Genomic DNA, 144,179 nt, shown 5'->3' on the forward strand with positions numbered 1-144,179 from the left:
GGTATTGAAGAGGTGTGAACACCGTGTGTGATCTGAAGAGTGTGTCAGTGGGAAATCAGAAATCATAAAAACTATGGAAAACAGCAGTGTGTTTCTGAAGAGTTTGACTACTGTCTTACTTGTTTATTGCGAGGAGCAGACTGAAGAACCAGATGATACATGTCAGAAAAACTAAGACCCTCATCACTTTGCAACAAGAAATATTGCTGATTTCCCTCTGAATGTTTAAGAAACTATTGCAAAATACGTCCAACATAGACTGCTCCTCTAAAAGTCTGGGTACTATCCAGGATCAGACTCAGCAATGTCAGCATGCTAAAAGACAGGCTTGTCTCCAGGAAGTTCAGAATCCTAGAAATCTCATAAGGTAAGCCAATCTATGAAAAACTCAAACTATCAAAAAATGAGGATGTTCAGACAAGTTGTATAAAGTTTTAGTCAACTGCTAAATTATGATTATTCATTTCCAAACCTTTGGAGAGTCATGCAAATAAACCTGTGGCTTTTGCTGAAAGTGTGACCAATGTCATACCCATTAGACAAGAGAAAATAGCAGATACTACATGAGGGCAAAAAGGCATAAGCACAAGGATGTCAGTCTCTAAAACATGGCAGTGATCATATGGTTGGACTAATCAAGGGCTTTGAACAGTAATGTTGACTTTAAATCTTTTACTGATGCAAATAATAGGCTGTCTTAGCCAGTCTTTGATTACAGAACTGGTAGGCTAGCTTTCCAGTTTCTGCTTTCAGCTTGTGAAAATTTGAACAGCTGAGGATCTAGACAAGGACTGATACAGAAAAGCTGCACAGCCTTTTAGTGTTGTCTGCTTGTTTTACAATTCAGAACTGCACAGTGATACACAGCCTGCAGTGCTGATGGATGCAGATGCACACATAACATTGAATGCATGTGTTTGTGTTGCCTTTGGGTGGAAAGCATTCCACCCTCTTTTTCAGTCATGTTTTAAAAAAAGTACCCTTTGAGTCTTCTTTCTCTTTGAGTAAAAGATAATTTTTGAAGGTGGAAGAGAGAAATCAAATTAACTTTAAACTATGCTTCAGAAATGGGGAAAACTCCCTACCTTCTAGCTTATATACAGTGAATGTTTTCTTGAGGAATCAGATGTATAGAAGCTTTTGCAACATGCACGAAACAACTTACGACAGAATAACAAGCTGCCCTGGGCCATCACGGCAGCTGGCAGAGTGAGTCATTGCTTCTAGCCCTGTAATGCAGACCTTGCGTGTCTGGGAAATAATGCCTAGCCAAGTGTGATTGCAAGCTATTATTAAGGCTTTATTTGTGAAATTGGTGTAGTTGAGGTCAAACATCTTTCTCTATATTTTCATGTAGTGCTTTTAGACAGCTTTCAATAATGATTCCATTATACCCCTACTATGAAGATATTTTACCTCTTATACAAATTGCTGGTTAATTACTGAGTTGTTTTTCACATCTGATTCTGCTTTTGAGTAAGATAGTATGACATTGAGCCAGAAGCAACACTGACTACAGAAAAAACAGGGAGTTTGAGCTTTAAACTGAAAGTGAGTACAAGAATTTCTGAAACAGATGAATGCAGCCCAAGAGTTGCTGTAGGTACTGAAAATGTGTTGTCTAGAAAGTGAAATTATTTAGAAACAGTGGTTTACCTGCAGGTCTCCAGGCAATGTGTTATGTTATGTTTGATTCCTTAAAATGTTTTAGGTCCATTTTATGTGATAAGGAGGTAGAGAATGATTTTATTTGTAATATCAACCAATTCAGAATTATTCTCTGATTTATGGGCCATATCGTGTCTTGACATACCCAATAACCCAGAAGATAATAGCAACACTTATTTTTTAAACCTTGAAAAGAAACAGCCTGAACTGTATTGGAGATGTCCCATCTTTGGCCAGAGTTCCAGGGAACATATAGTACTTTGACAAGCTATTTTTGCAAAGAGAATGAGTTTAAAGAATTTGTCCTTGATGATTTTTTGGATATTAGCATGTTGGGCTACCCACTTAATCTCATTTCTGGTATCTAACTTGGAAAGAGAAGAACACAGGTTACTGTATAGTCAGTTGGGAAAAGTAGACTCATATTTTAGGGTTTCTAACCTAACAAGTGGAGCTTCAATAAAAGCAATTTAGCAAACCTGAAGTCCTGACTTTGCTTCCTAATGTAATCCCCAAATTAGACAATATAGATGTCCTCTTACATGAACTTATGACAATGCCTGCATTATCAGTCTTCCTTTTCATCTTCCTCCTTCCTGTACAAGCCCATCTATCATGTGCATAAGCACTGTACTTAGGGGAAAACAGAATGCTGTGGTCTGAGGAAATGTAAGATCCTTTTCTGCTTTTTGTTTGCCAGTAACATGCTACACTGAAGCTTGTGAAAAGCTTTCTTTATAGAAGTATGGGATGTATAGGCAGAAGCCCTTTACCTTGCTGGAGCCCCCAGATTCTGTGTAGCTTATGGGTTTTATGCTTTGGGTATTCCCCCTGAAAGAATGGTGGCAGAGAAAAACAGTGATGAAAGTGTCCAGATTTTTGAAAGGGTTTTTTGTCACAAAAGAGCCATTTGACCTTGGAGACAAAGGTACACACAGAAATGCAAGCAAACTGTGTGTGTAGTTGCTTATATCTCTGTATGTACAACCTGCTAGAAAATCGAAACAAAGCCCTTTGTTAAACCTAAAAGATAATGCATGTTAATCTTCAAGCAATAAATATAATACAGAAGGGTTTTCAGATCCAGGTAGTTGATCTGATGTGGTTGAAAGAGGAACATTTCCTTAAAGAGGTCAGAGATAATGTGCATGTTAGCATGAAAAAGCTACTTCTTAGTGGGCTAAAATATTTGTGATCCTTTCAAGATCATGCATGTTTTCTAGAAGGCAGTCAACTTGGCTTGAGATACTGTGTTTGCACTTAAAGACTGGCTGGTGCTAGTACCTGAGCGGAAGAGCTGTGCCAAAGGTAGCTCTCAGCTGACTGCAGCTAGCTGGAATTCTTTTTTTTTTTTTTTTTTCCAACTATAAGTACTTGGGAGAAATCTTAATTCTTTATGCTTTTTCTTCTAAGAAAGGTTTTTTAAAAGAGAAATATTTTGTTTTCTTTGCCAATAATAGGGTTCTAAATGGAAAACTAAGGACTGTGATGTTCCTCCAGCTATCATTACTATATTAGGTAGCACTTTGCCCTCTTCAACATTTAATATTTATACAACTCCTGTGAGACAGAGAGGACCTGTCACCTCTGTCTTATAGTTCTAGAAATGAGGCACAGAAACATATATATTCTCAGGAGTACTGACTAGTTTTCTAGTTTTAGTTCTGAGTTTTCTACTGACTCTTACTAGGGCAGTTTTAGATATTCAACCTAAAGCTACCATGCTGAAACTGGACTGGAAGTGAAAAACCACCTCACTCCATGCTTTAAGCTGATGCACCAGACCATGAACAGAGGTGGATGAGGTGGTGTCCTTACTTTCAGAATGGTTTCTTATGGTCAAGGGCAGAGAGCTGGGAACAGTGATCATTTTCAAGCATCCCTGGGATTACTGTCACAGATAATTTATCTGGACTGACTTTTTCTCCAGATGTTCTTATTTCTGTTCTTTGACTATAGAGAGAACCTGCAATGTGGGCACTGACTTTTAGATGGGACTAGTTAAGAGAAATACTTCTCTCCCTTATTCCCTGTCTAAATACCATAGTACCTTGTGTAGCTGGCCCTAATAGACATATTTCAGTCACAGAGGAAATCTGAGGCAAAATTGGGATTTGAATCCTAGGTCTTCTAAACACTCAAACCGACAAAGTGTAAAGCATCAGAATTCTCAGCTCACTGGGGCTTATATGGACATTCTCTGTAAAACCAATAAGAATATTAATGTGAGTAAAATCTGTAGGATTAAGTCCTGAATTTCTGTTGAGTCTGAATTCTTACTGTTACAAAAATGTTGACATGTCTTTTTCCTTAAAAGAACTGAGCAGAGTTGTAGCAAGCACTGGCAAACACTTTAGAAAAGCATGTTATGATAGTAACCTTGTACAGAAACACTGACTTACAGTACTTAACAACATTACCTGCCAGAGAAAACTTGGCAAGTCTTCTAATTTGGTCAGTGAACATTGCTAAGGAGAAAATTAATTTGTGAGAAATTCATAGCTCAGCAGAAAGCACTCTTGGTCCTTCAGCTGTGTTCTCTGGAAGAGAAATATTCAAATAAAAAAAATAAACTCAGCATTTTGTATTTACAACAAGAGGAAAGGGACTCAGAGGTCTCCTACAGTGCTAGTAATGATCGATTTTTTACTTTTTCACATATCACTGATTAGGTAATAGTTCCTGTAAAAATACTGAGAAGATTTTTATATCACTGAAAGTATTGTCTTTATCTCAGCTTTACACTTGTAAGTTATGAAAGAATAAGGTTCTCAGCATTTTCTGGGCAAAGTTGGCATCAGTGTCAATTCATTTACCCCCTCGATACCTCCGTGAAGTAAGGTTTACCATTTTGTTGGTGAAATTAATTAAAGAGAGAAATCTAAATTCTTACCTCTGCATAAATCCATTCATGCCGAAATGGATCATTCCAGCAGAATTGTTCTTAAATGATTAAATTGCTCTTAAATGATTCTTAGAAAAATCCTTAAGGTCACAGAACAAGGATGTGATGGCTTCAGTGCAATGCAATTAATGAAGGTAATCAATGGAGATGCACAAGCCACAGCTGGCACCGCAAGGCCTAAGGTTTCCAAAATCCAAATCTTTTGTTAACCCTTTCTTATTTTAAATTCTCATAACCTGTTTTGGGGCTCTCGAGAGAGTCAAACTTCTCATGAAATCCTGTTTTCCTCCTCCATTAGTGTTCATCCTCTTTTCTTCAATGGTAGCGCTTCTTCCTGGCTTTGGCTGAGTTGTATATATTTTGTTCTGAAAGCCTTTTGTTTGGTTCCTAATCATGTCTGATGTGCAGGAGCTACATTCTCTATCTCAGTTCTTTTTCAACAGCGGTTAATCTACTGCAAAGAGTGTTTCATAGTGAAGAATACCTATTATGTTAAGGTAATTCCTTATTGGGTTCTCTTGGAGATAAACATATGCAGAGAGAAAGGGGGCATTTGGTAGGAGGCAAATTAAAAGTTCATGCGCTAAACTGTTTTCTGAAGTAACTCTCCTGAACTCTGTTGAAGTAAGATTAGATGAAAATTTGGCCTTTGGAGAAACCTTAATCAGTTGTTTAAATGCTAAACTGTGAAAACAGCATGAAGAAGATTCTGTGGGATGAAGATCTGGTTAAAAAAAAAAAAAAACACAACAGATTTTTCTCTTTGTTCAAATTGGAACAAAAAGGGCTGGGTAGATCACAATTTTGGCAGTATTGGCAGTCAAGAACCTTAATGCTGTGAACTTGTTAAGTCCTTTGAAAAGCCATCAGACTGCTGCCTCATAGAACTCTAACAAAAAATAAAATCAAATTTATATCAGTCTTCTGCAGAGAGGGATGGTTTACCTTAAACAGACACCTCTTGTGATGTCCTAAAACCTTTTGGCAATTGCGAGGAAATAAAAACCAAAACAAATCCCAAACAGAAAAAAACCCTAAAACCCAAAATCCAGAACACATTGTTCAGGGAAGAGGTATTTCCATCCATACTAAATGCCTCAGCCACAACTGTCCTCAAGGATTTTTTGAGTTTTCAATGTCTTTGTACCCATAGAATTATCTTGCACTAATGCAACAATATGTAAGTTGTTGTTCCAAAAACCCTGGGCCGAACTCCAGATTCCAGGACTTGAAAAAGCCAGCATGCTTTGGGAATTACAAAAATAGTACTGGATTATTTATTTATATAGCACCCATAAATTTGCAGGTTGCTTTACACTGCAAAAATAAATTCTAGTCCCTGGAAGGGTAGTGCCACAATGAATTTTGGCTGCTAGTTTTAAATAAAAAGAAAAACTGTAATAAATTCTGAGAATTTAAAAAAAAAAATATTCTCATAATGAATCTTTTCCATCCTCTGTATTTTAAATATTTCTGCAGTGAATTAATTTAATCTCTAGCCTAAATAAAATGCAGAGAAGAATTGCCCCAATATCTCCTAAAAAAAGAATTAAACTAGCACAGTGGAAGCATAGAGCTCAACCATCTGTTGCTGGGTTGTTGAATCAATGTCAAACTCAGCAGCATATGAAAGAGTGACGTACAGTACAGTCTACGGAACAGGGCAGATATTTTTGGTGACATCTGGATGCTTTTTATCTACTACACAAACAAGGATTTTTGGGGACAACAAACTCTTAATCATAGGCACTTAGAATATCTACAAAAACAGAAGCAGTCCCATGGTGTTTGCTCCCCAGGCTACATATTTCTTTCTCTTCAAAAGGCCCGCTCTTTGAGGAGGCAGACAGTTATAACAGGATACATAATTTTTTTACTTCCTCAATTCTTATTTCTGTTGCACATTTTCTTAACGAGTTTGAGTAACGTGGCCAACCCCACACACCTTTTCCTTGGGTGACTAATTCACTTTGGGCTTAGCAACTTTTCCCTGACATCAATGATCAGCACCCCTGCTGACTGCCAGTTTACACTGTATGGTTATAGCTCAAGTACAAGAAAAAGCAAAAATGAAGCACCATTGAATGAAATTTGGAGATTTGGTATTGAAATATACAATGGTCATATTTAATCTTCTTACAGTTGGCACTCGCTAAAAATTTGCTGTTCCAGAGGGATTGGTGGTAGTTCTGTGCTGACTTTATTGGTATAACAGTGACAAAATTCCAGTGATTTAATTGGAGACATCTGTCATAAAAGTTTTTTTTAGCTTTAAAATTGTACTTCGAGGTGGGTGAGTGTTTTGTGCTTTTGTTAATTTTTTTTTTCCACAGTGTCATAATCATTGGTCATAGCCCATGTGAAAAAGCAATCCAAACACCTGCAAACAAAGGAAATGGTTTCCATACATTGTACATGAGAGTTCTCAGAATAGCTCCTTTACTGTTATTCAGCTATCACTTCAGTTAGGTTTGATTTTACAGAAAAGAGACATCTGGTTCTTACTTGGAGTTCTCCACAGGCAACACAATAGCAATAATTTCACTGAAGAAGGCTATCTATCAGTTAGTGATGATGGGACTATTTTGGATTTATTTAACTGTAGAGTGGATGCTTTTCTTCTTCAGGTAGTGGTGTCTCAGATTTTGGTGTACATTTCCTATCCTGTCCAGGCTCACTGAGTGAAAGAACTTGAATGAAGAGTTCAACCATGAAACTTAAAATACTGTGTTTTTTTTAAACTTCAGTCAGGTCATCCATGGACCTCAGTTAGGGGCAATAAAGGTACACATTGGATTTTCCATTAATAATTATTAGGACCTGATTCTAGTTGCAGTCTCATTTAAAACAAATATAATTTCAGTGGCCTTAATGAAATCAGGAAAATCAGAATCAGTGTTTTCATCTGTTTTCCTGATTGAAGGTGTGATATGGTGTTCACATAAGTCACCATCACCTCTTACAGACCTGAATTTTTGTCCATTTCTATTTTCTCAGTGTGATTTTAGTAAATCAGGAGGTTAATTTGGAACAGACATGTAGAGGACATGAGTCTTCAGGTCTTGGTGAACCTGCTGGGAGGTAAGCTCATATGTTTGTAGGAGCTGCTCAGTACATTGTCAGGTCAAAGATGAGAATTTAAAAGCAGAAGGTAAACATATGTTTTTAAGACCTTGTAGAAACACAAGAACATACAAACAGCTGTACCGTGTCAGCTCACATACCCATCAATCCCATTATCCACTCTCTGCCAATGGCAGTAGCAGATGCCAAGGCAGTGGTACTTTGTTGGTGTGCCTCCTGTATGAATAACTTCACCATGGATATTAGTATTTTCTATTGCTTTATATTGACAGGCATGACTGTGCTTGAGCTGCACAGGTATCTGTGGGAACTCAGACAGAAGATTTGTTGCTGGCTGTAGCTAGAGATCAGTGGCAAGGGAAGTAAAGCGATTCTCACGAAATAAGACAGGAATTCTGTTTGTGAAGGAGCTGAAACCAATTCTTCAGTCTCAGTCCGACATTTATGCTGCAAACGGTTTTTCCTCCCTCATGGGACTTTGGTTTTGGCAGAATAAAACATGAGTCAGGAACCTCAGGAGTTGGTCCAATGGAATGAGTATAACTGACATTTGACGATCAGTTTGACCTTTAACAGTTTTTCATGCTGCTAACATAAAATGATTGCTCACAAGGCTCTGAACAGGGCCAGTCTAAAACCCCCTCCACTCTGAATCATTCTTTATTCTCTTCTTGGAAGTGTTCCTTCTTTGCTGATATCTGGGGTTTTAGGCTGGTATGAAAATAATGATGATAAAAATGATATGATTCAAGGGTAAAACATTGTGTCAGTCAAATTAGGATCTGAATGGTTAGTAGGAAGAATTAGTACTTCTTTGTGGTGATGTCCTAGGCAATTAGATACTGAGAGAATGATGGACTTTGAATGGCTCATTCAAATGTCTCATTCTGCGTTCTCTGAACAACAGAAATCGGAGGGAAGAAATTGTTCAGTTTTCAAAACTTGTTTTAAATAAATAGGCATTGACATCAATAATGAATACTGTTGCTTGTGTGCCTACTATGTGTATTTAGGAACTCACTATTGAGATCCTATTGTGATTTCAGGAGTGGCAAGATATTAGATTTAAAATACACTGGACTTTACATAAAGATCATGATTTGATCAAACTGATCAGGTATATACATCCTAGAAGCACATCATTATATTAAAACATTAAAACACAGAAACTTTCTTTTTTTTAATTGCTTTGATCAATTTTCTTTGCTTAACACCCAGACTCTACTCCTAGCAGAGCATATGCTTAAATTCACATACATGAACTGTGTTGACTTCAGTGGGATTATTCACATCCATAATGTTAGGATGTGTATCTGTAAGATCTATTTGAGCTAGCTTTATTTCATGGGCCATTCATCCAATCTACTGGATCAGGAAAGTTAAAAAAAAATCAGCACTTACAGCACCAAAGTGGTTGAAATAAGTCATATTCTCCTCTTATTTATGTATTTGTACAACTATGCACATGCAGTTACTGGGGATGTAAATGAGGCCAAGTTCAAGTCCAGATAGTTCCCACTTGAAAGAGGATCTTGCTTCTGATCTGTGGATAGTAGATTTCCTTTTCCTGTATTGATTTTGTCATTTAGACTATAATCCTTTCTTGTGACCTTTTATCAGACATTAACTTCTTAGGAGGGTGTATTAGAGTCTGGATGCAGGAATTTGTTTTCCTCAAAGCTGCTACCTGAACATGTTTGTCTATTACAGTGTTTGTCACACGGCGGTACAAATAGTTTGGCCTCCTCATTTGAATATGCTGCACCTCAATCAGCAATGTTCCTTCTACATTCTTAGCATCGTCTGCCCCAAATGTGGTTGGTAGCATGCCTTCTCACTTCAGAGAGCTCAGTCACAGTGGACCCATCATCCTCTACCTTAAAATATCTTAAGCTTGGAATTCCATCTCTTGCTTTCAAAGCTTCTGACATGTGATACCCCCCTCCCCCAAGTTCTCTGAATTCCTCCATTTTTTCCTTTGCTTCCTCACTTCTCTCCTTCATGTAGAAGTCTATCCATACTAGCTTCATGGAAGATCTTTCTTTTACTATTGTTTTACTCTTTTCAAACTCTGCCTGTTCCTCTCCCTGACAGTCCCTAGGAGATACTTCTCTGCCAGTGTCATTTAAATGCTGTACCTCAGTCAACCATTGTGTAATTCTTGGGATAAGGAAGGATGCCCTATTAAAATAAATTGCATTGTCTCTCTGGCTTCTGCTGAGTGGGCTTAACCTTCACTGTTCCTGCTTATCCTGGCTCACACTTCATACTATGCTGGTAGGGGCTATTTCTTCTCTGATTTTGTGGCTGTCCTCATCCCATCCAAGACAAGAAGTTGCTATCCTTACAGGTGATACTCAATATTCACTAAAGCTAAATAGAATCAAAATAACAATCACATTATTGTTCAGTGTTTTGTAAATGTACACCAACCTGCACAGAGCAGCTGTAAGACAAGAAAAAATTATTAATATTGTATATTCTTTGTTATGCGGTACTTAAACATGCTTTTGGTTTAAGATTCTGTCCTGTCTGTTCAGTCCCAGTTTCCATTTTCCCCAAAAAATCTTTGGAATGATGGTCTGTTTGCACAGGATGCTTCCTCCCTCCTGGCTGACTTCAAAGAGCTAGGAGGCCATGCTTTCTGAGGCTCTCATTTGTATAGCATCAATTTTGGATGACTAACTCATGTGGAGTTTATCTGGAAATATTACTTGTATTTGCAAGAAATAGAATTTACAGCCTCAAGCTTGATTTCCAAATCGAAATTAAGTGGAGACCATTTCTTATGCTTGATAGCCACATTTCTCCACCTGGGTTACAATTTTCTTCTTTTCATTTTGTATGCGTACCCAGCCAGCATTAGTGAAAAAGGCATGCATTTGCAAAAGACAAATTGTACATGTTAATCAGTTATATCTGCACAAGTGGGTATAAAATGTTGGAACCTGGCAGAAAATGCAGTTCAAAATCTCTCAAAAGAAAATAAGATAGTTAAGATGTTTCATTAAAGACTGGAAAAGGAATGAATATGTAAAGGGATGGGTTTAAAAATGAAGCCATGCACAAGTGTCATAATGAATTAAAGGATGTGTCTTCACTTACCAAGTGTATGGTGTCTTATTACAATACGAGCAGAAATGTACAAGCACTCACAATGTAAAGTATGATCAGTGTTTCCAGTGCTTCCTAAAAAATCAGACCTTCTGTTCATGCTCTGTACAAATTGTCTGAGTGAGAGAAGCCCAATTCCTTTCGGACCCCTTGTGCAGTAGAATTCATATGAACTCATGTTGTCTACACGTCTGGATTTCCAGACATCTGCCAACAGGGTTGGAGCTGCAGCTTTGGTGCTACTACTGCCAAGCATTTAGAAATTGAAGACAAATATCCAAAATTTTCAATTTCTATGGGAAAAGAATATCCAGGAGAAACCCAGAGGTAGGCTATCCCTACCGATGTGAATTACATTGTAGAATGGATATTCTATGTGGAATTGAGATGCTTATGTCTTTGACAACAACTGTGTATACTGAAAGCTTGACTGGTGAGCAGAACTGTATAGTACAACTAGTTTATTGACAGCAGTTATTTTCTGTGGGAAGTCTGGAGATTTTTTTGTGTCTGTACTCATTTTAGTGTTACAGTATGTATTAAGTGTGATTCCATGGATCATCCCTTCAGTGCTTTCGACTTTCAGACAAAAAAAACCCCAGCAAACCAACTCTGCAACCCTTTAAAAAAAAGAAATTTATTATATTTGAAAATACTTTCAACTTCAATACTGAAACTAAAATTTTATTTTGAAACTGAGTTCTGTTCATTACTGTAAACAAACATTAATGGAAAGAAAGGAAACTGCACTAACCCCATCATTCCAGCAGAATGCCTTTGTTTTGGCAAAGGTATGTAGACCAATTCTACCAGTTGGGTTTTGAAATTGAAAGGGAATTGAATTAAATATTGCAGGTAAACTGTAAAAGTTAAACTGTGAGAGTCTTATCCAGCTAACTGTGAGATTCTTACACAGTTTTGTTGGACACATGCGCGTTGGGTTCAGTGAATGAAAACTGACTGAAGCCCCCCGGATATAAGCTTATTATATGAAGATATGTAATTTGATTATTATTTTTTTAAAACTTATAGGCTGTTTCTCAAATCCCTTATAGTCCTCCTCAATAAAAGAGCTGCCATGAGACCTTTCTGGTCATCTGGATGTATCTGGCATAAAAATATTTTTCTTTCCTCTGGATTTGCAGGCTGCATTTGGTAGATTGTTATAGGGATATTCCAGTTTTCTTTGTTTTCTCTCAGCAGCAGATTATAGGTGAGAATTTAAGGTTGCTGCAGCTTATGGAAAGATCATTGTTTTTTTAATACCTGGCGACTTTAATTCTTCCACAGTTCATTTGTGTGAGAAGAGAAAGAAAAAGAGATAGACCTGCAATTAGCTTTTCAGGGTTCACGAATTCAGCTTAATCATTGCAAGACTGTTCGCTGTGATCAAGTCAGGTGTCTCAAAACACTCTGAGGCATGAAGCAGTTCCTCCACTTTCCAGGAGTGCATTCAGAGTATCTATTTATGCTTAGTTGTGTATTGTCTGGTATTCTCTATGGAACAAAAAGTTCATCCCTGAAACATGTAAAATAAGAAATTAAGATTAGCAGTCTCTTCACAGTTTGTCACAATCTCCCCAAGGTGGTTTCCCCTGCAAGGATGGGGTTTAGGTGTTCACACTTTTCTGAAAGAGTCCTCTCCTTCAAAAACCTGAAAGAGCTCAAATGTTATGTGGCACTTTTTGCCTTTGAGAAGTATGTAACCTACCGATGTTTGTTATGACACGGGTTAGTCTCTTCCTGGCAAGATGACGTTTCTTTGCCAATGGAAGGTACTGTTTCAGGATTTTTAGTGTGGAATGAAAAGCAAAGTGAATCCTCCCATCCTACTCTTCTAGCCTCATCATGGATTTTGTTTTTACTGCTCCATAAGATTTAAGACTTTTTTTATGACCATGTTCTAGCCTCATTTTTTGTTTCAAGTTTGATGACTCCTTTTTTCTCTTTCTCACATGGCTGTTTGTCTTTAATATCTGGATGTTGGTTTTCCGTAGTATTTCCAACATAACTCCATTTTAGCATGCAACGGTTATTGTAACTCATTCTTCCCATCCTAGGCATACCCAAATGACCCACACTCATCTCTTATATCCTTGTTTCAGCAGAAAATTAGCCCATCAGTACCAGCAGGTCATAGTACACAAACAGGAAGGCTGCCACACTTTTTCATCAAAGTAATGTCATTGCTTCCTATGCTCTCTGTGAGCACATTCAGAATCACAGTTTAAAGGTTACATTTCATTTTATCAAGTCTGATGGATCTATGTAACACAGAATTAAGAGTTCTGTAGGCAGAAGTAAATCAGTTTGAGCTTGTTCACTTGCAGAAGCTCTTGGTTGCCTTTAATGACCAGACAGAACTGAGTACATGCAGCAGTTCTGGAGATGCAAGTTTTATACTTTTTAATTATTTCTGTGGTATGTTTGCTAGAGTTTGTTTTTAAAGAGATATGGTTCCATGAAGTAATTTATTTATGACATCCACAAGGCTTCCCAAGGTCTGAAGCAGCAGGATGATAATGACTAATGAAGGCAGACAGCATGTGGCTATGAGTCCCCAGCATAGCTCACATAATAGGACTGTTCTTCAGACTGCATGGGAAGCAAGAAAAAATGATCTGCTGAGACACAGTGTTTTGATTTTAAATATTCTACCATACTGAAGCTACATGCTGCATTTATAAATTACATATAGGAGGATTATATGTGAATAGATTTTCTTATGAGTTACAGTAAAATAAGAAATGCAGCTTTCTATGAGTAGTGAAATCTTTATTGTATGATCAACATATAGCTATAAAATGAGACACTTATTACTGTAGTTTTGATATATAGCTCTGAAGGTTTGTATAGGAGCTATATACTATTATCATTTCTGTTATGGAAAATTTGGAGACCCAAGGTGGCCTCTGGCACCAGGAATTGTGAAATATAAAATGGGAGTAGGACTTCATCCTAAAGAACTTGCATTCAAAGTAGCACATGAGGATGAAGTGATGACCCAAAGATTATATGGAGGAATGATGGCAGGCAGAGGGTTGGAATCCAACTGTGTTGACAACAGTTAGTTCTAGCCACATGGCTTTTCTGTAGGACTTTGGTCTTTCTTTGACAGTGTTGCAGCTGCTTTGTTCTGAAGAGACAATGTTTGTTAAGAGAAGCACTGTCTCCTTTAATAGTCTGTCACACACCCAAGAGGACTAAGGCAGTGCAAAGTCTTTGCAAAGCTGAAACACAACTGCTCTTCATAACCAGATATGCAGTTGTTAGACAGGAATGTGCCACACAGCCAAATGAGAGGTTTTTGTGTCAGGGAATGACTCAGAATGCACAGGCCCACAGTTATGTGTCTCCAGGGGACAGAAACGTCTTCAGTAGAGATGTTCTCTTTGGGTGAAGTGTTGGCTGTGTGCTGTGGTAGATGTGGTGGTTTCCCATGTCTTCCTCATAACGTGAAGACAAAATATTGTACTTGTAATCCCTATTTATTGGAGATTTGTAGAGGTGTGTGTTGCATAAAATGCATTTCCAACTTTCTCACTTCTGTGTTTATTGCACTTTTACTTCTCCTGAGCGGAGTAGTTTCCACTGTAAGACTAGAGAAGATGTCTGCTCTTAGTCTAGGTGCACAAATACCACAATGCAGAGTCATGGAAAAAACCACCTCTAAAACTAGTTTCCAGCTCTTGTAGGAGGAAAGCTACCTCTGATCCTGAATAGCACCAGAATATAATAACACTTCAACCTAGATTTCTCAGCTGAAAGACTATGATGACGTTATTGGGATAGTTCCACAATAAGCTGTTAATGGCAAAGAAATATGAAGAAAAAATAACAAGAAGGGTTTAATATTCAGAAGATGTAAACTCATTGGACTTCACAACAGACATGCCAGGTTCTGGCTCTTCATTCTTGGTCACTCTCATTTGATGTATTTCTGAGCAAACATGATGATGTGTATGTAAACTTCTAACATTATCTAGATACCTAATAGCTATTCAGTGGGAGGTCTCATAGCAGTTCTCTTTTTTTATTTTTTAACTTGCTAGAGATAATGGTAATTCCACCAGCTTTGTGCAAAAATAAGAGAAATTATCTTTGAGCTTGGAGCTGACATCTCTGGATGCCAAAACAGTTACTGTTTTGTGTGAGAAATCAGAGTGTGCCAAAAAATTCTTTCTTTTCTCTTTGCTCCTCTGTTATTAAAGCTCATTGAAAGCTAAAAAAAAAAAAAAAAGTAGAATGTAGTCTCAAGAAGAAGAGGAATTGTTAATCTTGGATTTAAAAATTGCAACAAATCAGTGTCACATGACAAAAGGAAAAACTTAACTCCTCATCAAAATGAAACCTATTGGGAAGAACACTTTGCAGAGGAACTCCTCTAAATATATGGAACTGAATCTTGGTCCTCAGAACAATCCAGCTTAGTTTGCATGTCACATCCACTCACCTAAAGAAACCCACAGGCAGAACCAAATGCCGGGATACCTGGTGGTAGGTACTATGAAGTACACAGTTCTGTCTCACAACGTTTGCAACCTCAAAAACAACGTGATATTTCATTACAGAACATTTTATCCAGTTGTTGCAATGCATTTTTCTCTTCTGGCTGCTGAGGTCCAGAGTCTGCACTTCTGAGGATGTACTAGGGCAGGCTGATTCCTATATTTTCATAGCTCCTGACTTGACCATCCATTTTGGGGGGGGTTACAGTTCCCTTTTTTGTGTGCCCCCAACAGAGTGTAGAGCATATGCAGAAACTCATCCTCCTTTTATTTCTTACTGCAGTCTATAGAATAAGTGCCATTGAGAAAAGAGAGGATTTGTAAATGAGTGTAGCCACTCAAGTCACAGGTCATTTTAGTAACTAGCCATGATACACTGCAAGGATTTATTTTAAAACAGAGACCAAGAGTGTCAACCTTATCCTGGTATAAAGAGAAGGGAGTAAGTTTTGAGTCTGTTGTCCCATCCTTGGCCCTTCCTTTTAAGGAGAAAAATGAGTTGAGAAGACAGAAGTATGTCTTTAACCACCAAAAAAGCCCTCATGTGAGTCATGAAAGCAAGCCAAATACAATGAGGGTAGAAATGGGGGAGGGCTTAGGCACGCACCTGCTAGAATGCAAGGTTAGTGCCTTCAGTTGCTCACCCATTGAGCTCCGATGGATTTTTATGTGCTGCTGCCTTCCTACCAGAAAGGTACTCTTGAAAACTCACGGACCTCCCCAGAGTCTCCCATCTGGCCCCAGTGGTGGTGTCCTGGGTTCCATGCCTGACTCTCCAAAGTGTTTGCTCTCCGGGAAGGACAAGAGGATGTAGGCTTTCGCAGCCAACAAGGAAAGGATGACAATAAAAAGTACTGGTGATCTTGTACCCGGTCCATAGTAACAGCTGAGTTCTCAACAGTATTTTAGGTGAGATAAATGTAAAGAAAGCATTGAATAGAAAGCAATATGAGGTATTTTGTAGATTTTTATAGGGATTTCCTTTAGAAAATGAACACTGTTCTGAGCAAATTATTCCAAGCCATCACTACTCCCCCTTCTTCCTCCACACGTTTCTTTTCTCAAACTCCTACTCCTTATTTCGTTATAAAAGTAGAAGTTAACTGTTAGGCCATTGTGTTCTTCAAAATGAGTCAATTCTGCCATATCCAACAGAGTTCAGTTTGAGTTTAGCTTCTGACTAAGATGAAGTACAATTAAAATGGGGAAAGTGGCACAGTGCTTAGTACTGTGTCTGCTAATTGCTCCAGTACTTTCATTTATTGTGACAGCTCTCCATGATGCATTATCACTCTGGTGGGTTCCCCCCCACCTTTAGCAGCTTTTGCGTAGATTAATTTCTGAGTGTTGCTGCACATTGGTGTGCCGAGCACTTGGCACAATTTGCAACTATTAAGTCTGGTCTTGAGTTTGCTACTATTAAAGTTCATATTTGATCTTCTGCCTCTTGTAATCACAGGAGGCAACATGGCTTTGTTGCTGCTTTCCTTTTCCCCAGTTTCCACTCTTCTCTCTCTCCTAATGCATTGCAAACAGATTGTTACAGCCTGAGTGCATTGCAGTGTCACAGAGCGTGAGGCAGGAGGGCTAGTGTCATGGAGGTAAAACAAAGGGAGAAAAAAACTGAGAAAGCAGAGCTAAGTATTACTTAATGCACTACTTACAGAATAAAAGTGTTGGTATTCTTGAAAAGATACAATTTACAAAATGTGTAAAATCTATAAAGTCTACTAGGATATTGACTTTGCAAATTACATTTGCACTTCGCAAGTGCTGCACTTTCTGACTCTGCCAGGTGCTGTGTTATCAACAATTGCCTGAGGAGTGCAAAGTTACTTTGTTTTAGGTTCAGTGGGAGCAGAGAATAGTTTTGCACCAAAAGTAAACAGAACACTAAGAATTGAACGGGCTTTTCTCCACTACACTCAAGAAAACAGGTTTAAATGAAACTAAGGTGGGAACTGTATACAGAGGTGCAATTTGCAGCATTATTAGTACACCACTACTTGGTGTGTATGACCCTATCAATGCCTGATCATCACAGGAAACATCTGGCCTCTTTACACAGAGCTTTAGGGTCACGTTTGGGTGCTTAAAGAAACAGATAAAGAAACTAGCTGGATTATGAAATTTACTTTGAAGCCAGTATGAGTCAGGTACAGATAGAGGTATTTTTGACCCTGTAGCTAGGTACTTACCTGAACCTTTACACATGTAGGTGTATTTCTGTAGCTCTGGCTTGCAGCCTTTTAGCTCAGCAGTAGAGATTCAGAATTTCTGATTTGGAGACTGGGGGTCATAGTGATACTTGAGATAAGGGTTGCTATGCCTGGCCATGTGCTTTCCTGTTATATCTCATTTTGTAGAGGATTATAGCAAAACACTGAAAATGTTGGCAAGTCCTCCTCTACACTTTGGGTTTTGATTCCCATGAAAAAAAAATACTGTTTCTTGTGAAAACCAAACTCACATGACACTTCAATAGAATCAAATTAAAAATGAAGATTCCTTGATGACCCTCTATTTCTCTTTTTTCCAGATCTATCTTTTGGTTCTCTGTATTCTTTCCAAATTCTGGATTTTGTTTCCATTCTTATTTTTGTGTTCCACAATTTCCTTCCTTTTTTTTTCTTCTACAACTTTCTGAACTCTTATTTTTCCCCATTGTTCCCTGTTCTGTGTCTTTTCATTATGAGCGGCATCATTTTTTTCAGTCACTGTTGTACTTCTCTTATTTGTTCTTCTCCTTGAATGTGAAGTTGTCCCCGGACTTGCAGTATTTAAGATCTGGGTTGGAACTGCAAAATGTAAATCCTAAATTAAAGCTTGCTGAAGTTCGGAATATTCAAACATGGGAGGAGAGGGTGATCTAATTTTATATCTTTATTATAATCTGTTACTATTATTTAGTTAGTATTAGGGCAAGGAATGCCTACAGGTGTGCTGTGCTCCTGTGTAGTAAAAACAATTCTTGCCTTTGTGATTTAATTAACCTTCATAAATAGAACAGACAAAGAAAGTAAATGGGGAGTTGATGGATTATGAAGGTAAAAATGATTAATTTATTTCATTAATCATCCAGGAAATCTGAAACTAGATCTCCCAAATCCTATTCTGGTATCTTAGTCACTTCTTTCTTTCCTATTTAGATCTGAGATTTTGTGTCAAATTTCCCTCCTTCCACTCTCTTCTGAGCTAAAGAATCAGATACTCATATGCCAATCTTGAAAATGTACCCTTCTTGAAATATATGGCCAAGCTTGCATTAGGTCCAGGAACTAATTCTGTAATTAACTCCACATTTCTTATGGAAAGAGCAGTAATCTCAGGATTTGGTGAGGAGAAAAATGTTGCTGAAGGAAACCATGAGCTGCAAGAGTCCCTCATCCTGTGGGCAAGACCAGCTGTAGAGCCGAAGGTCTATCCCTCATTTTAGGAATAAATACTAGACCAAATTCTGGTGTGTCTCTACTGATTTTTGTGCTTAAAATTCACTCTCCATTAACGATTCATTGGGTAAAGCCGTCTGCCCACATAAGTGCCTGAATCAAACAATTATTCCTACACAGATTACAAATTTAAAATCAGAGAAGCAGGCATTCTGTCAATGGTTAAATGACTTATCTGACAGTAGGCCATTCTTTCAAGAATAAAATGCTCAGAGAGAAATGAGTGGGCTCAAAGGGAGGCTAAGGCTATACATGATGCCAAGAACTACACATGGTTCTCACATAAATATGTCCTTAATAGTTACTCTTAATACTTTGTTGATTGATAGGTCATAAACTTCTGACACTAAAAGTGCAGAGATAATGAAACAAAGGGAGTTTCAGAAATGGAACGAAAGCCAAGGCATTTTTCCAATTCATTTTTTGAATGTACAGAGCTATATTTCTCTTTGTTTGTAGTTCAAATTCTCAAGCTTGCCAGATTTGTGAATAAGAATCTTTTGTCCTTGTCCAGTAAAATCTTGATAATATGTAGAAAGAGCAGGAATGGGATGCAGCTAAATATTCTATTGATAACAGAAGAAGGGCTGGGTTAACACAAAGGCATGATGTTAGGAGTTTTGGTGACGTGATCCACTTCCAAAAGGAAATTCACAAGAGGCACATTAGGTCCATTTAGACGCACATCTAAAATATCAAGGGTATGCTGGTTTTAAGTAAGAATTAGACTGCAGAAGTAATGGATAGCTGTGCTGCTCCCACTGTGTCTGAACTACAGAGATATGGTAATTTCAGGGCCAGAATTTAGGAACCCACATAAATGTCCAGATTTTTAAGAGTACATATCAGTAAATGCTGGCTTTATCAGATAGCATGAAGCATTCTTGGAAATTTGACTCCTTGTAGGTGTTTGAAAGGGAGATGAGCTCTTTTGAAAGATCTGTACATAAGCGTTCACTGTAAAAAGCCTTTGTCATACGTGACTGATCAGATACCTGTTTTTCAGACTGATAATAGCAAGGTTTGGTTTATGCTGGTTTAAGACCATACTTGACACATAGAATCCTCAAAGTGTAAAGCATCAAGAAGGCATCTACAAACTATGGGATACCATTTCCCTATGGAAGTTTTGTAGCTGCTGCATTTCACTCCACTAATTCTATCTGCCCTGGGTTAAGACCTTGACCCCCTTACATCACCTGCTGTCCCAAAAGAGATGTCTGAAGGAGTGAGCTCCTTCAAAGTGCTGGTGGAAAAAATAGCACTGACTGTATAGACATGGTTCCTCAAATCTGAAGTCTAGATTAAGAAATTCTTGCTTTGTCATTTAGTATGTTTTCCTTCATTGCACTCACAAACCAGGAGTTTCAGATGGCTCTGTTCTTCCTGAGGAGAAAATTTTTCCAGCACCTCTACATTTTATTTTATTTTTTAGTTTCCTTCTCTTGCCAGACATAGGGCACTGTTAGTTTGAAGAATAGTTGAGCGGATGCTAGGTTAGTTGAATTGTATGTTATTTTCTCTGATTCATACCTTTACTATTCTCTTGCATTATGAATCTTTGTATCTCTCTGGTGCTGACATGACCTATATTAATACAGCATCAGAGAAACCTTTTGTTCTCACATATGAAGGCAGTAGGACAGAGTGTTGCTGTTACCATCTTAGTCTGAACCACAGAACATGTGTGATTTTCCCAGTGTAGAGAAATGAACTCACATGTATTCCAGCACCTAATTTATGGGTTATTTGTTCTCTCTGAAGATTGTATTGTCTGAGAAAGATAGGAAAGACATTCAACCTGGTCGTTGTACATAAAATCCACTGTATATTACTCCACTAATCTGCTGTGAAATTGCAGAGATAGACTTAAAATATTGGTCATTAAAATAATTTCAAATACCTAAATTATAAAATGTAGCACTGGTAAACCGTGTGTCTGTCACTCAGTTCAGCTGAGCACTGCTCTCTCTCAAAACTCAGCCTGGGCTAATCAGGAGAGTAATTATTCACTGTCCACGCGGTGGCACCCTTGGCAGGTACGTGAGCCCATTGCTGACGGTTGGCCAGCCCTTGCAGGAGAGTGTCTTCCCTTGGCTTCTTCCAGAATCCTGGGGTTTATGAACGAGTTTGAGACTGTGCAAAGGTCCATCTGGAGGAATGACATTTTGTCTGGATGTAAGCTTCCTTATCATATCAGAGCTGCTACAACTGCATCAGGCTTTTGAGGTCTTTAACTCAGCTGTATTTTCTCTGTGAACTGGCAGTTTAAAAAATACTTTGTAAATCATGAAGAAAGGGACAAATCCCACTTCACTCTTTCCCTATCTATATTAATCTCTGATATCCAAGCAACCTTAATTCTCATCTATTTTTTCAACCCTGTGTCTCCTTATTATGCCTTCCTGTTAAGGCATAATATTTGCTAATTGTAGGACTGTTTTCTTTCCCTTTTTACATCTTCTTTATGTGACTCAAAATACGTCTTTCAGCAGAATGGCAGTGTTTGTGCCCACTTTGCACCACACAGGGGTATATGTTCTCAAAAACTCCTATTCAGAAGGATTTATCTTTCCCATGCTTCTTCCTATGTGCTGTTTTCATGTGGTACCATCCTCTCTGATGAGAGTATCTTTTTGTTTTACTGATGTCAGTGCCACATTTACCATTGTCTTTAACGAGGCCATGGCTTTTCCAAAGCAGCAGGGCAACTGTGTGCAGAGGAGGAAGAAAGGGAAAACCAAATGTGAATTTGGAAGAACACACTTCTGAACAGGGCTTTTATTACTGCTAGTAGAGAATGTGGTCTATCTGATACCGATGTCTGGTTTGCCTCATTTCTAGTGGGTTTGTTTGTACTCACCTTTGAGGTGAGTAACAAAACTCTCTCAAGCAGCAGTAACAGTGAAATAACAATAATGGGAAACTGTAGAAGGCAAGTAATATTCTGGAACTGGCCCACCTAAATATCATTTGTTCCAGATGTTCAGAATAATCCATTCTTTAACTGTTGTGACATTTATCATGAAAGTTGACTATAATGATGAATGGTATTTTTGTTCTGTTGGTCAAGACTTTAAAAAAAGTAAATGGTTTTCCATGTTTTCAATTAGTAAGTGCCAAATTTAAGAGACCCTGAAAAGATTTGTTTCTCAGAGGTTCATGCTTTACACCTTCTGAAATATGCAGTCCAAATCTACCTGGTTTTTAGGGAGATGAATGCTTCCCAGTTACAGTTCAAAGATGGAACATTAACACCTGAGAAGAAATATCCTCAACTCTTAAAAAATTCTCTCCTCAAATGTATTAATAGAGTGAATCTATATAAAGTGATGCTTTGTTATTGTGGGTATCTCTACTGTAAGATTTCGTGTAAGTATAGGTAGTGTCACAGCATTTATCGAAGTATTTCACACATATTTAAAAACAAAAGGGCAGGGAAAGCTAACAGGTATAAATTTGATCTTACATGGTTTGCAGGTGTAGTGCTCAGGCAAAACCATGAACTATAAATATACAGTAAAGCTTCCCAGAACTTTGTAAAAAGAGCTCCAAATTCATCATGTTATGATGTAGGCTGTTGTTTTTTTAACCTTTGCTTTGCAGAGTCCTTCTTTGCAGATCTGAATTCTTCCTTCATGAAAGCACAAGGCTTGGCTCTTAGTTCCATATGTCTTTATAAGCCCACACCCTGAGCACAAAATAGTGTTGAAGCTCACTCCCTTGTCTTATCCTGCCAAACACAAACTTTAAAGAGGTTTGGGATATGGATGTTCTTTTGTCCTGCTCAACAGACCCCTGACTGAGATAATATCCTTAGGGTTATGAAGTATTATTGAAAGGAAGCACAAGAACACTGTGCTCTAGTTCTCCTGCATGTGGCTTTAATTACAGATTCTCATGAATCCTTTTCATACCTGCCCTTAAATTTTTTTCTTGAAATCTCTTCCACTCTGTAATGATTCTGTTCAAATGAGTTACTAAAACACTACATAGGCTCTAACTGGACAGAATTAAGGGATCCTGATACTACCTTTCATCTTGTTTCTAATTCAGCCTGACAAACTGTGCAGAATAGCTTGAGGAACTGGGGCCTCTTCCTTATGAAAGCATCTATAAATTAAAAGCAAAGGAGTTTGAGCTGCTGTTCATATTCATCCTAGCTCCAATGGCTGAATTTACATACCAAACAATATTATCATCTTACAAAATAATGTTTGGGGAAAACAGGTTTCAGATTTATTTTTTATTCAGTAATGGCAGCACTTCATTTCTTTTAAATAAATACTTATACAAGCATGCACTGTAAAACAAGATAACCTAGGGTCTGAGGCCCTGCAGGGAAGTATCTCTCATTTTCTATGATGACTTTTTTTTCAGCTGTTTTATAAATATTAACCACTGAGGTAGTTAAGAATCTAAAAAATATTTTTGAATACTGAAAAGAGATCAGTTTCCTTTTTATAGATGTGATCTTTCTCAGTGTGAGGTACAGCTGAGCATCTAAGAGTAGAATCTAGTCCTCTAGAAAGTAGAGGTAAACTAAGCCTTAAGTAAAACCAAAGTGTGCATTGACAAATATGCTGTAGAACAGTTGCATTTCTGAAATGCTTGTAGGCAGGATAAATTTCACCCCTAGACTCCCTTCAGGTGTCTCAGAAGTTTCTGGTGTACTGGCGCTATAAGGATATTAGAAAAATTATGCTTAAAAATTGGATACCAGCAAGGTATTAGTTTTAGGCAACGCCACCCCCGGCTCCCTCCCCACCCCCCTTAAATTCCTAAGTACTTCTTAAATTCAAGGAATGGTTCTGAAGATGAGCTGGGAGGTCTACTGTCCTGGAAACTGTCCTGTATCAGGACAAATCCTTGTGTCTAATTTGGTTTTGTATCTTTAGTGATGAGACTTCATTACCAGACTTGACCTTGTCAATAAAAGACCAGTTTGCTGTTTGTAACAGTGATTACTGCCATATTCCAATCCACATTTCCAAACAACTTGTGTGCCTTCAGTACCTGCTTTTACAGGCATTTATTTGTTAACAGTTAAATCCAGGGGCCAGATATTTCAGGATGAAGAGTGGTAGTTTCAAAACAGTCAAAGGAAGTTATGCGTCCAGCTGAAACTGAATTGGATTATACAGTAAAACTGATATTTTCAACTTCAGTTTACTGTATTATTTCAGAAACAAATATGAGCAGATAACCATTATGCAAATCTTGCCCAGAGGGGTGAAGACACTAGTCTGTGGTGTGGAAGTTCAACTCTTTGTTTTCACACAGGAACACAGAAGAAAAATCCTGAGTGCCCAGTTAGTCTCTCTATTTCAATTTATTTTTTTGTAAAATGGGAGAATAGTAGTGCTGACTACTTCAGGTGGTAGGAAAACCGTAGAGGAGGGTGTGGAGGGCTGCAGAAATACCTGAGAGAGTTTGTAGTCTAATCTTTCCTAGAAGTAACATCTCTTCCATAATGCTGTGGACCATCAGTGATTGAAGACAAAATAATCCGTGGCAGCCCTGCTGAAAAGAGTATCTTGTTTCATTTGAACACAAGTGCCTTATTAACTTCCCCATTCCCTGTAATCTTCCTATGATAATATTGTATGTTTTTCCAGACTGCTATATTCTGTAGCATTAGAAGCTATGTGTAGCAGCACTGATAGGCAGCACGTTAATCTGTGTATTTTCTGGATAAAATAGACCGTGTTGTTAACTTGAATCTTTTCACAGTTCATTATTAAATATATTGGTTTTTTTAGAGTAGTATCAGAAGCAGAGACCGGAGATCAAATTCAGTTGTGGTAGGTTATATAAAGATTAAGCTCAGAAAGGTTTGTTCTGTTTAATAAACAGGAGAAGATGAAGAAAGCCACCATAACTGCATATGTAAAGTAAGGAACAGAACACACAGGGATTATGGCTTGGTTTCTCTAAGTTATTTAGACACATATCTCTTGTGGATTGATACTTGGTTTTGTGTAATATATTAAAACTTACAGAGTGAAAACAGAAGATGGAAAGTAGCTGCCTAGATAACTTGTCCAAAACTATATAGGAAACTGAGGCTAGAAACTGAGAAAAATTCAACTGAAATTTAGATGTTAATCACAAGGCTGTTCCCCTGTAGTATATGGTATTTCAGACACATTAGCTGGACACCACAGACGAAAATAGCATTTCTGCAGCACAGCCAAGGAAGAGATGGTTTAAGAATAGTCCTGGGTGGTCCTGTGAGCCACATGCACATATGATCAGAGGATTTACCATCCTCATGCTCTGAGACCATACTCTGGGATATAGATTTCTTTGTGGACAGACTGTTGGGATATCTCATTTGAAGACATGGAGGGTCCCAGAGCCTGCACTTAAGGTCGTGCTGGCTTTAGAGCACAAACTTATGAGCTGTATATTACCTTTGCTTCAGGCACAGAGTCCCTATTTTAGTAAGTTTTAAAATTTGTACAGCAATTAAGTGCTGTTTATAATCTCATGTCTATGAAATATATTTGTAACTGTTAGTTGAGAGAATTATGTTGTCAACATTACAAAACTATTAATTATCCTGAAATTAGAACATGCCTCTGGAATGTAGAATAAATGAACGTGAGGGCTTATCAGACTGCAGTAAACTCTGTGTGGTTCACTGGTAGCTAGTTGAGGAAAAGTCTTATGCAGTAGAATTTAAATGATAGGGTAACCTGTAATGTTAATTAATCACTTGCTGTCTTTTTTGCCTGATTTTATTTAAAATTTTTCTTTTATTAATTGGTAAAAAGACAGGTTTTGGTAACGTGTTTGAAAGCTGGGATACCTTCTGGCCTATGCTGCTTTTTGATTAATTCTTTTCTGTTCTATGCAGTTTTTCATACTTTCACATAACAACAACTCTGTTCCAGGAGAGCACTAAGAAAAATAATTCATGCCTGTGACTTGAGAACTGTTCTCATCAATCCTTGAGCAGTTTGACCACAGTTGATTCTACAAGCTTTAACTGAGTTGAAGGCTTTATTTCTATTATACTAGCTTTTATCAAACTCCATAAGTCTCTAACATCACAGTTCCTTGCCTAGCTGTTCCAGCATTATTGAATAGCTTACTCTTAGTCCTATTCCTGGAATTGAACTCCTTTACAGAGATAAAGTGGCTTGCTAAATAAAGTAACTTCAAAAGTGTTTCTATCCACAACCAATTCAGATATAGTAAGAGCAAAATAAAATGAAGTTCTAAAAATGTATTTTGCACTCATTAAAGAAATTTTCATCAGATGCAAAGTCATTGCACAATGCTATGTTCCTGTGAAAGACTAAGAGAGAAATTAGTGCTCGCAAAATGGCCTAAAACATCCACTGTAATCAGTAAAACTGTTAAACTAAGGGAGTTATGTAAAATTTGGTTTTCGTAGTTGGCTGGCTTTATGTGTACTTTTTTTTAGTTTTGATGTGAGTTGTGGTTTTGACTCTGTTTAGAACTGGGCCAGAACCACAACTGTGGATCCAAATACCCACAACTCCTGGCCTAGATCTGAATTTTTCATCCTGAGCTCATCTCTGATTCAAAAGAAACCCCCAAATTACAGGCAAAATTCTATCAAAACCACTAAGCATCACTGGTTGGAGTGCCAAGCCACAGTTCAGCCCAGGTTTGTTTGAAAATGTCTTAAAACTGGTCACAGATTCTGCTGAATATGATCCAAAGTTGGATCATAATATTTAGAAACTTCAGCAAATCTATGCAGAATTCAGCATTTGCAATAAAACTGAAATTGAGCAAGTACTGTGAGGTCTTAATTTTTTTTCTGTGGACACTTCATGCAGTTCTGCAAACCCTTCATGACAACTGCACAGATTCAGACAAACTGGTAGGTTGGAGAACTCATGCACTTGGAAGTAATTCTTAAAGAGCTGAAAGAAACGATGGAAATGTATCAGTTCCCTCTCTTACGTTTTTTCCATTTTTAGTGGAGTTGCTCGTGTTCTGTTCTGCATTCTGCACAATTAAAATAAAAGCCTTTGAAGTGTCTGAATTTGCATATTTTATTTTTTTCCAGAGACTTTGTCACAGCCTCTTATACAAGTGATAGCATTAAATTGGAGCAGCACTATGAATTCCAGGAAGCAAGTAATCTTCATTAAGCTTGTTTATTTGCAGGAGCTCCATTAAATTAAGAATCCTTATCAGGACACATCTGCCCTGATGAAACTAGCTTGACTGTTTGCCTGAAGCACTGGTTCCCTACCTGACACCTTGGGGTCCTGGACTCTAATCATGTGTTTGGCAAACCCAGCAGATCGTTAGGTCAAAATTGACATTTAACCTTTCGTACAGAACAGTCTTTATAGTAATTTTACACAGCCTCCATTTTACAGACTAAGAAAAGGGGATACAAAACAAGGCATGACTTAAAGCAGGTCAAAGGAAACCTGTGGTAGAGTTTGAAAACTAATATACAACCCTGTCCACTGGGCCTGAGTGCTGACTTGTATTTAAGACACTTCTGTTGTGGTAGTCGCAGGTGTAATTTTGGCTCAAGTTTGCAATCCAGTGTGACGTAAGAGTGCTTCTGAGTTCTCATGAGCCTTGCCCTTTGTACTGATCAGGCCTTAATAAACCCATTTGTTTTCAAATGGGACTGTGTGAATATATGGGGTGTAACACATGGATACACCTGATAACATGAATTTTAAGTGCCACAGGATGACTTGCTGGCCCAAAAGGATCCTTGCAGGCCAGCCTTTTTAAAGCACATAGAAGTTTATTACAGGGCAAAGGCTCATCATTCAAATGCATCTGAATATTTTATTCAAATCTGTTTCTAGTAAGAGAATTGGGACACAGTAAATGAAATTGTACTCCATTGAATTCAGTGAAATTAAAACTCCCAACTGATTTTTGAAAAGACAAGATTTTACTTATGCATTAGTCAACAAATCACTTAGTAAACATATAAGCTATGTTATTTAATTTTCACTTTCTAGATATTCATGGGCTTACCTGCAAAGATCTGGGACTCCCAGGCAAGACAGTTTGCACTGCAGTTTTCTGTTGCACTTATAGGATGCATCAGGATGCTCCATGCTGCTTCTGCAGCTAAAATGTCTTAGTCTCCAGTGGCAGCAATGTGCGTTGAATATGTAGAACATTCTGCTCTTAAGTGCTTCTCTGCTGCCAACATGATACTTTCAAACATTAAGACCTGAGAGAGAATGACCTTAAATATCTAGCTAAATCTAGTTTTACTCTGTTGATTTTAGTGTAGCAGTTATACAGCTTGGTTAACAGGTGCCATTTTCACATATTTGATCTAGCCCAAAAGCATATTTATATATACTAGAGATGTTTGTCTTCAGCTGTCAACATCAAAATAAAACCAAATCTCATTTGAGAAAAATTATTTGTATTGAGAAGCTCTCTCCCCGCTCCTCATGGTTTCCAAACAGAAGACTTATTTTGTTCATTGAAGTTTTATGTTAAGTGTGACCTAAAACATTTGTTAATTGTGAAAGGCTCTAAGTGTTGACCACTTAGGAAATCAGTGCATTCTAATGATAAGTTTTGCAAATGTTAGAAGTTTCTTGTTATGAATTCTTAACTAGTAGTGATGATGCAGTGCAAATGTAATTCCTGCTCTTTTATCATCACATTATTTGCACTGTTATTTCTCTTGAGTCTAGGAAATGCTGCTAAGGCTATGAAAAAGAACGAAAATATTTCAGATGCTGTGAACATTTGAGATTGGAGAATGGGCACCCTTAAAATCAGAAGCAAAAGAGAAAGATTAATCAATTTGTAATTAAACAAATAGCAAAACTCCAGTGTAATACCTTGAAAAGAGCTCATAAAACATGAAACCAAATCTAGTTCCCCACTAGGTGTATTTAATAATGACTGTAAGTCACTGGTGAGGTTCCTTCTCCAAATTCTTTAGGCAGAAATTTACACTTTTTTGAAATACCAGTGAAAATAATTTTGATGTGTTTAAATTCTGCTGCACTGCAACACAAATATTTGGAAATAGTCACCCCTCTGAAAAGGGTAATTGTTGCGGTGAGTTGGACACGTTATCAGCCACAGACCGGAAGCCCTCAAAAAGAGGACTCCACTTAAAAGACATTTGTGCTCTCACTTAATTAACCCAATGGCATTTGGTTCCAGCAAAACTGTTCTGCTACATAATGACAAGAAAGATGAGATAGTAGTGAAGATCTGGGAAGAGATGAATACACATCTGCTTATATCTGCCCTCCTGGCATGACCCATCAGGTTGCTCTTTAGGACTAAAATTAGAAATGCAGGGAATCAAAGATTTTAATGAAAAAACCCTCATCTCCTTATTGAAAATGTAGAAAGGCTTAATGGAGAGAGGCTGAACTTTTAAATGCTTGGGGTTTGTGTTCCTATTGCAGGAGCTCTGTGTGTGTGCGCTTGTGTGTATGTACCAATTGTAAATATATATCTGCTTTTACAGTGACAGATTATTTTAAGGTGGCTCAAACAGTTACTGGTACCAAACTGCGTGATAATGAATGTCTGGAAAACTGTGATGACAGATCAAAGGATCAGCATTTTAGGTTTCCATTCCTGATGTATCTAGTTTAGACTAACTGTAAATAAAGTTCTAGTCAAGTTCCAAATGAGCAAGGCAGGGTCTTGCAGGGTAGGGTAGCATTATCTTGGAAATACTGCTGAAACATCCTTCTGAAGGCGCTTATTATCTGTGTGAATTGTGGAGAGATTTGTAAGCCTTGATTTTTAGTGAAAATTGCCTAAAGCAATATTAATTGAATATGCATCTTTCTGATAAACATACTGTACTTCTGAAACTGTTGTCATCAACATGACAACAAACGAGCATGGAAAAATAAAATCCCTGAGCAAGAGGCAGATTTGCTGATGAGAAATTCTACTGAGAAGTATGGAGCTTGCCATTCCATTTTGTAAACAACTGCACCCATGTGGCTGCATCAGACGGACACTGTTTATGTGCAGTGGTGGTTGGGTTCTGCATTTGTGTCACGATGAAAGATGCAAGAAGATGAAAAGTGATGGAAACAAAATGAATATGCAAAAAAGGAGGAATCTGATTCAAAGGAGAGCAGCAAGTTAGGAAATGGCATCCAGCCTGGTGTATGCTCTTGCACTTTTGGGATGCTTGAGCCACTCTGCTGCTAGAGGTTCCCTGCACTGCAAGGTGAGCATACATCCTGCAGACAGCCTCAAACACTGCAGGCGTGTTGTCTCCTACTTACAAAGAAATGAATGCTTCAGTGTGAAATCAGAATATTCCTTCTCTGAATAGTTTGTTTTGCAAAGTATACAACAACTTCTGTATAGAGAAACTCAGTGTCAGATTAAACCACAGTACAGACTGCGGTTGTGTATGGCCAAGTAGCTACAAACTACAGTGAATGTGATAAAAAGGAGTAGCGCAATCCCAAATGGTATCTCCTCTTTGCTTTCTTTGACTGTTTTGCTTTTGCTTTATTTAGATTCCCACATCTTGTCTTTTCCATTAACAGCTGTTTTGCAATTTTAGATGTTAGATGATTGTGCTGGTGACGGTGCTTGTTCAGTGAACAGCTTCCTCTTGCATTTTTTCCAGCAGCAAACACACAGAATAGCTACTGCCATTCCAGCAGGCACTGGTCTTAACCAGTCCTCCCAGAAACAACGCTGCTAGATATTGCCAGATTATTTCACTGGTGCTTTGGTGAGTGAGCGACTTGGCCAGGCTTGAGGGATTAGATTGAGAGGTTGGAGAGAGGAAGGCAGGAAATCCTTAAATTTGCTTTTGCTACTGAAGAAGCTGTAATGTAGTAGTGCACTCTGAGATGTTTGTTATAACACTAAAGCAACAAGGACTCAGCAAAAAAAAGAAAAACAACAAATGCACTTGGCAATATGAATTCAACTCCGGGTTTAACTAATTGTACATGGTACTGTAGGCAAAATAATTTCAGCATGTTTTAGGCCTTCAACATTTTATCATGAATTTCCCAGACACCACAGATGCGTTGCTGTTTGCGCATGGAAATGTGCCGTGTGGTCAAGCTTGTGTCATGCAAGGATGTAGTGGTGAAATACACCCCTGTGGTACCTGTGTAGCGAAAGCGTCTTTCTGATTTAGAGGTTTATTCTTGAACTTTGGTCTGTGAAAGGAGATATACAAGAATCTGTTGCCGGCAATAAGCTAGAATTTTTGAGAAGCAGCCCAGACTGGGAGGAAATCTAATAACTGGATTGTGACATATTGAAAACATCAACAATCCAAGCTGCCTAAGTCCAAAACTTCATCCATTCATATGTATGAGTTATATTAATGTAACTGGTTTAGATCAGGAGCCTTTTTTTTTTTTTTTCTGCTCAGACAGTGCAAGCATGCAAAGGTATCCTAATGTCAGTGAGAATCTGGCTCCTACATTTTGGATGGATCTGTAAAGGATGCCTGTGAAACTCATATGGGAAAAAAATAGGTAGATTTCATCTGGAATAGCATAGTTCCCCCTTCCACTTGGTAGGAAATAAGAGGGGAGTAACAGATCATTCCAAGAAATTACGGTGTCTCAACAGATTATTAGAGTGAAGAACCTAATTCTCTCGCTAGAGTGATAGCTCAAGACCTTCTATTTGGATTGAGCGGTACTTGTGGGTTGAACTGAAAAAAATGCACCTGAAACCTGATGTAGGACGTGATTTTCAGCAATTAATTGGTGACCTGTTGTTCTTAACGATGTAAGGAGTCTTTGTGAAGGACTGGTTAGAGGGACAGGAGTTTTGGGTTCTGGTTTAATGTTATGGATTAGTAGCAGTCTGTTATAGTTTATTTCCTGTTTAGGAAGGTTTTTTTCTAGTTGTTTTTCTCATATGTCTTCACTCAGCATAGTTTGAATCATCTGTTGAGGGTTCCTTTTCATCTTGTTGTAAAAGTTCTTTGATTACATATTCCCTTGCTATAAGGATCTTGAATGATATTTCTTCAGGGTTTCTGAACTATATGAAATACGGAGCTGAAGAGAATGCACTTGTAAAGGTTTGGGTTTCATGTTCCTTTAAATTTTCAGGGGTTTGGTTGCACTGGTCTTTCATGTAATCTTCTAGAAAGTATATAATAATTTAGAAATAATGATAGAGAAATCTAAGCCTATACATTGCAGTTGAATGACGACTATACCTACTAACACTGTGATAACTAGAGTGAATTTGAAGGATCTATTTCTCCCTGTTCCTTCTGCCTTTGTACAGATGTGTATGCTGTAAAAGTTATTTATAGGATTCATTTAAATTCCACATTTTTCCCAGCACATTTTCCACCTTCTTTTTCACAGTACTTGTAAAATCAATACTCTCAAACAGCTTTCTTTTTAAACTCCCCCTACCTTCCTTTAAAGCTATCTTAGAGGGCTCCATGTGTTTCCATGGAACCATTTTGTAAGCATTTAGAAACAAACTCAAGCACAAAACTTCGTTTTTAAGGAAAGCCACTGCCTTTGCATACTATGAAGAGCCTCATCACACTTGGCTTTTGCAGGTGCACAGTTTAAAATGAAATTGTCAATATTCAAAACACCTGGTACATATTTTTGTTCCAGATATGTTATGTAGTTATACGCCATAATCTGGGTAAAATTCTGGGAAAAGGACTTCATAGTCTACTACAGATTTGGTTTTAATACCTCTCTTCTTTTATAAGGTATTCCAAAGCATCTAAATAACGGAATTATTATTACTATTTAAGCAGCTAAGCACACATTAATGTCTATGGTTACAGGTTTCTATGTCCACGCTTAAGCAATTTAACAATCTTCAGGGTTTAGAATTGCTGAGCACCCTGTAGCATTCACTGAGCAGATGTGAGTGTAAAGATACTGGTAAGAATGGGAGCTCAGCCCTCAGAGGAATGTTTTCAAGTATTTGAAATCTAAAGAAATAAAAATTAAAAAATAGAGGCTCATCCAGAAAAACCTCACTTATATTACAGGAGCAGTAAAAAGGGCTAACTATGAAGAACTAGCATACAAAATACCAAAATTCCACAAAGGCCTAATTTTGGCCTCTGCTGAAACCATTGTTTGAGCTAGCTGACCAGCCCGCATCTCATTTACGCCAGTTAGTGCTTTTGACTGTGTTTTTCCAGGTAGTGCTCTGTTTCTTTCTGAGTTTCCCCTCACTTTTCTGCTTGTTGCACTGACACAGATACTTGGAGATGGCACACCCTGCATAGGTGTTACCTTTCCTCTCCTTACAACTGTCAAGCTGTTGTGGTGTATTGAGTTTTAATCGAGTCCCTTGTGGTTCTATGGCTTTTCCTGTTGTGATAATCTAGACAGGTTGGGTACCATAAACAAGATATGAAGTTAGTGTTTCACAGAGCCAGGACACTTGGCTGGGCCTGCTGAGTTCTGTCTTTTGCTATCTTTTGGCTCAGCTTTTAAAAAGGCAGCAGCATGAACAGCTTTGAGTTTGCATTCAGAACCAGATCTTCTGTGCTCCTCCTTTCTAAAGCTTTCCATTTCTGTAATGCCTTTTATCCAGAATCTCAAAATTCTTTGCAAGAAACAGTGAATTAAACCTCACAGCAAACCTGTGATATAGAGAAATGTGAGATCTACTACTATCTGTGACAGAATAACTGAGTTTTAGAAATAGAACAAAAGAACCCTTCTCCTTCTGGGCCTAATACTTTTGATCAAATGCAACAGAGGAGGAAACTGAGGCACAGAGTAGGGTTTGCTGCAGTGCCATCTTGGGATATCTCTAGCACAGCCAGAAAGCACCTCTGATTCCTTACAGCATTTGAGCCATTACTTCAGTTTAAATTCAACTTTAAGCTATTAGTTCAGCTGAGACCTAATATCCAGTTCTTTAGAAAGAGGCAAAACCATCTCCTAATGCATCTAGCAATGACCTGTGAGCACTAGCAATCAGTTGCCATCATGCAGCATGCAGTTTGACTATCTGTGTTAGTTCTGTAGTCTGAATGCGAGTGAAGAGCCACAGACATAGGCATATTTGACTATCATTGTCTTCAAATTTCTGTTCCTGGAACCTTTGGTTTATTCTACTGGCAACAGACGACAGCTTGAGTGCTTTCAGTTCTGCGGTCCCTGTGCCTTGTGAGGTTAGGTGCAAATGAACACGGTAAAATATATTTTGCAACTGAGAATGTGCTGCAAATATAGTTGGTTTTATTCCTTTGATAGCTTTGCAAAAATGTATTTTATATTAGCATTTTGCAGATGGTGGTGTCTCTAAAAAAATAATCAAAATGCTGAAATAAATGTTCAGTGATCCCCTTGTCAACTTATAGCAATTCTGTCATTGAAATTCATTCTATATTTGTAAGTAGGTATCTTTCCCTTTACATGGCAATACCCATTCATTATCAAAGAGAGGCAAAATTGAATGTGCCCAAAACAGCTTATTCAGTGGCTTGCCTGCTGCCTTGAATTGGGGTTTCTTTTACCCCTTTTTACAGTAGTTGGGAAAAAAAATCACATTTGAAGTGAGGTTTTCTGTACTTCCTGTTCAGACCCCAAAAGAAGCAGCCACAACTGTTACTACTGAAATGGCTGGTGGCAGAGAAGGGAAGTTTATCTGGCATTTAAATGTGAGCTGAGCTCATTTTAAAATCCCCACAGGCCAAAAGCACAGGAGGAAAAAGTACCTAAACCTGGAAAAACAAAGAGGTAGACGTCAGAGCATTCATTAAAATTACATGAATATTAATTATGAAGGATAAATGGTATTTGGAGGTTTCTCTGCAGAGAGATTTAGTCTAAATACAGTGGACAAGATTCTTAACTGATGTTCCTCTGTTGAAAGACAGTGGAACTGAGTAATTTACACTTACTTAAGGTTTGGCCTCTTCTATTCAGAAATTCCCACATAATTGAGAAACAGTTACAAAACTGCATTTGACTGGTAACAGAACCAAGATTTCTCTTTTGATTTCAGATTTACCAAAACAGTGGCTTGACAGTTGCTTCAGTTCACTATAGATATATGAGCTATATTCACAGTTGTTTCCTCAGTGTGGGTTTGATTTCAACAATTCTGAAATTCAGAGCTTGTCAAGCTCCTTTGTGATTGACTTAATCTTTCACAGAAGGATCTCATGGATTTATAGCTGAGATCTTGACATTTTCTTCAAAATCTTTTATATTTTTCAAAGTTGACACTCTTAGTTTTAAATTCCACACAGTTCCTTTTCTAATGCCCTTACCAAGAAAAGAAAGCGAACAGTGGGATTTTTACAACTGTTTATAGCATAACACTGGGAAAACTTCAAAGCACAGAGAAGTGATTACGCTTGGTCTTCTTTCTTTTTTTCTTTTTCTTTTTTTCCCCTATTTCAAATTGTATTTATATTTGTCTCTGATTCTCATGTTACTTTCTTCTTCAAGCTGCCAAAATCTTCAACTGTGGTGCTGGAGATTAAATGGCAAATTTCTGGTAAACATCACAGAGCTTTGTTTTCAATGAAGAATCAAATCTAGCCTCTGATTAACAGGAGAATCATTTTACTTGCGCTATCATTTATGCTCACAGTTCTTGGATTTGTTGTCATTTGCACATGGAAACACAATATTTGCATATGCAAATGGTGCATTTGAGTGTCTTGTGCTTTCAAAACAATACGCAAGGTACAATACCCACAGTGGTCTAAAGAACAAACACATAGAATCAAACTAGTAGCTAGCGAAAATAAGAACAACAGGATAATTATGGCAAATACTCTGATGGAATCAAGAACATTATTTTAAATATCTGTTGTCAGCAGGGTCAGCCATAAAATCCTTGTATGTTCTTCCACTGGACCCAATCCACCCCTCACAGAGTTTTATCTGGGAGGAGAGAGAGCTGACACTGAACTGACAGCCTGGCTGGGCATCAAAGTGTTTTGCAACAGCCCTGCTGATTGTGCTGATTCAAAGAATTAATTACTTTGCATTTGTTAAAATCAAAGCAAGCTATGGCATTAATGCAAACAGGAAAGAGGAGAAGAGGAAAGCAGAGGATACTAGGACCTGTGGTCATCAGCACTGACGTTAGTTACTCCACACTGCAGGACATGTTCCCCTAAACTCTCTTAGAAGCGTACACAGATTGTCTATAGGATGCCTTTGTAAAGGAGGCTTTGATCTATTGAATGAAGCTGACCTGCTTGCTGTGTGGAAAGGCAGGACATGAGACATCAGAGACAGATGATAGTTAGGAAATGGACTCTTAGAGCAGGAAAACTAGGGTGCACACAGATATGCTTAAACGTGCCAGAAGTCTGCCTAAGACAAAAGCTGAGCTCCACGTATCTTTCCATTAAGATGTATTGAAATATTGGTGGTCTGGGTCTTCTTTTACTTTTTATAACAGAAAGCATGGGCAAACTTCTCTGCTTGCTTCCCTCTCTCCCTGTCCTTATGACCTTGAAAGGAAGATTGTTACAGAGAGACTTCTGAAGGAAAATTCATGTAGAACATAGTACCAGGCTCAGAGGAGATCTGGGGTAAGCTGGTCTCTGGGCAGTTTAGCTTGAATTATTCTTCAAGGAGCAGGTCTGGTATGGATCAGAGTAATAAGGGACTACAGTCACTAAGTGATTGATGTTCATGTTAAAGTCTTCTTAGCAGCTTCTGGCTCTACTCAGTAAATCCCCCCAAGTAGATTTTAATACAGCTACAGTTACAGAAAGGCATCAGCCTGGATCCATCCCTTTCAGTCCTCTCAGTCACAGGCAGCGTGGAAAAGTCCTCAGACTGCCTTTTCTGTATGTACCACACCACAGGCCACAAAACGCTCCCAACAGCCTGTAACACACTCAAGATCAATAGTGAAAGAGCAAAAGCCACAAACTATGATGTGCCTCAGGAAGGGAGTAGAGGAGATCAAGGGCATTGCCAATGTGAATGAAATCTACATGAAAGAGCCTTCGTCATTGCACTGCTTTCATGGATTAAAGGAACAATTGAGCAGAAGAATGAAAAGGCGGTGCCAAGAGGAAGAGAAAATATGGAGGAGGGAAGCTGGGTTTCTCTGGTTAAACCATTCTAGTCACGTTCTTGGCGCACAAGCAGAAAAGCACAGCTGCTTTACATCTGCTACAGAGCACTGGAACTGAACAGGCACTAACATAAGTATTCTCAGCCTGTTCAGATGAGTTTTTTGTTTGCTCTGGTATGGATACAATACTTTTTGTAATTAATAACATGAAAAACTATTTTCTAGTGCCACTGCAATAACTGATTTGGCTTATAAATGTTTTCTTTCAAAGGTCAGGCCTCCAGGGACTTACAAAGGCTAATTTTGTCACTAGCATGTCAGACCTTATGCCCACCCTGGGAGACACAACCATCACTGAATTACACAATTTAAATGTTTTATGCTTATATCCATGAAAAACACTGACAATTTTCTTTCATGTAGCATTCTGATTATATTTCATGCAGTAAATCTCCCCAAGCATTTTAGGGCTTTGTGCCTAAAGTGGGGCCCACATCCCTGGATACCAATGCAATACAAAGATAATACAAAATTTCTTTTCCTGCTTTATAGTCTTTGATGCATATTTTGAGTATGGCACTGAAATCTCCTTGCTAAAATCTTCAGTTCAGCTAACATGAGGAAAGTGCATCAAAATGCAGCATGAAGAAATCTCAAATCCTATCTCAGTAATCCCTGCTTGATCCTATCCAACACCCAGCAACAGCCAGGAGGTAACAGTAACTAATAAACGTATAAATTGATGGGATTGGCCTAAATTAAACCATTCACTGACACTAGTTTTAGAGGGATCATATGTTTCAAACTCAGTCTCATTCTTTGTGTGCAAGTGAAGCTTCAGCTAGTATTGGTATTTTGCTTGTGTGAGTTATGTGAACCAAGACTTTTAAAGATGAGGAAAATACCAAAGCAAAGAGAGACTGTGTTACAGAAGTTAAAGCCTGAGACAGACTTGAAGCAGAGCTACCAGGAAGAGTTTGAATCTGGGATTCTAGACTCACTGCTATCAGAAATAACAGCTTTGGGTCTTCTATTGTCTGCTGCTCCTATTATTTAGTAAGGTTCTTTTAGCTTCGTATTAGATGATAATACACCTATGAGGGTGACAACAAGAACTGCAACTGTGATAATTATAGCTGAGAACAGCAGTGCATTCTTCAGCTTAGCTCCACACTAGGAATGTGTATTTGTGAGTGTCATATGGCTGTCTGCATTGCTCAGATACAAGCACTGGTGGATGCCTGAGTCTTTCAGACAAGCATATGAAAAAAATTGACATTTCTCAATGGTCTTATGAATATTTAAAGGTAGAAGACCATATTGCTAATGTTACCTGGAGTAGCAGACTAGTGTTTAGTTTTAGGATTTGGAACATGTTTTGGGGCTCTGTGTGTGTGTCTAGGTACAGTTAAGATGCAGGTAGAACTGTAAAACAGGGAGTTCTGATCTGTGGAGCAACTTTCTGTGTTTGTTGTAGCTTTAACTGCATCTAAGCCATATGCCTTGTGCAGCATGTTGAACAAACACCTTTTTCTGTAATTCTTGTATCTCAGGGGAAACACTGACAGGGCCATGGCAAATTGTTTGTTCAACTAAATGTCGGTGAAGAGGCTGCTATGGATCAGGCTTTTGGAAAAGATTCAATGCCACTGTCTAGACAGAGGCAAGAAACAAGGGCTCCCTTTCCTCCCGTCCCCTTGGAGCCTCATCACAGAGCTATGTAAGTCTGCTAATTAAACTGGAGTTTAGCACTTCACCCTTAGGAGTTTCTTAAAAAATGTAGGTCATTTGATTGATGTGTATTCTTCAGTATGCTAATCTCCAGTGAGAAAATTATGAAAAACAAGCTTCACTGCATGCAGACAAAACTAAGGGCTACACAGAAACTGAATGTTTTATTACATAAAAGTTTTAATAAGCTGTAAACCACTGACCCCACATTAGGAGGAATAGGAATAAGGAGGAATAGTGCACCAAACCACACTTTTGCTGTGGTTGACAGACACTGCTGTTATTTGCTGGGTAACTTCCACTCAGTCTGATGGAACACCAGATTTCAAATAGCAGGTGTGTTTCACTGGTGGTCTATGACATTGGGCCCAGGCAAGAAATGAAGAAAGGAAGGCTAATACCTGGGCATAGGAAGGTGTTGATTGGGAAATGGAGGTCAAACTTGGAAGTGGTGTCCTTCTAAGGGCTGGATCCAGACACAGACTGCCCAGTCATTCTGAGAAACAGAAGGAGGAAGGTCGGTGGAATGTTTCCAAGAATTGGGTAATATCCAAGAACTGATTGTCTTTACATATTTGGAGACAGGCAGGGCAGAACACAGTAGCACTGGTAGAATCATGCACTAATGGGCCACTGGTTTAGAGGATGTTGATGGTGTCCTATTTGTATCCTGACCGCTCAGACACTCCCAAAGTTGTCCAAGAGTAGAACTAGGAGAGGGTGATTCTTAAGCACTGTCTTCTGTCAGAGATCTCTTCATGTCAGAATGAGATGCCTAGATGGGATTCTCCATCATTTCCACTGAGACATTCCTCTATTATAAGCCAGGAATGGGACTGCTGAATGTGCTCTAAAAGCTAGAGGAAACGACCATTAAAAAAGTATATCGTTTCCATCATCTCTACTCAGCAGAGACAGCTGAAGCTTCCAACTCAAGGTCTGGTCATGAGGCATGTTCATCCCTTAGTGCTGATGGAAAGGACATATTTGTCTTAATCCTTTCCTTAGCTACTAAATGTAGACACACCTGCACTCATTGATGCACAAGCAGTAAATCAGCAGAGAGGTCAGGGAAACCAAGATGGGAATATACACTTTTAACTGAATGTTTCAGTGAGAAGTTTCCCTCAGAGAGGATAATACAATCAGTAGTAACTAACATTATTCTCTTTTCTGTCATAGGAATATTGATCACCTGGATGCTAAATAACCAATATTGTATTAAGCTAAGGATCCCAAAGACTAATTGAGCTACTTCATTTTTTTCAAAGCAGTTTAGGGGAAGTATCTAGTGAAATGCTCTGTGGATATTGGCAAGCACTCAGGAGAACTGATGGGCCAAGAGTGTGGAAAATAAAGGGAACAAAATGGCTTGCCCAGTGACTAATTTGCATACTAAGACTTTTGCTTGTGCATTCTCAGCGCTTGCAAACAAATATGTATTGCTCACATACCTATGCAGTCCAGAAGATCTTGGCCTGAATAGTACATGAGCAGCATTAGATCTTCTCTTTACATTTGGTAGCTGTGTTCCAGTGATCAGTCTAATCAGGTCTATTACAGTATTGACTACCCAGTGGTCAACATGTTCAGAAGTTACTGTTGCTTTGGGATGCTTCCATTGATGAATGCTCGTTTTTCTACACTGTATCTTGGCCTGATTTTCAGAAAATAGAAGCTAGGCATTTTGTGAAAAGAAGGGACTCTCAAGTCACCCCAGACTGTATACTCAGAAATAAACTGTGAGTCACTTAAAAATTTAATTCATTATTTTTATAGGAGAATTTTTAAAATCTGACAATATTTGTATTATTAAATTTATACCAAATGTGTATTTGGAAGTATTTCGCGCTGAGTAGTATAGAGACATCTTGGGTGTCACTGTAAATTAATGAGCGTCTGTTTTTCATTGTAGTGAGAAAGCTGTGAGAAAGCATCCAAACGAGACTCTTCACCATTAAGAATTAAGCATCTATGGTGAGGTGTGATGCAGGGTTCTCTGAACGTTTCCCCTTGAGTCACTCCATGCCTGGAGGTTTAATATCTAACAGGTCTTTTCCTTCTTTTGACGCCAAACCATAAAATTACTTGCAAGGTAGATTTTGTTCTGGAAATGTGCTTCTAAGGTGGTATAATAAGGTGCTGCAAAAGCTTGTGGCCTGTTTGGGGCTATTGTTAAAACTACTAAAGGAAGTTGAGAAAACAAGACAGCAAGGAAAAACATCTTTTCTCTGCGTATTCTGCTGCTTCTTCACCTGTCCTTGGGACACTTTTTCTGCATCTGTATATTAGTATGTACTTCATAATGATAGGAAGAAGACTTATAAAATTATTTGTATTAGCCAATGAGCTGCATGTCTTCTGGGAACTTATAAATCCTGACTTTCAGCCTGTAATAATGCAGGGTTTAAAAACAAATGCAACCTGGCTCCAGACAAACCTAAGGCCTGGGTGTGTCCATGAGCACTGATTCTTTATGACCTTCCTTTCATTTGTTAAAATCTCCATGTCCTTCCTCTACTTTTCTGTAGACCTTGCCTAGTATTTCTCTTCTCTACTGGAGTAATACTTCCCTGGAAGGTTTAGTCAGATAATGTTTGAAAAGTGTTTGAGATCCTTGAGGAAAGGTCGTCACTGCAAGGAGCTGAGCTCTAGTGACATGACTGCTAAATTAAAAAAAAAAAAAAAAAAAGGTAGAACTATGGCACAGCTAAAAATAGAGCCTGAAATTCCTCTTCATTCTCAAGCCATATAAGGATCTATGCATAGCTATGTAAGGCAGGATCTTCATGCAAAAAGAGATGAAGTTTTGGCTGATTTAACATGGGAAGCATTGTGTTCATATGTTTCCTTTGTAGAGCTAAATCATAATTTTAAAGCTGTCAGAAGGCCCTTCTTTAAGTTAGAGTAATTTATTGCTGTATGTGCCCAAGAACAGCTACAAATGTAAACACAGGCACTCCCTTGGCTATATCCACTGCACTTTTCCAGATCATTTCCAAGTGGAAAAGAAGTCTAACAAGGACTGAAGAAAAACTTCTCTGCCACTCACAATCAAAGAATTAATTCTTCTTTTCTAGTACCTCTAAATGGTGGCACCAGAGTCTGGTCTTTGTCTAGAATTTCCAGTGACATTGCTGGCAGTTCCAGGCAGGGATGACATGCAGGAAAAATGCATTGCAATTCTGCAGAAATCTCCTTGCTAATAAACTTCTCATCTACACATATGTGCACACATGCTCACACACATACAGAGGTATATATAGGCTGTTTCACACTCTAAAATTAGTAGTTATGGAAAATGATATATGCAATAACTTGATACTCTCAGTGCCTTTGTGGCAGCACATTCCTGAAGAAATACCTGTGTGATATATTGATGATATGGCTTAGATTTTCATTTGTCAGAATGGTGAGTGAACTTGACCTGGCAAATCTTGTAGGACTGTGAGGTAGCAAGCCCTACAAATCTAAAATGGAACACACCCATTGCAGGCTTCCCTATAGTGATTCTAGGATTCCCGTCTGGTGATATAAGATTCCCTATTTTTTAGCAGTGTTGGATAGAAAAAGTGCCCCAAGGTGCTGAGGAAGAGAAGGAGAATGTCAATTAAATGCAGGCTCCTCCTGCTGTTGGCAAAGAAACATTGTAGAATTTGATTCATGTAACCCTCAAGAATTTGCAGGTTTTGTTTATACCTGTTTTGTGCCTGATTTGTATTTGGACTGCTGCTCAAACCACTATCACATAATCTTTTTTGCAACCCAATTTGTTCTCAAATGCAAAACGAATAAACATATAAACAAGACCCCCAAACAATACACAACTGTATTTCTAGTTTATGTATCCTATTTTCCCCTTATTCTTTCTTTGTACATTTTGAAAAAATGAGTACTAGACCCAGTACAGGCTAGTCTGCTGGATTCCATAGGTTTTCATGCATTGCTCACATTTCCTGTCTATCTTTTGTATCTTCTCTTTTCATTGCTGCTTTAGATTAGCCACAACGCAGAGCCATTTATGGTTGTCATATGTTATGTATCAGGCTTAATTGTTCATCCTGCCTTTCATCATCTCATCATATTTCACAGACCACAATTAACTATGATTCTTTTGAGGCACCCAGCTTGCCTTTACTTGCTACTTAGCCTTACACATCCATATGGTTCAACTTGGTTTTCAAAGATCTCTGTCATTTCGCTACTTTAACACAACAAACCAAGAACTATTTTGGATGGTTTGTTTGCTGTGGCATATATATGTACCTGTATATTAGAAGTTAATATCAAAGAGTAAAAGGCAGCTGGTAGATCTAGAGCATTGTGGAAGGTTGTGCTACAACAGACTGATCTGAAACCTCGATTTTGGGGATTATTGACATAATTTCTGTTTGTGTCCTGTCTTTCTCTGGTCTGTGCAGTGATGATGGATGCCTTGTCCCTTGGGGAATTTTACTGCCCTCTCTCTCTTTTCTATTAAGAACATTTTCTTATTTTGGCACCTTAATTTTAAACTGCTATGCTTTGTTCTGTGTTTTGTGTTCCAAGACTGGGAATGATTCCCAAAGCTATATTTTCATGACATGCTTTTGCATCTCCATTAAAATCAATGCGAATGTTAGAGAGACTGAGGGCAGAATTCCTTTTGACAGGAATTTTCATCTGAGATATTTTAGAATATGGTGACTTCTCTTCAACTCTGAACTTTTCTCTCTTCTACACTCTCTTCTGTGCATATATCCTTCACACATCTTTAGTCCTTTAATCAGTCTACTATTTTTATTACACTCCTTTCTTTTTTACAGAAGTCCCTGAAAAGTATGAGAATTAAAAATGCATACACTGCACTAATGTAGTTATCCTCAGACTTAATTGAGAGTCATTGCTTTTACATACAGTTCTGTGGATATATTTACATCCAACATGGAGAAAACTTGCCATCATGAGTCTACGTAGTCCTTCGTACTTCTTCCCAGAGGTGTATTGCCCAGTGTTTTGCTTTTCCTGTTTTTATGGGTCTTGTGTAAAATCTCCAATTTGACTTTAGTGACAGTCTTGTATATTGTGAGGTTATTATTTCCTATTTTCTTTCCACCCACACACTTTAAAAGTTGCTTTCCCCCTCCATTTAAGCATAGTCCTGCATTTTAAATAATTCTCCCCTTTCTGTGCACAACCCCCATTCAGTACTTGTAGATGGTCACTTGTTCTCTCTTGCACACAGATAGGCTATAGTTAGTTGCCTTTTAACTTTAAATTTGCTTTTCTGTTTGCTTGCCTCTGTGGCTGTGCTATGCTAATTACCATTTAATTTGTTAGAAATTACCTGAATTATCCATAACAAGATATTTGAGAAAAAGTTTTTTGTTGCTTATTTGTTCAATGTGATGTAATCCCCATCTAATGACCTTAGAAAGTATCTGTGTAAACTGAAGATGAAAGCAGAGTCTTCTGAGTTTGGAGATTACATAGATTTTAAAGCCATAAAAATCAAATTGATCTTCTCAACTGACTCACAAAACTGGACCCAGACATTCCTGCATAAAGCTACCATCATAGGCTTGAACTAAAGCTGGCTTTTTATACTGCCTTGACATTAAGAACAGATGTATATCATGGGTGAGTATAATATTTTGAAAGGCATGCAAAGGATGTTTCTTCCTATGAAATATTTCCCTCTCTACTATTGGACCCTTAGGGATTGCTGTGTTGGCAGTAAGGGTACATTAGAACCAGACTAGAGCAGAGAAAATGGTAAGTACAACTGAAAAATGGAAGGCTACAGGAAGCAGCAGCAGGAGATGAAGATTTCTGCAGTGTTGTCTGTACTGCCCTACATATAATCTTAGTAGGCGGCATAGTACTAGACGTGAAACATAAGCTTACATTAGGAATATGTGGACTTTTGTCAGTATTTGTTCTGTGTTTGTATCTCATGAATTTACTCTCCCTAGTCTCTCCAGTCCATTGCTTCATGTACTCCCAACTCACACTGAACAGGTGAAACCCAATATTTCCCCAAATGAAAGCACCTCTCCAGCATTTGTGTGGACAAATGATTCAGGAATGTTTGCAGCAGGGAATGGTAAAGATCATGAATGAATCAAAGTGGGATCTGGATGCCAGTGGAATCTGAGCACCAGATTTTCCAGCATACCCAGCTGAAAATACAGAACAAGGAGAGGAATGTTAAAATAAACTTGTTCAGCTAAAGATGGCACTTTGGACTTCTACCTGCAGCCTCTAAACTTCTCTTCCACTGTAATCTCAATTTGCCATACAAGGGAATGCTTTAAATTAAAGCAAGGGAGTAGTTAAATTTTCCAAGGCCATCTTGTCTGTCTCTCCTTTGAGAATGATGACAAGTACAGTATTATTTGTATATGTATATTTAAAATTGACTTAATTAATGAAACCCATGGAGCCTAAGCCCTAATCTTATTAAAAATGTCAGATGCACGGAAACAAGAAGGTGGTTTACATTTGAAGGATATAGAAATGAAAGGATTGCTTTCAAATTTATTTTTAAGTTGGTAAAATATTTGAATATTTGTGTGCCCATAATGTCCACTTAATTTTGGAGTCTGGTCCATATGGAATGCTGGGACAGGATGAAAAGTAAATGTAGTAAAGCATGGGGTTTGTGGGTTGGTTTTTTTTGTTTGTTTGCCTCTGGTAGATGTTTTTGCCTTCTCTGAGTCTCCTTGGGACTGCCCACGAGTCAGCTCTAGAAACTTCACCTTCTCTAATAGCACTTTCATATTTATAGACGCTGGTTTTTCCCAAGATGCTGGGAAACATGGCCTTTGTGAAATACTTGTATTGATTCGATATGATACAACCAAGAGATAAAAATATCTAGTGATGTGGAGGAAAGGAGACTATAGGGGTTTAAATATTTCACTAATTTGTCAAGGAAATCTGGAAAACATCTGCCTCCACTGTTTGTTTGTCTGTTGCTTTGCTTTTAATTATCCCCACCTCTTTTTAATGGAACATAAACTACCATTTCACAACTTTGTATGATGGACCAATCCATAGACAACTGCCGTGACATTTGCAGTACCCTGGACTTAGCCTTCTCTTTCTTCCAGATGTCTTCTGTGCAAACATTTCAAAACTAAGTATTGATTAAAACCAGTTTCAGGAATAAACACAAGCAGTCTCAGTGAACAGGCACATTAAATACAATTGTGGAGGTCAAAAGACTTGTTTAATTTCCATACGCTTTTTCTGATTCGAGGAAGGTGAAGAATCAAGGTCCATGCTGAGATTTGCATTCACGTCTACTGTTCTCACTTGCATGATACGGAACATGTGGTCTCTGCTAGCAGTGTTTTTGTTGTCAGGCAGCAGGTGATACCTGGAACTCTTTTCAGTTTCACAGCATGACAACAAGAAAACAACTGGGTTTTTTTTCCATGAATGGGGGCAAACTGGTAAGCCAAAAATATAGCTAGGCAGATGGGAAAATGTTGATCCAAAGTGCCACTCATTGGCACTGCAAAGGTCTTTCAGCCAAGATCACAGCATATTGGAAATTTCTGTGTCAGATGACTAGAAGAACGAGTTACAGATAAGGGGCATATGTAGGCATCTGTAACAGGGGACATACACTATTTCAGGGCTAGTAATAATGATGCAGATTGTTCACAGAACAAAGCCAAGACTGATGTATGCCTTGTCCTGGTTAGAGACAGGAATTTCTTCAGTGACTCCTTCCATAATGTCTTTGTGCACAAGCTATTTCCTCAGTTCTTTGCAAGGACCAGGATTTGTCTAATTGGTAAAATTTGCAAAATGTTTTTTCAGTACCTGCACACTTACATGTATCATTGAAAGTGTAGGAAAAAATAAATCCACCTGCTTTCTGAAGCTGATGCAAAGAAATGTGAGATTATCAATGACATCTATTGTTCTTTCAACAAAAGAATGAATGCAGTTGCCTTTTCGAACTGACAAGCCTAGCTGCAGAATTCTGAAGACCAACATTTGCTACAGTATAAGCTGAGAAGGGTAGTTGAGACAGTGTTGACTACTGTAGAAGATGCTACATTTCAAATAATGATGACCAAGTCCTTTCTTCATTTTCCTTTTCTCAGAAACCACTGAGACTTCATGGACGTAGCAATACAGCAGGGAGCAAAGTAAAACTCACCATGTGTATAATTCTTCCAGCTAAATGCTGTCATGAAGGTGTCTTACACCATAGACACAGAGAGCACTCAGATGCTGTTCCTACAGTACTGTAAATCCAGTTTTATGATATTCTCTTATTAGGATAAACAAGAAATAAACCCAAGACAAACAAGCAACCTGTAGTGAAATTTTCAAACTGAAAGTGAATAATTATGTGGAACAATGAGGCAGGTTTCAATCATGACATGTCTCAACTTACTTTTTGGGCATGCCGTACGTCAAAGCCCCCAAATTGGGGGGGGGGGGGGGGGAGAAAAAAATGCAAGTAGAGGATGAAAATGCTGGGAGCAGAGGAGGAGTCATTCATTTGTATAAATAACTGTTTCCAGAGTCTGGCTCTGTGTGAATCTCTACTTCCACTATAAATATTTTTTATTAAATAAAAGTGAGGAAATATTACTAAATGTGTGTGGAACAGAGACTAACATGACGGGTCAGGAAGGGATACATGCTTTGGAAGAAGGGATACATGGTTTAGAAGTGATCGTATTTCCAAAGCTTTCAGTGTGTAAACATTTGAGCGTGTTTGACTTTGTGTTCAAATAGCCAAGTAAAAAGGGAAGGGCTATGTGTCAATTTGTACCCAACAAACCTGGCAGAAGACTAGCCGTGGCAGGATACAATTAGCTTAAAAAATAACTAACTGTCTTATGACACCCTTATGGCCAGAATGGAGAAGAAAAATTTTTGCAAAACAGATCAAAAGGCAAGTCAAAGTGGCAAGCTGAAAGATGAAACGGGGAGGTTGGACAAAAAAGGGAAAGAGGTGATTGGGAAGGAACCTCTTCTGGTAAAAAAAGAGGATTTTTTCAAGAAACTGTTGATAGGTTCCTGATTTCTCATCAGCTAAGCTGCTTGTATACCTGTCTTCTGAATAACATCTAGAACATGCATGATCAGAACAAAGACATGATTTCACTACAGTTGGCTCCAATATAAATGCTTTCATTTGCAAAAGAATTACTTTCATCTGAGAGTTTTGGGAACTCGGCTCCGAATTCTGCAACAAGGTAGTGCTGGATCATTGTCACTCCCAGGAAGCATTCTGCATGTGCAGAGTTAAAATTATTTCAATTTGGCTTGTTCCCACAATGCAAATATCCACCTGTGCATTACTGTGAAGAACTTCTTCTGAATCATCTCTTCTTATGTGTCTAATATTGATTTAATTGTGGGTTTTGGCATTACTTAAAAGCTTGAAGTGTTTTTAATAGATAAAATATGTTGTGTCCGTTATTTGTGTCAGCACTCTCTGGGGAATCTCACTATGCAGAATGTTTTCTTAGAGGCATATACATACACATACCCTTGCAGACGTCAATTCAAGCACTGCACCCAGGGAATAATGACTAACAGACTTCAGACAATGAAGAATCCAATTTAAAATCCAAAACTGGATTATAAAACCCCTTCTTATTCTTTGTAGATTTCTGTAACAAATGAATTCTCTTTGCTATTTCTAAATATCTAATTATATTCATATTTATATGGGTTAGTCCCCAAGACCACAAGCAATGCAGATTGGAAAGGAAGTTGCACAGCTCACATCTCCAATTCTCATCTGAATTTTTAAATAGTGATGCTTGTATAGCATGAGGACAGACACTTTATAAATGATATCTCAGCTAATTCAAGTAACTTATTTGAGAATGTATTTGAAGTCACTAGAGATTCTCTCCTTTTAGACAAACCACCCTGCACTGGGGTGCATTAAAGAATTATTTTGGAGTATGAATCAGACTATTGATTCATGGTATACTATGGCTATTTTTAATTTGCTCAGTGAAAGTTTATAGGAAAGGAGAAGCCCTGTGTATTTCTGTTGTTTCGTTTTCCTGATCATTCTGTGTCTCCTTAAGTCCACTTCTCTACCAAAAGCAACATATAATTTTGATTAAATTTTCAGCTTTAATACATGTTTCTCTTTCTGTCATATACATGGACAATACCTGTTTTAGGTCACTTAAAAATTGTTACCTCAGCTTGATAATAGATGTTTCTTCCTATTAAATGCTTAAATCCCCCAGCTCAGCCTCTTGACGTGAGCTTGTTAGATCAGGAATTCTCACAAGTGGACCTTTGTGTTACACACTGCCACACAAAACAGATCCTTGTAGAAAAAGGCAGCAGTAAACAAATATAATGTACTGAAAAGAATGGTCCTGTAAAGGATGCATGATTATTTGTGATTACTCTCAACTTTTCACCCTCTCATCAGCACTGCCACACATCCCACTCCCCTTTGTTTTTCCAGGGGAAGGGCCTGACTTTCTGCTTCTGCTGGTATCATGTGTTATTTTCCTTTTCTCCTCAGCATCATGTTAATTTTTTACCCCAGTGATTCTGAGCCCCTTTTCAGATACTCATTATTTCCTTGTGATATTCTCTTTGTCATAGCTGGGCTTTGTATGTCAATTCAGGGCTGATGATAAGTGCCAGGCAACCAAAGAGACAGCAGTAAAGTATTTAGAGACCAAGTAAAGCAGGGTGTTGTGGGGTAGTGGTGTCAAGAGTCGATGATGACACATCATTCATGAAGCTCAGAAAGGACCTCAAGATGTTAGGACAGACTCAACTTTCAGTTAATACTTGGAGCTACTAAACTGGTTGCAATGCAGTTACTTCAGATTTAGAAGTGATGTGAGGATGACCTGGACTTCTGAACCAATCATGACTGACTCAGATGGCTGACAACAGTTAATATAGTGATTGTCCCAGAGGATTCTAATCCTGAAAAATAGGTGCGTGAGTGGAAGGGCTGTGGACTAGCCCCTAAACGAAGCATCTTTTTGCCTGCCTGAGCTGTCAGAGTTAATAAAGTTGAACCTGGCTTTTGGGATGAGCTCAGTAACTTCATGTCTGGGATACAGGGGATGTTCCACACTCTGTTAGTCTGTGCAATGTGGAGCGAAATTACTGCCTTTCATCCAGCATTGACATTCTATTTTTACTTGGGTATGTTGCATTTTGGCCTTTTGCCTTTTTATTCCTTTAAACAAATATGTTTTTAAAGGCATAGATATTTCTCATAATCCTCATTATTTATTTACCCTATATATTTTTTTCTTCAAAGGTTTTACTGTTTTGCAGCCTGCAAATAAAGTCTGAAACTAAATAAAACTATCAGGAAGTAACAATTTTGCCATCAAACCCTATTTTATGTTAAAGATATGCAAACAATACAGATGTTGACATTAAAATACACCTCAGCATGATTACCAGTATAGCCATGTAATGGTTATGGTCTGACAGGCTTAACTTATTAAACTGTAGCTTTATGTCAATAATACAGGATCTGCAGACTCCCTTCTCTTCCCTTGATTTTACTATAGTATCTGCCACTCATTTATGGCTTTATGGTAGAGTGTGAGAAGTCTTGCCCCTATTCCAGTGCCTCTTCACCTCATTACACGCTCATCATCTGCCCTGACTAATGTGTATCATGAATTTAGGAAAATAATCTAGTTCAGACATATGAAAGTTTTCAGGACCTGATCTGGTAGCATGCTGTTAAACTGAGATCTGAGAAGTTCACATGCAGTTCTCAATGTCTTACTCTGCTGGAGCAGGATCACTGCAGTGTGTGATCTGACCCTGTCCCTCCCCACCTCCTGCGGCATGAAAAACCATCCGAGGGGTTTACTTTCCACAGCTGCCCATGAAAGCTGGTTTAAAATCAACATTCAGAGAACAAGCCGTGGGGTTCCAATGCAGTACAGAATTTACCAGAGAGGAGGGTATTGCTCTTGGACTAGGAAAACAACCATTCTGTTTAGCAAAAGATTTTGAAGTGTATTTATTTTCCGATAGGAAATGACAGCAAGGCCTTTTAAAATTCTCCGAGACAGGCAGATAGATACAGGCCCCAGAGTACTCAGTCTGTGTATTTTACCAAGGACGAGGCAATGTGAGTTTTAGCCCCTGTGTAGCTTTGGAATTGCAGCTTCTTCAGCTATCTCCATATTTTACATGAAGAAACATTTTTGTTCAAACTGACATATTTTTTCAAAAACTTCTAGTTTTTGTTAAAGGTTTCATGGGAAACCAGCTCTCCCTTGTATTCAGTGACCCAGAGAAGTTGCTGTATATACACACCTTGTCAAACAAATATGGCAATGCAGATGGCTTGGGACATGTAGGAGATTAACATGAATGGTGAGAAACAGAAATTACCCAACGCTGGATCAGGGATTTGTGAAAACTCTAGCAGCATCTTTGTTTTTTAGAATGTTTCTCCACCTCTCCTCTGAGTGAACCTTGGACCTCTGAGTAACTTTGTGGTCGTATTTGTTTTCTCTATATTATTTCTGTGCAACTATTTTTTCCTCTGTAGAGGCATGTTGCTGCTTTTTGCTGCAGTTGAGTTTTCTGTAAGAACTATCTTGCTTTAACCATGTTATCCTACATTCACTTTTATTCCTTTTTTTTTTTTTTTTATAGATTACTCCTGTCCCTTTTGACTCATCTGGTTCATTTTCAAGGCATCCTGTTTATTTTTCCAGCTATTTGTTTTTAATATGTGTTATCTGACCTTTTCTGTCTGCTCTTTTGGGGATGTATACAAAGCTTTTCCTTTATTTGCATTTGCTTTTCCTTCTCCCCTCCACAGCACCTAATGTTTGCCAGTGGAACCCAAGAGCAGGAAACGGGAATAAAAATCCACAAGCCCACAGAAATTGATAACAAGCAAAGTTCATTTTCATTGTGCAGGTGTGGAATGCTTCAAGTCACTGACATATGTAGAAATACAAGGGCTAGTATTTTATCCCAGGAGCTCCCTGACACAGTTCTGAAAACAGACTGCAGCTACGGGAAACTTGTTTGGAAATCGCATTCTCCCCTTTGGTTTCTTTGTGAAAGATAGCCATCTGTAAGGCAGTAAGCAAGGCAGTGAGGTACTACCTTTCCTGGGAGAGTGGTCTACAGGGGTTTATTGTGAATGGGAATCAGAGCACAGTGCTACTTCAGACATTTTATTTCAGCTACGTACTTGTAGAGGAGACCAGGAAACCTTTCTTCCTGAGAGTGTTTTTATCATGGTTGTGGGGGTTATCTCTTTGGCCAGTTTCCCTTTTACATGCTCCCTTTTAAGAGAAGGCTGCTGAGATTCTGACAATGCCTCTGCCTAATTATGGTTTGGCAAAGTGATGTTCATCCGAGATGGCTGCTTCTGGAAGAACAGGTATCTGGAGCTGGCAAGAGTTGGCAGCCATCTTTGTCAGGCTGAAGCACAGGCCCCAAGGCAGATTTATCACAAAAATCAATAGCACAAGCTATTGGTCTGCCACCATTTACTCTCCACGGCTGCAAAAGCCTTGGTTGTCTCCAGAGTTACTATTATGGAGCTGTACTGGCACCTGACGTTATTGTAAGGAAGAAATATTACAAGCTACAGGTTGCAGTAGAGCTTGCTGCTTGCAGCAACCACTGGCTTCATTTGGTGAAGATGCAAGGTACCTTTTGCTCCCAAAAGGAACAAATAGCCAAGCTGTCAGCAAGTTTACCCTCGCCTGGCCCATCTGGAAAATGAGTTGGTGTTGATAAGTGCTTTTATTTTGGCAGGCAGACATGCTTGGAGCTCTCTTCTGAGATGTTCTGTGTTATCCTGATTTGCTTCTTGCATTTCTGATTTCCCCATTACAACAGTACTTCTGTGTGTGTATGTAGGGGAGTCTCTCCTTAGCCATTGCAAAAGATCCGGTGTTCTGGGAGTGCAACCGTCATACCAGGCCCAAAGAAACCAAAGGGGAAAATGCTGTTTTCAAACAAGTTTCCTGTAGCTCCAGTCTGTTCCCAATAGACTTTCGTTTTCTGCCCCTTGTTTCACAGCTCTCTTTGATGATGCACTGTTCAGTTATGAACACACCCCTTTCTCTAAAGCTTCAGGCAAATCTAGAGCAGGGGGTGATGCTGAAACCTAAATCATGGACACATGGAAATAGAATGAAGCTGCATCAGGGGAAGTTCAGATTGGACATTAAGAAAAGGTTCTTCACTGAGAGGGTGATTGCTCGTTGGAACAGGCTCCCCAGGGAAGTGGACATGTCACCAAGCCTGTCAGAGTTCAAGAAATGTCTGGACAAAGCTCTTAGTCATACGGTTTAGTTTTAGGTAGTCCTGCAAGGAGCAGGGAGTTGGACTTGATGATCCTTATGGGTCCCTTCCAACTGGAGGTATTCTATATTTATGTGCTGTTGAGTAACCACAGCACTAAATAGGAGCCCACAGTTCCAGGGCAATGCAAGGGGTGGTCTTCACAAAAGCAGATTGACGAGAGTACTTGCCATGTATGTGACAATTCTCAAGGCAGAAGACTCATAGGAAAATCAGCTCTGTTGATGCTGGCCCAAATCCACATGCCAAAGCATTTCTCTGAAGAGAGTACTCCCTTTTTAAAACATGCATGTTATGAACAATGTTTGCTTTTAAAAGAGCACAATGGGAGGCAGCCCATCCTGGTGGCTTGTGTTGTGTTGAAGATCTGGTAGAAGGGAGGTTTGGAACACTATCTGAGTGCAAGATAACAGATTGTGCGATTTAACAGAAGTTCACAATATTACGCTTCACTTCCCCGCCCCCTCCCCCCTCATTTTTGCTATTCCTATAGTCAAAAGTGGAGACAGAGTACAGCTAGGCCATGACTCTTTTCAACAAGATGAGGTCTTAATCTCAGCAAGACAAAGACTCAAAGTATCTTGATGACTGTGTCCTGTCCTTTCCATATTGTTTCTTCTCCTGATTTGCTTTGATTATGGTAAGACTACAGGAAAGGAGTAGTGAGAATAGCTCATTGCTGTTATTTCAGCTGGAGTAAGAAAATACCTAATAAAATTATTTGGAAAGTAAAATTCTGTAAATTCACACAGTAGTCATCTTAGGTATGTGAAATATATTTTTACTAGAATGGTTTGGTTTGTATTTCATCCTTCAGATGCCTCGATATGGAAGAGCACTGTTGAATCTACATCAGTTGTCACTGAGATTTCAAGTATCACCTCCTGATTTCCTGCTACTGGCCCTCTTTTTTGCTTTTATGTGATTTTGGTGCTGGGTGGTTCTATCAGGATCTTTAATTTTTTGACTTTTGATCTAGTATTTTTTTAAAAATCAAAACCCTTGATTTGGGACCTTTTACTTCCAGGTTTCAGGATCAAACCCACTGTAGCTGGAAGACAGAATATTTAATCTTTATTTGTACTTGTCATAGCACTTAGAAACTCAGATTGATACTGTAACATCTTTTCCATAGCTTATATTGGTATTTTTCAGCCCTGAAACCAAAGCATTTGTTTTTCTGCCATATGTCTTTTAATAAAGTCTTATTGTTTTCTTTTGAAATCAGATTTTTTTAAAGGAAAGTATAATTTGGTTCAAAATGCCTTTTTTTCCCACGGAAGAACTGTGCTACTGGGAGATCTGTGAGGAGCCATGACCTTTCAATCACTGCCATTGGCATCAGGCCCTCAATAAGGGAAGCCAGGAACAAACGCTTTTGAGGGGGGGTGTCAGTTCATCTCCTCTGGTTCAACCAGCCTCCAGAAGGTTGCAAGATGGGGTGCAGGAAGCAAAATGACTTCATAAGGGGAATCTCTCTCCTTTGTAAATCTCCTTAAGGACATTTTTAAGGCTGGTAAAAAATATCCCACATTGGTACCTGGTTCTATATAAATCTATATGAATGACTTATTACCATTAGAATCAGATTCAGTATTTTTACCTTGACATAAAACTTTCATTGTCTTTATAAAAGCATTGCTTGCATAAACAGCAGAGAAAGTGGCAGACTATTCACTGCAAGCTTTGGTTAACCTTTGCATACCATGTTTCTCCTCAGTTTATTGTATGAATACTTTCCCGTCAACTTCATCTCCAGTACGTAGAAAATGCTTTGTGTTTAATTTAATCCCTCACACTCTTGACAAAATTAATTTCTGTTAGCTCTATATATCTTACTATGAATGATAAAACATGTGGTAGATACAGCAAAATTTATCCCAGTCCTGTTCTTATATCTCTGTAGACAGAGATAAAATCTTTGGCATGCAGGTCATTGGTGATGAGTTTACTGTAGTTACTGACTGGATTTTGAATTACTGAATAAATTCTTTGCTTGTGATTACTCCTCCCTTCCCCTAACTTCCAGGGCTAGTCACTGATATAAATAAGAGGATGTTGTCATTAATATGGTACTGATTTAATTCCTGAGCAGACATGTTTCTCTAGTGAACACTTCATGTCACTGAAATTTCAGACATTCCTAAGAAAGTGTTCAGCATGTGTGAGAAATAGGTACAGTTGATTGGGAGAAAGCTCTGTGCTAAACATATCCTTTCGAGCTGCTTCATTTTTGCCCTGTTTCCTCTCCAAATCGTTCCCTTTGGGGTCATGCACAGCCTCTTGCATATAGTAACACAGACTGTTCACTAATGTGAAGGAGAGAACAAAGTTAAACCATGTTCTGAGAGCTTTTCTGCTTGCACCTGAGAGCTTGTGTTGATTTATCCAGAACTCTGGCAGTAATTACTGTTAAATAAAATGAATCAGTTGCCTGCAATTGAAACTAGTTGTTGGGGTTTGGGTGGAACTAGCCTCTAGAAAATAACTTGCAGGGATGTTGTGAATGCCTGGCCATGCTGTGTAGTCTCAGAAGCAGCTGGACACTGAGCCAGGAGGGTGCTTGACCTTTGGATTCTCAGTCACCTAAACTTGAATTTGGGAGAGGAGCTGTTTTTAAGAGAGATGTTGTAGTTCAAACTGGAGTTAATTCAGGGAGTTCCTGCAGTGTGGGCAGGTCTGGATGGTCACTTCTGGCCTGGTTGCTCACTTGGCAAACCAAAACCAGGTAGCTACTTGTTAAAGACGTTCAGTGAATATTTGCCAGTGAGGATGTGGACAGTATTTCTCACCTTGGGATAAACAGATGGATGGGATGAATTCTGAATTCTCTTACAGATCTCTTTCTCTGTGCCCCTATGAATCCATGACAACTTCTTGTCTAGATCTTGACTGAGCAGGTGAGAGTTTGAGCAGTTGAGAATGAAAAAGTGTAATGCGGGATTGAAGGGAACAGGGAGGAATTCCTACACCTGAGTATCTGATCAATGTTTGTTGTTGGTATCTCAAAAACATAGGCAGGGGAAGAGATAACCAATGCTGAGGATGAGCTGGTGATTGCAAAGCAAAAAATAAATTTCAACACAAGAAATCTTGCTGTGCACTGCTTTCCCACGTTGAAAAGATGGAGATTTGTCAGCAGAATGTTTTAAGATACTTGGCAGGGTTAATATTCCACACCAAATAGATGAAGGTACTTGACAAAATACAGTTTGTCCTAAGCATTTTTTGACAGAATATATTTTATCCATATAGGGGCTTTAGCAGAATTGTCAGTGATGTCTCATGATAGATGGCATTGTGAAGAGTTGTAAGAGCCTGACTATTAAAAAAAGGACCAGACAACTTAGTGCTGTGACAGTCTATTTGACTCTGAGTGGGTGGCTGGAAAAGGCCGGGGGGTGGGTGATCTTCTAATGCGAATTTAATCATATACCTTCTAGAAATAATAGGAATCCAGAGATGATTAAGGAAGAGATGAGAAAGAAAAAGCATTTTGGAGAAATTTCCTCACAGAGAGAATGATTCATTTTGGACTGTGCTGTCAAAAGGCAGCTATGGAAACTGCAGCTGTGGATGTATTAAATAGGAATCAGGCAGGTGCTTACTGGAAAAAATGTTATGGATGGAAACAAGCACCAGGAGGAGTGGGTGGAATCTGCAGAGCCAGCTTCCGGTTTTTAGTTACAGCAGAATAAATGTGTTATTCTGCATTTGCATTGCAGATACACAACAGTTCTCAGTCTGAGCAGATGCTTGGCTGCCATGGATTTTCATGAACACGTGTCCAAGGGGCCATTCTCACCTTCTGCTAACATTTTTTTAAAAGGAAGAGGCATATTAAATGCCAGGATGAAGGGAACAGTTTCAGGATGGAAAAGGTTGAGCAATGGTAGTGTAATAGAAAGCAAAATTTGGCCCACATTAATTTCCTCTAGCAGGGCTGTTTTTTCCATTAGTACTGCTAGCACCAAAGAGTATCTCTGACGTATGACAGTATATCAAAAGTTTAGCTTTACAGAGAAAGACGTAGAGTGATGGAGAGGTATATTAGATGTTGGAGAGGAAAGCAGGAAACAACAAAGAGGGTGGCTTTGAGTATTTTAGGAAAAGGAGCTGAGAGGGTTCAAAAAGTTGGAGCCTGTTACTGATGCCATTGTGACTTCAAAACAAGAGTCTGATGTTCTGCATCAAGGGACTTGTTGAGATGTGAGTCTATAGTGAAACTGAAAGAGAAGCTTCCGAGAATGCTGCATACCCATACCTGCTTGTTTCCCTTAGCTCTCATACTTCCTTTTGCATCTCTGTCCTGGCCTTTTGGATTCAGATTTCATGTAACTGCAGATGTTGCCATTGGTTTCTGTGAAGTCTCCTATTTAAGTCAGAATTTGCAGAGAAGGAAAAGTCACTGATCATAAGGAAAGACAGCATATAAGTGTAAACCTCTGGAGATATTCACTGAGGCTGTTAGTGCTTTCTTTCCTGCATCTCAAGTGTGAGTCCATTGACTCAGGGATAGTGTTGAGATGCCTCTGGGTCATAATTTGAAAGTAGTTTCCAGTTTACCTCAGCACAGCTCCATTACACCCCAATTTCTCTGTGTTGTCCCACTGCCCTGTCTGTACATGAACCAACACAAAGATAGCTACAAAACACAGCTGTAATAACAAAAGCCTCAAGGTTATTTCAGAAGTCCAGGAACCAGACCCTCAGCTGGTTCAAATCAGTGCAGATCAGTTCACTCCACTGGAGAGACACCAATTTTACACTGGCTGAAGATTTGTCCCTGAGATTTCTTTATGCAAATGGCACATGGAGAAAGTTGCTGAAGAGGGCTGAGGAGAAAAATATCCTGTTTTCTTGTGGGAGAGTTTAAGACTTGCTGACTCAAATGCCAACCATCAGTTTGTTATCTCCTGAATCCTGGGGATACAATTTGCTAGGTAAAAACCACATCTGTTCTTCAGTTCAGTTTCACCTCTTTGAAAGCATGTCCAAGCTACCTTCCTAAATGCCTTCATAAAATTAGGTTTTAGTTACATATGTTTCATTGTGTATTGCATGTTTCCATGGCACACTGATTTGCCAGATAAAGCAATCTGCAGCCATTTAGTTTATCTTAAAGCCTTTTAAATCTGTCTCCTCTGAGCTTGAAATTCTCTCATTCAGGCATCCAGTGTTGTTGAAGCCCCTATGCCAATAATTCTTAATGACGTGTGTGTCTAGCCAGAGTAATTCTCCTCATTCAATTTGCAATTTTCCAAGTCAATCCTTTCAGCATTGTGACTGTAGCCATTTATTTTGCATTCTGAGACATGGAGCTCTCTTAAACAAAATGATCCTGACTTTATATGCAAAATGGTGTCTTATAATGAAGAGCAACCAAACTTAAAGTTTGTTTTGGAAACCAGCGATAGTATTATCTTTGCTTGTTTGCTCTTCTGGGCTCGAGGCTAACTCACATCTATGTACACAAGCATGCAAAGTCTTCCCTAAGTATTTGACATAAAGGACAAAAGCAGAACTGTTTCCCATTTGGCAGCATATTTTGTCTCTACTCGTGTTCAAAGAGCATGTTGGACTGAGGCTTGTATCTTGTGCTATTTCCCATGCTTGGGAGCTAATATCTGCAGTAACCAATAGAAACTCTACTGTTAAAATCTAGACTCCTGGTTTATAGAAGCAGCATACTTAGGGCATCCTGATGGAAAGAAAGAGGCCCTTTGTAGTGCTTAATGGCCAACCTCAGCCATCTATTGAGATCTCAGTGATGGGCTCAGGAGAGGAATTTTGCAGCTGCTATAAAGAGGATTGCAACAACTTGGGTCTTTGGAATGAGTTGAAGATAACTAGGTGGGAAATGGGGGTTCTCATCAGAACAAAACAGGAGGGGCATACACATGTTTTTCATCTTCAGGAACTATTGTGACTTATTTTGTCCTGAAAACAAGCAGCTTTTGATCCCTGCATGAGGAATATTTATGTGAGCTCAAGAGGTTTTACTTTGGTCACTGTGAAAAAAGAATTTATAAGCCTTCCTCATTTCATTCATTTATTTTTGCCTGTTCTTCAATACCCGTTGAAGGAACAGATACATTTAAGGATGTTTATTTTAAGTTGGTACTCTGGATTGAAAAGCTTTTCCATCTGTTTCTGCCCTGCATTGGATATAACATTTTGCAGATGGCAGCATTTATCAGAATCCCACTGCAGACTACTTACTGGCTTTGTGCCTTCAGAACTGGGCCGTGTTCATCACCACTATAACTTCACTGAAATTGGTGGAATGACACCATGGGTAAATCTGACCCATCATCACAAGTGCTTCCTGAAGTATCATCATGCTCTCTGGGTGCAATGGCTGTGTCTTGGTTGACTTGTTTAATGTAAATATATTGAATTATGTGTAGTTTTCATGATTACTGAAGATTATTGGTTTGCTTTAAGAACTCTTGGTTCTGATTTTTCCAGTCCATGAGTGATTTAAGGAATGGCTTTCAATCATGCCAGCTCAAATTGCAGCCACAGACTTGGGTATACAAGCTATTTAAGCAGGCAGAAATTGAGAAGGCGCCTGCTGTCTTGACTGAAGCAAAGGAGCAGTCAGTTTGGCCAGTTTTCCTTTCTTTCACGTATTCCACAAAATATAACACCGCTGCCATATCGTTACTCCCCACTCCTCCTTTCCTGATTTTCTCAACATTCTCCCAAATTATGTGTTGTAGAAGTCTCTTGGGGTGCTGGTCCTAAATACTGCCCTTAATCATGAAGCACCTTGCCTCACTAGATGGTCTCAGTGATTTCCACTGGAACTGCTTGTGGAACATGGTATTGACAAGAGCTGGCAGACTTGTTTTTAGCATAGGCCTAAGAATCAGAACTCCCTGTTCAGGTTTCAGAATCATTTCCATTTGGAAAGACTGTTCTTCATTTCACTGTCAGGTTATTTTTTCTCTAATATTTTATTTACAGAAAGGTGCAGAGTGGAGAGCTGACATAGGTCATGAGGCCAAATATCAGGTTCAGTTAGGGAAGGAACGTTTTCACGCTTTTTTAGCTTTCTGGAAAAAAATTATTTTGGGACAAAGCCTTTCATGCCTACCTTCAGCCAAAATGTCACTTGCTTTGGAAAGTTTGAAGAAAATTGGTTAAGAACCCACATTAGTTAAGGGATGCTGGAAGAAAAACAAAATCTGACTTTTTAAAGTAATTTTCCACCCTGCCCTATTATATGGAACGAGTGGTCAGGAGTAAAAGAGAATTCCCCCTTAGAAGTGTTTACCACAGCAAACCTACAGAGCACACTGTTTATTCAGTGCTGCTATGGAAAGCCCAGTTCCAGTCATGCTGAAGATTTATGTGAAATGACAAAATGAAGATTTAACTGTCACTTTTCCATGCCCTTGCTTTTTCTCTCCTTTCCTTCATTTTTCTTACGCTTTGACAACATTTGCGATACTAAGGCCCTAGATGCCTAATTGGACTCCCTCAATACTATTTGAGTGAATGCTATCAATAATTTGGCTGGCTAGCATATCTTGGATACCATTTTGTGTAAGTTTTGACCGTGAACAGCCTCTATGTTTCTAGCTGTGAACCACTGTAGTGAGAAGAGTTTCTTCTAAATAGTGCCCATCCAGGAACTAATGCTGGAGAGACTACCCAGGCTGTTCTCAAAAAGAGCTGTGGGCTAGGAAAGACAACTTAAGCGATGTCAGTGTCACAACAGTGCCTGAGAGAGCCTTCTCAGTGGTTAAGCATATCTGAAGCATCAAGATGGAAAAATACTTCAGAGATTTTGTAAGCTGTAGGAAAAGTTCCAACTATTTAGCAAAGTTAATGCTGAGCTCTTCTGACTCATAGCTCTAAAAAGCTGCTCCAGTCTCACTGCTGAATCAATTAGCTCAGCCAGCACCCTTCCCATCAAAGTAACACCTTCCCTTCTTGCTCAGTTTTAAGACCTAATTCAATAACTTCAATAACAAAAAACCCCATAAATCTATATTCCCTTGAGTGCCCACTCCTGCCAGAGGTTGCTTGCATGTTTCACCTTGCCCTGCTTGCACACTTGCATGCTGAAGTTCCCTTCAAACCGGAGTTTGGAGACTGTGCTAGAAATCAAAGTCCTTAAAATCAAACCATCTCAATTAATATTTGTAGTCCTCCAGAGAAAATATAGTCCAGGGATGTTTGGTAGGGATAATTCTCAGGATCAGATAGATGCTGTGGAGGGGATCAGTTTGTTCAACACAGACAGGGGAGCTGAACTGAGGACTGGAAGAACTGACTCTGCAGTCTCAAAGCTGCAGCTGCAACTGAAGAAGCTGTGCTAAGGTACATGGGTCTGTTACACACAGTCAGTCCTGGATCCCCACAGAATGTACTTTACAACTTGTTCTAAAAGTAGTATTGTGCCTGTAACCTTCACACCCACACTGGCTCTTAGTTTGGTCACCAAAATTGTCTGTAGGTCTCTTGAGTATGTCTTTGACTCCAGCAGAATTTTCTCTGTGTGAATAGCTCTGTTAGCAATTCTTTGGCATTGTAATAGTTGCATGTATTTTATTTTTATTTTTTTATGATTAATTAGTCAATTATATGAAATTACATTTTGCAATTAAAGCATAATTTAGAAAAAAACATTGAGCAGATAATGTTCATTTGTCATCAAATTGCTTGTAACTCAGGCTGTGGTATGGCAAGGTGTTTCTAGTTTCTGTTTTTACTGCTGGACGAACGACATTGATTAAAAAAACCACCCTAATATAGTGCTTGGAGTGACTCAGTCTTGTCCTTCACTATTTAGAAGGAAAAGGACTTAGATTTGCAATTTACATTGTTAATAAAGAACATTTTGGCTTTGGGAGGTTAATGCAGCTCTGAGCTGAACTTTCGTAATACGGAGTTGAAAGGGCAATAGATGTAACTAAGTGTTATTTAAACTGTCACATAAAAAGGAATCTAAAATGTGGTACCTTAAAAGTTGTTTCTATTGTGAAAAGGGAAGGACGAATCAGTTATTGCCTGTGTAATTGTTTAGTTATCCATCAGGTTACTGCAAACTGCATGTGTGTACTTTTCAAAGTGCTTTGGTGTAGACAGACACAGACCTTTGCTCCTGAGGAATTCAATGATTTGCCCCATGGGAACTGCTGGGCTTGCCAGAGTTCACTTAATGACACTGATGGGTCAATTCTCTGCCAGAGCCAACAACTCATCTTCATCATCTTCTCAACTTCACATCCACTAATGATCAGTCCTCATAATGAAGGCATTTTTCACCCTGCCAGGAGTCACAAGGAGAAAAATTGATTGACAGAGTTATCTGGATTGTAGTAATTAAATCAGGGCAGACAAATCCCTGCTCTCATTATATTTCAGACGTGTCTGAACCATGAAAAACAGAGCTGAAGCATGCTGATTTGCTTCCTACAGTTCAAAATGTGGCATTAAATGCTGTATGTGATATATAAGGTTACAATACATAAATATGGACAAATCAGAAAAGGATCATTATCAATCACAAGTGGTCTAAATATGGGTGTTGGGTTTAGTAATTTTTAGTGAAATGTGTACATCAAATGTTTGAAAAAGCTATTAACTACAAGACATTAACATGTTTCAGAAAATGAACCTAAAAGTATACCATGCTTCCAAATGTATCCAGGCTCATTCTGCAGTGCCATGAACAGAAACAGCATTTGTCTGTACCAGCGAGCCAAAAGAGATGGCAGGTAGAAACAGAGATGCAAAACAGTGACAAGATACACCGTACAGGATTGGCACGGCCACAGGATTGGTGCTTGCACAGTGGAATGCAACTGTATGGCTTTTGAGCTCTCTTGTTTGTAGATGAGAACACAGATTTACACTCCAGAAGCAGAAAAGGATTTCAAATACTATTGGAATTCTTTTGTTGGTGAATTGCTTGTTGTGCAGCACTTGTCTTGAAGAAGGATTTGTGTGCAGATGTTCTTTGGGTAATGCTGCAATCTGGATTCGAGAGTTGTCCCTTGATTCTTTTTAAAGAATTTTTTCTTCCATTGGTTTATTAAGCTGAGCCATTTTTCAGATACTGCAAAATATTGTACCCACTTTAAACAGCGGATGCTGCATGAACTTGAATTACCATTAACCAGCTAATTAAGCTGATTAGATCTAGTTAATATTGAATATATAAGATGTACATTTAGAGAGAGGCAGATTAGGGTTTAAAGCAGGAAAATTGAGTAAGGAAATCTGGATTCACTGGGACAGATGCTCAAATAAATTGGTGTAAATTCACTGAGCTCAGTTTAAAGCACCAAGTTGCATTTATGGGGTATTTGGCCCATATATGATGCATTTGAAAACAAACCTTAATAATTCAGAAATGCAGATGACAACTAGAAGTAGAATTTAGACATGAGTGCATTAACCAGAAAAATCATTTCAGAAGGAATGAAGGCTTTGGGGTTACAATGCCCATTCTCTTCACATGACTGCAGTTGTGGGTCCTTCCAATTTAGCTTCATGAATGATCCAAATCCTCAGCTGGAATCAGATACCCAAATCAGGACGGAAATGCTTTGCCTTTGGTGCTGCATGTGTTTGGGTCTGTAGCACTGCTTAGGACTTTCTGGATCTCAGCAGATACTGTCAGCATCCTGAGGAAATTCACAGCTCAAAGAACAAGCAGATAGATACAGATAATTAAAGAAAGGTTTTCAATCTATTTCTTTATATTGTAATGTTTTGCAAGACCTAGGTTTTTCATCCCATCTGACTTCCACATTTTATTACACATGGCTATATATTACAGCACTTTATGTAGCACACAGATTTAAAAACAATCATGATTTGGGACAAGATTCCACTCCTACTTTTCACACATTATTTTGCCTGTGTTCTTTGATCCATATTGATAGAAGTTCTTTTCTAAACCTTTCCAAGCAGAGTGTTAACTGGGTAGGGCACTGGGCTGGGAATCAGGTTAGACTAAACTCTTCAGTCACTGAAATTGTGGAACAGCCAATGACTACAAGAGGCCAGAAAAACAACAATTAAATTATCTTCTGGGCACCCTGCAATGTGATTGACAAAATAACTTCAAAACCTCTCTTAGCATTTTATTCCCACTAAGAATGATCAACTGTCCAAAACAATAGTCCCATTTTAGGACTACCTATAACCTTTCCTATTGTGCCTTCATGGTATTTCATGTATATAGAGAAAAATGTATCCACAAGAAGGTGTGGAGGTGGGAGGTAACAGTGGAACCTTGGTTTAATCCTGTTTCTGATGTTGGCATTTGTGGGAACCTTCAGCATTTCAAAGAACTTGTCTGTTTAAATTCATTTTGTAAAAAATAGATATAAACATTTATTATCTGCCTTAGAGTGTAGGTGTTGGAGTCTGAGATTGAGAGACGATTACTTGAGGCTGACCTGCCCGAGTACCTAAGTGTTTAGTTACTGGAGTTCTTTATTCTTATGCTCCCTGTCAAAATATTCTAACCTCAGTTCAAACTGAACCAAGGGTAAATGGAAAAGCCAGTGCTACTATGGAAGCTCTAATTTCCATCTTCAACAGGTTGAGCATCTTAGGAATGACAGCTGGCATGTTGTGACAGTTTCTGTTGATGAGTCCGTCTTCTGAGAGCCTCATTAGAGGTTTCACTTGCATCCAAAAGGATTCTGGGAAAGAATTGTTCTGACATAAATCTAAGAGATGTTCACATTGAAATACTACAATTGACTTTGACCTGTCAGTGTCTGTATAAGGCAAATTACCTGCTCTTGGCATGTTACTTGACATGCTTCTTTACTATACAAGGAGTGTTATTAAAAAACCTCCCTGCTACTTGCATCAGAAGAGTTTTAGTAGCGGATGGTGACGCAGAGTATTCTGTTTGGCTGCAGCTGCTGATTATCCTTTTTAGAGATATGCTGTAGTGTAAACTTGTAAACTGCCAAAGTTGAGACCAAATTTCACATTGAGGACAGAAAAGTTTGCTCATGTGGAAGTCACAGACTGTATGAACATCTGGGGCAAAACATGAGAGCTGATCAGCAATAAAAGACGGGCACTGTAAGTCAGAAAACAGATGGTGGATATATAGCTAGGCTGAACAGTGAAGACAGTCATTTTCTTGGTACATAAAGACTGATCTTTAAAGGGCTAATAAGGTGATGATAAAGAAAATGGTCCAGATTATGTTGCTTTTGGGTTGGCCTGCATATCACCACCAACCCAAAGCTGCATTTAGCTTTGCTGTTGTCATCTGTGCAAAAAGGCTGGGGAGATTCTTAGGACATGCTGTGTTTTGCAGCAGTTGCCTTGAGTGAATCCAAGGACCAGGCACAACAGAGAGGGATTATGATGGGGACAGGAAAAGTGCAGTGAGGACTGGAACTTTGTTAAGTGGAGGAGGTGCTGAGTTGAACATCCTTATGAGTCAAGCACAGATTTACCTCAAGTTCAAAGACCAATCTATGATCTCAGGCAAAGTTTTAGCCATGTGAATAAAGCAAATATATCCTGCCCATTATTCCTTCTCTGTCCCCACAGATCTTTATCATTACTAGCAGTCATGCATACTCCTAGTCTCTCAGGTGTGGAGAGGATGTGCCACTGTGCCATCACTGGTTCTGGTGATGTAAAGTTATGGAGATGATATCAACACAGCCTGCCCTGTGATGTCCTCTTCTCCATTTGCAGTGTATAGTTCTCTGGCTTACTGGCAGCTGATGCACATTTGAGGAGGTTTCACTGAGGAAGTTAGATAATTTTAGAAGATCACAGACAAGATCAGATTCTTTCAAAACCATTTTTGTAATCCCCTCCTGGAGTCACCCAGAGGTTTTGGGACAAGGATGGAAAATGGAGAGTGCCATGACTAGTCCAGGAGGTGCAGTTTTCAATGTATGGAATTAATAACAGTCAAGAGACAGCAGCATCAAATATGGATGATCCATGTAAAATAAATGAAAGATGATCTTTGTGTTCTATTAAATTTGAGAGACACTGTCTGCAGCAGAATTTACACCTGCATAGTGAGGAAACTGGCTGAGTGGGCCAAAAGTGGAGAAAGTTCACATATTGGACTGGGGCAAATAAGAAGCTTCTTTTCCAGAAATGGAGAAATGTCATTACAATATCTGGCTCAGCTTCTGCACTAGAACAGTAGTGAGACTCCATGGCCCTTATTAAATGATGCTGATTTGCATCTGTGGAGGATAGGAAAATCTGGACTCAGATTGCCTAGGGTTGGAGACTTGATAGATGGCTGAGAAAATTACAGCTGAAGGAGAATCAGGGAGGAGGAGGAGTCAGGAGCTGATGAAAAAAGGAATTATGAATAATGCAAAGAAAGGCAGCTTTGGATGAGGAAGTGTTGATACCATTTAAGAGATGGCAAATATTTTTCAGAGCAAGAAATTGTCTTACTACATACAGCCTGTGTCAGAGATGAGGAATGGAGTACTGGAGGAGCTACATCTAAAGTTGGTGTGTATTGGTAATTCAAAGGGAGAAAACCAGGGAATAGTTGTCATTTGGCTATAACCCTAAATACAGTTTCTAATCACACCCACCTGTGGATATTAAGGACAGCTGGACAGTAGAGGTGCTGTGTAAAACAGAAGTCACATTTTGCATTTACTCAGTCACATGCACAACCCTTTTTTTTAAAGCAGAAAAATAAGGCAGTTCAGCTTTAACGACCTGTAGGACCATCGAGAGCTCCCCCAGCCCTTGCAAGCCTGACCCCTTTACTTCTAAATCAACACAACAGATAAAGGCTTGCTGAGTTTCCAAATCAAGCCTAACCCTTTTCCTGTTCAACAAAGCTTGTAAGCAGCCACTTCCCTTTTTCACCCCGAAGAACTGATGTGAGCATATGTCATCCTCAACCTGCCACATTTTTATCCAGTCAGGAAGCATAATTCATAACGTGTGACTTCCATGGTCAACTGTCAAAACAGGACAAGAAATCTTGCACTAAAAATTAAAGAGTAAACAGAAATTTCAAAATAATTGTATTGCAGTAAAATTCTTACAAATCTGTGCTGAGTAAAAATGTTGAACTAATGTGTTATTTCGTTAAATAATGGATAATGCTCATCATATTCAAAAAGAAAAGACAAAGACTACCACAGTTCATCTACTGACTTGGAGGCCATTGTTGGAAATCAAAGATCTAAATGTTTTCCCTCTGAATACATTTTAGTTCCATCTTTGTGATGAAAATGCCTGTTCCAGATATACACATGTTGGTGAGCCTGGATAAGTTGGCCTTCAAATGGCCCAGCAGACAACCAGAAATGGTGATCTGTCAGTGTGCATTTTGGACATAAGGACAAAGGGCAATTTGTTAGATACATGATTTGTTACAAATTAGATATTTAATTCTAATAATGTCTGCAAAGCAGTAAAGTTTAAAACAAATAAAATGGAAAAGGAAATGTGAACATGTTCTTCATCATTAGGACCCACAATTTGTTTATGAAGTATGGCAAGTAGAAAAGGGGCTTAAGAAGTTTTCTGTTGTTTCAAAGTAGACCCTTCGAATGCCTGGCTTCTGCTGCCTCCTGTTAGGTTTCCATTCAGCTGATGTGCTTAGGATAGTTGACCTTCTCCACGCAGTAGAACCCAATTAATTCTTTTTCCTCACTGGCTTTCTCTGCTTCTTCCCTGCCCAGTTCAAAAGGTCAGCTACAGCTACTCCCTTTGTCATGACAGAACTAGTGAAACTGAAGAGTAATAAAATTATGGGAAGCAATAAAGTCATAAGAGTTTTGTTGTAAACATTGGCACCGATTTCCCATGTGAAGTAGTGCTCAGAGAGATACGTACTGGAGATGTTGAGAGTAAGATTAGACTTTGAAGCATTTTCCATAAATCTTTCTATATATTTTTCTAAACATAATGGAATAACAAATGGCTCAGGAGAAAAAACTTCCACAATCATAGCAGGAAAAGGAATAAATGAAATCTGGATTTCTCCAGGTCCGTCCCCATAGTTACTACTTCTCTGTTCCCCTCTCCTTCCCAGATACATACAGCCTGTCTTGCTTTGTTATTTCAATAGAAAGAGAAGGAGTAAGGGTACAACACTGGGAGATGAAAAACAGCATGTGGCTTAGTCACAACCTTCTACATTTCAGAGGGCTTTCAGAAAGGGATCTCTCATTTGATGAAGATCCTTTTTTCTGTTTAGTCATAAACAGATGAATCCTATAATAGCCTCTGTTTCCTCTACTACAGGAGGTCTGTATGATTAATAAGATCTCCCTGTAGTGAATGCCAAGCCAAACAGATGAATGCAAGGCGCATCTGCTGTAGATTAAACATTTGGAAAAAACATTTTATAAATATTTTTTTCCACAACAACATATCCATATGGCAGTTAACTAGGGTATATATTTAAAACCTTGCATGTACAGAATATAGCTATGCATATGTATTTAATATACTTATTAAATAAGTACTTATGTTGTCACTCAACAGATAGTTTTCTGATATGACTTTTAATCTATTTGAGATGTCAAATCAGACTGTTTGAAAGGACCACATGTGCTTTATCAAGCAAAACATGAGAAGACACTGCTTCTGAGTGGGTGGGTTAGTAGGAAGAAAACTTTTATTTTATTATTTCTCAGAAAGAAGAATGTGTAAGATAATTACCTGGTTAGTATGAGGTAAGTGTAAAATAATATACACTGAATATGGTTAGAGAGATAAGGTAGTCCTGGGTACAATGAAAACAGATCCTGAGGAGAGAGGAAAGTTAAACAAATTTGAGATTTCTTAGCCAAAATTCCTAGCATTTAAATTTAGCCTTGCTAACACTTCAAAATACTGGAATTATATCTCATTATAGTTAATATTTTAGACTTCCTTATCTAACCAAAATGGGTTAAAGGACTTTACAGAAATAAGAAAAATTCACTTTTTTCTAACCCTTATTGTATAATGGGGAATTCCTTTTTTCTTTCTGTGTCTTCTGCCTTAGAAGACTGGACCATAATTCTGGATGGATGAGAAATTAAATCTGACAATTTAGCTCAAACTAAACCCAAATTCAACAAGTAAAAATTAGCCAGAGCAGCTATCAGCACTCTCACATAAGTCAGTCTTGTCTCTTAGTATGTTGTTCTTGTAAGACTTAACAATATTATTGTAGGCTGATTTTATGATAGACTGGGTTTTTCTGGTTTACGTGTCATGAAACCCAAGATCCTGATATGTGATTCAAAGAACCTAATTCCTGAAATGTTTTTTAAGAGTTTTCTTAACCATCCTTCCAGTCTAGCAAACAGAAAGGGGGAAAATCAGTCTTTAAAGATTTCATATGTGCTTGCTCGTTGTCTTCTTAAGGATTAGGACCTGGTTTGTGTGTGCGCATAGAAAACTGGGGAACTTACCTGAAGAGAAGGGCTCTCTGAATCTGATGTTTCCTCTAGGAATGGCTAGTGCTTGTCAATTCATGTCTGTCTGGGCTCTAAGAATGTGGATTTCCAGACTTTGCAGCATGATAGTTCCAACCAGACATGACGTTTCCCCACATGCTTCTACACAGATTGCAGAACAGAGGAAAATAATTGCCTAACTTTGCTTTTATCACACACCATTAGGTACTTAGCCGACTCAAACAAGAAAGACAAAAAGCGCCTCATGTTCAAGAAACTTTTCATATTTATGTTACAGTTTCAGACTTTGCTACCTAAATGATTTGTTTTCTGATGTTATTATCACAGTATTCCATATGCTTCTCTGAGCATCCTGAGGGCAGGTGAGAGCACAGAAGTGGGCAGTTCCCTCACTTCTGAAATAGTGGCTTAGTGACTCATATCTCATTCTGCTTTAGAGACTCATTTCTTCATGGCCTACTTGTCCTTGCTTTGCTCCTGAACTGCAAAATGGTGCTTTACTATCTAAGTAATTTTTATTTTATTTTATTTTATTTTTTAATCAAAATACCTGTGGAGTCTTGGAACAAATCACTGAACAAAATTTTCAGAAACCTCTTAGAAACCGTGGGAAACTGGTGCGTTTAATCTGGGAAATCTTAAAATTGTGCTTTTTGCATCTGGGTTGAAAACAAAATGCAGAATGTGAAGCCTGTCTGAACACCTGTAATTTTCAAAAGTATCTGTCTTAAGAGTCCTGGTGTGAGCCCTCATTAGCTGTTTGTGATGTTCACAGCAGATTTTTTTCTACATGTGTCAGAACCATACCTTAAATTAGTTTGCAACTAGATTTAGTTAAATGAGTTTAGAGAAAGCCACTCTTACTGTGGTTTAACAAAGGCTTACTTTAGACTGGTTTTGATTGTTCCCAGTGAATTAAATTTAAATTGATATAATCTAAGTTTAAATTGATATAATGGTGTCTCACAGCCCTTTGTACTGGTTTAGCAGAACTGATTTGTGGTAGACATTTATTTAAGTCTTCATGAATCCTGGATTCCAAAAATGGGTAACTAAGCTTTTCCTAGCATTACCATAAGGCTGCACCACCTGTAGACCTCCACGCTGGTGAATTTACCCAGCTGCTCAAAGTACACTGTGCAAGCCAGAGATAATAAATGATGCAAGTACCTCCAGCTCTGGTGGAATATTCTGGGTATGAACCTCCCATGCATGTGGGCAGAGGGTCCATCAAAGAAGGGAGTTGGGATAATTTCCCAGCTGCTCCCACAGCATCCTGTAATAATATTGAAAGATCATTGTGAAGGGAGAAGGTGCCCAGACAGTCCCTGCGGTAGCATCAATAACATTCATCAAGGACACACTGTTCTTAAAAGGCAGACTTGAGCATGCATGGGCCAGTTTATGTGGATAGCATGTAATCCAGGGAGTTTTGCAAAGAGCTTTTTCCTAGATGATTACTCTTTGCTCTCCTCTGCCAGGCCTTTGCACAATTGTAGGAGAACACAGGGTGCGCGTTATGGCAAAGGAATATTTCCTTGGGGAAAAAAATTTACTTGCTTTATTTTTATATGTAATTAATCATAGAATCATAGAATGGTTTGGGTTGGAAGGGACCATAAAGATCATTTAGTTCCAATCCCCTGCCCTGGGCAGGGACACCTTCCACTAGACCAGGTTGCTCAAAGCCCCGTCCAACCTGGCCTTGAACCCTTCCAGGGAGGGGGCAGCCACAGCTTCTCTGGGCAACCTGTGCCAGTGTCTCACCACCCTCACGGTAAAGAATTTCTTCCTTATATCTAATCTAAATCTTCCCTCTTCCAGTTTAAAACTGTTACCCCTCATCCTATTCCTACACCCCCTGATGCAGAGTCCCTCCCCATCTTTCCTGTACCCCCTTTAAGTACTGGAAGGCCACTATAAGGTCTCCCCGGAGCCTTCTCTTCTCCAGGCTGAACACCCCCAACTCTCTCAGCCTGTCCTCACAGGGGAGGTGCTCCAGCCCCTTGAGTATCTTCGTGGCCTCCTCTGGACCCACTCGAGCAGGTCTGTGTCCTTCTGGTGTTGGTGCCCCCAGAGCTGGACACAGCGCTGCAGGGGGGGTCTCATGAGAGCAGAACAGAGGAGGAGAATCCCCTCCCTCGACCTGTTGGCTACACTGCTCTTAGTGCAGTCCAGGACACGGTTGGCTTTCTGAGCTGTGAGCGCATGTTGCTGGCTCACAGGCAGTTTTCCATCCACCAATACCCCCAAGTCCTTCTCCTCAGGGCTGCTCTCAATCCACTCCTCGCCCAGCCTGTATTTGTGCTTGGGATTGCCCCGACCCATGTGCAGGACCTTGCCCTTGGCCTTGTTGAACTCCATGAGGTTTGCACGTCCCACCTCTCCAGACTGTCCAGGTCCCTCTGGATGGCACATCCCTTCCCGCCAGCGTGTCACTGACCACACACCTCAGTGTTGTCGGTGAACTTGCTGAGGGTGCCTCGATCCCGCTGTCCATGTCACCAACAAAGATGTTAAACAACGCTGGTCCCAACCCCGACCCCTAAAGAAATCGAGCTGTGACAGCAACTCTCTGAGTGTGATCATCCAGCCAATTCCTTATCCACCAAGTGGTCCATCCATCAAATCCATGGCTCTCCAATTTAGAGACAAGGATGTTGTGAGGGAAAGTGTCAAATGCTTTGCACAAGTCCAGGTAAATGGCATCAGTTTCTCTTCCCTTATCCACCAGTGCTGTAACTGAACAATAGCTTATTTAAGGGAAAAAAAGGAGGGTGAGATGAGTTGACAGACTGAATCATTATTTAAAATTTTATTTTAAACTTAAACCTGTGAGTTATTTATTTAAAATTTAAAACTGAGTCTTTATTTAATTCATTATTTTCAGTTGGTTCACCTCAGAGGTAAAATGGAGTTGGGAAGTTGGTTTGCTCACTTCAGTTAGTGTGCTTCCTAAGAGGTCTTTTCTCTCCTGTTGGCATCAACCTGTATGAGACATGGCTGCTTAATTGTGCAGCATCCCCTTCTCTCCCAGTTAGCTTAGGACTGGTTTTTTTTAACCTCTTGCTGTGAGTCCTCTAGATTTTTGGAGGAACAACTGGAGGCTTTGAATGGCCATCTACATCTTTGTAGATGTCCTTCTACATCTTTGACAAAATACCAAACCACAGTTACCAGCAGAGATTATAGAAAAAACATTTTTAACAAGAAACTTCTAACTATGAAATAGTTCTAGGAAAATATTTTTTATTTTGGTAAAAAAATGCTGTCATTGGAAATACAAACCCTCTTCATTGAAGACAGTAGTTGGAGAAACCTAAACTATCCTGTTGGTAGACCTTTTTGTAAAAAAAATAAATCAGTTTTTATTGACAAAAATGAAGGGGAAAAAAAAGCACCCCATGTTTTCACATGATAAAAAACTGCTTTCCTGATCATCTAGAGTTCAAACAACAGTCAGTGTACAGTTTTGCTGCCTATGGCTAAGGACTTTTAGCATCTTCACGTTGGCTGAGGATCCAATGCAATGCAAACAGTTTGCTGCTGTCTAAGGTGAGAAGTGCATTCAGTGAATAAAAAACAGTTTTGGGCTGGGAAAGGGAATGACAAACTTTTATCTGAAAATGTCACTTTAAACTCACTATATAAGATACCCATGGTTCTCAGCCAATATGTTTTTGTGACTTAGCTACATTTCCTGCCAGATTATTCAGCTAGATACAGATCTCTTGCTCCTACAGTGTGGAAACCTGAATAATAATTTCATCTGCAGAAAGCCCTAGTGAATTGCTGGCCTACTTTGCTCTCCCAGGGGGAAGGTGCAGTTCTCTAATTCTGGAGCCATTGCTTTGGCAGATGGCTCTATTTACTCAATGAGCAGGTCAGGACAAGGGGAAAAATGGAACATAATCCAACAGCATCCAATTAAAGGTAGCTCTGTGCAACCGTACCAAAGTCATTGCTGTCAAAACCTCTAGGGAGTGTGTTCATTTTTTAGCCTTGTTTCCTAAGGAAATGAGGCTGTCTGCCTGTCTACCTTTCTGTCTGTCAGCATCTATCCTCTACAATTAATTTATGAATCTGTTTGCCATTATCAAGGAAAAATGACCAAAGAGGTGAGACTTTTCAAACATATGAAATTCCAACAAAGTTAACAGATCTTGGCAACTGATACAGAAGGAGACCCAAACTGCCTCCATGGAGGGAAAAGCAGATGGAACAGCATCTAACCATTCCCAGACTGGAATGTAGAGCAGACCCATTGGCCTCAGCAGGGACATAACTGCCTCACCAGTTTGAACCAAGAGAGTACTTGCTCCACTCACCCATCCAAACAACCGGGGAATGTGGGAGCAGACTACAGGAACTGTCTGTGGAGGGCAAGATGTTAAAGATGTAGGAAGAGATAGAGTATGGGAAGGGACGGGGAGTAGCGTACAGAGCACCCAAATCAGTAAAAAACTGCATTTCATTAGTGGTGTTATTCATAGAAATTCTTGCTAAAATACCAAGTTCTGGGCTAGATTATAATTCAACAAAAACACCACTCAGGAACCTGTCACCAAAGGATACCTCCTAGCATGCTAGCGTACTCTTGGCAGTGGCATCCCTGTAAAGTGAAGAAGCTGGCAAAACAAATAACATTGATGCTTCTTTCAGAGAAGAACATTGCCATTGTCTCCTCACAAAGAGCTGAGCCCTGATCCACACACTTTAGCAGAGCTGTGACAAAATCATAGTGTATGAGTCTTTTTAGCAATAGACTTCTATAGCACAGCTACTCATCTGGGTGCAGTTAGAATGCTATTAAAATGCTGTGCTGACTTAATACCCAAATAACTGTATTGGGGGTAGGTACTGCTCTAATAATCCCAATTTAGGTACAGCAGTACCAGGTTTGGGGACAGAAAAGCTCTTAGAAAAAAAGATTTGGAAAACCAATAAAGAAAACATTATGGGTTCCCAAAAAGCTGAACCTTGTGTGTATTAAATTTCATCTGTGTTTTGACTGAAGCTCAAAACTGGTTTTGGAACTAGATGTAAACATTAGTATTATTATGGCTTTTTTAATGCTGAGCAAGAAAAATATCATTTGCTTCAGTTTTCCTGGAACTGAAAGAACAGTGAGAGATGGCAGAGCAGGTTCAAGTTCCAGCTGATTATTGGATTCATTAGAAATGGGCTGTCTGAAGCAAACAATATGGGCAAACCCTGGAGCAAGGGTTAGAGGGTTTGTTTTTTTTCCTTTGTATGATTTTCCCCCCAGCAGATTAGATATTTGGAACTATTTCAAGACTTTTTCATTTTGTTGGTAAATAGGCATGCACTTGTTCTGGGATTTTAGTCCCTAACTGCTGGCTTTATCCAAGGTAGAAAGGGAAAAACATAAGTGAAGCTCAAACAATAAAACCTCAGCAATGGGTCAGGCCAGTTATTATTACATGATTTCAGGCTTTGAAAGGTCATTTATGTTTTCCAAGTTGGATTTATTTTTTACACTTATTTGTAATATTACCTCGCTGTGTTTCATAATGTCAGGGAAAATGTCTGGTTTCAGGCCTAAAATGTCAAAGCAGCATTTTCAAAATCATTCAGCACCAAGCCAAATGTTTTTCTGTTGGAGTCAGTGGTAACAGTCCCATTTGCCTTAGCAGGCTTGGGCTAGTGCTGAACATTATGGAAATCCACCTTTGTTACCATTTTTGCAGGCAGGCTGCACTTCTCCATATTTCCCTTCCTTCTCCTCTTCCATAGGCCTATTTGTATGTGTCAAGATTTTTAGTCTGAAAGAGAAAAGCGTGACAATTACAAGTCCTGGATTCACTCCCTATTCTTCTTATTGGCTATAGGTTAAATCATAGAACTGGTTTATGCCTCAGTTTACACCTAAGTGACACATTAAACCCCATCTCAGAGGACTTCACAGTTCACCAACACCTGTTAATGACAAAACTGCTGCTTAAGCAAGTGCCAAGTATATATTATGGAATAAACTGTTCCTTTAGTGTTGCGAGAAGTAATATAGATGAAGCTGATGCAATCTAGACATATGTCTCCATCTGTGTCTCCATGTTAGGGAGTTATTCTGGATAATACTGACTGCAATAACCAAGAATTTCCCTAGCAAGGAAAATCAGGCTTTAAAAATTTTCATAAGGTGAATCTATTGTTGATATAACCTTCCAAGTGCCTTTGCCATTGGCTTTGTCATGATGAAGACAAAAAAGGGGGCATAGAATAAATTAATTTGCTATTCTAATAACTATGATTCAAAGTTAGGGTTTTTTTCATGACTCGTCTCTCAGTCAGCACGCTAGTGAAACACATCTGTCTGCTGCAGCAGTAGGTAGAACATGCTTAGTGCCATATTCTTAAGAACAGATTTTTTTTGCCTACTCTAGAGATATCTTATGTCTTCAGTTGTAAGTATTGCCAGATAAAAAACCCGTTAGCACTCAAATTCTCTAATCCTCTAGACAAGATAAGAAATCCAACAATCCCCTATCATTGCCTGCCGTCTCCCGTACCTTGCATTACTATCACATCTGCTTAGAATAAACTGATAAGAGAAGTGTACAATAAATGTGTTCTCTCCACTACTTCTATATGGCAAGAATATTTCCTTTGACTTGTATTCAATACCTTGGTTTATGAACATTATCATTCTTCCTAATAGCCTGTTTTACTGCAGAGAAGAATTGCTGTGATATAAGGATATGATCCATATGTGGGGGTTTTTCATGGTGAGTGTTTGGTAGCATAGTGCCATTAGGAATATTACTCTTCACCCTGGATAGACGTGCAATACCAGCTGAAGCAGCTCACATACCTCATGGGCTCCTAGAGAACCTGATAAATTAGAACTCTTCTAGAAGAATGATATTTCTTCCTACCATGGTACATACTCCTCTGTCATGCTAGCTAGAAGCAGGGGACAGAGAAGGGTTTTGGCCTCGGGATGATGAAGAAGAAGCAACGAATAAAGTTCTGGTCCCAGAGCACTGCTTTTAGTGAGGGTAGTTGTTCAGTCAGTGTATCTCCAATTGTGGTATCCATTTGTGGAGGAAGGTAGGATGGCTTGTTCAAGGTCTCTGATTTCATGTGAGAGAGGAGGGATATTTCTTTAAGCTATTGCATGTCTTCCTGTTTTCCTGTTTCTTAAAAAAATAACTACTTGAATTGTACCTTCTTTGTCCTTGTTTAGGGACATAATCTAGGAAAAGGCATGAATTAGAACCATGTATAGGTAAACTTAAGTTTTAGTTCATTCTTCTAAAATTAATAATACCAATTGATATTAATACACTTTTATTGACTGGAGAAGATACGGAGTCAGATGAGGAAGGGAGCTTGTTTCACTGGATAAGATTAAATCTAAGACTCTGGTTAATTAGAGTTCTGAGTTCTTAACCATAAAAATGTTTCATAATATTGGAAAGCTATAGCCTACAAAGATTTAATATTGATCCTATTAAAACTTCTGTAAGTGCTCCAGTTTACATTAAGAGAAATAAACCTTGTGCTCAGGATCATGTGTGGCAGTGAATATTTGCAGGATGTGGCTCTTGAACAATAAAGCTCAGCAATACTAACTTCATGATTTGGTTTGGCTGTCAGATGGTCATAATTCCACTGAATTTGGGATTACAAAAATCTCAGAAAAGTGTAGTGTACACATTTTATTATAATATGATCTGGCAGAAAATCTTATTAATTTTAAAATATTTCTTTTTCTAGCCTGATTGAAAGACCTGCTAGTAATTTAACTTTCTGAGGAAATTGAAGTACACATTTGTGCATTCTCCAGCAAACACATTTGAGAAAGAAACAATAGCCTGTTTCCTCCATCTCATTTGAGTTGACCTCCCAAACATCACTGCCTAAGCCAGGAGAACAAATAGGAATCTAGAGGTGATCTTAATTTAGGGCCTCCTTAATGAGATTAAATTTAATATGTTCACTTTGTTGCTAAAATTTTCTTCTGAATGACTTTTCCATACAGTTATTAACTATATTGTCAGAGCTTATACGTCAAGTGAGAGAATTAAGCATACATTTTGATGAAACTCACCAATGCAAAAATTATTTCTTGAATAAATTCACCTCTTAATGAAATTCAGGCAGTTTGGTGCATCCATAATAATGACAACAGGTAGGAGTTACTGTCTGAGGGCCTGCAGCACTGAGTCTTTTGGCAAGCTGGAGACGCTTGATGCTTTCTAACCTGGGATGCTGTAACCACAACAGCCCTTCAGCCATTTGGAAATGCTAATGTTTGCAGAAATGAGATGAGTGTTTTACCGTGTCTTAGATAATGCATTTAATTTGTATGTCAGTGGGCTATTGATTTTATAATATTTCTTTTGTTTGTGATTTTGTATTCTTTATTTGTTGTTTGTATTTTCATATTTCTCAGTTAAGACTATCAAACATTGGCAGTAAACTAACTGAAAGGCCAAATGGCTCAACTCTCATTTTTTCTCAGCTGCTTCTGGATGGCACCTAGAAATGAAAAGAAGTGACAGATCATGATCTTGGTCTCAATACTATACAATAGCTTTCAGGGTCAGCTTCTGTTAAAAATCTGCTTCTTTATTTTGTCTTTAAAAGGGGGGTAATTTCACATTCAGTGTTCTCTCTTGGCACTTAAAGAGAGATTTTGAAAGGTATAAATGGCAGGTAGATACCTAATTCCCATGGAAGGCATCTGTAACTCCACCATAATGTCAGTCAAATTGCACTGGAGATAAGATTGCTCACTGCCTGCACAAAACACTGCTATAACGTAGGAGTTTGCGCACCAGGTATGTGAGCCACTTCAGAGCAATTTGTGTCCTAACAATGTGGTGGGAGCTACTATTGCCAGTGACGATACTGTCTGATCCAGCTCTGACAAGGATCAGAACTAGCTAGGTATCCTGCTGTAACACACACTTCTTATTCCTCTTAAGGTGATTCCTAGAAGTGTAGGATGTTAGGATTTTTTTCCTAAAAGTGGGAAGGCTAAGGAAGGGTTTGTAGCACCTTCTTGCTCCAGCTGATTAGCTGGCATGTCAGGTAGTCCCACATCCCATGATATAGTTGCCTGGCCCCCTAAATTAGCCTGAAGCTGCCTCCTCTTCTGCATAGTCTTAACCTGGAGGTTGCTCTGCTGTCCTTTCCAGCCTCTGACATCCTGCTGCTCTTGGGCAGTGCAAAGCTCATGGGAAACTGGGAGCATGCTGAAGTTTATACGTACTCCCATGCCTAAAGACAGTGTAGAATCAGGGTCTTCCAACATTAAAATAAACTGCAGATCTTAAAGAAGACATAATTATCTAGTCTTCACTGAAATCAAAGCAATTAGGGAGGAGTAAGTCAGTAACAGCAATAATCCTTCTTTAATTCAGAAGAAATTTCTTCAAGAATTTTTTACAAAGGGCTTTTAAGTGGTTGGCTCCAGTCCGTAGAAAGCCCCATGCAACTATGTCAGTATAAATCCTCACCTGAAATTTGCTTAAGCTTTACCCTGAAGCACATGACTGCCCACACCAGTCACATGCATGACGTTAAGCTGCCATGTGCAGTCTGCTACAACCGTCACCATCTGGTGTAGAAATGACGAAGGGTGAGGTGATGTTTTTTTGCAGACTGTGACTGACGAAGCAGGACCGGGGCTCATTACCCAGTCTACTGAAATGAAACAACCCTGTGAAGTGCACATTCCTCGGCTATTTATGAACCTTTCTGTCTCCCACCTGAAGCTGACTCGAACAGCCACATGCCTGGGGTGGGAAGGTGTTTCACGCAGAAGGAGGCCTGTTGGGCTTTCCACTCTCTGCCCTGCGGTGGGTTCAGCAGCCTGCTGAAACATGTGATACAAACATGGCTTCATGTTGTGCAGATGGCCAAGTGTTTTTCTCTTGCTATTGTGTCAAAGCATCATGTATAATTTAAACAATATTTATAACATTACTAGAAATAGTCAAATTACTTTTTTTTGAAATTGTGTAGAACATGGCAAAATCAAATGAAATTAAAGTGAAAAATACCCTTTAATTTCAGCCTGTACAATCAGACGCGTCTGTGTGCAAATGGATTAACATGCCAAAAACATAACTTGAGGCTAGAAGTGTAACATCACTCAGTAAATTAACATCAATAATTATAAGCTGTAAACAGTAGCAGATATAATTAAGATTTGAGGCCCAAGGGTTGTATATGCCTGGCTGCAACTGACATCATCAGATACTGTGATCTTGATGTTCAAGTCCCCTCCAGAGACAGCAAAGTTACAAACATTACCCTACATGGAAATAAAGTGTCAACATATTAGGAGCATTTGCAAAGTTCCTCCCTCTCTCTATTTTAAAGACAAACAGGGCTCTTTCTAAAAGATGAAAACAAGAGTTTTCCATTTTCCTCTGTGTGATTCCATTGTTCCGCCTGCTCTCCTTGCAGCTGAAGATGTGTCAGAACATCATGTCAAAACATTATTTTTCACAGGGTTAAAAATTAAATGAGTTGTTACAGTACCCTGCAGATAGAAAACTGTCCCAAAAGAGTAGAGGATATTGCTTTGATAAATTTGTAAGGGGGGAAATAAAGATGAGAGAAGGGTGGAGGAAAGGGATGAGATAACTACACTGTGAGTTTCTGAGCTGTGTGGAAAGAAAAAACCAAAACAGGTGCTTGTGTTTGAAAAGTCCTTTCAGAGCTCTGAATCATAGTAATAATAATAAAAAGAAAAAATAGCCAGCATAGGGGTTTCAAGTTAAACTCTTTTGAGCGTTTTTCAGGATGTGGAGATTATTGGTACCTTTAAATGGAATATTCAGAGCCTTGCAGAAAAAGACATTAAAGAAAGCAATTGAGTACTTGTTATGGGGAAAAACCCCCAGTCTGTTGTTTAAGAGATAGTGCTTCAGCAAAGAAGGCAGCATCAACGGAGAAATGGTTCATGTTTTGAGCTAAGGACTGGACTGTGATAGTATGTTTTGTGGGTATAATTTGCCTTTAGAGTTACAATTTTCAATGAAGTATTTGTATCACTGAAACTCCATTTGTGGAAGTCCTTACACAATTTACAAAATGCCTTATGTTGTGTAGAATTTTCCCTATTTGTGCACTCAGAGGATGGTCATGCAAAGGCCAGGCTGCTTCGGTAGGGGTGGGTATCAGAAATGACTCCTATTCTAGGTCCAGAATGGCTCTTGTTTCTGCACATAACCCAGGTATGAGACATGGGACAAAGAGAAGTTTAAGCACTGACAGAACTTGGTCCTGCCCTCCTGGGACAGATTGAGGTATGTCTAGTTAGTTCTGTTCTTCACAATGATATAATTAATTCCAGATGATGGGAGCTGCCCTGTTTGTACCACTGCAACATAGCATTTGTGTGGGGAAACCCTAAGATGGCAGTTAAACTAAATGCAATTCGACTTCACTTAAAGACATTTGGCAGAGCAGTACAGGGTGGCCTAAGTGTCCATGGGAAAAAAAGACCAGGAACATCATTTTGTCCTTAAGGTCAGGGAAAGTAGGTCTGTGCTAGCAGTTCTGGAATCTGCACTGATGTGAATGGGTCCTGGGTGATTTTAGGGTAATGCATCCAATGACTTAAATGTTTGCAGCCTTGCAGTGTTTGTAGGATCTGCCTCTCAGGTGTCTTTGAAATGGTCATATCAGGGTTTCAACAGAGCTTGTAAAATTCCCAGACTGATACAGGAACATGTTACCGACACGTTTTTACTACAGAGGGAACCTGTGAGATACTAAACTTTCTCTCACTGCAGGGAAACATGAGTGCAGTAGGTATGTCTGCTGTAGTCTGTGAGACTGCACAGGCACTGAAAACATAATCCTCAGTTGCTTGCTGGTTAGGGGAGGAAAAACTCCTTTGTGCATTGTAAGACTGAGCCCAGGTGGACACATCCAGCCCTCAGGGTGGAGTTGATACCAGACAAGGGACCACTATAGACTCACAGCATGGCCCTCTCTCTGTCATGTTTAATAACCTGCTGGGGAATGCCCCGAATGCAGCACTAGCACTCTGGCTCACTGTGCTGTGTGGCTGTACCACCTCTCTCAGAGCCTTTCCTGTAGCAGTCCCGTACTTGGTGTAAACGTGCTTTTACTCACACAGTATAGCAGAGAATAGACAACTCTGATCATACACAGAAATGAATATAAATTCTCTCAAAGAAAACAGCCTTTGAAGAGAGTTGAAGTTGTCCTGTCAAGCAAAACAGAACCAGAGCTTTCAGTTCTTGGCTTAACAAAAGAGCAAAAAACAACTGAAGCTTAGCAGAATTGCTTGCCTGTTTGTAGTGATCCTAGTGGTTTGTGGAGAGGCCACATCTTAGGAAGTTATTGCTGGTAACAGGCACATATGAAGAGGAGATTGGAAAAAATGGTGTAACAAGTTCGTCTTGATCCTCCTGAAATATTTTTGTTTCCACTAAAAGATACAGAAATGGTCATTTCACAGTAAGAAACTGCTTGGCCAGGAAATTATTATATGAGGAATTCTGCTTCAGTTGTTGATTTTTTTAAAAAAGGCAACCTCAAACCAAGGCTGCAGGCTGGCTGCATTCCTCCTCCTCCTCTTCCTCCTTTACTCACAGTGCCCTGTCATGTTGATAGAGCTGTGTGCATGTGCTCAGTGCCCTGAGACGTGTGGAGGTGGAGGCTGGCAAGGCAGCAGTGTGCACAGGCCACAGTCACTGCATGGCTGCAGCTCCTTATAGCCAGGGCTGAGGAGCTGAAGGTCTGGAAGCCCCAGGCTGCTTGGGAAGAACAGAGGTTGAGAGAGCTGCTCAGCTATTTCCGACCCCCCTCCAGTCTGATGTTAACATCCTCATTCTGCCATCTTAGACTATTTATTGCCTACTTTACCCATATCACCCTCTAGCCCTGCCTGGAAGTCAAACAAGGTGAAGACAGCTGAAGTGTTACTCTAACTTGCAGCACCTCTATAAATCTCTTAGTAAAGAGCCAGTGTAGTTTTACAAGTGTGATGTCTTTTTATTTTATTACACAGCATGCAGTACATGAAGCTGTTTTCCCACAATGTATAAATTTAGTGAGGGAAAGAACCCAATCTTTCCCATCCCTCTGCCATCAGCTGCCTTTCTGAGATCAAGAAGCATGTGGAAATGCTTCCACTGCCTAAATTCTGAATGACTAGAAAATAGGTTAAAAGTGCTACTTTGTACTGTAGCACTTTACAAAAGTGTGTTTTGTTTGACAGGACTTAATAAAAAAATCTTTTAATCTCTGTCACTGTGGGTAGGTGGGAAGGCCAAAAAGTCTAAATGTTTTAAAGGAAAATTTTAATTAGTATGCAAATTTGACTTTCTGCATTAAAATGTCATTTACTAAGTAAATGTTGTTGCACTGGAAGTTCAGATATTTGATCATTTTCTGTCAAGGTGCCTTTGCAAATTTCCTGAATGTAATAACAGCATTTCAAAAACAACATGAAACTTTCCTTTTGTTGCAATGCATTGGGTATGTTCTACCAAAGGCTATGTGACTAGAATATCTTAAATCAGCCACCAGCTTATAGTGCTGTTTCTTTCCTCCAATTTGCAAATACTGTTCTCCTCTCAGTGCCTGCAGAGGTTTGCTGAAACAGGGAGTTGAGAAATATACCCCTGCATGTCATAAATTTAAATCGTTGAAGCATACCAACAAAACGATTACAAAAGCTATTGTAGTCATTAAAGTCAAAGGAAGTAGTTGTTGAGTTATTGTCAATTACCACTGAAGGTTACAACAGTGATTAGCATTTACAGTATTTGGAAAAGACTTATGCACATTTTGATAGTTAACTAATTTCATTGTCTCAATAAAATACACATATTCCTATCTGCTGAAGAAGGACAAGAACAAGATCGATGGTTGAAGGCCCAGCCTTGCTTTTAACACAGAGAAAAATTATGTTCTAATATAAAAGTGATGGAAAAATAATTGTGAGGCAAAAAAAAGGGAGAGAAAATTTAATAAAGGCAGGAAATTCCAAGTTTAGTTTCTTTCATTCAGTGTCTGTGGGGTCAGTGGCTGCTTCTAGCTGCCACTGAATGAATGTACTGTCTCAATCTACACCTTATATGGAGCTCTTCAGGGATCAGAAAACATTGCACATGGGAGCCATATGTTCAGCGCTTGCCATCATTTATTGAGAGCTGAGGTTCGGGGCTGAAAACTGATTTAAACATCCATATTTAGTGGTCTTAAGTACAAAATAAGGTACAAATTCTCACGAAAGTTGAAGACAGTAGAGAAGAAGCTGTGACCCAGCATAGAAGTGGTTTTGAAAAAGAAAAAAAAATGGCTGAGGGAATTCGGTTTCTAGCAGTGCTGAAGAGCGTGCCCTGCTGAATACATGATCCCTTACTAACAGCTGCAATGTAAAGGTCTAACAGGGCTGATGAGTGTAAGGGCATGAAGGTTTATTCTGAACTATGTGCTTACTCTGTACCTGTCAAAGACCAAGGGAGAAGGAACCTCTCCAGTGTGGAGGGTAAGAGACTACTCTTTCCACCCTTGCCTCATTTTACATTGGTGAAAGTTTGCCTCACATCCACAGACACGGTAGAGCATGCAAGTAACGTAGCCCTTGGAAGACTTTTCAGTTTTTGTGTATGTGTCTGTATAATTTCATAAGCTGAGTGTCCCACAAGAGCACAAAATGTGTGATTGGGTGTTCCTGATCTGGAGGCTTCTTGCAGTAAATCTAAAAATTATATTTAACCCATTGCAGCTATGGTGAGGCATTCTCAGTGTTCTTCACAGTTTCATGCTAATTTGCTCATACACTTACTCTTCTTGTCACCTTGGCTGGAAGCTTCTGCGGATCCCTGAAGAGTCACTAACCTTCTGATCTCGAAGCTGCCATTCACGGCAGGGTTGAGACACGTTAGCAGGAAAACATGCCCTATTAATGTTTGTGCCTCACCTTTGAATAAACACCAGACGTCAGTTCCTGCCATTGTTGATTTGGCCCTTTTGATGAGCATGAAATTTGTGTGATGAAAGAACCTATAGTGAATTTTTCTTTTGCATAATAGACGTTTTGCTGGTTAAAGAAAAAACAAACTCCATTGCATATGGATGTTTTTACTGTTTTAGCAATTTTTATATCTTATTGAAAATGTCCTAAAGCAATGAAGATTCAGACTCCTCAGTTCCCCAGAGATCCTCGTAATTACAACAATGACTGCTGGAGCATGAAAAAAAGTCATTTGGCAAAATGGACATCTTGGCTTCCTCTGTCTCATCCTCCCCTCCCTCTGACTTCCAAGTCCTGTTTGCTCAGTTTACTAGACAAACACATTGTTTGCTATTTGCCAGGGCAGTTGTTTGTTTAATTCGGCACCTTCTGCTTCCTTCCCGAGACTGAGGAAAGTCTTACTGTTCACTGTATTTTCTTTTCTATTTACAACACCTCTCCACCACCAGCCAAAGTGCAGAAAAGAGGAAGGACAATGGTTGCTTTGAAAATTATTTATTCAGCTCATGAAAAGTGATTCCATGTGCTAGCATTTCTAGGACCTTAACCACCATCTCCTGTATTCTATAAATGGCACATAACAAAACAGAACATCTAACTGGATTGCCTCACTGTGCAAAGAGGCTGTACCCAGCCATTGAGTATTTTTATGTAGAGAAGAAACCCTCTTTTTTTGAAAGAGCATGAAGATCCCAACTTGAACTGATTCATGCTCTGATCCAGCTGGGTCCTCCTTGAACAATCCTGCTATGGAGAACTGTTACTGCTCAAGAGAGTGTTTGCCTTGTAGTCTGGACCATCTACTATGCAGAGTCAGACTGGCTGCAGAAAGTCTGCACAAAACCTGTGTGTCACTTTAGTGCTGATTTGAGGTCTTAAGGGATGCAAAGACAGGGAACTGGCTTTCTCTGTCAGAAGACATCTTGCCTTCAGTAAGGCCTGAGAAAGAATGGAGAAATGGCTTTACAGACCAGCATATAACTCACTAGATACTGTAGTTTTAAGACTCAGCGTGTTCTAAATGAAACTTTTGTCACTGAAGTCCGTGTTCCAGGAGTCTCAGCAAAAGTTTGGATTCATTCCCACCCCTTTATTCCTCCCTTCCATCTTTTTTTTTTTTTGTGTGGCTGGCACAGTGTCCTTTCTCTTTCCTTGCAAATTCCTTCATAAATTTTTGGCTGTGTGTGTATCTCCTCTACTTCTTGCTTTACTCATGCATCTGGTTTCCCTAAAGCTCTGTGGCTTTATATACCTTCCCTCTGCAAAGGATGGCTTTACATACCAAGCAGCAGATCAGAGAACTTAACTCTAAATGGATCCAGTACAATAAAGAGAGATGTTCTTCCTTTACTTTAATAAAAAAATATAGTGCCGTTGTTCCTATCAGCTTGTGAATTGTCAACAAATCCAGCTATAATTACTAGATTTATATATATATATAACTATCAATGCAGAGCTCGGCTTTTATCTACATGCTGTATATACCCATTTTTCTGTAAATAAAGAAGCACTGTAATTGTCATCAGAAGCATTTGTTGCAATTTGAAAGCCTATAAATAAATAATCAATAGGCAGTGCAGGTTATTCATTACAGACTGAAAAAACTATATATAGGCTTGTTGCCCCCGTGCAGAAGCCAGGCAGAAACTATCGAGGTTTTGCAGTATGGAGCTGACATGGTCATGAGTGAGTCGTCTGGGGCAGTGCTGTCTCTGATTCATTCTGCTGCATGCCACCTGGCACTGCAGGCTCTCCCCATAGTGCTGTTGTATTTATTCCTGCTGTGCTATAAACTAACAGACTATTGGAAACTTCAGCAAACCTTGCTGTGAGTTTCACATTTCTATTTTACTGCAAACTTCTTCACTTTTCTAGGGTGCAGTCTGAGACAAGCCAACAGAAGCAAAAACTTTGTGAGCATTTGCAGTTTGGTATATTATTTTTATTTCCTCAATAGTTTTTTTGTCTCAAGAAATCACTTTGGAATTACTTCTGCCTCTGATCCATTGGAAAAATTCTTACCTGCATGATCACAAGTTTTCTTACCAGAAATACTCCTAATTCACGGAATCGTCTTATTAGCTTCATGTGGCATCTTCTGCACAACTGGAATAACCTTTCTGGAAAAAAAAAAAAAAGCCAAAATTAGCCAGTGGAACAAATTCTACCGTTGTTAATAGTACTGAGAGCTTTTGGGGACAAAGAAGCAGTGCCAGTGTAACTTGGAACTGAATTTGGCTCAGCATTATCCAGAAGAGTGAATCAGAGTATATGGCAACGGTATCATTCCCTTGATTCCTTTTCTGTCTCATTCTTATCACATCCTTCTTATTTCTTGATTTTATAACTGCCATATACTGGACAGACAGTTTCGGAGATTTTCATATTATAGCCCTCTAAATCTTCCTTTCTTGGCCATCATATTGTATAGCCGATTAATTTAATAAACCCTTTCTGGTTTAGATCATTGCCCCAAGAAAGCAGCACTTTCTGTTTTCTGTCTCATTCTCCTAAAAGATCAGAATATCTCTAATGCTGTGGTTCTTCTCTGTCTTCATTCTTAACCACATCTGCAGTTTTAGTGTTGTCAGCAGATATGAACACCTTACATTTGATATTCCTATTTAAACCATTCGGAATGGGTATCTTTGCAACCCCCTCAATAGTCTTTGATAACAGATGATGTAATCTCAGGATTTGTGGTATTACTTTATGAAATCTGTGGAAATTTATGGAATGCAAACCTTTTTATGATTTTACTTAGCTGGAAAGGTAAAAGACAAGATGTCTGTTGGAAGTGTTCCAAAACACAGTGGCGTCAGTGGAAATCTTCCCACAGACTTCAAGGGCCTGTAAAGCACCACTGCTGTGACTGACAAACAGAAGATAGCTGGGAGATACCCCTTTTGGCCGTAAAGACTTTGTGGTGCAGCTAATTTCAGTTTCTTAGACAATACTTGTGTGCTGAAATATTTAACTGCCTAAAGCATAATTATTCTCTTCAACTCGTAACTCCTTCCAATAAAGTGTAACACAAAATGCCTTCAAAATGGCCACCAGCCAAAATCTTCTCTTGTTTATGTGTTCATAACAGATCAGTGAACAACATTCTCCCTTCACTTCCATCGGTATGAGAGAGGTAACTCCATTTAAGCCTAGTGAAGGACTACTGAGGGAAAAAAAAAAAACATTTTATGAGAGACAAAAGTGAGCTTGCTGATTTCAGCTCAACTGCATAAATATAAGTGAAGGCAGAATCGAGTCCTTATTATTTCCTGTCTACTGCATTTCTCTCATTTTGTCATGGCAGCTGTGTAGATGGAAACTCCCAAGATTTCTACAGCCAAGTCATCTTTCACCAATAAAGCTATACTGACTCACATAATAGATTAGACTGTCACACTAAACCTGACAAACAACACTTAATATGTCTCAAATTGCATCCGGGCAGATATCCCTGTAAACTACTGTCTCTACCATGCAGATGTTTCCCATCTCTTTAGGAACAGCTTTGACGGTCAGGCGAGAGGCTCCCCTGCTCTTACCCGCTTTGGAACTCACTGAGACATGGTGGACTAATGCTGCACCCAGTCTTTTCTCTCTGCCAGTGTCTCTGTGCATTTCATAATTGTGTTGCTGCCATTCCACAGGGAATTAGTGATGTCTATCATCCTCTTTAGTAAAGACAGAAACAAAGTGAAGCTGCAGTCTGTCTTTGGAGGCATCACTAGGTGACTCCCACTTAGGCTGACAGGGGTCTCCTGTGTTTCCAAAGGAAATACTTCACAGTTTTTCATAATTTTCTTTTCCCCCCCTTTATCTTTCACAGAAACCATTGTCTTTTAACTTTTGCTAGCAAAAAATCATGCTTTTGAACAATGCAGGGCTGTTATTAGCTGTTCTGTATTTCTTTTCCTCTTCTAGCTATTCTTTTAACTTGCTCCAGCCTTCGTTGTTGGTTGGTTGTTTTTTTTTTTTATATTAGCTCTCCCCAATCTGCCTCCCTTCCAGATTGTGTTTGAAAGACTTCTACATTTTGCTGGTGCTAATCTTCACATCCTCACTTATTCCCATTGGCCTCTGTTGCCCTTTTTCCTGTTGGGATGGATTTCAGTTGTATCCTCTCCAATTGTTCTTTAACTTTTTTCCAGCTCTGTGCAGTCAGCTTTTTGGTGCACCATAGGACTCCAAATTGAAATTCCTCTGGGCAGTTCACATTTCCTTAAATTTTCATAAGGTGAAAAGCATTTGGGATTCTTACACTGAGGAATACCTTAGATGTAATGATAACCCTGTCCCAGATGTGAAGAGGTCTGTATGAGGGGAGCAATCAACAAGATGAATGCAGCACAGATGTGCTTCCTTGGTTATTCACGTGTGTATCTGATTGACTTATGTGAGAAATAAGCCTTTTGCAAATGCAGGTATTTCCCTACCTAGCAGGGATGCCAGAAGACTGCTGACCAAGCTGCTGTGGGATACTGTGATGGCCAGGACTTCTCACCACAGCAAAAGCCTTGACTACTGAATGAAATGGTAGGACCTTTAGCTGCTTGCTGTGGGCCAGTTGCCAGAAAAGACATTAGCCAGCATATTACACTCATGTTTTACTCAGTTCACTTGCTCCAGTAGGTCCTAGGGATCATTTTTATTAATCCTTAAATACAAAGACTAAACCAATGCAGATTTTGATGCATGATGCTACTTCCAAGGAAGTCAATGGCAAAAATTCAGCTGAAGTCAGTGGGTGCAGGAAGAGCATCTGACACAAGCCAAGATATTCACAGTCAGAACTAGAGCTCTGCCCTTCTAAGAGCTTGATGTTTGGAAGGAGACAGCAATCACAATGTGAGCAGATGCTCTGTCCTTCTTAACCTCCCATTTCCTCTCTTTTGTTCATATGTGCCAGAGATTCACAGAGATTTCTTTCAAGGCAGGGTTTTTTTCTTCATCCACTTTCCGGTGTTGTGCTTTGCTTGTTTCATATTGTCTTAAAAAAAGAGAAAAGTAAAACTAGTTATGTGAGACGACAGGGAGAAAAAAAATAATTCTCTGAAGTCTCTTTAGGATCTTGGCTAGAAGCACGGCAAACACTGTCATTATGGTTAGCAACAAAGGGACACAACGGCGCTGCCAGCGAAATCACCACTTCAGTGTGAGTAAGATTAGGCCAGGAAAAAAAAACAACTGAGTTTAATAGAGGAGAAACTGACTTCGGCTAAAACAATAAGCCGTATTCCAGACCTGCAATGACAACCATTTAGATCCCGGACTCAAGGAGGTACTGCCTTTCCTCTGTTACCTTCCCCAATGGATTCTGCTCATTACTCCAACGAGTCTAACAATCGCTCTTACCCTCTGTCTCTAGCAAGATCTTTTGTCCATCCTAATTCAAACTACCCCCTTAACTGAAGCAGTGAAGTGCAGGTCCTTCAGATAAGCACAAACTGTAATTAGGTTGTATTCTGAGTAAATAATATGTGGGTGGGAAAAGGAAGAAAGGGGGAGGAAGAGAGCAAATGAAAGAGAGGCAGAGTTTTGGCAGGGTTACAAAATTGCAGAAAGCTTCTTGTAAGTCTCAAGCTAAAAATGAGAGAGGTTTGCATTTAAAAAGAGCTTTAATAGGTACTGCAAATTGGCATTTTTGGTGATTAGGTAGACAGGCTTTTTTCATTTTTAATAACTGTTAATGCTGAAATACTGTTGTAACTCTTCTGTTACAAGCCTCACTTTCAAAGGGCAGCATAGGAGGGGATCCCCCGGAGCTGCAGGCCTGGGTGCTCTAGGGAGCATTAATGCAAGTGTTAGCATCTGTTTGGCTTTGCAGCTCTGTGCTTAGCCCACCCCAAACTGTATTTGCACACTACTATGCAATTCACTTCTTGTGGCCTTAGAGTTTGGTCTGGAGAGAGTATACCTTGTGGGCCTTAGGCAGGTCCTTGACCCTGGAGCATCGTGGGGAGTTTTGTACTATCGTGGTCTGTGAAGTGGCAGTCAGGAACCTGTTTGTGCTGCCAAGGTGTGGAGAGTACTGCTCGCACTCTTTTCTCAGAAATCGCTAGATCCCTATGTGAAGAATGATTCCCTTCATAGGAATAAAAGGCAGCAACATATTATGCATGATGTCTTCATTAGCTGCAGCCCAAACAAGAATTATGTTCTCTTCACAGCCCCCAGGCAAGCTGATCCCAGGATTTGAAAGGCGATATAATGTCTTTTTGAGAGGCTCAGGCCTTTCTTCTCAAGGAGCTGTTGCTGTCAGTATTCTCTCCTGGCAAGATCTTGGCCCTTCTCACCCCAGAATTCAGGCTCACTCACACCTAAACCATCTGTTTTTTTCAACCTGCTGCTCCTGTACTCAGGTAGCCAGGGTAGCCAGACATCAGCCTCTTTTGAAGTCAGGTCATGCTCAGGTATCTTCCTCTTCCTGTGCTAGCTGGATTAGGAAGCCTTTTACTGTTTGGAAGCAGAAAGGCAAGACATAGTAATGAACTTGCAGGCTAATGTCAGTACTGACAATCAGTGTGTGCCTTTGTCATCTGAAATCCTCTACCTGTTATGTGACCACCCATACTGAAGCCTTACAGAACTGCTATCTTATATACCCTGTCTAATCCCCTTTCTTTTATTATGATGGTAATAATGATGAAGGAGACAATAACAAATGGTAATTTTGGATCAGTCATGTCATGTTACTTGCCCCATGCAAGTGTTTTACAAGATTTTTATATCTTCCAGCCACTAAAAAAGGAGTGTGACTAGTACTGCTAAACAACAATCCTTTTTCTTCATGGTCTTCTCATATCTATATCTATACATCTATATATATCCTGTATGTGTATATGTATCTATCTCCTGTATTTCATCAGTTTTTCTATGAGGATGTTATGGACAACAGCACTGAAAGCCTTACTACAGTTGAGATAAACAACATCCACTGCCCTCCCCTCATCCACCAAACCTATCATCTCATCACAGAAGGTTATTGTATTTGTCAGGCATGATTTCCTCTTCATAAATCTACGCTGACTACCCCTAATCACCTTCTTCTCCTTCATCTGTTTGGAAATAGTTTCTAGGGTTATTTGCTCCATCATTTTCTCAGGGATCAAGATGAGGCCTGTAGTTCCCAGGATTCTCCTTCTTGCCCTTCTTGAAGATAGGGTTGAAATTTGATTTTTATTTCTCCCAGTCCTCAAGAATCTCCCCTGATTGCCATCACCTTTCAAACATAATTGAGAGTGGCCTTGCAGTGATGTCAGCTGGCTCCCTCAGCTTTCATGGGTGCATGTCATCAGGTTTCCTGTTTGTTTAATGTTCTCTAACCTGATCCTCCTCCACCCAGGGTAAGTCTTCCCTGCTCAGAATTTTCTCACTAGCTTCAGAGGCCTGGGATTCCTGAAGAAAAATCTTACCAGTAAAGACAGAAGTGAAGAAGGCAGTGAGTACCTTGGTATCTTCCATATCCTTTGTCCCATGCCCCAGCCAGCAGTAGGCCCATGTTTTCCTTAAGCATCCTTTTGCAGCAGAATTTATTTGCTACTTAACTGATGAGTTTAACAACAGCTGAGAAAAGGGTTTCCTTTACATGGAAAACTGAGAATTTTCTTGCAAGGTCAAAACCTGTCAAACTTTATGAATTGTTTTGGCTGAAAAATTGCCAAAGAACACAAAATAATTCAGTTTTTTGGACCTTGTTTGTTTGATTGGTTTGTGATGAAATAACAAAAATGTTTAAGGAAAGCAGACTCTTTCCTAGAAAATCAATGTTCTCCTTTGACAAAGGCTTAATGGAAAAAGGCAGTTTACACGAGGGATTTGTTTGTGAGCCTATCCAGAACAGAGCTGGTTTAGATCAGTCCTTGGTTTGAGAGAAATTGTGTCACTTTCCTCTGCAGTGGGAGCAGGGTGAGTCTGTCTGGAGGCCTGCTTCTGATATCAAGTGGCTCAGAAGAAATTCTGACTTGTCTAAAGGCCTCAGAGGAGACTGTGGGACAGATACACCCAAAAGAAAAAGCTACCTCAAGAGATTGATACTGGTTATGGTCAATGTGCATGTGTTTCTTGTCAGTAGAATGGCTTATGTTCTGCTTACATTCCATATATGAGATTTTGGCTTCCATTGGAAATTTACAGGTTACCAAGAGTATTGAGTTCTACATTATCAGCTGTGGGCCCCAGATTCCAGTCTTAAAATATTAATGTCTAGTTTCCGCATGCTGAATTGAGTGCACATGTCAGCTTCCTGTGTTCTGCTTTCCAAGTTCAGTGCTTGCCTAAATTTTACTTCTCTTGAAACATTTTCGTTGGTGTAATGAATGGAAAAAGTTTACCAGTATGCTCAGTCTGTAAATCGATGCTACTCTTTCTGAAGGGATAGACAGTTTTCTTTACAGGAGACATTTATTTTCAGTATGATTCTGATCCAAGAGCATTACATAACATTTACAGAATGTAAAAAGAGAACAGTTCCAGAAAAGATGTTGAAGTTATGCATATATATGTGTATATATATGTACATATATGTACAACATGTATATATATATGCACAAGTGTGGAGACGCATGTGAACCCAAGGGATATCACAGAACCTTCACAAGCAAGCCCATGCTCAGTTGGTATGGCCACCTTATTTGCCCTATTCCTGTAACTTCTTCCAAGAGTCAAACTACGAAGAAGGTAGTTTGATGTTGACACTCATCTTGAGTATTATTGACCTATTTAATATCAGTGATACCTTTTTACACAGCAGTATGTCAGCTGCTAGCAGCCATCAGGCCATTATCGTGCTCTAGATAGTACTTCTCTGAAGAAGTGATGCCTACAGATTGATCACATTGGCTAATTCATGTGGCCTAGTATAGTAATGTCATTTTGACATTAGGTGCTACCTGGAATAGCCTTGAGCAGCAGAGGCTGTGCCTCTGGAGACTCAGGTTTCCTGTTCTTGCCAGGTATACAAGTGTTCAGTGTTTGCCATAGAAGACTGTATCTTGGAAGAGTTTTTTAATAGATCAGTGGTTTTCTTAGACTCAAATCTTATTTTGAATTATGGTCTAATCAAAACATCTGAGAGGGTATAAATTTACTTCTTTACATTAGTATACCATTGGAAGATATTTCTTCCAACCCACAGTGCTAACTGGCTTTCATTTACAATGTGTCAATATTGGAAATTTTTATGCGACTAGAAGATGGAGACTGAGATCACTGAGCATGCATGAGCCATGGAAGGGTTAACACACCCAAAGCCTTCTTGCTGCTGCAGAATCTAGTGTGTGCTTTTTGAGGGGGAGGGATCCAAGAATTAAATTTATTTTGCACAGGCAAACTCAAGACAATAGAATTTCCTTTGTTTTCATCTGTAAAACCAATAGACAGACCAAAAAGGAACAGAGGTGAAGGGTTATGGAACTCATATTTTTCTACCCTCTGTGACTGTCTTCAGTATTTCTTGTTATCTGCAGATATTGCTTTCAGCACAGTGCTCTTTGAATAAACAGGATTGTGGTGTCCTAAAAGAAGTGAAATAAAAAGCACAGACAAATTTGAAAACACTGTCAGGCCTGTGACTTCTTTTAAGCTAAACTGGATACTCAGCATAGACTTCAAATATTAAAATAAGAAAACATAAAGATCTAGAGAAGACCTCCATGAGAATCTCTAACTACTAATCTACTTCTGCTTAATTCCATATGAGAAGAATAGTTTAATTGGTGACCTTCTTGTGTGATTTTAAGAGTAAAAAATAAACCCACTGCATATTTAGCAAATATTATAGCCATGCCGGGGGGGGGGAACAGGAAAACTTTTCAGAGTCTGTATAGTTGTTGGAAAGTTTATACCCAACTTTTTCTTCTGTAAACATAAATGTAGCCAACATTTTACTGCTGAAACTAATAATTTAAGCAACTTCTCATGAAAGCTTGAAGAATTTCCTTTCCCATTTGTGGCACAGAGCCTGTGTTTCCTATTCTTCAAATCAGTCAGACAAAAGAAGGGAAAATATCTATGCATCTGCACATCCCATTATACCCTAACCTCTGAATGCAGAAATGGCATCCGAGTAGTAAAGAGCTGGAAAAGCCATTGATGAAAGCCTGCTATGGCTTATTATGAACTCTACCTGCCTACCTTGCTATAGTTTTTCATTCTTTCCACATGAACAGCTTTCGGAAGGACCACTTAGAACATATCCATGCTACAGTTATTTCCTGTTCCAAGCACACTTGCACATTACTCACAAACTTTCCAACTGCCAGACAAACTTTGTTATAGTTCATCTACTTTCCTTGGAATATGGCGTTTGAGGCTGTTTTCAGGGTTGCTCTACATAGTATGCGATGACTAGATACATAACTATTTCCTTATAACATGAACTAAGCAAACACAAATTTAAGGCAAGTTATCCTGAACCCTGGGCCTCAAGCCAGTCTTTTTGTATTATCTCATGGGAAGTTCTGATCTGAAAGTAATACTAGCAGTAGGGAGAACTTCTGAGATGGTAATTTGCTATCTGTCTGGCCACAGTGGTATCAAAAACACCTGGCAAACATGCAGACAGCATCTACTTTAGAGCTCAGTCTGACAGCACAACCCATGACCTCAGTATGGATTGTGAGCAGGAAGTCTATGCAGTGTGCAGAGAGGCTTGGGAGGGAGGGCAAACATTTTCACTTCATATATCATTGCTCTCAGTTCACTGCTGGGATTCCACCAAGTCAGCCAGTGCTAAAATGTTGTGGAAAATGAAATTTCCTGGGTTATTGTTTTTGGCAGTTCTAATCACACCGGACAATTGGGCACTGGAACTAACACAAAAGCTCCTCATGTTAATAAGAAAAAGACATATGTTTAGTAGCCTGCTCTGGTAACTAAGAAAAAAAAAAGAAAGACTTTATCCTTCCAGAACTGAAGCAGATGCTGAATATTTTCAGCATCCAGAACAGTCTCAGCATCCAGAACAGTCTTTGCATCTGTCTGTAAAGTAACATCAGTCTATGCAATACTGCAGCAATAATCAGAAAATGCATCACCTGCAGATTTCAAAGCAAGATCCCACCTTGTGCGCATTTCTTTGCCATAGCTGCTCTTTCCAGCACCCTAATCAATTGGAGTCTAACAGCAACCAAGGCAGAGCAATAATTACGAGGTTGGGAAGGGAAGGAAAATCAGCCAGAAAAAATGAGTTACTCTCACCTTCAGTCTTCAGGAACTGGAGGCTTCTGTGTTTCAATTATCAGCCTCAAGCTAGAGAAGTGCATGGTGCTCCGTTCCTGCTGCCTGCATCAATGCTCAGACAGAGGGTTTGGACAAGAGTCACAGAGCTAACTAATGCACAGCCCAGGCTGATGAAATGTAGAGAAGGCAAAGTGGGTTCAAAACTGATGTAAAATAGTTCTCAGCCACCTCTGTTTCTCTGGGTGATGGCTATGGATCAGAGCAGGACAATTATCTGTGTGACTGAAGGGCTACTTAGTCTCATCCATGTAGAACCTTGTATTGCCCTATTCACCTTGGTATCCGAATCCCTGTCAACAGATGGTCGCCACCAGCTTGCTCTGCCCTCTTGGCTCTAGAAATGGAGGATGCTTCTGGTCCTCAGGCAGTGGTGTAGCGGTGGGGTGGTGTAGGTATTCACGTTACTCCTGTGCTGAGGAAATCCCACAAGCAGCTGTAAACCCAGTGACTGAGCATTTTTCTTAACACACGGACAGGCTTTAAACAATAAAAACACTTTAAGTGATTAGCTCTTATTACCACTCTTCAATTATCCCTGTAGACTGCCTAAGGATGACCTTGAATTAGACCTTTCTCCCATTGCTCTGTCACATACTCTTCCAGCTTTGCGCAGCCAGCCCTGATTTCACCCAGGCTTCCTCTGTAGTGACCAGAGCCGTCGGGAGGCGGCAGTGCTCCCCTGCCCACGCTGCCTGCAGCCTGCCCGCTTCCTCGGGTCACTGCCACTGCTCTGCTGCTGCTGCTCAGCCAGAGGTCATGTGCCCTCAACATCTGTAAAAACCCCAAATGATTTCTCGTCAGAACTGTGCAGGATGAACTTGCTCCAATTTTATTTGCAACACTCGAGGGCCCTCAGCACTTTGCAAGATTGCAAATAAGTATCTCCATGTAACATTTCTGCATAGTGACTCATATTTGGACTTGTTTCAGATCAATAAATCCTCTATAGAATAAGCCCCCCAACTCCAGCCCAAGACACACTCATCCTATTACTCATTCTCTTTCTGGAGCACCCACGAGCAATATAGGCTTCACAACAGAATTAAAAACCCCAGGCTCTGGTGGATCAAAGTGGTGAAGGGAATGGGAGCAGTTGCTTCATGACTGACTGCTGTGAAGCTACCCACATACAGAGAAAGGTTCACTCAGAGGAAGTGCTGGGATCATTTGGATCTGAGCTGAGATGAGAAGTGTCATTTCAGGTTTCCTAGTGAAAATATTTTTTTTTACAAAAAGGCAAAATCAAACCCTTCTGTTGGAAACTACTGCTGTGGAGACTGCATTTTCCATTAATAAAAAGTTGGAAAATTCCTGATATTTGCTTTAAAGCTCCAGCTCTGAGAGGGATGACCAAGTTATTTAATATTTTTATTGCCTTCCCATCTCATCCCATAATTCTGACTAAAGGAATGTTACACTTTGCAACAGGAGCACTTAGTATCACATCACTTAGTATCACCATCACATGTAGCCTGCACAAACAATCTGTATCGCTTTCAAGGTTCAGTGCTGATTTCTCTGTACTCTTCCAGTCTCCTAACACAGAGCTGTGAGGGCTTGCCCTCTGCTTCCACTAGTGTTAATAATTTTAAACGTGAGCTTAAAAATATAGGTGACCAGAAGGAGAACTGACTTTTTCACATAGAGATAGCCAGTACTCAGAGCTCAATGCACTAGCAAACCTAAAGGTCATAATCACCAAAAGCAACACTGGGATCTATAAATTCTGTCACACACATGTGGCATTACTTGACTTGTAGTGGTACATTGATATCCTAAAGATCAGGGCACCCTGTGCTACACATTACTGTCGGACAGTCCCTACCAAAGGGTACTGATAGTCTAAATAGATAATTTCAATTTTTCTGAGATGTGCAGCCCAGAGAGATGGCTTGCTTTCACGAGCTTCTGCTGGAAGTGTTTTGCAGATGCAAAGCATGGAGAGTTCCTCTCCCCAGCTGCCTTGGGTTAACGTGGGCAGTCTGATGGCAGGAGTGGCACTGGTGTGTGCCACTTGGACCCTGACAGTATGTGAGGCAGGGGGGTAGAGCAGCCAGTGTGATGGGGGAGAGGGAGAGCATAACTTCAACACCTTGTTGCCAGAGGCTCTGTTTTCTTTCCAGTCTTCACTCCCATGAAACAGGTGGACCAGTGGAAAGTTCTGTCTGACCCCAAAGGAGGTGGAAGTGTTTTCCAAGTCATTTCCCTGTCTGGGCTTGATAGAAGGATCACAAACCTATGGTGTTTAGTGTCGGGCAAACAAGCTTCTCAGTGTCTTCACTTAGGCCCAGCATTTATGTATGGCTGTGATCTTTCCTATGTGAGATCAGGGCTTCTTCCATGACCAGTAAAGTGTTGGGGTCACCAGATACTATTCTGTGGGGAAATGGAAAATGCCACTGTTGTTGACTGAGCAATAAATGTTGAACAGGAGCTGGTGGTAGATGGCCAGGAGATTTGAAAAAATTTCTACATTAAAAAACATAACAGACTTTACAAACTGTCATTGAATGAGAGCACAGGAGTGCTGGCTGTACAGAATGCTATCGAGATTAATATTTCAGAATTGTTTTCTAAAACTTTTTCCTTTTTTTTTTCAAAATAATTGCAACAATAATGCTAAAGAAAACCTCTTCAAATACAAAATCATTTCTGTTGTAGAATTTTTTGAATGCCAAATACCTGCTGAGTTAATCTTTGGAAGAACAAGAAAAGTTTGTTCTTTGTATATGTAGATTGTTTCAGGGTATTGTTTGATTCTGCTTTTGATAGGGGTCATGTTTCTGGGCTTAGCTGGATAGTTTGTTTGTTCCTATTCATTAAAAGGGACCCTGCAGCTATTTGGGGAGGGAGTGTGGTATTACATTATTATTGCTCCAAAAAGTATGGACAAAAATGTATTGTAAAAATTCCAAGGTTTCTGGTAGGAGTTCTCTCAGTAATAAATACTCTCAGTCTGCTGGAGTGTAGTTAATGTGCTAACATTGTGTTGGGCTAATTAGACAGATCCTTAAGGTACAGAGTTAAAATATACAGATAATTATTGATATTACCTATTGGTACAGCAGTTTTGTGCAATGGATAAGGAGAACAACTTCCAGAGTCAGCCTTTACTTTGGTCACCTCATCCCATAGCCCTTGCCATACCACTGCAAATAACAGTGCTTGTGATGCTTCGGGGTCCTGTCTCCCTGCTGCAAGATAAAAGTACATCAATGCTGATAAAAGTTATTCATACCCTGGGGCAGGAGACAAAGGCCCTTGGATGAGATCAGCACTGCAGAGATCAAAACTTCTTGTGAAATGTTCATTTAACTGGTTCTGGTTTGTGTCAGGGCTGTAAAGCACCTTGCAGGATTGTGGTTGATGAGCTTTACTACTTCTACAAAAAAGAAAAAAATAAAGTGAAATTGTCTTCTTTCTCTCTTTCTTAAACTATGCAGTTTGCCTACAGAGGGGCATTGACTGAAATGACTCTCCTTGTTCAGGAACAGCACTAGGCAGTCTCTTCCAGAATAAAGTTCCTGTGCTCTTGACTCATTGGGCCCTCCCAGAGCAGAGCCCAATGATTTTTTTTTTCCTGGAAGAAACGGTCATCCTTGGGAATTATTCCAAGGGAGCCAGTTTATGCTGCAGTTGCTAATCTGCAGCAAATTCTTGCCCACCTTCTGGTCAAAGCCACACCTATTGCACTGAGGCCAATATTTCACTTCCTCTGAGAAGTTCCACTCCATCTAGCTCATAGTTGGCCTTTCAGAACCTGTGGAGCATTGCTGTTATGGTCACTGGCCGCAATGCTTTTCTAGTGGTCGGCTTTAATACTTAGGTCCCTAACTCAGAGGAGACTGCAACTTGCAAGCTCTCTTTATTTGGCTTTGTCTTGTCTTCGTTCTGTCTAGCTCTTTAGTCATTCACAGGATTATCCCACACTGCCAAAGACATGTTTCCGCTGCCACAGACTAACTTTTCCATGAAGAAAGTCACAAGAGATTTCAGCTTTGCTGTAATGCAGAGTAATGACAGCATAATAGTATCTAACCTCCTACAAAGTGCTCAGAAAACAGGGAGGTTGGCTGAGATTATTCAGTACTGTGAACTGCATTCCACCAGGCAGATAAAAACAACTCTGAATTGATCAGAATATTCATGCCTCTAATTAGAGAAATCTTTATAACCCACTCTTTTTTACTGTGTTCCAGAGTCACTATGAAGAAAGAAATAAAGAGTCCACAGAATCTGTTCTTCTTAGGTACCTGTATTATTATTTTTGCAGCCCAACGTGGTTGGCAGTACCAAGTATATAGAGCAGATACAGCGCAGTGTTTCATCACCACACTCACTGCATGGAACTCTGTGTATGGAAATAACAATATCTTGCTAGCACAACACCTGAGAGAAGTGAATGAAGTACAACTGGGTCAAATAAATCCTTTCTGCTGAGTAATGTCTGTGTTTCAGGTAGATAATTCTTAGCTTTAATGTCATTTGGAATTTTTAATTAAAACCTTGTGGCTTCCAAGGGTTCATTAATTTGTTCCTTCCATAGTTCTGACCCATATGACTGATTCTCCACTCTCCTGCACTCTGTGTAACTGTGAGCCTTGCACAGAGTGTAAACACCTGCCTCCTGACGTTGTGTCGTTCTGAAGCAAAGGACAGTCCAGCTTGCAAAGATGAATAGCACTTGTGGCAGTTTTTCAAATAATACTGGAGAAAGGGCCATATGTTCAAAACTGTGAAATCTCTGCTTTAATTCTGTAATTTTTGAGGTTTTGCTTCATATTCAGAAATCTCAAGGTTTTGTTATTTTCTCAATTTTGCTTCTCTCCTCTCACTGATTTTTGTCCCTAAACACAAAGGAAGAGTGAGTGTAAGGTATTTGGTTGTTCCTTTCTCATTCCATGCCACTCCATACATTTCAAAACAGATCCAACATTTGTCTAATGGCAAAAGACAAAAGAAACCTCTTTCACTTCATAAACTCTGAAGTTAAACAGCAAAGAAAAGTGAAAGTGAGGGAATTTAAAGCAAACCCAAAACTGTTCAAAAAACAAAGTAAAAAAGGTCTCTATTTTTGCTGTTTATTGTCAGCAGAATCCTGTTTTCTATTTCTTTTCCTCTTGTATCTACAGTAAAAACAGACTTTGCCACAGATTAAAACCTCAACCCTGCAGTCTGACACATTTTAGTGCCTTCCAGTGCTTAGATAAGATTTTAATACTGGATATTTAGTTAGCATATTAAGAATTATCATTACCAACCATTATCATAACTCATGTTTCATTAGTAAGCAATGCTCAACATTCCTTTGGAAAGTCATTGACAGCACCACAGTTGAAACTTCAAAGGACCGTACTTGTAATTTCAAGGATCATATTTCCCTTCGACTGTTTGAGCAAATTGCACCAAAGCCATCAGTCTGACCAACGGTAAAAGCCACTCAGTTTTCCACTGAGTCTGGATATTTTGACAAAGATCTTCCACTTAAACTACTGAAAAAACAGCTCTTTACTGCCCATGACCAACTGTGAAAATCAGCATCTACTCATACAGTATGAAGGCAATTAACCACAGACATAACCTCTTTCTCAAAGTTGTTACTGCAAGACCAGATGCTCTTCTGAAAGCATAGCTTAAGTAGCACATGCTGCAGAAAGCACGTGGTGAAATGCTATGGCTTGTGCAATGCAGTCAGACTCACTAATTGTGTCCCTTCTGTCCTTAAACACTGACAGAAGGAGGCAGTGGCCTTCTGAGCTCCCTTCAGGAGCTGGGCAGGATCTGAGCTGTTGGTTTATGCCTCCTGAACAAACAGCACGCTGTCCCTTTATTTAGGAATGAAGTCTGTAACAGTTATGTTCTAAGCAGTTGTGAAGAATAATGAACTAGCAGAAGATAGAAATAAAACAATTTCTGTCAACAGAACAGACTTTAAACCTAAAGGCTAGTTATAAACAAGCAAATTTATATATATATTTTTATATGTATTAAAAAAATGTGAAAAACGCACCTGCCCTTGGCATTGTCCATTCCAGTTCATTGTGTATCTAAAATTATGTCTGCTCTCAGGAGGATTTCCTGTCCATTGCAGAACTGAAATCCTCTTTGCTATTCTGAGTGTCTGTTGAAAAGAATCAGAGCTGCAATGGATATATATTTCAAAGCGAGAAGAAAAGACACATCATTTCTTAGATCAATCTGACCTTGCAACCCACGTTTTTTGCAGTTCTTACCTTCCTTGTTGCATCTTTTGTTATTGCTATATTTCTGTTAAGAGAGGGACAGACAGACTAGTCAGAAACACACATAGTGCTGCAGTGGCAAGTTTGCGCCCATGAAGAGTAAGTAATTTTCTCTTGATTTTCTTTCCTTTCTGTATTTTTACAAATGCCAGCGTTAAGCAATGAATAATACAGGAAATGTCTGGACATAGGCAAATCAACAGCTTTGCCATCTACAACCCACTGCTGTTTGTGCACTTGGTAAATGTGGGCTGCAGAAATCAATGTGCTGAAAATGAGCACAAAGGTTTGCATCGGGAAATGGAGAACTGTTTCTCTATTCTTTGTATATATTTTTGTCCTCTCCTGTGTTCTTCCTAGGTTTGACTCTCTACGGCTTGGCTTTTAGTCTCTTTTTCCCTTTCTGATGGTTTTTTTCTGCCTTTGTATCTCGCACATATCAGTTTTCTTCTGGCCCTTCTTCGTGTTTCAGCAGTGTCATCTCTGACTCTTGTTTGACACAGCCCCATCGGAGTGAGATAGATCGTGCTCCCAGCCCTGTGAAAGTATCCCAGTATGGCATGATGAAGGACCAGAAGTGTTCCCTATTGCACACTCTGTGAAGAAGTGGCTCCATATTTATATTTGAAGTTAGCTCTGCTTTGAGGAGAAGGCTGGGCCAAAGGACCTCCAGAACCCCCTTCAAACCTGATTTGTTTTGATATACTGAGGGACTCTTGGGTGAAATATTCTTTTCATGGATCAATTAACTTCACTCTGTGCAAGTGAGGTCTCTATACATGGAATTTGTATCTTGTGATAAGCATCCATTTCAGTCACCATTTGTAGAGAACACTCCACACCGTTCCTTCTCTCCCAGATGTCCACAAAAAATCCCCAAAAATATCATAGTCCTAGTGAAGTAAGGCGAGTAAGATCAGACAGTTTGTTCTGTTAAGATGTTTGACTAAGGACCCATGGAGCTAATGTTGCAGAATTCCCCACGTCCTACTTACTAATTCCTCAAATGTCTTTAAAAATAGGATTTCACAAAACAGGCAAGAAGGCCCTAGTCAGGTCTGATGGCAGGAACACCTTCCAAAAAATGGTGAGAAAGAGACATAGGAAGAGACATCATCTATTCTGTTGTCTCTGGCTGTTGTACATTCTATGTCTATATCTTGTGATTAATGACACTGACAACCAGTTCTTTTCCACAGACATCCAAATTAGGAGATACCAATCTACCCTCCATCTTTTCATGAGCTGTGGTTTCATGTGGTGGAGGCATGGGATGACACTGAGTAGGGGACATAGTCTTTGAAGAGGATGTGATACGAGTTACATCTCTCCCCTTGCCATTTGCTGGTGGCTAATACTGACAAATCAGCTCCCTTCTTGTTCATTTTGGACCTTATCTGAGATATTTGGCTCCCCCTGTACTTTGTAGGCAGTCTGTATGTTCAGGAGGACTCTGGAGTTTGCATGGGGGCCAGGCAGCTAAACTGAGACTTTGCGATATCTTTGCTGCATCCAAATCTCTTACTTTTATCTAGCCCTAGATGTTAATGGGACTGGGCTGTGCAGAACAGCTGTGGGCTCAGAAAGCAGAACTGCAGATTATTTTTGAGTATGTCACATGCTCAAATACTAAATTTTGGATTAATTTGCCTTATTGCTGGCAAAACCCCCTTCATTTTGCCTATAGCTAAAACGTGTGAATCGGCACCTTTTGCCAATTCACAAATTTCCAAGATACCCAAATTCTCCCATTTACCTTGCTCTGCAATTCACGTCATGCTGTTCTCTGCATGGGATGCAGAGATTTTGATCCATGCCACATGCTGCACATCTTCCCAATGAAGCAAAAAGCCTCCCTTGCTGGCTGGTACCCTGCTGACATCCCATTTCTGCTAATTAGGACCCTGAGTAGTTAGTACAAAATATAAACGTGGCAGGATTCCAAGCTGCAAAAAGAAGGGAAAGTGAGGAAAAAAATAGTTGGACAGCTAAGGGAATATGTAAATGTATTTAAAATAGATGATTCTAACTGCAGTGAACAGATGATTTTTTTTTTTTTTTTTTGTATTCCAACTGGATGGCTTTAATCAAAAATGATAGTTCATACATCTGCTCTTTGAAGATAAGCCTGCAGTTACACAAAACACTTAAAGAAAGAAGCTGTGGTGTGCTGATGAGACCTCAAACATTCTCACCCATGACTAGGAAGATTATAGTCTGGTTACTTCAGCAAGTTGCTAATTCTGAAATATTAGACTGAGTTATTTGTCCTGTCTGAGGCATGAAAAGGATGCCTGTAGATTGTGCTGAAGCAATTAAGACATTTTAGAAATCATTAGTGAACTTTCTTGACTGAAAAGTCATTTCCCCTTCAGCCTCTTCCTGACTTTTCTACAATTGTCTGACTTAGAAAGGCAGCTCTCCATCATCCTAGCATTTATTTTATAAAGCAAGGTGAAGATTATAAATTAAAGCAAGTCTGCTTCTGAGAATGTGGGGCTCCCCTGGAAAAGCAAGCTCAAATTTAAGTTGGAATCAGGGACTCCACCTTCAAAAACGTCATAAAATTTAATAGATAACTGTCTGATATGATCTCAGGAAAAAAGTTTTCAGAACAGAAAGCGGGAGAATGTTAAAGAGAAACAATATTCATGTTCCTTATGCTGCCTGTGAGTAAGCATATCTACTCGCAATAGTAGTACTAGTAATTGCTGTATTAATAATTGTATGTATTGTATTGCTTCATCAAGCCAAAGAAACTTAAAACTCTTCCATATTGAGAGGCTTTTACAAGTAGGAGTCTGTAGAAGTGTCATGGCCTACAAAACTTTCCCTTTCTTTTGACCTTCAGTACAGGCCACACAGGCATACTGTAGCTTTATTTGGGAGGTCAAGGACAAGTTTTTTGCTGCTTGTATCATCCAACTCTAATAGCTCCCCTAGCACATAAGGCATAGAAAATCACTGTTACGCTGAACCCCTGTATTCCAGAGTTTTACAGTTGGAAGCATAGAGTGCAGTGACCATCCAGCATCCCAGTTCTGGACTCAAACCTGCAATTAAGCCGGTTGTCTGACTGCTGGGAAGAAGATCTAGCTGAGACAGGGAAGAGAAAGCAGAGGGCAAGAAACTCTCAATATCCATTAGAAAAATATATAAAAGTTCTACAAAGCATTTTTGTTTGGGATTTGTTCTGTTATTTCTTTTACAGACTGTTCTGCTATCAACATTGCAGACGGTTCAGTATAGGGTCTCTACAGCACGTAGTATTCATCTTCCCTGGGCTGAGATTTTTCATTTGCTTCCTACAACTGCATTGACATGCTTTGAAGAGCTTCACAGAACCACTGTAAAATGAATAAAGTTGTGTAAATTGGAGAAAATATCTTTATTGCTACAGAGTGTTATAAATTCTGTTGGTGATCAGCCTGTTCATTGGAGTTATTTTCTCCAGCTCAAAACTGTATTTATTTATCCATCTTCTGCCTCAGTGAAATAAGTAATACAAATGTGTCAAGGCTGTTTATAATTGAGGATAGTTGAAATCCAGCCCTTCCTTACCGAGTTCTTTTCTGGATGCTCTCATGAGAACAAACTCCTCCCTACAAGAGAGTTTAACTGAGGGGAATATGGGGGTTGGATCTGTGGATTAAATCCTTCATAGCTTTCCTTTCCATACTTGCCAGGGGTATTGCTATTTAGGGTTCAGGGATGCCCAGCATAAACTCTTTCCATTTGCTGTCATTGTTTTCTCCATGCCTAGATGGTCTTACATCCTTCAGGTTCTTTGACTCTTATGTTGGTGGCTGTTTCTATTTTCTTCTTCTTGGCCCTGTACATCTCAACTCTTTGGAGGCATTGAGATGCTGCACTTACAGAAAATAACCTTTCAGAAACAGCAATCTGCTTTAAACTTCCTCTAATTGCTTAAGTCCAAACCAAAGGAAACACACTGGCATTTTAAAAAGTTGCTACATATCCAGCTCAATAATGAATAATCTGTCAGCTGAGAAAACAACAGTGTTTAACATGAGGTGAGCCTACCCAGCGGCTCAGAGAATTGTTTGCCCTGGTGCACTGTAGCTTTCTGCTATTCCATATGTTTTTCCTGCAGAATAAAACTGCATTGATGAATGAGACAGTTCCCCCCCCCTGAGTTACAGATCACTATTAGAAGCCGCTCCTCTGCTGAACAGTGACATTGACAGTTGCTGCAGTTCCAGTTGCATTATTATTCTGTGCCTAAGCTAACAGTTTGGTTTAAGACCATGTGGAGCAGTCGGTAGCCTACCTGAAAGTTTGTGTGAAGTGCTCTGTGCTGCCTTGTCTTGGTGACCTGTTGTTCATTGTCTGCAGCAGAGAAGGCTGTTCATGTCTCCAAAGCCATACAAGTACTTCCTTGAAAGAAAATGTCTGTTTGCCACATGATTTCATCCAGCTATTTAGTAGCTTTGATTCTCTAGATTTGGACATTTGCTCGTCTCTTTTTTTTAAAGCTTTTTTTTAAAAGAACTGGATCCAATTCAATCACATAGGAACTTGCCTGAACTTTTGCCCAGAGACAGTTCTGTCTGCCAGAGAGCAGATGCTGAGTAAATTCACAGCCCAAAGCCCTGCAACATCAGTGGGAAAAGCTCCCTTAAGCCCAGTGTGTCTGGAGAAAGCTCTGCAGGAGGAGGTACAAAGATATGAATGGTTCATACTCAAGGCCACCTGCTCCAGAGAAAGGTCTCTCTTCTTTCCTGGCTCCAACACCTCTAACTGATCAAATGCCAAAAGACATGACATTTGTGATAGTGTCTTGAGATCAGACAACTCAAGTTTCGGGGACTGATCGTTTTTGAGGTTTCTTTTGAAACTATTCATTCCCACTGTGCTGAGCAGTGAAATACAGGATAGAAGTTGTCCTGGATGTTGTCTGTAAAGTTAAGATTTTGGAATTCCCTTTTATTTTGTAAGCTTAATTGTTCATTGCTTCAAATTATTTCTCTCATATACCGGTTCTAGAAAGAATTAATTAGGACCCACCAGGAAATGTTACAAATGTAGGATTCACATGAAAGTTTTACATTATCCAGACTCTGGAGTCCTGTGGAAGTGTTTTCCTCATTTGATTGTGGTCATATTACACTACAGCTCTTATAAGTCATTTTTAGGATAAAATGGACTTTTGTTTATCTACATACTTCTTCTAAAAATGTGGATCTTTTACCACCAATTATTAAAACGTTTCTTATTCTTATTAAAGTTAGTGGGGATTTTCCCATCATTGTGGCTAGGTACAGGGTTGGGCCTATTGCTGCTGTTCCCTGCAAATATTCATTGGGATTGTGTGATTATATAAAGCAATTCAGTAAGTTATATAACATTTTCTTTCACTTATCAGTCATAAAGCTGCTAATTAGTCCTATGACTCGACACTATTCCAATTCCTATCATCACTGCATATTTATTGAATATGTGTACCGTACTATCATTCTTCCAGCTGAAAGAGAAAAATCAGCATCATGTTTGTTTAATTCAGCCTACCTATTCTCAGTTGTGCGTTGAATCTCATTGTAATTTAGGTTCTAGCATTCGTCTGTATCACAGCAACTAATAAATATGCAGTTGCTGGGACTAGAGCAGTCTTTGTGTTGCTATAAATGATCATTTAGCTTCATGCTTTCCTGTTTATTTATATATATTGCCCTGCACCAATACAAAGGGGGCCACTAATTTCATTCATTTTTGCGGGACAGTGTTGCTTCTGGTTTAATGCCCATTGGCAGTGAAACCTCCTCAGAAGTGATATTCATTCCCCCTGACAACCTCATTTCAAGTCATCAGGAACACTGTGTCGATTGTAGACTAAAAAGAAAAAAATAAAAATAAAAAATTTGCTGTCAAGGGGCTTCTGAGGAGTTGAATAGGCATGCAGATCTCTTTGCTACATGTAAAATTAATCATTATATTTCTGCTGCTAACTTGTTTTTCTATTTGTGTCACACAGGGATTCTTAAATGACCTAATATTGAATCTGGTGAATTATAGGCTGGAAGACCACAGTGTTTATTATGCACTGACAGAGGATGGAATGATCTAGTGCTTGTGGGGTTTTTTTCCTCCCCTGCTTTGGAGTCTGTTTGCCTCTGGTACCACCTCATTAATCATTCCTGGAATTTACCTTTCCATAAATACTTGGAAAGGATTTTTAATTATTTTTTTTCTTTACTAACTGTATTTTTACTGTGCGATAAGCACAAAACCAAAGCAAAGCCATGCAGTTGCTCATTTCTTCATACAAAGTGGAATCCTGGGTCCAAGATTAATGTAAAATTCAGTGTTGCACCTCAATTAAAACCATGCAGTTAAGTATATCCCCAAATTTTGCATATGCTTACATGCTTTTGGCTTCAGTAGGCCTGCAGGGAAAGCATTTGCTAAACAGCTTAACTCAATAGAAATGTACTTAAGCATGTGCTTAATTTATTTGCTTAAATGGAGCCATGATGCTTGAAGCTAATAGAAGTAATTTTAATAATTTAAATTCCACTTTTAAGTTTAATACCTTGCACTCACGTTTAAAATTGATCTACTCAGAAATAACAGTATTTGAGTGTAAAAATGAAAGACTAGGAAATGCTATGTTTTGATATTAGTGTTGACACAGAACTAACTCTGGTCTTTTCAGGCTCACTTTCCTTCTCTGTAAAGAGTTTGATCAGCCTTAACTCATTATTGTTTTTAACTGCTTTGAAGGTATTTCTTACACTGGTATTAATGCAATTAAACTTAGTGTAGTAATAAAAGAGTATTACCTACAAGAGAAACACTGATAACAACGTTGTTTATATCATACTTTTATTTAAACATTCACTTTTGTGTTGCTTGTTCAAGTACATGGATTTCTTTAGCTGGGATGCCACAAAAAGACACTGTGCTGTTAGTGATTTTCCAGTTGCTTTGCCTCATTCTGTTGTGCAGAGTTTTACCAGCTGGTGTTTCCTGAATACTGCATTGTCAGGTCATCAGTTCATTAATTAAAATTGCACATGTAGCCATTTGTAATTTTCTGCTAGATACTTCTGGCCTTGCTCACGCTCAGGGCCTTCTATTTGACACATAGTGAGAAGGCGGCTATCAGGATATGGCTTCGTCTCCATGGATTTCAGAACATTTTACAAACACATGAGCTAGTCATGCTTTTATTTTTTGTGCACAGAATTTCAAGACAACTTACATTCCTTCAGTGAAGCTATAATATATATATATAGATTTGCTATAAAAATATAGTTTTTCCTTTTTAAATTAAATTCTCTGTTGTGGAAAACAGAAACATTTGCCACTTTCATTTCCCTGTTTGATTTTAAATGGAAATCCAATGGATAGGTTTTCCCAGAAAACAATGTGGAAAGCAATTTTCCATCCAAAGATATTCTGGATGCAAAAGGATTGACCAGCTATTAGATCTGCACAGTGACGTTTGGTGGTGGGTAATAGCATCCACTTTACAGGTGACAGAGACAAGTAGTATTTACTATTTTAAAATATGAATGCTAAAGTTTTAGAAAGTAGATTTAGCAGAGCAGGTGCCCCATTTTAAACTTCTGCCTACAGAAGTTCACCTGTATTTACATAGTTATCCACTGCTAGGTATTATAAAAGTCAGTATCATGGTTGCCAGACTTTTATCTAGTACAAATCTCATTGTAGCCAGCTGTATACTTTTTCAAGCTTTTCATCAACAATATTGAGGCAATAGCTCAGATTCCTATTGGGAGTTAATTAGAATGTCATGAGGTTCATGGTTACTGCATCCATGTACCTGGATATTTACTAATATTTACTAATAATTTAAGCACTTTAATTTTCAAATCTTGCTCTTTCTATCCTTGTTTGGCCATGCTGATGTGTCCCGAGGATTTCCAATTTTTGCATTCATAGCTATTCTTTTGGAAGTTTGATTCTCTCTCATGAGATGGTTGCTGCTACAGACTGCAACACAGCAAATTAATTTTGTTTTGCTTAAATTAGATGCTCCATTCTAGTGAGATTCAAGGTAAAATCCTTTTGAGATGTTGAGCACCCTGAACATCTGCCAAAAGTAGTAGAAATTGGAGTTGATTAATGGTTCTCAGAAGGTTTTAGCAACTTTCAGGATTTCTGTAGAAAAGAATTTCTGTAAAAGAGAAATTTCTGTAGAAAAGATCTGTTCATAAAGAACACTTCTAAGTTCTTTAGAAACAAACAGCTTAGACTCATTTTTGCCCTCCAATGGAGAGATTCACAGAGCTGCTACCATCTAAGCTGCTGTCCAAGGGTATTTATCATTCATATAACTTGGTACATGCTCTTCTGTGTGCATGTTTTCACCTCAGTGTTTGAAATCGGTATGAATCTAAAGTGCAGGTAGGAAAATATACTGGTGTAGTATAAGAATGGCAAAACAATTCCTTCCTGAGCTTTTCGATGGCATCTCTCTAATTCCACTATTGCAGCAATGAAATTTATAAATAATTCCCAATAACAAAGGAAATGGGCAGGCTTAGAAACTTGTAACAAAATAGGGACCTTCTAACCAGATGTAGCCTAGAGCTGTAATGTCAGAAAATTATCTCTAGCCCAAGACTTTAACGTCCAGTGCACTGAAGCCCTTTCTTCTAAGTTCAATAGATCTTCATTGCTCTTGAGTCAAAGCAGAGAGAAACTGTCATAGATTTAATTTGCCCTGTTATCTTTTTAGACCGTTCCTCAAGGAGAAGATTTTGGATGGTATCCATCAACCCCCTACAAAGTTTTGTAGCAGTTTTTTCTAAATGGCAGTATACGTGTGTTATAAAGAGCAACCAAATTACACTGGACTGTTCTGCCACTAGTTATTCTACACCTTTGCCTTCTATAAGCAGAGATCTTCATTCTCCATGGTTGTCTATTCTGCTACACTCATTATAAAGAACTATTACAAAGATTGCTGTTAAGCTATGTGCATAGTTCAATATTCATGGCAATGGATTTCTAATTACATTAGTATGAGCTCTGGCAGATATGTCCATATAATAATCAATAACTGTCTTTGCCACCCACCTACCACATGCATGTACAATTAATATTAGAATCACCCACGGAATTAATGACTCTGAGGCAGGGAAAAAAAAAAAAAAAAAAAAGAGTATCTACTGTAAAATACTCTCTTTCTTGGCATAAGCTGATATTGATTCACCCCAAGAGGAATATTCCTATTACACCTTCTATGAAACACAGAAATTATTCAGTAATTGCTAGGGCTGAAAATTAACATCAAGTGGCTATAATTTAAAACAGAAAGCCATGGAAGGGAGGTGGACATTTGGGTACCAGTGTTCAACCACCATTACGTAAAGGAAATGCGTAGGGATAACTTTAATGCAGTCCTGTTTTTAAGTTAGGATAGTGGGTGGCATGGAAGCAACAACTCCAAGCAGCCCACAGTATCTTTCTTTCATGCACTTCTTTCCTGCAGTGAATATTTGTGTTTGCAGAGTCCAAAGAACTGGCAACAGTGAGAAACCAAATTTTCTGTTGACTCGTGGGCTTTCCGTTTCAGTGCTGACAGTACCTTTCTCGGACACAAAGCCTCAAAGTACACTCATCTGCCCTGTCCTGTCGGTGACTTTGAGAGGCCATCTGGTAGATGGTGTCTCATTAGCAAAGTCTTCATCACTACTCTGTAAAAAGAATTGCCATTTTAATGGCAGGTTTATTCAAAATGAAATGGGATGTGGTCTTCTGTCTAGTAGGTTGAAACCAGATAATATATTTAACCAAGGATTCTGTCTGGCAAACTTTCCAGTAGATAGTTACCAATGCTTTTGTAAACATTTAGTAAACTGATGTCTTTTTTTTGTTTAAAAATAATCTAAATCTGGATGAGACTATTAATCCTGCTTCAGAAAAATAGAAGATGGGGAGGGGACACAGATGACACTGCAGCTTCTCTGTCACTTGCACAAGGCTTTGGAATATTTAAATTTCTCTGTACACTGTCCTGTAGGTAGCCACACTGGTCCTGAACATCTCTTGCCACAGATCTGCTGGGATCTCTAACTTCAAGAAAAGAATGTGATAGCATCTTGGATAAAAAGTTACCTTTGCACTGTTAGTTTCTTGCTCTTTCTGGACCAACTGAACAAGCTGTTTCTGACCTGTATGTATGTCCTCTCTATTCCACATAGGATGTTTGAGGTCCTAGAGCAAATATTTATTGCATGGGACACTGCACAGCAGATGTGTAGTGAAGGCCTCCTCCCACTTTCTGCCTGCCAGTGTGAATCTCTAGTGCGTTGGATGACTTTGCCCTCATTGACTGGTCTCAATACATGGGAATGGGAGAAAGAGAAGAAGAATAATGGCGTAGGAATAGATCCTGCCCTGGGACATAGCAAGAAGACCCACACGCAGTAGACAGTGATAAAGTTGAGAACCCTCCAAAGAGCATGCCTTTGATCCACTTCTGATGCTTCCAGATCCATGGTTGCATTTGAAACAATTAACTTCACACAGAAATGACCTTTGTGTTTGTGGATAGGAAACTCCGAGATCTTTTCAAATACAATATTTATTCAGGAAAATTTGCAGAAATAGATAGTGCATCGCCTATCCTTTGTAAAATGGTAATAAATACTTGTTTCTCTTGCCAGTTCTGGCCAAAATTTTGCCACACTTCAGAAGAGTCTTTAAATATACTACATCTGTCACCAGGGCCTGAAAATTTTGCAAGCACCCAAAGCACTGGTGATCTAAGTCTACTGCATGCAACTAAGACACTGCTGATCCCTTTCTATATCGGTATCTGCACTGGGCATTCACGTTCTGGGTTGGCAATGTGAGAGTTACATATCATTTCAGTCATCAGTTTTCAGTGTCTAGTTAGAACCAAAATCTGATGAAACTTTCCCTTCAAATCTGTCATTTTGAACCTACTCATAGAAATGAAATCAGGCACTTTCTTAATTAATACAGTTTTATAAACCAAGGAATATTTTGCTGGGCTTAATTTAGGCATCAAACAGAAGTTAAAATGCAGAGCTCGGTTTCAGCATGCTAGGAAAATTGAAGTGTGTTTATATCTTGCACCAAGCATTGGCATTAACGTTCAATTTTGTGCTGTTTCTCATTCTCTAGAAAGTTTAAAGTATCCAAGCAGATTAAACTGAAAAGGGAGATGATGAGAAAATGCTAATTGTCCCATGTTTCTCAGGAATCATTATCTTTCTTGTACAATTAGAAGTAAAATGTCATCAGGAATTTCCACTGATGGGCATACAGAAAATATAGGGATGTGTCATAGGAATTACTCAGGTTTCCAAAATCAGTTGGTTTCAGTAACAGCTGAACCCAACATCTATATCTGTCCTATGATCTAAATAAAGGTGCCATGTTAGCAGGGTTGGGAGAGTCCTGCAACTGGGATGATTTTTGGTTGTTTCTTAAACACAGACCCAGGAGTTTTCCTTTTATGGAGAGTTGTTGCAGAACTAAGCCTAGAGTTTGCATTCAGACTGGAGCTTTTCTCTCAGAGTAGATTCACTGCATCAGAGCTGGATCAGCATTTGGTTTTGGTTTTTTTAAATGGGTAGAGTATACTATATATATTTGTGAATGATGAGGCCATTGGCAGTTGTAACTCTGATCTGTTGAGTGCCACCCGCCCTCAGTCTCATTGAATCTTGGAAGCAAGCTGCATGTCTTCCTCAAGGTCACACAGAAAGCGAGTGGCAAAGTCAAGAATCAAACCAGTCTGACACGTGCTTTTAAGAGCTTCCCTTCAATGCAGCAAAGAACAGCATTCATCTTTAACAACAAACCGGTGCGTGGCAGTTTGTTGTCCTCTGAGTCATCTCTCCTGCTGAATGCCTCCCTTGGGAAGGTTGTTAAACTTCTACAACACTCACAAAATCTTAATGGGTTTTGCCAAATGAATTAAGAGCCCTTACAGCTTTCATGCTGTGTACCATGGATTTTGAAAACTTATGTCAGTAGAGCAGTAAATGTCTCAGAAGCAATAGGAGGCAGTGAGGAAAATAGCACAAAAGGTGAAGAGTGCTGTCACATTTGCCCAAATGAAAATTATTAGAAACCATTTTGGTGGGGAATTGTGTAAATCAGTGATAAACATTTGAATGAAAATGAACAATTTGGGAATCTTTTCAAACTGCTGAAGCCCCAAAGCAAGACAAAGAGAGTTTTTTCCTTGTGCTTCTGAAGCCGTGTTACTCTAATGTTTGTTAAAAGTTATATGCTTATCTTAAGACCAAGGGAAAGGTCGCTGTTTTAGTTTCCCATTGGGATAAAAAAGGGCTGGACCCTTTATATTCCTGGACATTGAGTGTTCCCTTTGGGAGATAATAATGTTGATGTGTTTCGTTTTCTTTCATTCTCTTTCTTAAACAAGCAGGCTGAAGGATGGCACCTCTTACATTTTGTAGTGTGACAACAGATGCATTTCTGCTGAAATGTGCAACTCTCAATTTTTTTCCAGAGGCTAGCTTGAAGGTGTCATTGCACAAGCCTTTTCACTAAAAACCTTATTTTTCAAGGCTCTGTAATCTTACTCATAAAAGCTGGATTGAGACTGGAACTGAGCATCTGGAAGGTCAGTTTAGTGGTGGATATATTTTTCCTTATTTCTTGTGGTTTTTGTTTCTACAAATGAAAAACAGCTTAAAAAGGTGGAAGTGAGAAAGTGAGAAAAGAAACAACAAGCAGAGGTGGCTTGAACTTCTCAGATCTGTGGTTCAGTTTCTGGGCTAAACCAGATTTGGGTTTTTATTTATCCAAGTCCACCTGCTCACAGGTCAGTGGGATTCAGATCTAGTCTTTAATACTAATACTTATTTTTCACTCTTAAACTCAAAGCTCCAGCTTTCTGTTCCAACCTGGATTTCATATATTGACTTTACTATCAAAAGTCTAATATTTTTTCATTTATATTTTCAGATGAAACCTAATGAAAACACCTCTGCCAGACCTAATAATTTAAAGTAATATGTTTGATTGCCTGTGAAAACTCTGCCATTCAGACCACAAAATATCAGAGTGCTCTGCTCTGTCAGCAGCAGCACTTGCGGACTGTTTAATCTGGAGTTTACGAAGACACCCTACTAAACTGTTGCTCATTACAATCTAGACTAGAAAGGTGGTGTGAAGCTCATTCTACTCAGTGTATGTAGAGAAGCTATGGCTTCATCATTAAATATCAGTGTCAGCACTTCATGAGGATTCATGCTTTCTAAAGAAAGGATCTCTTTCCTTAAAGGTCCCATGGACCAAATTCACCTGTGCTGTTGATACTCATGGATTTAATTGTATTTGACACATCTTAAGACTTTATAATGCCCGTAATCTGGGTTCACTCTAGAACTTTGTGGCCAATTTCCTTTAACATGTTTGGGAAAAGAGAACGCATTTCTTTAGCAGCGGTTTCTTTCTCTTGACCATTGAATTTCTAGAACTTAAAGTGCCTGTATAACATTGGTAGGAGGCTCTGATAGATGAGGTGGGAGCTCTGGCTAAAGGTTGGAGCATGAGTCTGGACTGGCAGTTGAGCCAAGCCCAGGGAAATGTAATAGTTGTCTATGCCCTCCCTTTTGCAGTCATTTGCACTTGCATATAAACAGCACGAGTTTCCATCCCTTGAGACAAATCTTGTCCCTATGGAAGACAAAGGCAAAACTTCAAAATTTTGTACTCAAAGTAACAGAAATAGCCTTGGTATGATAGGATCCCCAAACACACACTTCCAGCCTGTTTTGAAGGCTGCTAGTAAATAATACCTCTTGTTTCTTCTACTGTAGGATCCTGTCAATGGGGTTCAGTCAATAGGGTGATAAAGAAAAAGCCTGCACTTTCTGTGGGGAAGGAAAATTTTGATTTTTGCTAGAGTTTCTCCAACCGGTGTTCTCTATCTCAGTGCATTATGGTTTTATAGTTCTTGCAACTTTTCCCTTGAATAGAAAATTCTAAATCATAGTTAAGTTCAACTTAAATGGATGCTAAGTCTAATGCAGATTGTTATTATCATAAAATCAAATTGATTCCAACGCGGGCTTGCCTGGCACTGGAGCAAGCTCTGTTTACCAAAGTCAATTCTCAGCAAATTCTATTTACCTGACTAGTCTTCAATCAATAAACCTGCCTCTTGTCAAAATGTGTATCATGTCAAGGTCCTACTAGATGCACCTTAAGTCCAAGAATCTGAAATGCTATCCCAGTCCAGCAAAACAGTTGTTTTATCTGCCCCTAGTCAAGAATTGACATGTTTTTCTTATCCTCAGACATTAAAATCAAAAACCTTATCTGCTTCCAGCCAGGCCTGTAGTGATGCTTTTGCGCCAGGGATGAATCTTGAATACTGTCCAGCACCTTTGATGAATGCTGAATTGTAGTGAAGCTGTCCACCTCCCACGTGGAAGAGAACTTCATTATGCTTGTGTTATATGCCTCATACTGCCTAAGAGTCCTACGTCAAATCTGAAGTGTTGATCTATCTACATAGTGGTGCTAGACTAGGCTAAATGACCTAATCTATCACTTCTCTCTACTCGTTACAAACACCTACATTCATCAGGAAACTTCAGCTAATCATCCCCATCAGGATGGGAGTGGGAGCTGGACATGGGATTTCTTACTCAGAGTTACATTCCTCTGGAACTAGCATCTCCTGGAACTCTACCTGACCTTTAGCTCCAAAAATGTTTCAGGATAAGTTATTATCCTATCCCTAGCCCTACCTCCCCCCCTTCCTGCATAGTAGAAGGTACAATAAACAGAGGAAACATGGGTTCATTTGGCTTCATATCCATTGTGGCAAAAGAAGTTACGAGACTTCTGTTTTGCATTCTAGTGTGATTAAACTGGATAAAATTTTAGCTTGGGTTTTGCACTCTCTAGAGATCTTTGGGTCTGCAATTTATATTAATCCGGATCTGCCTGCCTGCCCCTCTGCTTGTTGAAAATTATCTACTTCTGCCGTCTCCTCCTACTTAGTAGGCTGAATGAGAGCACTAATTAGACTCTGGTGCCAATTTACAGATGCACCATCTTCTGTTCACCCCATGAGAGAGGGATTAGCTAAACGCGACAGCTCTTCGTCTCAGTTACTGGCATATGATATTTGTTGTAATTCTGTCATGAATGATATCTGCATAACATGCAATTACAGCCTTCTTTCCATATTGAAATCTATATAGTATTCTTTCATTTCCCTTGAAGGACAATCATACCCTGTGCAACTATCTTCATAGTTTTATGGCTAAAGGAAGTTTCTAGACATTTTTTTTATGGTGGGTGGGAGAGAAACATTGACTTTTAAAGCCCCATATAGTTTTTCTTCCTCTACAGAAACACATTGTCATTCCAGCTATGGCTATAGAGAAATTTGTTATGGTAAGATAAGCTGCACATGCAGTTCACTGTAACAAAATTTAAAGTAATGAGGTAAGGGAGTATGTCTACAGTTTTAACAGGGGCCCACCACAGAATACAGAGTAACATGGAAACCTGAGTTGATTCTGAATAACCCATTTTATCTTTCTGCATAATATTTATCAGCCACACATAGGGAATGAGTTTTGAAGGCGTGAAAGCTGTTCTGATATGAAACAAGGCAAAAGCAAAACCTAATTTTAAATATTGTGAAACTCTGTGCGTGATCTGATACAGACAAGATCAGAATGCTGCAAAATATGGTGCACACTCAGTTCTTGTACTGCAGTAACCCTAAAGACCCCAGCCAAAGACATGGATGTTGTAATACTGACTGCTGGCAAATGCCAAAAAGAGCATCTCAGGCCCAGCAGTATCTGCTACAAGGCATGGCAGTGATAAAAGAGGTGTGATCAGACTGGCTATCGCAGAGGTCTTGGCAATGACAAGTGATTCTCAAGGCCAACTGCAGTTCACTGATTTCTATTAGGAGTAGCTCATTACATGCTAAATTGGCCAGTGGGTATTTTATTCTTGGTTTATATTTGGCTCTGCATAGACCAGACCAAGGCAGATGAATCTGCCTTCTTTATCATTATGGAGCTCTAGTGGATGGGTTTTAAAAAGCCTCTTCCTCTGCTGCCTTCTGAAGTTCACTCATATAAAACAAATCCTCTGATCTTAGTGACTTCATGTTCATGTAATGTGAGCCCTGACAGAAGTGAAGTTCACCCATTCAGTGTTTTGCAGAAAGGCACCAAAGCAAATCCGTCTTCCTGTTTAAAGGATATTATTGTGAAGGTGCTTTTTGATATTCCCGGCTCTCATGCAAGCATGCAGTAAACTGCCTGCTATATCTATAGTAAGCATAGAGGTTATGGCACAAACGAACAGAAAAATAAAGAACTGGGAGGTACGGCCAATAGCTAGATTTTTGCTCTAAGATGGGAAGCACATGGGTTGGTTTGATTTAACCCTGAGCAAAGTCAATTAATCAAAACACACACGAAAAAAAAGAATCCAAGGGCAGGAACAGCAGGGATTAATACATTCTCCTAGCAGTTGAAGAGAATCATAATAGAACCAGAGGTTTCTAGGATCTTGCTATGGAATTTTTGTCTTTGAATTTGCAGCACTGGAAGGTTTGTGTTCCCCACACAGTGATAAATTCTCTTTTACAAACTGGACTGAGAAGGAGGAGGGAGGGAACTGGGTGGAATCAATTACAAACCATATCAGACATTTAAGTTTAAACACAAGACCTTGCAAAGGCTTGCATGAAATCTTACTAGCAATATAAACAGGACTGGTGCCAAACTAAGCACCAGAAGTATTCAATAATAAAATACAGCTGTCTCCATTGGCACCTACCCATGAAAGTTTGTCATTTTTACTGTTAGAAATGCTGACAAAGAGAAATCTAAAAAATGAAAACATTTTTTCAAAAGAGGGAGGTTTTCATGAACTGCAACCTAAATATTCATTTAACATTGGAACATTCCATAAAAATAATTTATAACATAATTTCTTCTTAGAAATGCATTTTGACAGAGTTCTTTTCAAAGACTTTGGTCGAGCTTGGCAATGGTAGCAGCTTTGCTTTCAAATCCATAATTCTTAATTATTAAAATACTCTCTATACACTTTTCTTGGATTCTAGTGAGGCACATCAAAGCAGGGGGGCCCTCTTTGCTTTGGCTTAATGCACACCATGTCAGCTGAGGAGGAAGCAAGCATAACACGGCTCTGTAGACAGCCCAAGCTTGAGGTATGCAAACCTGATATACAAAAGCAGTCCCAGGAAACTTGCATGGTTATGAACTATTTCTAGGAGGAAGTCTTGGCAGAACTGGACCCTACATGGAGGTGGCTACAATACCTCTGACTCACTCAATGAGCTTTGAGCCTTGGGAAATAGAAACGGACCAATGGACTTGTAACTTGCTTTACAGCTGGATCTATTGTGGGGGAATTTCTGAGGAAAATTAAGTAGGCTTAAGTCCTGAGAAGTGAAAGACATATGTGTACTCACACGTGTTCACACACAGAGATAAACACGTATGTGTTTGTGCCTGCCCAGTAATTCTCATCTGTTGTGTGCATCCACTTTGGTAGGGAAGTTCTCTTACTCTGCTTTACTTCTAAACTGCTTCCCAAACAGCTGGGCTATGAATACCTGTCCATCTGAGACATAACACTATAAGACCATATTTTAACACCTTTCAAGACACCTTAGGAGATTTCTACTTTGCCTTTAATCAAGAAGAATTAGGACATTATTTGCCAGTTAAAGAAGGATTTAGCCTTTGGATTATATGCCTTTATTTACAAGTATCTTATGATATAGGAGGAGGCAGTCACTCCTTCCCTGCATCACTCCATGGGCGTCTGGTCCTTATGAATTCAAGTTTCTTCTTTCCACTGATGAAGCTGCAGTTTCTGCTCTCCCAAACATGTCCCCTAGCTTTGGTAAGGTCCAGTCTTGGATTCCTGCTGCCACTTGCACTGATCATGGTTAGCTGAAGGATGATCAGGCAGTAACTGTGTTACTAAAGATAATTTTTTAAAAAACATAGTCGTTTTTCTCTTACCTAAATTTTCTTCTCCCCTTTCACCCCTTTCTGCCCCTACTACATCCTTCTTTGTCCACTGGAAGTTGCTTTTCCCCCATATGTAACTGATAAAAACCCAGCTCTTCTGGTGGCCACGTGCTAGCTGAAGGGCTAGGAACCATTCTTTTTCAGGTAGACTACTGAATACTTACAAGACAAAATTTACCAACTGTGTCCACAAAGAGCTTTCCCTCTTCCAGTGGGATGTCTTCCATTTAACGTGTAAGGTCTTCCGCAAACCTTCTCCCCCATCTGCACTTCTAGTGTCTCTAAGGAGCCAGAAGGAAATGTAATGGTCCCACTTCATAATTCCTTAGACTTCCCTCTGACTATAATCCTGAATTTTTAAGGCATAATAATAATACATAATTGGTTTCCTGAACTGACACTGACAATGAAGTGATGGATATGCTTGCTCTTCAGATGACCTACTCTGAATTGTAGGATGTATTAGTTTTCTTTGTACCAAGACTGAGGTCTTTAAACTAAGAGACTATTAAGTGTGTAGAATTCCAGACTAGTGCATAGGAAAAAAAAACATAAAATGCTCCTCTTGTTAAAATTACAGTTACTGTACTGTTCTGCTTAAAATACTGCACAGTCATAAAATTCAGCTTGAAAATTATATGATCAGTCTCAAAGCAACTACCATCAACAGTTCTCCTTGTCAGTCCTGTACAGTTTAAGTACTGATTAAATTCTACAGAGATGGTCAAAAAAGACATTTCAGCATTGTAGAGCTGGGCTCTGGGGTTGCTTTAAGCTTGCAGGTAATACACAGGCCAGCAATTATTAATGTTTAACTGAATGACATTGCAAGTAGTGAGAAGACACTGCAACTTTAAAAGAGTAATTTCTTTAAAGGCTAAGAGCGACTGTTATCATTTTTTAAAATTCTATATTTATTCCAGCTTAGTCCTTAACTGTGAGCCATGCTATGTAATAATAATGGAACTGCTCAGACAGCAATTTACCAATGTGCTTGAGGCCCTGTCAAACCACATGGAGTGATGCCATAATCAAATTCATAATGTCTTATCTTTTTCAGATAAAGTAATCATCAAAGGAGTGCTGGCATGAACAGAGAAAAAATTCAGGGCTCAGACATGCTCTAATGTAGTGAGCTGTGACACAAATTAGGCTGTCCCTGTTTTGCCTTTCTTCTCTATCTATGTTTCCAATTGGTCTGCCAAAGAAATGCTTCTGGCTTTGTCTCATACCATCTTCTGAGACAAAGGAGCTTTATAAAGAAAAAAAACTTGAAAGGGTTAAAATTTCAGAGTGAAGTGTTGGTGTTTCCCCCTGACCTTCTTTTTCCTTTAACACAGTTACTGGCTGGCATTATAGAGAGCAAATCCACAGACTTGAGATTTTCAGTTAAATCAATAAAATATTGTTTAAAAAAAACGGAGTTAAGTACATTATCTGTCCATTACTCCATTATGGTTTGCCCTCAATCATGGAAGTGAGACAAAGGTTCCCACAAGGCAAATCACATTTGTAGTTAACCTAAAACAGCTTTCCCATATAGGGGAACTATTTAAGGTCTCTTTTCTGCTTGGTAATTAAGCACGTGCCTATCACTAAGCATATCAGTGGTATTGCTGAAGTCAATGGAATAATACTGGGGTTAAAGGCAGCTGCTTATGTATATAATATCCATACAGAAAACAAGAAAGGAAATTGCTGTTCAAGGGCAACAAGAACTAAAAGATAAATCTTTTCAATCATACAATAAAATACACAAGGAGGGAAGAGGAGAAAAGAATCTGATTTTTTGTTTTAGAGGGATCCAATTCGAAAGCTAGTGAAGTCATTACAGTGGGTTTTGGCTTTGTGGGGTTCTTCCTTTTCAAATTTATTTCCCTGACATTTAGCCCAGACCAACTCGAACATCCCATTGATCGGCTTATGCACTTGCTTTGAGTTGTTTCTGTTTTAAATATTTGCTCAGGTCTTGATGCCATATCTCACTTGAACGCTCCAGTGATGTATATGAGGCCCAGGCTTTGCAACAGCCTCATATATCTTTTGTGGATTTTTATGAACTGCAAGGCAATTAAAGCCCAGTTCTCTAGTATGCTGAGCAACCTCAGCTCCCACAGCCTGCAGTGAGAATGGCAGCGGGTCCTCGGCACTTCTGAGCAGGTCTGAATCTAGCTGCAAGGCTGTGTCCTTGTCAATATGTTAATTTTATATAATTAGGAAATATCTGTTTTCCACAATGTATTACAGAAACAATTAGACCATATAATGTTTACATTCCCAAGGACTTCTGCACCTGTAATAAGGAAAGTACCTAGGAGGCAAGTATTTTCAGCCTTCCTTTCAAACACTGTTGTGTTTGATTTTGGCCCCAGAAGTGTAGTCACTCACATTTATATTTCCTAAAATGAATAATCCTCCTTTAAAAGTTGGAAAAAAGTTGGATAATTAAGGGGCCCAAGTGTAGATTTTTAAAAATGTTATCTTCAATCTATTTTAAGATATGTGGAGCCCACAAGTGTACTATTCTGATGGGGGAAAAACACGCAAAAAATCAGTATGAAAATGTACTGCGACACTACAGAATACTAATCACTCCTACACAGTGAGAGCCTTCATTTTATCTGCTTTTGCAGAAGGTTTTTATAAAGTCAGATTTTAGAATAACTAAAACCCAGTACAACTGAAGGAGACAAAGCTTTGCACTTGAACAAAGGAATGTTTTCTCAAAAAATAACAATGACAATCTGGTTTGTGCTTTTATAGCTGTGCATATTCTAGATGATGGATAGATGGTTACACAAGGAGAATATATAGTGAGATGATTATGCTCTCCATTAAAAAAATCCCAGGCAACTAAGCTTCAATGCAAATTCATGTGATGTGACTGCTGGCAGATTTGGCTGAAGGATTGTAAGTATTAGGCTTGCTCCTGCTCTAAATGATGGCCAAACATCATTTATAATTCACCAAAGAGAGAACGATTCCTCCTGGATTCTGGCTCTAAAAGTTTAGGAGGCAGCTTCTCCCTTTCTTTGGACCTTGGACATACTAAGACTTAGAGGTCCGGTTCCCATCACAAGTAGACTGGTTTACCACAGACTTTTCCGTTTCTTGTGTCAAGGATTTCTCCCCCTTTCCTTCCACCCCATGTCCTCTTGAATGTCTTCATTGACATCCTGGTCTGATCCATGAACCGAACAGCCAGGCAGCAGAAACGGCAAACAAAAAATTCCCGAGAGACAGGAAAGGGCACAAATGCAGGTGAGCCAGGACAAGGGAGTCGAGACTCCATCCTTGTGCTTACAGGGACTGGGCAGATATTCTGTGCCACAAAGAAGAGTCACAGTCACTGAGGGACACAATCTTACTGCCTTGCTCAGGACTAGGAAGGAGTGTCCCAGAATTGCTCTGTGGGTAGGAGTTTATTTTCTCATGGCACTGACAGCTTCCACAGTGAACCAGAAATGAACTAATGCATCCCAAAGAAACAGCCTCTGAAACCAGGATAATCCATTTGACTTGAATTGAAGATGAGTACTTCAGCAGATAATCCTTCCAGTGTTTAGGTTTTTTGGAGTACTTTTGTCATTTTGCTCTATGACTTTACAGGACAAGTTCTGACCAATCCCTCAGATTCCTTGGCACTACTGAGTGCCAGAGTTATTTGACTACTAGTCATTGAAGAATGTGCTCTGGTTTTCTGCAGAGGGCAATTGTCATTTGCCACTGACTGTACTTTATGAGAGAAGCAGTACAATGATAGGAAGAATGAGAGGTTTAAAAAAATTTTAGTTCGTAAAAAAAAAAAAGCCTGGTTTGAATTATTTTAATAGTGGGCTTTTCTGTCAATGGCTCCTCTGGTATTGTGGACGATAAAACCATCAAAAGGCTTTAGAGGCGTTTTTTAACTTTTTGTTGCTGTTCTTGTTGATGAGAGTTTGAACATCAGATAAGTGAATCTTCATTACAGGGTGGATTGACTGTATTACAGGAGGACCTGTGACCAACCTGGCTCCATCTGAGATAGCTCACATCTGCAGCAGGGTAACAACATTAGTACTGTATTGTGCAGTGTGGAGCCACTGGCCTGCTCCACTGCTAACTCATGGCTTTCACTGCTCCATCACTGACTGTATTCTTTTCTTCATTACATCCTTATGGTATATTTTTGTAGCACAGTTCACTATGGCTTCTCCTTCCTTTTGCTTTATCCAGTACCATCCATCAGATGAAAAGAAAGAAAATAACTTATCTTCACTTAATTCTGAAGTGTTTTATTCATACATCCTAAGTACTGACTTCACATATTTCATGGCACCAGCCGCTAAATTCATAGGAGAGAGTCCTTAGTTGCTTGGAAAGTCATAACACTTACACTCTGTCAAGTAAATGAGGTTGAGGTGGAAGAGTGGAAGCAACACCTTGTCACTAGTTCTCATCTATTAAGTTGAGATACTACTTCATATGCACTAGCTGATTTTTTCCAACTGTGATGTTTAAGGAGCTTAAACAGTTACAACAGAGAACTATGGTGGAACAGTAAGTGACCTACAAGTATTTGTCTAAGTAGCGAGGGTTATTTTCCTTGCATATGTTACTAAAAACATGGTCATCAGAGCACTGCGAGAAAATAAGAAATTCATGCTTGGCTTTGGAAAATTCTTTCTTGGCACAATGAGAGCATAGCTGACCTCACTGCATCATATTTACCAGCAGAATTTAAACAACCAAGATAAATCATTGTCTGTGATAGCAACAGGAAGTTAATCCAACAACCTTGAGAACATCATTACAATTTTTCACACATTTTCTATCTTTTCAATGTCTAAGTGAAATCTTATTTCTGTGCTGAAGTCCTCGGGGCTACAGAAAGCAAAACTATCAGACACCTACATATCTCTGCCTTGAGCAACAAATAAAAAGCAGACACAACAGAAGAGAAAGCAGATGGCCTTGCAAGTGCCCTGAAGAAGATCCTCCGGGTCACATTTGGTAGGTGGTGAAGAGAATCCATTCTGCAATGAATTACACCTCTTGTAGACATTGTCTTCCTTGTGCTTGTCTTAACAGATGCTGTGTGATACCTTTTGAGTCTGACTCCTAATGTTAAAATTGCTTCATTTATATGGAAACATGAATGCTTAGCATAAGACATCAACAAGGCAGAAGTTCTCCATCTGATCTAGATTCCCTTTATTGTCAATGGAGAGAAATAGGATGCATCTGACCTATTTTAGATGCCTACCATAAAATAATGTTGCATCACACAACTGACATTAAAGGAAGTTGTGATGACTAGCTCAGACAGGGATTTCAACACTGTAGATGTCTCAGACTAGGTGAGACAAGTCCTGCCCACAGCTATGTGGGTATTGCCTTAATGAATCACAACCACAGAGACTTCTCCAATATTTTTAGAGATGGTAGAAATCTGATGTTTTTGGTTTCCTGGCAATACTTGAATGGGAAATGAATGAAATTAAATTTTGTGGTATTTTGAAAATGTTTTTTCAAATTTTTACTGACATGAAATTTTTTAAGCTTTCAGTTCTACGGAGAGTGTCATTTTGATGTTCTACTTTGAGCTTTGTAAAAAGTGCATTTTAAACCAATATTAAAAACTTTGAAACAAAAACTGACCTCAAACAGAAAATGGGGTTGTTTTATGTAGAGATTTGTTATGATTTTTTTTGAATTCTTACATTTTATTTAAAATGAAACAGTCACTAAAAATTAATGTGTCATTCGTGCCGGATTCTTCCTTTTCACAGGAAAGAGATTGGACATGAAAAATTTTCCTACTCTGAATATCTTGTTTCTGGATAGGGTGGTGCTTGGGAGAAAGGTGCAAGTAATCAGTATTGGGAATAGATGTTCCTTACAGATGTTGATCCTGACTAATGTCTGTGTTACCCATATAACTAGTTCTCTGTCACACTGCCTAGGTTCTTAACCCCTTGACTTCTTGAGTCAGAGTATGCCACAAGTTAATTACATAATATGTTAAAGTGTTAATGCAACTCCTGGATTTTGCTTTATATTTTGTGTTTTTCCTGAGGCTCAGAACTACTAATGAAATTGGACTGAGACTGAAGTAGGCTTCTCACACTCTGTGCCCCCCAACTCCATTTCTGCTCATGCCCAAAGATTTGTTACTTCTCTCTTTCTCTGCTTCAGGTATCTTCTACAGGTGGCACTGAGCCAATTATTTATAACCAATTTTTATTTAACTAGCGTTCTTTGGAAAAATAAAACTTAACTCTATTGAGATTCCCCATTAATTATAATGAATATCTGTTAGCCGTAATCAATCAAGTTGCAGTTCGAAAGTGCTCCCACTGCTCTAGTGCTGCAGCAGAGCCACATTGTGCTGCTTCTCTTGGCCAAGATGCACCCGAACAATTTAATCAAACTACTGAAGAATTTTACAGCTCTCATGTCTCTTCTTCTCCTTCAGTAAATAAACTGCCAAAGGGACGTAAAATGACTAGTCCAACATTAAACACGAAGATTGCCTTCCTTCATAGGTCTGGGCAAGTGGGACAACTTTTAAATTAAAGAAAGACTACACCAGCTGGCTGATGTCCAGAATTGGTCTCTGGGGATAACTTTATGAGTGGTAACTAACCATAAGTACCCACAGCCTGGCAATGTTTAGCAGAATGTTGGCAGACACGCTGTATAGTACTAATAAATTAGTAATGATAATTAATTAATAATAGTTTGCATTCATGTGACACATTCCTTGCTGCAATTTACTTCTTATCCTGATAAACATGAACATGAAGAACAGTTTATCTTCTAGTGATCTACCTTTGTGTAGACTGCTTTTGCATCTTCCTCCCATTTCTTCCTCTCTACCCTAAGCAAGCTACATTCCATCAAGATTTCCTCATGCACCTGAATTTCTGGTCCTCTTATGGCCTTCCTATGGATTCTCTCCCAGTGTCCACAGCCTTCTGGAAGTGCCACACTGAATGCAGGACTCAAGGTGAGGCCTTTCTAATGATCAGTAGACCTGAAGGTTTGCCTCCCATGTCCCAGAAGTGATGCCACTTCTCAAAAATCCATATGATATTATTGGGTCTTGCTCAGTTTGTGATCTATGGGAATACCTAGATACTTGTTTGGTCCACTATTCAGTCTTCTATCTGTGTAACTACCTGTTCTTGCCTACCTGTAGAACCTTGCACCTCTCCTTACTGAATTAGTTTGTTCATTCCACTTCACCAGTTTGTCAGGATCCTTTTACATTCTCCTGTCTTTGTCCAGTGTGCTTGCAGCTTTTTTTGGTGTGTTCTCATCACCAGAATCAATGATGAAAGTATTGGCTAGTACCAGATGAAGGATTGCAATGCACTTACTATGTTATTCCAGTGAATCACTGATTGTTACTACCTACAGATGATTTTATGACCAGTTTTTAATTAATTTTATAAACCTAGACTATGTTTTCCCCATTTACTTTTGAGATACCATATGAAACAATGAAGTTATTGATGTCAATAAATACGGAATCTACACCTTTTTGCCTTATCTGGAGCAGAGCTGGTCTATCAATAAGAGATAGACCAGGCGTAAAGGAAGCAGTAGGAATGCAGAGAAGGGAGAAGAAGGTAGGACATCCTCCTTTGATGCTGACAAATCCCTGGATCAGGTTAAATTTCAGTCTCATCTTCTTTTTCCACTTAGATGCTTATAAAAATATATTTGGTAGTTCATTGTAATACTTGTTTGGCAATTCAGGATGATTGACCTCTTATTTCCTGACTCCCCTTGCCCTCCCACCCCCCCATTTAAAGACTAGATGTTAGGATTAACCTTTTTCAAACATGTGCAACTCGATCTACTCTCCATAGAGGGCAATATCACCGTGATACCTACTAACAGCTCTCAGATTACTTTAGCCAGTTCATAACACACCCTAGCATAAAATAAATCAGACACAATGCATATGAAACATTTAATGGATGTCTAACTTGCTGTAGCTGCAGGATCTCAACATTAAGGGATGAAACAATGCATTGTCCCAGCTCATCTACTAATTGATCTAATACATCTCCAGATCTCTAGCTTGCAATTTTGTTTGGCTGATGTGATTTCATGAAAAATATTTAGGCTCCTTTCCTAAGTTTTAATATAGCTTCATAAATATAAAATCATGGCTGTTCCCCAGCCAAGACCAAGTCACAGATATATGTGTGAATTGAACCCTCTGGTGGTGAATAATCTTTAACTAAAATTTTAGCCCATAGCAAATACAAAATAAAACCCATTAGCCTAAACATTAGTTAAAGAAGCTTAAGTTACATGTTTTATCTCATGCTTCTGATGGGCTAAAAGGTGCACCCGGTTATCTAAAATCATTCAGATTCACAATGATTTATTAAGGTGCAAGAACCCATTTGTGAACCCGACCATAAAATTTATGAAAACCAAAAGTAATCTACTAAACATCAATATGATGTTTATAAATTTAGACAAAACTTCTCCTTTGTTTTATGAATAAAAAACTAGAGAAAAACTGTTGTAGGTTCAAACAAAAGCAGTCTTTTCTGGGAAATGCTAAAGTTGTATTTGATCAATGGGAAATATTTCACTTGACCTGAACTGAAATACTTAATTTTTGAACTATTTAGTTTGTGTTAAAGAAGGTTCATTTTTTAAACATTACCTGAACTTTTACATGAACAATGCCAATTTGAAAAAAAACACTCAGTTGGGAAAATGTCAAAATGAAACTTTTTGGCATTTCTGAAACAAACATTTTAGATAAAAATGTCAACATGAAATGTTTTGACGTTTTGAAAAATGTCTCCCTTTTTTGAATCTGAAACTTTACCAAATTTAAATTCAATTTACTATTTGTCTAGAAATTAAGAATTGCTTGTGTTGGTAGTTTTCCCTGAGTAAGCAGCTAAGCATTAAAACATTAGCCAAGCAATTGTTCAAACATATATTATAAAGCAGTTCTTGCCTTTACTGCAGCTCAGATTTGGACTTGTCAGAGGTTATCTGTCTATCTTCACTCTTGGACTTCACACTGTCCAGCTTCCAACCTTGCAAGCCATTCTATGGTCCACAAAGAAAGTAAGAATGAGAGAAATGATTACTGTTTAACAAGTGAGCAATTTCCCATTACATTAAAATTATATTTCTATTTAAAAACCTGGGTAGTGGCAAATTTATGAAAGTTCATTCCAGAAAAAATGGTTTATCCATTAAACAGAATCAAGTCCATAATTCTGAATGAGCTTTAAAGATTGTTATAGCTAAATTCTTAAATTAAAACAACCCCTTCTAGACCAAACTCGCAGCATTCCAAAATAAAATTGCAAGCTGCAGTGAAGTAGCGTCATGGAGTAGTTGGTGCTTGCACTGCATTTTTGGGAGGTTATAGATGCTATATGCTAACCATATTAATTACACACAATTATACAAAAATTAAATCTTATGGTTTACTGAAAAATAATGTTTTACTTTAGCTGAGAAGCTTCAGCTGTGAAGCAGTTACAGTTCATATGCAAGAGCTACTTTTTGCGACAGAATGAATCTCGCATTCACTTGATTTCACAATTTCTTCAGCCGAAGCCTAAGACGATGCTATTCTAATAGCAGCATGAGATGAAAGGAAACTCTGCCAGGGAATATTAAGCCCACCTCAGACCAAGACCCAAAGTATTATGTGGATGCCAAAATGCTGAGCTCTAGATGCCTGCCCCCTTAGTGGGATCCACAGCCCTGAGCGAGGAGCCTCAGAATGGCAGCCAGAAAAGGCAACATGCTGGGAGGAAGCCGCTTAAAGCCGCCACTGCTAAGGAGAAGGGTGTGCCTTCAGCTGTAGCCCTCTCCAGGCTCCTTGCTCAGAGCTAGTGGCTCGTTTCTCTTTCCATGTGGGATTAGCTGTCTGGAGCACTTTTAAAGGTAAGTACTCCAGTCCCCTTTTTCCCCCCTTAAAATAAAGCAGGACTTGTGCTATCCTTTTCAGTGCGAGAGGGATCTGGGAATGGTTCATTTTCTACAGCAGCCCAGTGGTGAGGATCCTCACCTCAAAGTGGGGGAGATGTCTGGGGAAGTGGGTTTGAATCCCTCCAAGCAAAGAAGGAAGCTGGACCCACACCCTGACCAAGCTAACCACTAAGCAATTGGGTAAAGGGGACTCCTCTGCCCTTCTCTTTAACAGAAAGCACTGGTTGCCACTGCAATATGGCAGGCACGCACTGAGAAAAACCTACTGGACTTTAGGGGAAGCAAGTAAAGGAATGGCTCAGTTTAGAATCCCAGAGTAGCTTGGATGTGTGGTAGGTGCCTTGCTTCTCAGCCTCGCAGTCTGATGCACACATTCCACAGGAAATCTGTAGATACTTGGGAAGTTCCTGTCTTTTTGACCTTGAAGTCCCTTAGTTGGAAGGCAGTCGAAGAGGGATTTTGCTGAGCAGAGTCTGACGATGTGTTCTACTCTGATGTCCCTTCTGCTGCCTCTTTTGTATTTGGGATGTAATACTTTGGAACAAAGTGGGGGGGATATGTAGAAGTACACATTGATTTGGCTAAGGGGCTATTGGGAAAGTGTTCAGTCACCCTTGGGGGGGACAGGGGAGGATGCAGCAACACAGCTGCCTGTCATGAGTGCAGAGACTCACCAGCTGTAAGGAATTAATGACTTCCCGCAGGAACACTCTAGGAGTATGAGATGGGGGAAGAGGGTGGGTTTCTGCTGGTGTTGATACCTAGGTGAAAGACTTTCTGGAGAGGCACTGAGGCAGGTGAAGTGGGCTGAGCAGCCTTCCTTTCAACTCTCTCCTAGGTGCTTTAGAGAAGCTGTTCAGTGTTCTGGAAGAGGCAGAATATACTTAATATTGACACTTCCATTTCACAATGGAGTATAGCTGAAGATGGTTTTACATCTCTTAACTCTGACTTTTGCCCTCTTCTGAGTTAAGTATCTGTGGGCTGCTTCTTTGACTGTTAGGGGATTTCTTAACGCTGTTGATTCTAGTTTAAGTAGTTCTGGGCTTTCATGTTTCTTATTAGCTAATTTGAGGAAACTGGATAATGTGAGGTTATTAAAAGTTACCTAGCATTTAGGTAAATGGGAGAAAGTTTGTCTACTGCAATAACTACTGTCTATCAACTGGGCTGTGTTGATCCCTGCTAGCCAGGTTTCAGCTCGCTATGTTGCCATGTGTAAATTACCTACCTAAATGCAGCAAGCTAGCAGAGCTGCTGCATGCTGAGTCCTAAATTGACACCAAAAGGGAAACTTCCATTCAGAGTAGAAATATAAGGATATCAAACAGACTAGCGAGTAGTGCAAAAAGTTCTGAAACAACAATGGCTACTAAAAAAAAGCCAATTTTTCTGCAGACACTAAGTCAGTGTTTAAAAATACAAACATCTAGATAATTAGAGGAACTTCAAATCTGTCTTCATAGTGTTTCAGGCAGGATGACATTGTCAGCTATTCTATTTTGTATTGATTCCCACAAAGCTCAGTTATTCCCAGCCTTCCATTTCAAATGCAGCACCTTGTTTTCCTGTATCTTGAAGCAAAGAAATTAGATAAAAACTATTGATTAGCAAGGCACAGAGGGGAGTGATGTCTGTAACCTTCCTTTGTCTTGCAGCTCTGCAGCTGAGGCAGCAGTAATAGGATTCTGTACGAGTGCGACTGTGATGAGGTCACACTGCTGAGAAGGGAATGAAAACACTGCAGTCAGCTAGATCGCTTGCTTCTCTGATAGTTTTTGATATTGTTTGTCAAATTGTGATTTGAAGGTTATTTCTCTGGAGGCTAAAGTTGCCTTGCTTCTCTTATGCACTTGGCTGGGCTTTTAAAAATCATGCATTCACATAAACACCCCCTTCTCTCTCAAAGTTTCTGGCTCTTATTGGGAGCCAAAAAGGCTCCTAATAAGGAGCAAGAAAACAAGTCTCTCCAGAAATTTTCCATCATTATGAGATTAGAGCACTTATTTGTTAGAATAGGTTGGATTTGTCTGGTCTCTACCTCTTTTTCCTCCTTCCTTTTTCACTAGGGTGCTGCAGTCCCCGTTAGTTCAAAACAAGTTCAATAAACACTTTCAAGACATATGAGCCGTGAAGGGTTATGCTGATTTAGTACATAGTGGCATAGCATTTATTGGTATCATTACTCAAGAAAGAAATGAGGAATTTCCTCATTTCAATTGCTTTGAGAAACAGGCATTTTGTGACCTACCTAGGGCAACTGCAAAACTGTACAGAAAGTTCAGAAAAATGAATAATGCTTTCCCATTCTGAATGGGCTCTACCATTTTCATTCTTACCTTGCTTCATAGCAGTGAAGCAGCTCATTGAGGTGACAAGAAGAAAACTGAGGCACGGGGGGTGAGTAATCTATCTACTGGAAGAAAGTGTCAGGTAGTGTCAAATATGGGATAAACACTCAAGATTACCTGGCCCTCAGGACTCTACTTTTGGTGCATAATGCAGGCTGCATTCCTTTCTTCCCACAGAGGAAGAAACCACACAGGGCATGCAATGTCTTCCACTAATCAGACCTTAGGGGTTCTTTCCCCTTTGGAAAGCTCCCTTGCCCTAGTTCTCCTCCTGTAACAAGACACTGGAAGATTGGTATGGAGATAGTTGGCTAAGAAAACCCTCCAAATAAACTTCTGGAATTGCATGACAGTAACAGGATGCCTTTAGCAGGCAGCTGCCTTGTCTGAGACTTACTGTGCAAAAACAAGTATGTCAGGTCAAGCTGCATATTTTGAGGTTTGATGTCCCACCCTCTCAAATAAGTGATGTGGGAAGAAGTCTTCTGGGAAAACTCCTTCCCCAGGCTTATTACTGTGGGGTTTTCTGTGGGAAGCAGTGAGACTTTCCCATCCCCTCCTTTACCCCATGTGATGCTCTGTGATCATAATATGTGGAACTATCTCATGCTTCCAAGAACTCCTCCAGTGCTGAACAAGCACACTCAGGGTGTTTTTCTTTAGTCTTTGTTCTATTCTGTATGATCCTGAGACATCATTCTTTGCCCCTTGTTTTCTTCATCTGTGTGAAGAAGGTGATATTTCCTTTCTCAAAGGCTGTTGTGAAAACTTTTTGGTTTTTTAAGTCCCCTACCAGATGGAGGGTGCTACGGGAGAGCAAAGCATCTTGCTGTGATCGATTTGTTTGTAAGGGAAAGCTGATGCTACTTTAGAGATCTTTTTTTCCTTCTCTCTGAATAATCTGCTGGAAAGACTACTCTCTCATTTGCTGTTTCTATTCTACTATTTGTATCTTCCTCATCACATATATGGTTATATTTAAGGTACTGATGAAGCCCCACAGCTTAAAATAAGAGCTATGGGTATACTACTTCTAGACTGCACTGAATGAGTCACCAATGGCTGGACAACTAGAATGATATAGTGCCTGTCAGCTGGCTGCTTCTGAATGGATGAAATTAGGTCCTGTTGGTCCAGGGCTGCAGTAGGTATGAGCTCATTATCATTCAGCATCACCTATATGCTCCCAGAGAGGCATTAAGAATGGAGGCTCAGAAAAAGAGATTAGAGGAAAGCAGTGAGTGGGGAAAAGGCTTGAAATCACATTATTCTTTAGAAAATGGGCAATTGCAATGTACTAAATAACACAAACAGCACATTCTTTAAATCTCTAGAGGGGCAAAGCTTGGCTGAGAGATCTTTTTTTACCCTGGTTTGTTTCAATGGATAAGTATTTTCTTTTAGTTCCCACTTATCTTTTCATTCGACAGATTTTTTTTTTCCACCCCCACCCAAACTATATTGCAAGTGTGGCTTATTCACAAGGGCATGTGACTTCGTAATCAGAGCAGCATCTGGTGCTATAAAGAAATGAAGCCCCACTCCAGAGTAGTGAGTAAGGTTAGAATGGCGTATGAGTAGGCATCCTTATGATGTCCAGAGAGAATCTGGCAAGAAAAATCACCTCTACCCACGAGACTTGGGCAAATTTTATATTTAATCTCTTAAATATTCTTGGCCACTATTTGGCATATTTTCATGGTTGGTCATCTATCTCTTAGCAAGATCTAAAGGACTCAGCCAGGTGCAAAGATAATTGTTTCCTTATTTCAACCAGCATCTGCTCAGCCAGCTGGGTAGCTCATCTGTAAAAGGTGACAGGCTGAGGTAGCAGCCTGCAAATCCTACCTCTTGTGCTCTTGTGGCGTGCAGCCCCGCTCAAAGTCTGTGTAACCCTGCACGGGAGAGCACCCTGCGAAAGAGAATGCAGTTCTGCTGAGGGAAAATTGAAAGGGTGAGCCAGGTGCTTAAGGAAGAAACAAGGAGCAAGAGACATTTGGTTATCACAGAGAAGACAACTGCAGTCTCACAATTTTCCATGTTTTGCTCTGACCCCAAATTACCCTTCCTTCATATTAAATGCTTGTGTTTTCCCCATATATTATATGCATCTGTTTTATCAACAGCCTTTGTAAGTCCTGATTGCCAATTCTCCACATCCACCATTAATGAAGAACCATGTCTACTGTTATTTTAATGGCTTCTGTGATCTGTAACTCCACACATCTGGTGTTGGTGCCAGTTAGTCTTCTATCCTGACGTTCTGTTCTTTTAGCAGATGGTTTGTAGGAAACACTTATCGGAAAGTCAAGGAGTGGCAAGAATATCTAGCATTGTACAGGATGGATGAATACAACCTCTAGCATTCTCTGATGCATAGCCTTCCTGCACCCATACTCCTAAGCAATAGTCAACATTGTAAATAAAGAGAAATAATGTGCTTCTGACTGAAGCCAATGAGGGATTTGTGTACAGTGTAGCTAGAGGACCCAGGTCATATGTTAGATTCTGTTACAGATTTGGAAATGTGCTACTTTTTCTTTATAGCTCTGTTGCTAAACAGACATTTTCATTTCTAAGTGCTTGCTTTCTTTCCTTTGTTACCTCAAACTGCCAAAATTAGAGGCATCTGACATAAGAAAGGAAGTCAGTTTTGTTTAATTTATCTCAGATTTATTTTGTGACATTTCCTGGATACATTTACCCATCACATTATTAAACAGGAGTTTATTTTCTGGAGGCTAGAGCTTTGACTTTGGCTATATTTCAGTAAAACAGGAATTTAAATAATGTCAACATGCTGAGAAATTAGAAAGTCTTTCAGGTGTGTTTTGCAGGAGAAAGTTCAGAGCTCTACTATCTCTCCTAATAGTTGGCCTGGGGCTTTTTCAAAAGTATAATCTTATTTTTCCACTCATTTGAAATGTAAACAGAGAATTTTCACAGCAGACAGAGGAATCCATCTGCAAATAATATTTGTTTTTGGCAATTTGTTTCTTTAATTATGATGATAAATTTCCACTACTTGGCAGCAGCACAAAGAAATATGCTCTTGCATGTCTTTGTTCCTTCAGGAGGAATGGAGAAAGTAGGTCTTGTTCAGAAAGAAATTCCCCAATCTAGTCACATAATTCTTGTAATTCACCCCAGCAAGTGATGAGAAACCCCTTTTTTTCCTCTCCCATGGGAAGGATGTTTGGCTATGATTCAGAAAACATCTTTTTTGCTTTTGGACAAACCTTGACTGACTCAGGACAAAACCCAAGTTATGAGGTTGTACAAAATTTGAAGATGAAATCTGCCTTTATCTCTCAAAAAATGCTCAGTTGTAATGAGGAAGATGCATATCTACACATTATTTACCAGAATAAAGGTACACAGTTCAGAGGTGTTTATAGGCCAGTGGAGTAGCTGACTTAAGTCTGGTGTTGTTCACATCTGGGAGACCCTAAATCAGGACCAAAGCTTTGAATGCCTCAGATGTGCTTTTTAGAAATTATGACTCAAAGACAGATTTTGCACATTGAATCCATCTCTAAAACAATGGATCATCCAAAAGTTGTTGTAGGTTATTTGGATATTTTTTGTGAGGTTGTATTTAGAAAATTCATGAATTAATCTTTAAAATCTCCGTTTTGTAGCAGCACACACAAGCTTGTTGTTAATTCTTCTTCCTAGGCAAACAACAGCCAGAGGTGTGGGAAAATGTAAGGGATGAATTGGAATCTTTTTAAACATCACATGTGTTACTTTGCCTCCAGACTATGAGCCAGAAGATCTCCTGTATAGACTTAAAATGACCTAGCCTTTTTACAACTCTATCCTGTTAATACCCACATTCCACAGTACATGTGCTAATTTGAGTCAGTCAGTCGTCTGTTTCTCAGTGTAAATATAAAAGTTTGCCTTTAGTACTGTCTTGGTGGTAGGTTTTTAGGATAATTCTAAAAAACTAGTCTTTTTGATCCCTTTGTTTCTTCTTCCTTTTCATTACAAAAGAAATACATATATTTAAAAATCTGTTTATTTAAACTATGTACTCTGCATTATGTTTTGGGGCAGATATTTATGCTTTGGAGAGGGGAAAAATTATTTGCAGGACACTTGCAACTTGACATATAAGTATTCTCTATAGCTTCTAAACACTGAACATTTGTATTCATGGGACTACTGATCTGACAGGGGAGAGGCATGAAGTTTTCTGCCTACTTTGACTTAACTTCTGCATTCCAGTTGCACTGACTCGTACTCTGTACATGCCCATGCACCATCACTGAAATGCTTTTTGATAATGTTTTTAGCAGGTGAAGGAGAAACCCTGAAAAAAGTAAACATGTAGTATGTAAAATGTTTTATACTCTTTAGACTTCTGCAGACTAGTTCAAAATAACTGTAAAGGATGTTTCATATTCAAAATAGCTGAATGGGTCTTGGTTCTGGATAAGGAAGAGGGAGCAGAACTGGATTAACTGGATGTATTAAATACTTTATTCAAAAGCTTTATCCCTTTTCTCCTTTTGGATTTCCCACGATTGAATTTCCTTAGTTTTTCCTCTGCTGTATTGTTTGGCATATGCTTCATGCAAATATACTTAAATCACTGGGCTGGTCAGAAGCCCTTCACATTTGCCTGTTATATGATGTTTAGTTAGCTATCTTAGCAATATGGGTTTTTTTGGTCTGGGTTTTTTTTTTTTATTATTATTCTATGCCTGCTTAATTGTAGCTTTTATGAAGAAATGGAGAAAGAGTCATAAAGACAATAAGACAAATCATTCCCAAAGCAAATATAATGAGGGAAGTGAGGAGAAGAGTTGGAGAAATATTTACATGATTTGAATTTTCTGTCAATGATCCTAAAAATAGAACAAAAAATTAAATAAAATAAAGTACTTGGATGATTTGTTAGTGAAAGGAATAAAAAGAATTGCAAACATGAGAACAAATGTTCATTTTTATTCCAAGAAGTAGTTCTTGGCAGTATTCAGGAAACTCTAATAGAGAAGATGAAATGTAGATTTTTATCCCACTTAAATCAGAGTACTAGACTAAACAATATCTATTGTACAATGCGCTGAATTCTTCTCTTTTGTACAAATGTTCAATTAAGTCTGTAAACTTGACAAAGCTACATAAAAATATATTTAAATGACTCAGCAGGTGCCTTTTTTACAGTGTGGGCAGTGTATTCTTTCTAGGATATAACACACATGGTTTTCATCAGATTGCAACAATATAAATTGTGTGGTCAGTGATTCTATGAGAATGCATTCATACACAAACCATTGCATCATAGTGCTAATAACGTGGATAAAATTCTGGGGATATTTCCTGCAGATTCCTTTCTGGGACTTGAAACCATCAGAGGAGAAACCTCTAATTTAACTAGGATACCAAGAGGCTGGTTTAGTCACCTTCTGATCAGCCAGTCATTTCGGCAGTCACTGCCATCACTGCCATCTTCCTGCAGCAAAAATAAGCACTACACGGGGAAACCTTTCGGTAGCATTCAAGAATAACAGCAATTACCTAATTACTGGTGTGATAGTGTTAAAGGTGACATTAATAGCCACCAATGATGATTGAATATGAAGACAACGGTGTGAATGAAATCATAATTAGTGTAGCATGAGGTAGGTGTTATGTTAAACATTCAATGAAAAAAATATTAACAATGGTGCACAGGTGGACTAAAATGGTGTATGTATAACTTAATATGCAACAATCCAACTTTCAGAAGACAAGAATAAGCCTTACATTGTTCGCCTCTTTTAAAAAGTTAAGCCAGTTATGAGTTATATTTGCCTACTGGGAAAGCATGTGCTGTGTATGAAACACCCAAGATCTCCGCTCTGCTATCTTCAAGGTGCTCTATAACTTGTAACAGCGTGACTGTGTTTGATACTCAACCCACTGGGTTTATCTTCCCTAACGATATACGGTGTAGTTGCTTTCCTAGGAGTTCACCAGCTACTGAGAAATAAGGAGAACTCCAAATGGAGTAGCAGGACAGTGGAGGTGCTCCAAGCCCAGGGGAGCTTTTCAGGCAGATGATAAATCACGTTTGGATTTCCACTCATCAGCATGTCTAGGAATGGTTTGATATTCTGTGCATGTGTCACATACATGTGAAAAATTTGCTATTATTGAATTAGCAGAAAACCACCAACATTTATACTATTTAGGTTGCAAAGGTTTCCATCAGCACTAAATAGATGATTTTTCATTGTTACAATATATACAGTGCTAAGATGTCATCTTGTGTCTGCTATTGATTTCCCTGATGCCTTCTTCAAAACTGGTGAGTATGGCTGTATCTTCCCTCCTTTATAAATGTCAGTGTCTCCTAGTGAGCTCCAGAGCCTACGTATTTATGTTTCTGTCTTTGCATGCTCTTCTTGTGTTTTTGTTCCAAAATTGCAATACTACAGTATTTCTAGAAATCCAGCACATAAATGTATTTTCAGGACAGCAGGACAACTGACCTTTTCTTGTGTGGGTCAAAGAGATGGCATTTAAAGGAAGTTGAATTTTACAATAGAAGGAGAAAAGGGAAGAAACCATCATTATTAAAAAACCTTGGGGTCCCCTACTATAAAAAATTTAATTCAGTTGTGTTATTTCAACAGTAATATAAAAATACAAACTGTCTTCCAGATTGGCACTCAAAGTATTTCTTGCATACAAAACGCTCTCCTGAGAGAGTATACCCATCTCCATGGAATGTACTACTCTGTAAAGAAGGTAGAAAGCCTTTAGTTGGTTATGCAGAGCACAATAGGTTTCACAGGAAGAGTGTTGCCTGACAGAGTGAGATGTACCCGAGATTTTTCCAGTAGTAAAACCTGGCCATTTCTCATGGAGAAGGTGGAACTTGATTTGCTTGAGCTTGTTGAGAAGGAAAAATAAAAGAACTGGAATGACCCATTTGTTTTGTAAATCCATCTACCAGTTCTAGTTTTCTTCAGTCTATTGATCTTTTGAACTCCACTCAGTTTAAAATGAAAGGTTGCATCCTTCCAGCCTTTTGCTGTAAAATATGAAGTAAAAGGAAATCACAGTATAAAAATCCCTGTTTGCAATGAAATCAGTTTATTTTGGTTGATTTGAGTTTCTTTTAATTTGGTTGTTAGGCACTGGAACAGAAGAACCGTAACAGGAACTCAGTTGTCCTCATGGAAAGTAGCAGAGAGGTGTATGCGTTGCTTGGCATGCACAGTAAGAGAGCTCTCAAAAATATGCTTTTCGGTATGTATCTCTGCCTTTGGAGACAAAAGTGAACAAAATCTGAATTGTTCCAGATATGAATAAAAATTCTCTTGCTTGCCCTACATATGACACTGAAAGTGGGTCACTTGATGATTGTTAAGGCCTGATGTGTGTAGGGTGTGGATGAGCAGGAATCAGCACACAAGGAAAACTCAGTGCTGGGAGCTGAGACACAAACCACAGCAGTGAGCAGCCCTTGGAGGCAAGTGTTCTGCCTGTCAGCTCCTGTCTGTCAGGGCATGACGGCAGGTGTTCTTCAGATACTTTACTGTGAGTTTCTCAAGCTGCTAATTTTAGGGGACTTTGATTTTCATTCTAATGTGGGATTTGAACAGGGATGAGCTGTTTATTGCTGCTAAATAATCAACATATAATTCAGTTATTCCAGCACATGTGCACATACTGACATAATCTTACTAGACAGGGTGAGAAATGCTGCTGCTCAGGGTACTTGGTTATGCCCCTTGGCTCTTCTAATACAAATGTCTTCTGGACCCTGTTTTGGAATGAGCCTATGAAAGTTTGGATCTCCCTGCCCACCCTGTTTTCTCCAGCCGACAAATGCTTGCACCTGATTACCTCAGCTGGTGGCAGTGCTGTTGTTTCCCAGGTTGTGTGTTCTGATTGCATAACTTCTGTTTAGCTCTTTCTTCACAAAACACATCTCTGGGGATATGCGTAATACAGTCAAACATTTTGCTCCTTCAGGTCACATGTGAGGGATTCCTTTCCTAGAGCAGGCCAGAATCTGTCAGGCATGTGCCTTTCTTCCATATTTGTGCTCCTGTGTCATTGAAAGACACAAGATAATGGAAATTCATCTTTGAATTCCAGGTCATGTATCTCCTCATTTCTAAACATAAAAGGCATTTTTAAGTATCGCTCCTTTGGAAGACTAGATCACCAGAAGCAGAGTTCCCAGTTCAGAGGAGGGGAGGCAGAAGCATCAATGAATGCTGCTTTGACTTCCTCCATTCTTGGTGGCATCTTGTGTAAGTGAATGTGTTCAGCCTTGTTAGCAATCATGCATCCTAGAACTGATAAAGGTGACTTGTGATAGATGCCTGCCTCCTCTTATCTCAGATGTCTCTTTGAAAAGCTCCTTTGGCAAGTAGCCCAAGTGCAAAGGAACAATTCTTCTGTCTTAGACCAAACTTCTAAAGAATCTGAAAAGGTAACAGGCTCTGCTGGCTGGCTGTTATTTCTATTCCCTCTGCTGTCTGCTTTCTAGATTGTTTTTTAATCTGAATGTCTGACTGCTGTTCATTTTGCTGATGCAAAACCTCTCAATATCCAGCAAGAGAAAGGTTCTCATTGCTTTCAGTAGTCTTTGGATCATGCCATCAGCTTCACTTAAGCTTTGGGTTTGGCTCTGCACGGTTCAAAGTATTTATACTCTCTACTCCAAATTCTTATCCAGTTTTTCTGAGTTCGTTTAACTCTATAGATATGAAAGGTCTCAGCTCTTCACCTAAGTATCATCTGTATCTACTACTAACCAATAACACAGACATTTAATGTAGGAGGGAAGGAAAAAAGGACATTGAATTACAATGTTTAACTTGTGAAACAAGAGGAAATGTCTTCAACTTGTGATCCATTTGGGTTGCATAAGCTATGAATGAGGTATTGTTAGAGGAATATTAAATATACATGTATATATTAAATATTTAACTTGATCTTTGTTCAGTTTGCCTTTCTTGTAATTCCTTTTCAGTGTTCATAGAAAACAAACCTGATTTTTATACTGCTTGCCAGTAGTGACCTCAAATTTTCTGTTTGTGTTAATAATATCAATTACCTGCACACATGAGTCACGTTGAACTTTGTCACTATATGGAGGAGTACTTCTTGGAATAGGTCCACAATACTTTTTGCCATGAAAACACTCCCTATTGCTTGAAATAGTCTGTGAGTTGATTTACTGTGGAAGTTCTTAATTCTTGAATTTTTTCATTATAAAGCTTAAACATGCAACTGTTCTGTAACTTAAGCAGAGATGATAAAAGAAATCCAGAGAGATGCTATTATCAAATACAGGAATGAATGCAACCTGAAATGTCTTTTCACAACAGTCCTGGAATCCCCAAGTTTGCTGCAGACCACAAGTATATTTTAAACCTTAGATTAGTGTATACCCACAGTATGTCCCCTACAGCTGTGAACTGCTACTCTTTGTTTAGGACTGGGCAAACCTCCAGTGGCTATGTTCTTACAAGGAATGCATTTTCCAGTGTTTTGATTTAATGACTATTATTCAAGCTGAAGTCAGTTCCTTTCTCACACTATTTTAGGCTGTGTGTGGTAAACCTTTGTGCCACTGTTCTCCTCAAAAAATTCTGGTATTTTCTTTCTGTGCTAAAACCAATACAAATAATACCAAGCTCTATATCTTATGAAATAAATGTTGGTTATCTTCATAATGAATAAACCCTAAATTTAAATGAAGCTTGCAGTTTGGTATTTCTGCTGGCCTACTAACCCTCCTTTTTATTGCTGCTGTTCAATGAAATAGTGTCAGGAAGTTCCTGTTAATGTGTTGGGTGATGTACAAATAGAGAACAAAAGGTCCCTGTCCTGAAGGCTGAAAGTTTAGATATTTCTATTGATTGAATAAATATTGGACATTTGTCTTTTCTTGCCAGAAAGTGATACATTAAGGCAGCTGTTACCTGGACAGATAAACAGTGAATTCTGAGGATGGAAAGGAATTAAGTATGGAGAGAGGCTTACTGTAATGGAAGGGTAATGGGAGGAGGCAAGTGTGACTGTGTAATGTCCTTTCTCTCTTTCTTCCTTTGTTTTTATTTCAGCATGATACTTTATTAATCAGACTTTGAACAGAACTAAGACATGTGTTTTCCAGCATTTACTCCATTCTTGTGTGCCTCTGAGAGTTTCACATCCTTGTTCTCAGGGTGAGGAGTGGATACTGGGAGGCTGCAGCCTTTGTGCTACATGACTCCTGGACCATCCTGTCTTTCTCACTTGCATTCAGGACCTTATCCAAAGCTATCTCATGCAGTGAGAAACCCTTCAGGAAAGTGGTTGCCTTAGCTAATGGGCCAGATCTACCACTGCATTACTCAAGACATGCATGTTAATGTTTCAATCCTTATTTATCATTTAGAGTGGGTTGAAATTTCCATTTAAATTAAAATTAATAAAATGGAACACTTTATTTTTTGAAACTGTATAGGGAAAAGCTAATATTTTATTTTCTTTTTAAAGTGAAAATATCTCTTTTTATATTCTTAGATCTTTACGCATGCTTTTCTTTGGTAGGCTTAGTTACACAGTAGGATAATTTTATTTCAAAAATTTAAAACTTCTTAAAAGGAGGAGTATAGTTAAGAAAACACACAGGGAAAATAAGATGTTAGTCTCATCTGAAGGAAGAAGAAACTAGTTATGAAATCATTGCAATTAAAAAAAAAATCTTTGACCAGTTTTACTCTCCATTCAGTGACAGCAGCTCTGATAAAATGTATCTAATTAACACCCAGCAGATAACAATTATCTTGTATAATTATGATGAGCTTGTTTGTTCTTTAATTGACAGCCTAAGCAATGTTTTATGATGTTTATATGACCTTGACGCTAATCTGCACCCTGCTACTGTGAGCTGCCAAATGCATGGCTGTTTGGATTTCCATCTCCACCACTTGCACTCACCGCTTGTTACCGTCGTTGTCATTCTGCAGTGTGATGTGTCCTGCACCATCTCTCCATGACTGCCACAGTATCACTCTGGTCTCTCACAATTGCTCTGAGGTTGCACCCAATTGTTGCCCCTCTGCTGCCTGTCCATCTAGGTCTGTGCATAAGCAGTGTTAAATAGCTGACTCTAGGATCCACAAAACAAAATACGTTGTATTACTTGGAACCAGATAAGATGTTCGCTGTTAGAAACTAAATCATTGAATGTATCTGATAGTTTTACATGTAGTTGATACAGATTTTACAATAGACCCTCAATCTGCTTTCTATTAAAACATACCAGATAGTTCAATAACCAAACGTCTGTGCTGATAGAACAGATGCGTTTGTTTTTGATGCATCATGAATACTTTGAGAGGATTTTAATTTTCCCACAAAGGCAGAATAAAATTTCTTTGCTCTTCTGTAAATAATGAAGTCTTGTGAGTTGGTACCTGGTTGCCATAATAATTTTTACAGTAATACTGTATGGTGTTCTACCTACAGCCTGTTCTTTTTATTAACAGATGCCTGGGATAAAATTTCAAATTAATTTTCAGAATAGATTTTTGCCTTTCCTAGAGAGAGGCAGACCTAATTAGATGGGCATTGTAGGAAAAAGGTTAAAGTGGAAAGACAATCACCTGCCTCAGATATTCAGGGATGACTGAGGAGGTCGTTGGTTTCAAGCCCAGTCTGACCAGATCACTTAATCTATGACTTGATTTTTTTTTCCCCACTGAGAGAGTGGGGTTAAGCATGACTATTTCTTCCCCCCTTTTTCTGTGTGTTTTATTGGGGGTAAAACATTGCCTTCTTGCTGTGTATATTTTACTGCACTGCAGCTTTAATTTTTAGGATATTAGTGCCTTCTAATTAAAGGACACTTCCGCAATTCTGTTTCCAATGGGGGGGGGGGGGGGGTGGTGTGTGGAAGAAGTCCTTGTAAAGGCTGAACTTGGGTGGCTATTCAAAGTGGATTTACAATGGTACTATATTTTTTAAATGTTTGTGAACAGGGAATCTTTAAACATCTGACTAGCAGATCATTCTTCCTGGCACAGGGGCTCTTAATGAAAATCTTTGTCCCAATTCCTTCATTTGAAATGTGGCTGTGTTACTTAGAGCAGTTGTTTTCCATCTGGAAAGGAGGAAGGAGCTACTGCCTCCTGAATTCTTTTAAGT

The sequence above is a fragment of the Strix aluco genome, chromosome 17, assembly GCF_031877795.1.
Source record: "Strix aluco isolate bStrAlu1 chromosome 17, bStrAlu1.hap1, whole genome shotgun sequence".
NCBI classification, from domain to species: Eukaryota; Metazoa; Chordata; class Aves; order Strigiformes; family Strigidae; genus Strix; species Strix aluco.